The following is a 144179-nucleotide window of genomic DNA, read 5'->3' on the forward strand; positions in this document are numbered from 1 at the left end:
TCATCCTGGTTGCTCTTTGTACTTTTTCTAGTCTCAACATCTTTTTTATAATGTGGTGAACAAAACTGGATGCAGTACTCTAGGTGTGATCTTACTAAGGCTTTATAGAGTGGTATTGGTACTTCCCTTGATCTTGACTATATCCCTCTGTTAATACAACTTAGGATTGCATTAGCTTTTTTGGCTGCTGCTGCACACTGCTGGCTCATATTTAGCTGGTTGTCCATTAAGACTCCAAGATCCCTGTCACAGTTACTGCTATTGAGCCTGGTTTCACCCAGTCTATATGTGTACTTCTGGTTTTTCTTGCCTAAGTGTAGGACTTTACTTTTCTCTATATTGAATTTCATTTTATTAGATATAGCCCAGTGTTTTCTAGTCTGTCAAGATCCATCTGGATCTTGAGCCTATCTTCTTGGGTGTTAGCTATTCCTGCCAGCTTAGTATCATCTGCAAATTTGGTAAGTTCCCCTTCTATTCCTTCATCTAAGTCGTTAATGAAGATATTGAAGAGTACTTGGCTTAAGACGGAACCTTGTGGCACCCCACTGCTTACTTCCCTCCATGTAGACTTAGACCCATTATGACTACTCATTGAGTATGGTTTGCCAGCCAATTGCTAGTCCTTCTAGTGGTGGTGCTATCTATTCCACTTTTTTCAAGCTTACTAAGAAGTAGGTTGTGGTCTACTTTGTCGAATACCTTGCTGAAATCTATATTATGTCCACAGTATTTTGCTGGTCTACTAATTTAGTCACTGTGTTGAAGAATGAAATAAGATTGGTTTGGCATGATCTGTTTTTAAGAAACCCGTGCTGACTGCTAGTTATTACTTTACTTGTTTCTAGATGGTGGCAGATCAGTTTTTTTATTATCTTTTCCAGTATCTTCCCAGGTATTGATGTTAGGCTGATTGGTCTATAGTTTCCTGGGTCTGTTTTTTTTTCCTTTTTTGAAGATGGGAACCATATCAGCTCTTTTCCAGTCCTCTGGTAATTCTCCGGTGCTCCAGGATTTTTGAAAGATATGAGATGGCCTCTGCCAGCTCCTTTAAAACTCTGGGATGTAATCCTTTGTGGGAACTATGATTCTTTGTGTACGTGCTAGGACAACGGAACCTTCTGGTAGTTGGCTGGAACACGAAGCAAGGAGCAAAGACAAATTGTTGCCATTTCTTAACCAGAACTGTAGCAAACTTAAACTCTGCAGCCTTGTATGCTTTATGCGAATGATCAGTGCATGTTGTGTGATGTAATGCATTTGTGATAGGACGTTAACAAAATTGCTACGTTAACAAAGATTGCTTCTAATAAAAGAGGGTTTCGGAGTTCTCTCTGCGCTCTCATCCCAAGACAACTTTGCGAAGTGTCTTCTTTTCATGAGAGACCACCACAACTGGTGACCCCGATGTGATCCACTCAAAAGAGATACGCCTTTGGCACACCCATTCTCATCGTCTGGAATAGACTTGGTGCACCTCATCCGCTTGAATCGCTGGCGACAACGGATCCCTCGTGAGTATGGGTGGTAGATTCTCTAAGGAGCAGGCAGCTCACATTCAGGAAATCAGAGAATTGACCAAACGAAATTTTTTACCTTTAAAAAGGGGGGCTCCCTTCATGCCCCCCCTCCCAAAAACCTCTATTGAGGAACTCCTAGAATACATTTGGCAACACTGCCCTTTTTATCCGGCTAAAGGCAGTATCAAAACTACAGTATGGAAGGAGATTGGAAAATACCTTCATGCAAGTCCTAGGGCTCCTTTGTCTATATTAATTGCTTGGAGGGTGGTTTTTGAGGCTCTCTCCTCTCTAGAGCAACCCCTACTTGGCCCCCTTTCTGGACCCCCTCCCTATGTGAATCCTGCTGTACAACTCTTGCCCCTGCTGTGGCACCTGTGTCTCTTAAACCGACTGCCCCCGGAGGCAAATGAGGCTGGTAAACCTCCCCCCCTTCTCCTGACCCCCTCACCCAATCCCTCTTCTTCTTCTCTTGCTTTCCCTTCTGTGCCTTCCTCTCCTGCCTTACCCCTCCTATGGGTGCAGTTCATGCTGCCATCGCTGCAGGAGTTAGAACTGGTGAGTTAGATCACTCTGACTGCCCATCGGCATTCCCGTTAGTTTATGCGCAGAACGTGCAGGGACAAAACGTCCCACACTGGGAACCCATCCCTGTTAAATCAATCAAGGATATCAAACAAGCTGTACAAATGTATGGTATTCAGGCTCCATTTACGATGGGATTATTTAGAATGATGGCTAACGCCCATATAATGATCCCAGCTGATTGGCATAGCCTTTTTCATATGACTCTAACAGGGACTCAATTTGTTGTATGGCAATCGGAGTTTCTCCATCATTGTCGCCTATTGGCAGCTCAAAATCCGAATCTTACTGCAAATGAACTGGCAGGAGAGGGTGCCTTTGCTGCTCCCACAGCTCAATATAATAGCCCTATTAATGCTCTTAACCTTTCTGCACAAGCCGCTCTGCTTGCTCTCTCTCGCTTGGATGACCCTCATACCTCCGCACAATCTTTTGCAAAAATTCTACAAAATTCCAATGAACCCTATGCCAATTTTATTGAATGCCTCCAAATGGCCCTACAAAGGCAAATTACAAATGAGGCGACTCGGCAGGAAATTCTTCTTAAATTGGCATATGAGAACGCTAATGCAGACTGTAAAACCTTGCTTACTCCCTTGATTAATTCTCCAGATGCCACTCTAGCCCAATTCCTACAAGCCTGCAGGGTGGTGGGAACACACCAATACACTTCCAAAATGATGGCTGCAGCTATCACCAGAGGTAATAAGCCATCTGGTAATTGTTACAATTGTGGGAAGCCCGGCCATTTTAAATCACAATGCCGAGCCCCCGGCGGGGGGGCAGCAAAGCCCTCCGCCAGTAGAGATGTTCGACAAAAACAGTCTGCCCGAAATGTAAGAAAGGCTATCATTGGGCTAATCAATGTCAATCAAAAACTGAACCCTCGGGAAACGAGTAGAGGGGCCGGCAGCTAGCCCCTCCCCCAAGGCTGCCCATATGCCATCCACTGTGTATGAATTATCAGTGGCAGAAGATGTGCTCATATCCTTTCCCCATCTACCACTCTCTGTCGGCGCACAGCTTCCTCCTTCTTCCTCCTTCTCCTCCGATAAAACTGCTCTTATACAATCTCACCCTCATGCCCTCCTCAAAGGAATCTCTGTGGTTCCCGATCTGCTTTATCCTTCCTCAAAACTCTCAGCCATTAACCTTTCTGTGCTATCCACTCTTCCAACGAAGTTACAAAAGGGTGATGTCGTAGCAAAAATGATCATGGTACCGCAACTTCCCTCTGATGTGCTTGCCCTCACTAGATCTATCACCGAAACTAAGCCCACACTCTTGGCTTTAATCAAGGGTCGCCGCTTCACCGGTCTTCTGGACTCTGGTGCTGACGTCTCGGTGATACGCTCTGACGAGTGGCCTACAGACTGGGAAACAGAGACCTCCCCATCGGTAAGAGGTGTAGGAGGGATTTAAACGGCTCGCATCAGTAAGTTTTGGCTCCCTGTGACTTCTGAAAACCTCACAGGGACTGCACAAATAAAGCCCGTCATCCTCCCCCTTCACACAAATCTGTGGGGGAGGGACTTGCTCTCTCAATTTGGTGCTAAATTGCAGCTAGAATGACTCACCCTCTTCCCCTTCACTTGACCTTAAGCACGGACATTCCTGTTTGGGTTGATCAATGGCCATTGCCAGCAAATAAATTGCTTGCATTACAGCAATTAACAGCCGCATCCGCTGCTACTATTCTATCTGCTTTCTCTCTTTCTCCCCTAACCCCTTGGGACAGTCATAACTATTTTCATCAAAATAAAAGGGTTCTTATGAAGGAATTCCAAATCACCGCCCAAGAGGCTGCTGCAATTATTCAACAATGCCCTACTTGCAGCAAGCAAGCCCCTGCCCTGCCAATGGGAGTAAATCCCAGAGGCTTAAAAGCCTGCCAAATTTGGCAAATGGATGTAACCCAGTATGCGCCTTGTGCACCATGGAAATATATCCATGTTTCAGTGGACACATACTCAGGGTTCATCATGGCCTCCCCACAAAGAGGAGAGACCACAAAACATGTCATTAACCACTGCATCCAGTCATTTGTGTGCCTGGGAAAGTCCTCGGAATTAAAAACTGATAATGGCCCCGCCTATATAGTACCAACTTTGCTACCTTTTGTAAACAATGGGGCATTTTGCACAAATTTGGCATTCCATACAATTCTCAAGAGCAGGCCATAGTAGAAAGAGCCAATCTGACCCTAAAGAATGCTCTTGACAAAGTTCAAAACTCGATGGGGAAACTCACCCCAGGGCTACCCATGCTGCAAAACAAGCTTAACTTGTGCTTATTTACACTGAATTTCCTGAATGAGTCTGGCACACCTGCTTCTTCTGCTGCCTCTCGACACTTTTGCTCTCCATCCAAGGATGCTCCTAGACCTCCAGTCTACTTCCGACAGTTGCCAGATCCCACATGGCACGGGCCAGCTGAATTTATAACCTGGGGACGAGGGTACGCGGCTGTTTCCTACAACAACGCCACCATTTGGGTCCCCGGACAACAAGTGAGGCCTTTTCTACCCAAACCAGCCTTGCCTACATCAGCATCATGAAGCTGCCCACTGCATTCATCATTTGCCTCCTGGGTTTCCACATCGTTCCTGCCGATACGACAGCCACCCCATCCTCCTGCGACGCCAGCATCAAAACTACTCGCAGCGGAATGTAAACCCAATCCACCCTGATCTATCGTACCTTGAAGCCTGAGTGCAACTCCACGACGGTCTCCCCTTGTCTGCATAACTACACTCAATATGCGCGATGTTACACTGCTGAAGGCATTCAGTGCTATGAGCCCAAGGCAGTGGGACCCATTACAGCATCCCTATATGTCTATGCATACAAAGGTGGCTCCAGTTCTGATCTTGCAGGAATGTTCTCTACCAGTCAAACAAAAATGGGTACATAACCCATAATGTCACTCGGGGGGTACCAACACCTCAGTATGCTTTGATGCTTGCCTTGCCATCAGCAAAGGTCAAGGTCCTAACAACGCTGCAGGAGTTACCTGCGGCTCACACAGCTGGCAGAGATCTTATCTACAGGAAAAGAAATATCTCTTTCAAAAGGTGTCCGGGACTAACGTGGGGGCCACCACTGTTTACAACTACTGGTACACCCCACCTATTGACTCTGCTCAAGTAAGAGGCCCTCAAAATATTAATATCACTGTTAAATCAAGCTCTACTTCATGTACCACTGACAAATGTAATCCCATTTGCTTGTACACTCACTTACCTGAATCAATATCGTTTTTTAGGTCTTGGTATCGACGGTACTGGACGTGACCCATATGGTTATATTGTATTGAAAATTGAGGTAGATGATAGTGGAAAAGTTATCCAACAAATTACTGATAGAATGATCAAGGTTGCGCATGTACCCGTACAAACATTGATAGGTCTTGATTTTAGAGACATGTTTGGATCCTGGTTCCCAAAATTGCCTGGTTTGCAAGCTATTGTAGTGCTCATTGGTATGATTGCTGCGGGATGTGTTGTATTGCCTTGTGTATTACCCATCTTTGTACGCACTATTTCTAACAGTTTATCCCTCTTGGCTGAGAAAAAAGCCACTGCGCAGGTAATGGCTCTCTGGAATCAACAAATAACTAACACATATGAACCACTGCCATCCGACGATGAGATAGGAGAGCCAACCTGTGACGACCCAGACGAGGACAAGATGTTTGTGATGGTTGAAGAAGTCACGAACGCCGTGGATAACATCAGCATGCACAGCACTCTTGCCTACAGGCCTGACAAAGACTGTTGTTGGGACTAAAACACTCCCTGTCTCTTAAAAAGGAAAAACAGGGGAGATGTGGGAACTATGATTCTTTGTTCTTTGTGTACATGCTAGGACAACGGAACTTTCTGGTAGTTGGCTGGAACACGAAGCAAGGAGCAAAGACAATTGTTGCCATTTCTTAACCAGAACTGTAGCAAACTTAAACTCTGCAGCCTTGTATGCTTTATGCGAATGATCAGTGCATGTTGTGTGATGTAATGCATTTGTGATAGGACGTTAACAAAATTGCTACGTTAACAAAGATTGCTTCTAATAAAAGAGGGTTTCGGAGTTCTCTCTGCGCTCTCATCCCAAGACAACTTTGCGAAGTGTCTTCTTTTCATGAGAGACCACCACAATCCTTGATGTGGGTCAAGGAATGGATAACACTAAGAAAGACTAGATTGTTGACACTAGAAGGTCATGATTTGCTGCTGGGTTGGCACGCTTTTTTATGGTATAAGGGAACTAAAACACAGGGTTACTTTAGAAGACATTACATAGAAGACATCTTTGTGGTTAAACTAGGAGAAGACAAAAAGACAATGTTATTTGAAACTTCCAGTTTGGTTATTGACTATTGAAGCATTTTCTTATCCTATAATCTATAAGAAGGAACAAACAGTTAGATATGGGGAATTATTGGATGAAAAGGGTGAACTTAAATCGATACAAAATCTAGAGGAACAAGGTATAAAGATGAATTGATTTTCATATGCGCAAATACACTCAGTGTTGTGGCTCCGGGCTTGGATTCAGCTCCTGTGACTGATATGAGTTCAAGTGAGGAGGACATGGCAGAAAAATATGAGCCGGCTTGGTAACCAGGATGAGGAGATAGACGTGACAAAGGAAGACAGACCTGATGTATTAGAATTGTCAGGACCTTTGACCTCCTCTGGTTCCTTATCTGATCAACAGCCGGGAATGGCTGACAGGGAAGTTTTGAGAGAGTCTTCTAGTGGAGATGAGAACTTGGAAAATTTGTGGTTAAATGTAAGGATCAGAAGACGGTTGAGAAGGCAAAATCAGCTGGAGCGAATGAGGAGAGCGAGTCAGTAAATTGGCACGTTGCCTCAATGAGTATAAAAGGACACAGCTGGGCTGGTACAATTTGCCAGGAACAAAGTGACTTATTTGAGTGAGGACATTACAGCAAGAAGCTCTGAGGCTGGAGATTTATTGCCAGGACTGGTTTGCCGGACAGAATAAAGATTTATGCTGTGGATTGAGTTTCCTGCCAGCCGTTATCTTGTAAGACTTCTTTCCGTTTGATTTAATTTGAAACGGCTGCTTTCTGTTTTGTTCGTTGGAATTTTGAAGGGGAGTCATAACACTCAAGGTATGATGAAGATTCTAAAACAGAGAGATTTTATGATAAACAGACTGATCTAGAATAAGATTTTGACAGGTACTGATGAAAAGGTGATTAAAAAACTATATGGTTATTTACTGGGAATTAAGCTAGAGGAAGAACAAGTTCAAGAAACTATGATTGCTTGGGGGAAGAATTTTGAATATGGGATTGATTTAGAGAAATGGCAAAAACTATGGTCGCAAAATTATAAAATGACAATGTCAACAGCTTATAAAGAAAATCTGTATAAGATGTTTTACAGGTGGCACTTTTCCCCGACAAGGATAGCAAGAATGTTCAAGAATAAATCTGAAAAATGCTGGAAATGTCATCAGATACCCGGCTCATATTACCATATGTGGTGGACTTGTGAGGACGCTAGGAAATACTGGACTAAAATTCGCATGTGGTTGGAAAAAATGATAAAGAAACACATAGATTTGAAACCAGAGTTTTTTTTATTGGGAATCTTACCAGATACATACAGTAAAGACTTGAAATATCTGATTGTAAATGTATTAACTGCGGCTAGGATTGTATTTGCTAAAAATTGGAAAAATGAGAAAATTCCATTGCAGGAAGAAATTATTAAGAAAATATTGGAATGTGCTGAGATGAGTAGATTGACATTTGAAATTAGAGAGCAAGAGGATAAACAATTCTATAAAATTTGGGACCTTTTCTATCAATGGTTGGGTGATAAAATACAATAATAGAATATTTAGAATGTTAGATAATAAGGAATATCTTTGTTTTTTCTTTTTCTTTTGTTATTTGACATCATATCTATAGTGTTTTTAGGATAGATTTGGTATGATTATATGATTTGTTATAGAATAAACTACCTAAATTATAGTTATCTCATAAAGTATGAATGAATAAAATTATAGTCAAATGATTTTTTAATAGTGATACGAGGATACATAAGTTTGGATTGATAATACGAGTTATTATGTAATGTAACTGTAATTGAGACTACGAAATGAATGCACAAAACTGATGAACCAACCGACACACTGCTTGTATATATGTATGGAAGAGAGCTGATGTTTTTATGTTTTGTTTGTTTTTAAAAAACCAATAAAATTGTTTCCATCAGGCCCTGGTAATTTGTTTTCATCAAGATCAGACAGGTGTTCTCTTACTATTTTTTTGCTTATTTTAACTTTTATCTCTGGTCTGTCTTTTACAGTTATGTTTTTGGTGGGTTGAGCTATAGTTTCTTTTTGCATGTAGACAGATGCAGAGAATGAGTTAAGCAGTTCTGCTTTCTCTCTGTTGCCTGTTATTACCTTGCCCTCTTCTCTCTTTAGTGGACCGACTGTTTCCTTGATTTTTTTCTTGTTATTTATATGATGGATGAAACTTTTTTTATTATCTTTGACTTTTGTTGCAAGTCTTTGTTCGTTCTGAGCCTTTGCTATCCTGACTTCATCTTTGCAGATTCTGGCTATCTGCTGATATTCTGCCTTAGTTGTATGTCCTTCTTTCCATTTTTTGTACTTGTCCTTTTTTTCTTTCAATTTGCCAGAGAGATCTTTGTGCAGCCATGCTGGTTTCTTCTTGGATTTCTTGTTTTTCTTTCTCAGTGGCATTGTGCTGGTCTGGGCTTCTATGATCATACTTTTTAGAGTTTCCCAAGATTCTTGAGTTGTTTTCCCCTTTGGGATTTTCATCCATGGAATCTTTCCCAGGTTCTCTCTGAGTGTATTGAAATCAGCTCTTTTAAAATCCAAGACTCTGGTGTCATTATGTTCTATTGCTTGTGTTTGTATTATGTTGAATTCTAGTATGACATGGTCACTCTCACCCAAGGTTCCTGCAGTTTCAACTTCCTCTATCACTTCTTCTCTGTTTGTAAGAATTAAGTCCAGTATGGCTGTCCCTCTAGTTTCACCCTCTACCTTTTGGACAACAAAGTTGTCAGCTAGGTTGGTTAGGAACTTATTTGATTTCTCACTTGGTGCAGAATTAGTTTTCCAATTGATATCAGGATAATTGAAGTCTCCCATTACTATTGTTGTATGTTTCCTGCATATGTTTGTTAATTGGCTGGCAAAAAGGACATCTATTTTTTCTGCTTGGGTGGCCTATAATATACACCTTTGGCCATGTTTTTGAAATACATTCATCATGAATCATAAGATACAACACTTAGTAATAGTCATGGGATACTAAATAAGAAATCAACATAAATCATACTAGGAAACTAAACAATATAAATAATAAAGATACGAATAACAAAGCTATAGTCATAAGTAGAAAAGGAAATAGAAAAGGATGAGAAGAAGAATAGTAGACAAATTGCAAGGGCTCTAATAGTGGATCCATGATGGTTTTCAGGTGGGCCAGTACTAGCCATTCAAAGGTCTTCATAACTATGGATGTTAGAGCAACCTGTCTCAAAAGATAGAACAATCTAAGCCCATCTCAACTGCCATTTCATATCTCCATCAAATTGTGCCAAGTTTCTTTTCAGAGGTCTGCTCTCAAGAGTTCCTCTTAATTTAAGACCATCTGTAATGCATCGATGATCTGTCCTCCTTACTCCCAAGAAGGGTTCCTATGAGAAACTAAACTGCTCTACTCCCAACTTCTTATAAACAACATTAGTATAAAACATATGCTTGGCTTTCTGAGTGAAAATATGAACAATGAACAGGAAGACAAGGCTGAACAAAAGGAAGAATACTCATAGGAAATTCCTTGATAAAAGCTGAGAGGCAAAATGATTAAAAGAATTTGTTTTCCCTGCAAAAGTGGGAACTACAGATAATCCTCCACTTACGACCACAATTCAGCCTAAAATTTATGTTGTTAAATGAGATATTCGTGAAGTGAGTTTTTCCCTGTTTTATGACATTTCTTGCTCAAGTTCTTAAGCGAATCACTACAGTTGATAAGTTATTAATCAATTCCCCATTGGCTTTGCTTGTCAGAAGGTTGCAAAAGAGGATGATATACCCCTGGGATGCTGCAACAGTCATAAGTGTAAACCAGTTGGCAAGAATCTGAATTTTGATCACATGGTCATGGGGATGTTGCAAAGATTGTAACTGTGAAAAATGGTCATAAGTTGCTTTTGTCAGTGCTGTTTTAACTTCAAATGGTTACTAAATGAACTGTTGTAAGTCCACGACTACCTGTAGTAAGAAACATGGAAGACAATTGTTCCTGCAGTGATCATGGTTGCCACCAGATGGTGGTACTGATCAGACAGAGATTACATTTAAAAAATTTCTTAAGGAAAGAACATAAACTATTTCATTCCAAGTTAGAATATGTCTACCCAAAGGACTGTGATCTTCATCTCCCTGGATATCCTTAAATCAAGAGGATTCAACTGCTTTTATTTAATGGGAAAGATTAAGTGTGTAAAACTTCCCAGGCGCTCTCTCTCTCTCTCCCTCCCCCCCTCTCTCTCATTTGGCTGCTGTGTTTCAGTTGAATAGAAACAGCAGAACCCAGGAAAAAGAACCAAAGTTGTGAATCAGGCAAAATAGAACAGCTGAACATTGAAGCAGGATAGACTAGTTAAACAAATACTGAAGAAAGAAGCATAAAAAGAAACAGAAATTGGGAAAAGAACGACCGCAAGAGAAATCTAAGTTAGAAACAAACCATTTATGTGAAAGAGATTGTTGTGTACTTGAGCCAGCAGGTGATTCTATGCTTTGACACATTTCAGTTTCTTGGAATCATTGTTCAAATAAGCCATGTTCTTTTTTTCATCTCTCTAAAGTGGAAAGCATGTTTGCATTTCCATTCCTTTTGCTGTTTACATTTACCTGTTTTTGAAGCTTGTGGCCTTTGTACAAACTTGACTAACACTGTAAGCTTAAGCACTTAATATGCTTTGCTAAAGTCTAGTTGCCTTCAAACACTTCAAAGGCTTAGCACTTTAAAGAGCAAGAATGCAATAAATCATCCTCCAGAAGTATTCAATAACATCTTAATGAAGTCTCTAGTTGACATATAACTGACTGTTCAATGAAAGAAAATAAACTGAAGATTGCAAAGGGAACCAGAAGGTCAAGGAGAAAATAAAAAGATAGGGATCAGTCTGCAGTGAAAAGAAAGTTGTATATTAGGTAGGAAAAATAATGTGATATGTCAAGGTTCTTTGTGAGCTTTTATTTTTAAAATGAGTGGGTTGTTTCCAATCAGAATAGGATTAACTCAGAAATCAATTGAGCTATGTGCTAAAAAGTAAGGCCCAGCTGCAAATCTCTTCTGTTTGGGGTAAGTGATATGAGAAGAGCTTACGAGATTTGATTTTTTTCCCCAAATATTTATTTATTTATTTATATGACAGGGTTAATTACCCCCTGCCCACTGTGAGCTGCACGCCTGTAAATCGTCATTAGCACATCATTAGCACCTGTGTAGCTGTGCCTCCTTCAGCAGCTGAAGTTGAAAAATCAGGAAATAAAGATCAGGTAAGAGCCTGGGTGGGCAGGTGGGCAAAAACATCAGCAGACATAGAACCGGTTCTATGTCTGCTGCTCTTCAGAGCTACCGATTCTACAGAGGTGGACAGAACCAGTAGAAACCCACCCCTGATATTAACTGTTTATGAATTTTTTTTATTCCTGTTTTTACACCAGAGAGGTATTGAAGGAGCAGTGACGTAATGCCAAGGGTGGGATTCTACCAGTTCGCACCTATTCACTAGAACCAGTTGCTAACATTCTAAGCAGTTCAGAGAACCGGTTGTTAGAAGAAATTACTGGCCTAATCCTGTAAGGAAGGCAGGAAGGAAACATTCTGGTGTTTCTTACAGAAACTGCCTCTCCGTTAACCCTTATTACATTCTTGGCAGGACTAGACTTCCTGTCTCTGGAACTTCTCTGGAGTTTTTTTTCCCTCCTTTGCTGGTACTTTGCTTGTGTGGAGTGACCATTCAAAGTTACAATGGCACTGAAAAAAATGACTTATGACCATTTTTCACACTTACGACTGTTGCAGCATCCTCACAGTCATGAGAGGCCAGGCGAAGAGATGCGTGCCTCAGTGTGAGTGATATTGAGTTGGACACACCCAGCCAATAACATGACCACCAAGCCACGCCCACCAATTAAGCCACGCCCACAGAACCGGTTGTTAAAAAAATTGAATCCCACCCCATGTAATACTTGTTGTCTTACAAGTCAGACCTTCCCAACTCCCTTGTCTTCCAGATGTCATGTAATGATGCTTTTATTTACAATATATACTTGCTGTAAGATTTGGGACAACAATATTGGACTTGGTCTTGCCTCAGAGAATGAATCATTATCATCATATCATCACCATCATGTTCTTTGTTTCTTCTACATGAAATAAAGCTTAGAAATTTCAATAGCAGTCAAATAGCTACTAGAAAAAAATTTAGAGACCCAATGAAATAATATTTTTGGTCTTGTTTGATGAAAAAATGATTTTCTGCATTGAATTGAAAAGGAAAAAATAAATCCTGATTTATTGTGCAATTCTAATCTTGCCAGTAGGTACCAGAATTTCAGGTTTGCAAACTAAAGCTTTACATGATAAGCCAGGGAGGGCACTCCAGATGTTAAATTTCTGTGATATGAATTACAATTATCTACTCTTGTTTACATGTTAAAGATCTATTTAGATTTGCTAATTAATAGAAATGTCTGAGCTTCTTTATGACAAATGTTTTTCTGGTGATCATTATATTTTGCTTAAATGTGGCTGTCTGGATGTCATGAGTGATGGATTCAGAAAAATGTAAAGCAAAAATTTTTTTACTGGGGACATTGTGCAATTATAGTGAATTATGGATTCCGCCATTTTTGTTACAATACATAGAGTGATTCAAGGCAATATGAAAAATGAGAATAATAGTAACATTGGAATTGTTTCCAGCCCAGGAATATTATTTATTTGCTTATTCATCCCTAAACTTATTCATCCCTAAAAAAACTTATTCATCCCTAAAAAAAAAAATACTGTGCAGACAAATGTTGCAATAAATCACTCAATGACAGCAGGCCACTTTCAGTGAAAACTAGGTGAGCATTCTTTATTTCAGCCTTATCAAACTTGGAACTTTCTGGGTGGGTTAGAATTATAATGTGCTGGCTGAGATTTGTAGTCTCGATGAATTTTGAAATCATTTGGTCACGATATATTGGTCTATTCAATCAAGCTGAGTTCTGAAAATAAATTATTCTATTTCTTTTAATTCTTTAATATCAGCCTTGTGGGAATATTCTGCTCCATCAAAAATTAGAAACATTATCCAAGAGATCACCCTACAGCTGAATAGTTTATATTCCACTATAATTCAGTAGGTGGCACTTAAAATTTGTTCACTAAAAATATGTTTAATATAATTCCCCATTCTAAATTTATAGAATGTGGATTATCGTGCCAATCTAAAAATCACCTCTACATGTCATTTATTTCTACTAAACATAAAGTTTTTAGAACCTAGGGGTTATAAAAATAGGCAAAAAAAAATCATGTACCATTTCTATGAACCCTATATAATCTTTACTCCTTCCTTCTTTCTGGGCCATTAAAGCAGAAGTGTGCCTAAAAGACTTTATTTTAACTTTAAGAATCCCAAGTGCTGCTGTACCGTGCTCTTAAAATCAACTCGCTGACTGAATGCCATACTTTTTTTCTCTTATGTCTAGACAGACTGCTAAAATAATGAATTCTCAAACCTTACTATAAAAATCCTTAACACCAACTGTGAGATAAATGCTGATCATTTGCTGAGTGTTAAGTGCTGCTTTGTGTCAAAGCAGCTAATCAAACCCTACTTTTCTGTACAACCGTGGCACATTGATTGCAGAAATACTCCTTGATCTGAAGCCATCGAGAGTTGCTATGGGAATCAAGAGGGCAGTTGGCGACAGGGTCTGGAGTTTGGCTCCCGCCTGTTCCTTCACAAGAATGCGAAAAAAAATGAAAGGAGGAGTAGAAAAGTGATGGGAAATGCATGCATATCTGAGAGGGGGGATTGTAGTTTGAGGCTGCAGAATGGGAAAGAGTGAAGAGACTTATGCATCTAGAAATAGTGTTTCAGTTTCAGTTTGCTGAACCTTATTTCTGCTGTAAAGTTAATCCAACGAATTACAGTCAAAGTCTCACTGTAGCAAATCTTAGGAAGATGGGATGCAGCTCATCGGCATACCAACCCAAGCGCATTTATCTGGATATTAATGGAAGAATTCAAAAGGTATTTGTTCATTCCTTTCTTGTTCACAGCTGCTATCTTTATCTGTTTACGTTTGCATCTAAGTGGATTCATGACCTCACTTTTTTTAAAAAGCTTCTGTATCTTAAGCTCTATTCAGCTATAAGCACTGCTGCCTCTTTAAAGCAATCTTGAAATAAGAATTTAGGAACAAAATCCTCAGGATTTGGACAGCATGAATGGATACTTGTCTCTTCTGCACAAATTTAGTATGTATGCCATTCTGTGGATATAAATGCAAAGGTTTTGTGTGAATGGATTTCAGTATAAATAGAAATACCTATTTTAGTAGTTAGTAGAAAAATAGAAAGGTTTAAGTAGAGTATTTGGGGGTACATCAATATTATATTGAATTATTTCCTTAAAATGTCTACCTTTTGTAATTATTCTAAGGTACCTAATAAATATGTATTTGTGCATTTGTATATGTACATATACACATACTGAAGTGCATTAAACTTCTATTGTAATTCATACTATGATTTTATTAGTTACATGAATCTATTAATTAAAGAGGGAGCAAATCTATAATAGAGAAAGTGTGGCAAAAATACACTTTTTGTACATATATGACTCCTCTGCCTAATCTGTGATAAATTACCAGGAGATGGGACTTTAAAAATCCAGTTAGTTTCATGACTGAGGTGCTGTATGTGCTAAATCAACATGGCATGTGTTATTAATACATTATTACATCAGCTTCCCCAAATATGTGTGTTCTAAATGTGTTTTAGTCCTGTAGAGAATGGAAAGAGAGAGAAAATACAGCAAGCTGTTTGTCCATTCCTTATCCTGAATATGCTATTAACCATAAAACTAATTTAATAAAACTTTTCTCTGTTTCTATTATTATTATTATTATTATTATTATTAGTAGTAGTAGTAGTAGTAGTAGTAGTAGTAGTAGTAGTAGTATTTGTAATTGTATCAGATTTAAGGCTGCAAGATTCTACCTACTATTCTGGGATATCCCACTAAATTGAAAATAACATTTTTTAAACAAAGCTTGGGACTGTATAATAAAAGACTTTCTATATGTGATTTTATTACAAAATACGATTATATCTTCCCACAAAAAAGTAGTAGTTCAGAGAAGCTTTATTCTAAAGAAAGTGTCTTCTTAACTTCTTAAAAACTTCTTAACAATCAGAAGATGACAAAAATAAATATATTGCCATTTAAAATGATAGAGATGGAAGAAAAGTAAATTTTAGTATCAATGTAAATCTCTTGTTTTCCTTTACAAATTGGGGATTACAAGTTTGAAGCATGTTTGTAAGACATAGATTTGAGCAAGTTGATATAATATGCATTAACTATTCACAGGCTTTACATATGTTATGATGTCACATATGCCATGTACCTGGCACGGGTACAACAGTGATAAAACATTCCCTGTATAGTATTTGAAAATGTTATGTAGTGTGAAATAATGGGAATGGCATTTTAAGTTGAGCTTATATGATTTTAAGACTGTTTTTCATTTATTGTCACTAGTTTTAAGTGCATTTCCAAGCACAAGAAGTATTTAGCTTCTTTAAACAATAGGATTTGCCCATCCACTGCTAGAGATGGATGCAAAATGAAGCCTTTTCATTTGTCCAATTCCAAATTATGGAATTCTCTCTCCAGCACAAATTGGCCATTTATTTATATGGAATCTGTGACCTATTGTCAAGACATATCTCTTTTTCCCACTCTTTTAACCCCGAACTTCCATTTTATGGTGTTGGTTTCTGATTTCCTATTTTTATTATTAGATTTTGTAAGGTTTTTTTTTTAATGTTCTGCTGTTTTAAAATTATATTAGTGCTGCTTTAGTAGCCCTTTAGATTCAAAGTTTTAAGTAACTACGTACACAATTATTGTAATATCTGCACTTCTTTTAACTCAAGATCACCTTTACCCATCTTAGAAACTACATATCTTCTGCAATATTACCGTAGCAAATGCCTGGTGGAAATTAAGCTAACAAATTGAATTTGACACTCCTTGACAAAGAAAAAGAAAAATTGATTGCATGTTTTTGATCACATGATAATACACTATTCATCCCCCCACCATAATAGAGAGTTATCCCCAGTTGCATATGCCTAGATTCTCTTGGTGGCTTAAGTCTTGCAGAGGCATATTAAAACCTTCTGGGAGAAGACATATGGGTAGAAGATAGAAAGCAGTAGAAAAAAGCATCAGAGGAACTATAAACCTTATTTTCCGCCTGGTACTTCGAAATACATTAGGATAACAGATCACAGGATTTCCAACCAGCTGGGTCTATTCTGATAAAATTTCTAGAAGGTTCTTGGTTATAGAAGGCTGAAATAGGCAGTGTGCCGAAGGGCTGTCAAAATAAGCAACTATCAGCCCGACAAAATATAATTTGCAGGACCATGGATAGTTCCAAGGCACACAGCTTGTTCCAGCAGTTGCTAGAATTGAACCAAATCCTTATGTATTAGATAGAAAACCTATATACAGTATAATGCAAGCTCCATCTCAGGTAAGGATGTCCTTCTAGAGCAGGGCTGTCAAGGTCCTGGCTCATGGGTCAGCTGCATTATGCAGTGTTTTAGCGAAGGGGAAAAAAGTTCCAATATGTCATGTGACACTGCCATGACGACGTGAGTTTGACATCCCTATTCTAGAAGCTTTGACTCTGAACAAAGACTCATTTGATACTCTACCTGGTTTACTGGTGAGACCCAGGGGTGGGTTTCTACCAGTTCTGTCCACCTCTGTAGAATCGGTAGCTCTGAAGAGCAGCAGACATAGAACTGGTTCTATGTCTGCTGATGTTTTTGCCCACTCGCCCACCTGGGCTCTTACCTGATCTTTATTTCCTGATTTTTCAACTTCAGCTGCCAAACGAGGCACAAGTGCAGTTTAAAAAGCAGGAAAAGAGGGCTGTTTCAAAGGCTGCTTCTCTGCACACAGCTGCTGGTGACGACTTATAGGCGCATGGCTCACAGCGTGCAGGGAAGTTCATAAATCCCGAACCAATAGATAACCCTGTCGTATCCCACCCCTGGTGGGACCTACAGCATCTCAGGCAAGGAGGAGTCATCCCTGTGATTTGAGACCTCATGGGACCCAAATTGTGCTGTCTGCTGGTCCACTGGTCAGTGTTTTCTGATATATTTTCCTCAAGCAATTTTGAAGTCAGATAGGAAAAGTGTATGTAATTTGGCTCTAGTTAGTATTGTCTTAAATATATTTCGAATATACTATAAAATCCATAGCCACAGTATTAACAATGTATCATGACCTGCCCAGCTCTACAAATAATTGCCAATCTATGTGAAGGCAAAAACATCTTTTTCACCATGCTTCCCTTCTGTCATTTACGTTCTTGGATACCCTACCATTTCTATGCTGAACATTTATAACATATTTCTGCCTTAACCAAAGATTTATAACGTTAAAAATCAGAATTAAGTTATCTTTGCCTAGTTCTGGAAAAGACTGAAAATTTTCAGAGAAGATATAGCAATCCCAAAACCTTCAATATTTACCCTCAGAAGTGCAAAATTAGAACATTATGCACTGTAAGCATCATTTCCTTGAATTTGTAGTATTTTTTATATTGTTTTCAAAAAGGGAATGTTACTATCTCATTTTAAATTTTTTTCCTAAAACACAACTCTGTTTTTTACCTCCATATCCCTAGTAGAAATGGTAATATTCCTAGTAGAATTTTATTGAGCCAAACTAAGAGAAAGAGGGGAGGGAGAGAGAGCCAGAGAGAGAGACACCCTTGGTGTTCTTTGAGCTTGGTTTAGTGGAGGGATTCAATTTTTTTTACTACCGGTTCTGTGGGTGTGGCTTGGTGGGCGTGGCAGGGGAAGAATACTGTAAAATCTCCAGGCAGAGGTTAGAGTTAGGGTTTGCCGGTTCTCCAGAACTGGTCAGAACCTGCTGAATACCACCTTTGGCTTGCTTGCTTGCTTGTAGATGTTTCACTACCCAGATAGATAACGTTATCAGTGCTAGTGATTACTTTCTATTTATATACATTAGCTTGCCCTACCAGAGTTGTTCTTCTCGTTGTGTCTTCCCTTTGCCAGTTCCTTGATTAGAGGATTGTTTTCTGCTTGGTTGTTTCTCTGTTTGATTGTTTTTCTCCTTAGCAGTTCCTTAACTAGGGTATTCTTTCCTGCTTGATTGTCTGCATACAAACAACCAAGCTCAGAGAGCACCAAGGATTCTACATTTGATCCTGAACTACATGAAGTATATTGTCTTCTACTGATAGATTTGTTTCCAAACCTTGATTAAATGCTTTCTGTGCTGACCAGCCAGTGTATGAGAATTGGATAGTTAGGTAGCAGTTGTGAAGTGTCCCCTTAAGGGAATGCATCATGATAAATGTAGTTAAGGTATCCTGGGAAATGTAGTCCATATCACGTGACCACATCTGTAATCCTGATTGGTCACTAAATTGACCCTCGAGAGGTTGGGGGAGGTTTTCCTCATTCTTGCCTGAACTCACGGACTCGTGGTAACTGTTTTACTTCTATCGCTACAACATGAGGAAAAAAGGATAGAAGATAAATCATTTTTTTACCTACAAGACAGATATACAAAGGATTGGTCATTAAAGAAGAACTTCATCACAAATGTGAGTTATGAGAATACCTGATGAATCAATAAAAGTACTTTGTTATGGATGTTTTGTGGAGTTATCTATCTGCATCTGTACAGGATACAGAATACTTTCTCCATGGAAATTATACCATTTGGAATTTCTTTATATAACACAATCTAAACTGATTCTCCAACCCCCTATCATATTGGATTGCTACTTTTATTCAACAATTACTAGCTAAAGGACATTTTTATTGTTGAAGAAAATGTGGGAAGGATGTATGTCTGAAAAAGCATGATAAATTTTAATATAGAAACTTGTCAGACAGATTTTTATCTGTTTCATTTATTGATAATAAAACTTTATCAACTGGGACTTGGATTAAAAAAATCAAGGAAATGAAAGTGAGGAGAGTACTTTATTGAATTGGAAAATGTTGTGTTCATAAAGACATGATTTGTACAATGTTAATTTCCATCTTTCAAATGCTGTGGTTTTGGAAAGAGCAGATTAACTGAATTCTCTGTTGACCATCATCTGTTAGTTAGTTAAAATCCTTCTTTCACAATTATCTGAGACATATTAAAAGGTTTTACTTCAAAACAAACTTTAAACTTGGATCATTTACTGAACAAATATAAGAATTATTCCTACATAATATTGTAAAGGGAGCTTTCATAACCATTTGTTTAGTGACCATTCAAAGTTGCAACAGCAATTCAAAAGTTACTTACAACCACTTCTCACACTTACATCTGTTGCAGCATCCCAACGGTCATGTTTACATGACTATTTCTGCCATGAGTCAGCTTGAGCTGGACATAGTAGAAATATCTGTAATAAAGAAATAAAATGAAAATATACCCTTGCTACCATTGACATTACATGGAATGTTCTATTTCACATAACAGTTAATGACTGGGCTTGGTTTGTTTGCTAAGTATTTGACAGACTTGAAAAAGACTCAAAGCAGAAATCCAAATTACAGTGTCCCTGCTGGTTAATTATCCAACTTCTACTTGAACACATCTGACAAAAGGGAGGAGCCCACTCCCACACTGATTTCATTATCAATCTATTTCCATTGTTAAGAAACTGTCTCTAACATTCACTTCAACTCTTTCAGTGCCTCTACATTCTTTTTAAACTGAATCCTAAACACAATACTTGAAGTGCCAATGCAGAATTAATTTTTTTTTATTCAATTCCATACTGGGATGGTATAGATTAGAATATCCTGCCTTGAGCAGGAGGTTGGACTAGATGGAAGACTTCCAAGGTCCCTTTCATCCCAATGACTCTATGATTCTAAATAATAAAAACATTTACCTTTTTTGTTCCTCACTTTCACATTCTATCAGTCAGAGTCTTAGGAGGCAAAAATATCTTTGTTGGATCAACAGGAGGTTCATCTACCACATTTTTCTATCCAGGAACAAAATTCTATCAGAGTGGCCATTTCTTTTTTAATGTAATGTGACTCTCTTGTAAGGCTATTCCTTTCACATAGGTCAAGAACAGTATTTGGTATATTTGAGCTGCATTCAAGCAGCAGACCCACTACTTTTAGATCCCAGAAATATTCCAGTTGCAATTGGTATATTGGATGTGCTTCAAGAACAGTTCCATGTTTTCATGTTTATTTCATGTGTGAATCAAAGCCAACCAGTACTGAAGGGTGTACATTGTCATTGTATAAAAAAAGATGATTTCTATAAAACAGCATGTGATAGGTTAAATGACAGGTTACTTTCATGATTCTATAATCTATAAGATACATCTCAAAGTGTTTAGGAAGCAAAATCTTCATTGTCCAGTGTAACAGTTCCTTCCATCTCCCAGACCAGACCATCTCAGACCAGAGGACTGAATTTGGGGGCACTCCAATATTACTTTAAAAATGCCTAGTAATTATGTCTTTATTATGACTGTTGTGAAAGCTTGTTCCTCTTAAGTGCTGATCAACCTCTAATCAGACTTTTATAATGTATTTAATAAGTTTGGGCTAAATATCTAAGGGATGCCTCACAAGTTGCTTAGCAACGTAATCTGCCTGTTCCAACTATGTTTTCTGGCTCATCCCTTACATGCAAGAAGTATGCATGTACATATGTAGTTCATGCACTGATTGTTTCTTCCTGCTGTTTAATTGCTGAAGCAGGACATGAAGCAAAGATCAATGTCTCAACAGGCCAACTGCATTTTCTTGAAAAGGAAATGTTTCTACAGCACAAAAACATCTCATTAAGGAAAAGCACCTAGTGAGTGTCATTATTTAACAGTTTTGAACCCTGGTTTGCCCAGCTCTGTTGCAAGACACCACATTGGCTGTGCCTGCAGTTGTGAAAAAGACTTCCTTTAGTTGCTGTAACTTTTGTAGAACATGTTAGAGATTTACTTACAAATAAGAGAAGAAGAGAAATATTAGAAAATTTCAGTCTAGGCTGAAGGAGATGAAGCTTATAAATGAAGATGCTATTTGCTGCAAGTTTCAAGATTTATATATATTTGCTGAACTTCTGTTACATCACCATTGAGATATATCTGGTAGCTTACTAACACATTGTTTGGGAATAGGAGCCCTATACTTTAAAGCTATTTGTGTTTTTCAATTTGTATGTGTATTGGATTGATTACTCCAGTCCTTTTAATATGAGAGGAATCCATTTTATGTATTTTTGGAATGCTATTCTAAGTATATTTAACAGAGTTAACAGTGAGTATATTTAAAGGTAACTTACTTACAAGTAAGTATATTTAAAGGACTTTAACCGTGAGAACAATTAATCAGTGGAACAACTTACCTTCAGAAGTTGTGGGTGCTTCATCACTGGAGGCTTTTAAGAAGAGATTAGACAGCCCCTTGTCTCAAATTGTATAGTGTCTCCTGCTTGAGTAGGAGGTTAGACTAAAAGTCCTTCAAGGCCCCTTCCAGCTCTGTCCTGACTCTGATTAAGACTATGTTTGTGAACATTATGAAATCATCATGTAAATAGTTTTTCCTAATCATTATTTTGACTGGTTTTATTGTTGTTTCTATGCATCTTTGCAGGGGTGGGATTCAAATTTCTTAACAACTGGTTCTGTGGGTGTGGTGTAATTTGTGGGTGTGGCTTGGTGGTCATGTGACTGGGTGGACATGGCTTGCTGACCGGGCAGGGCTTGGTGGTCATGTGACTGGTTGGGTGTGGCTTGTATGTAAATATTGTAAATGTTTATGTAAATAACGAATTTTTTATTTAAAAAAAGAACAACTTTTACCCCAAATCAGCCAAAGCAGGCACTCAAATTGAGTTTTTTGCAGAATCGCAGATTCTCTCACAGATCTACCTTTCTGCAATCTGCTGCCTGAGTCTGTCACATAAAATTTGCTTGTACAATGCAGGCAAGTTGGATGGCCCGCATATGAGATAAGGAGTGACTGGGCAGGGAAGGGAGGGGTGAGTGGGGAGGGGCAGGGCTAGCCAGTAGCGTGATTTGCCGGTTGTCCAAACTGTGCAGAATGGTAACAACCGGTTCTATAGAACTGGTCCAAACTGGTAGAATCCCACCCCTGCATCTTTGTATTTTCAGCTCTGCCTCTTAGAGTGATCCTCACAAGCCAGGATCCTGATAAAAGAGTACAGAACAAGGCTAGGTGTTATGGGCAGGTGCTATTGAGCTAGAATGCTATGTACAAGTTTGTTTTTGACTCATCAAGAGTTTCCTGGCTCTTCAAGCATGTAAAATGCTCACAAATCGCCCAAAGAAGGGAAGATTGCATAGCTATTTATTATCTCCCTTAAATTGGCAGCTTGCTAGTAGTTTGTCATTTCAGGGAACACAAGAACTGTAGCAGCAAGATGGAAACATGATCTCTCCCCCTTTCTCATCTGTTTGGAAGCCTAGAGTGACAATCGGGGCACTAATAATAATAATACCTGGGCTTCTTTTAAATATGATTTGTGCATTTCCAAGATGTATCATGGACAGGAAATATAAAAGGGGAATGCCACTTCATGAACGGATGCAATTTCAGCTCAAGGATTGCCCACTATGGAAATACAAGTATCTCCCTTTTTATTTTAAGTGCAAAGTACAAAAAGGGCTTGGCATTCATTTGTCTGTTAGGTTAGGAACAAATCAAAATACTGAATGTTACTAGCTTCCTTCATTAGTTATATGTGGGAAGAAGTTCCATGGAATGGAGTTGCATTATGTAGCTGGATTTGTCCTAGTCCCTTGGTTGAACTCTGAACTTCTGAAGTGAGGTCCGCTATATGAGAAGGACTTCTGAATGGCTGTGCCATTGGGGATTTGGTTATGTGAAGCTCCTAAGCATAAACCACAGTTGACAACTAGTCTCTAAGGAAAAAGCAACGTGGTGATAGTGCAGCAGATCCTGTGGCAAGGGTCTAGTGATGCCATGCTAATTTTGAGATATGTAACATTAGCAAAGGGCCTCCTTCAAAGCATTAGGTGGCACTTCCTAAAGTTCATGGATCACGAGATGCATCTAAAAGCATCTTGACTGCAGGACCAACCCCTGAAGATGACTCTTTCGAGATAGAACCCAAATGAATATCAACTGCTTTAAACACTGAACAGATAGACTTCAGTCTATCAAGATATCAATTGATCCATTGAAATTCAGAGAACCTATCCTTATGATCAATGGTGGTATTCTACTGGTTTGGCCCGGTTCTGCCCAGCTGGTAGAGCTGATGAGCAGCAGATACCAAACTGGTTCTCTCCGACACTCTGCTTTTGGGCCCACCCGCCCACCAGGGCTCCCATACTAACCTTTATTCCCTGTTTTGTAAGCGCAGCTGCTTTGCACTGCACAGCAGATTGACACGTGGAAGCTGCTGAAGTGACAGGGAGAGTGCAGGATTGCAGGAGGTGAGTCAGCAAGCCTCTGCTCCTGCGCCAAGTGTGCATTTGGTGCATGCACACACATGCAAAGTGTGTGTGTGCATGCAAAGCATGCCCACCAAGCCACGCCCACTGAACCAATGGTAAAAATATTTGAAATGCACCACTGCTTATGATACTATCTATCCAATTTTAACAAGCATTTGCAGATTTAAAATAATCCTGTAAATATTTTAATGAAATAGTTCTAAAATTCCTTTAGTGATCCTCAGCTCTCATTATAGAACCATTGGATGAAAAGTTGCTTGAAAGGAAAAAAAAATTAAGTCTGTAGGCTGAAAAGGATTTTCTACTTCATCACAGCCTTTTCTCTGTCCAGAAAAGAAAAAAAATAGAGCATATTATGATTGGCTTAAAAGAATGTCCTTTATTTCATTTCCTGATATGCTTATCAGAATGCAGCAAGGATTTTATTAGGCACAGTGTTTATCTACAGCTTATGCAGATCTTGGTTTTGTTAGTGAAGACCAACAAACCTTTATGAAAATGAATTGCACATCAAGATATTTATGCCAATAAAGTAATATGTTTTAATAGGTTCCTTGGTTTTGTTTAATCTCCACTGCCTATTGCCTAAAAAAGAGGAAACTATTCTATTATCTCTCCCACTTTGGTCCTTAACTAACCATGCTAACTATCTGACTTCCATTTGTTCCAATTATCTTGCCATATCTCATTTACTTTGCATTCATTCTGTTCAGTGATAATTGATTTCAAGGCTCAGTGGTCCAGCCTATTTCAGAAGTTCATTCTAAGTTCAGTAGACTGCACTGATTGCATTCTCAAACATTAGCAGGTGGTATTTTGCCAAACTAAGTATTTTTTTTCTGATAGTGCTTCTTGCCAGTTTACTTTTTTTTTCTGCCAAGGACTTCAGTAAGATCTGGATCTGATTTATTCAAACAGCAATAACACCCTGGTTTTGTTTCATAACTGCAGCTCCTCAGGAGCTACAGAACCTATTGCTGTAATTACGAGAAAATCAACCATTTTACCTTAATTAGTTTGTACAGAAAAAAAAATGTGATAGAAAAAGTATAGCCTCGGGACTTTGGCTATCCCAAAAGTGACAATAAATGGATCAAAAATAAAGTCATGTTGTCCAAAATGTTGTTACATGGAAATGTTCTAGAAAGGAATGTGAAATAAAGATATCTATAGCACTGTTACCTGATTTTAGCCCTAGGGAGCACTATATTGAAATGTATCTGTAACTTTCTATTCTTATTCAACTTTCCCAGTGAATGTTCTTTGATAAGAGTGAAACTGCTGGAAATAGAACATGGAAGTTGGCAGTATCATACAATTCTAAATCACTTCCCTTTCCTATTCACATTACATTTTTAAAACGTTCTTACAGCCTATCATTTTTACTGCTTCTATAGTTCTTGTTCATTTGCTATATCCAATTTATAAATACTTGCATATAGAATGTCAAGATGCCAATGCCAGAGTTGTGGAATTGTCGTATGAATGAATAATCAATCAGCTTTATTTAGGCTTGCTAATTTATTGCATCCAGTAATTAGCTTTATTGTTTGGCTAAGTTCAGAAGTTGCATTAAATAATAATTTCTTTTAATTGTATACACCACAGTTAAGAATTAGTGTGACATGTGGATCCAGCAGCTTTAAGTGATCAAACTCAATATCTTCCTTTGGGTTTTCCCTCTCAAGGATTTATCTTTGAATCATGATAAAAAATTTCCCATTATTTATTATTGATTATACTTTTAATCTACCAAATAATCCACATTTCCTCAGAAGAGTATAACATTAATTAAAAATAATAAAACAGAAAAATAATTGCAAACCAATGTTTTATTTAAAAGAATTGTCCATTTCTGAACTTTTTTGCAACTGAATCTTGTGGTGAGATGAATGGCAAACAAACTTAATAAATAAAATATTATTTTTCTTAAAAGTTTAGTGATATCGGCCATACTTTTTAACCTGGCTTTTACCTCAAATAAAGTTCTGGAAATGATATCTATTGTATTCTTGTATACTGGAATCAGTGGTGGGATTCAGCCGGTTCGCATCTATTTGGAAGAACCATTTGTTAACTTTCTGAGCAGTTTGGAGAACTGGTTGTTGAAGAAATCTCCTTCCAACAGCCTTTTGGTTTTTTTTTTTTCCACTTTACAGTGCTAATCCTGTCAGGAAGGCAGGAAGGAAACATTCTGATGTGCCTCTGTGTTGTTTCTAGCCTAATCCTTATCTTTATTGCCCTGCTTACAGAAACTGCCTTTCCGATTTAGCCTTATTACATTGTAATAGCTAATGGGGCTTGACTTTCTTAAAGGGAAAGGGTTGTTTTAAGCTTTTTACCCTGCTTTAGTGGTTCCTGGCACTGTCCTTTTGGGGTGTACTTCCAAGAGGTAGGATGTAGGCTTGGCACTCTTTTTTTTTTTAATGTCTTTCTGGGGGCATGTTATCTTTCCTTAAATCTGGATTATTTTTTTAGAATGTCTTGTGAGGTGAGTGAGACCAGCTGATATCTTTAAGTGGTGCAGCTTGACCTAAGGATTGCTTCTCCTGGGTGGGAAAGGGTCCTGGATGGGAAAGAGTGTCAGTTCACTGAGCACAGGAATCTGTTGTCTATGGGGATTCTTCAGTCATCCAGGTCATGGTTGTCTCAAAGGTGCTTTTTCTCAAGAGGCAACTGGACTTTCTTGATTTCCAGAAAGTCCAGTTGCCTCTTGAAAAAGCACCTCTGGGACAGGAATCTCTTGCATTTCTTTGGAGTAGCCAAAGCACATAATTGCTCACTGATAGTATTTTTTTTTTTTTAAAAAAAAAGAGGTAGGGATATGGATCTTCCAATTCATTTTAGTTTTCTCTTATGATAACAAGGCTTAGTGTCAGATCCATGTATCTGTCATTTCCTTGGTGGAAGAAGAAAAGGGGGGGAGACTGATAAAGAAATCCTTTCTTGATGTAACCTGAATATATTTAATCTTATATCAAATTTGCATAACCTACACATGATACAATGAAGGGAGGAAACCCAGATGGCCGGAACCTATCACCTCTGAGAGGCACAGCCAGGAGATGAGAAGACCATAAAAATTCCACAGTGAGATGTGTCCTGGGAACCTCTGGAAAAGTTCGTTCTGAAAGGGGGTGGGGGGAAATTAGGTATGCCCTGGGAAACTGTGAGAAAGTTCCTTACAAAAGGGGTGTGGGGGAATTAACACACTGGCTTTTGTTTCACTAAATACACATCGAAATAAGGGGAGGGGTTCTAAACTCCCTTATCTCTCCCTGTATGCCTGAGAGACCTTAGACGCTGCTTTGAACTCCTATATGAATTGTCTCATCTCAGTAAAGGATTCCTTTTGATATGTTTGGGTTTCAAAAGTTCATTCTTGTTAATTGAATGTGAAAAAGTTCTGTAGCCTGACACTTAGTAACATGGCACCGGGCTTGAAGTTTATTTAGATATCTGTGGCATGTACTAATTTTATTGTGATCCTGACAAGCTTGGAAGACTTGAACCTGGATCCCCTATATGCTTTGTTAATTTGTCTCTTTAGCTTGGCATTTTGTAGCCAAGTGTGCCCACCCACTTTCTGGAGAGCTTAAATGACCTCTCTGCTAAAGGGTTTCACCTTATGAGCAAGAGTTGCCTGCTGATAGCTATCATTGTATTTTAACTATTTTAATTCCTTAAAGTTCTCTGGCACCCTGGCTAATTTATAACTCAGGGTTGCAGGTATTTTTAATCTAATGATTGGTATTTAGGGCAGCTTTTTTCAAGCAAATAAGCTTTTTGTATTTTTGTACAGATAATCCTTGATTTACAACAGTTCATTTAGTGACTATTCAAAGTTAAAATGGCACTGAAAAGTAACTTATGACTGTTTTTCACACTTACAACCATTGCAACATCCCCACAGACATGAGAGGCCAGGTGAAGTGAAATGCCCCTTGATGTGAGTGGAATCAAGTTGGCCACACCCACCTAGTCACATTACCACCCAGCCACACTTACCCAGCTGGTCATTAAGGCAGAGAATTGGTTGTTAAATTATTTAAATCCCACCACTACAGGAATACGTTGTACTTTCAAGAGTCCTGACTGAGCATGATTAATTGGGTAGCAACAAAGTCCCCCTGAATAGACACAGATGCTTTGCAGCTTCATATCTTGGAGGATTGGCAATGCAGATGGTCATTCATCACAATGAGAATTTTATAAACATGTTGGCTAGAAGTGTGTTGCTAAATAGAAAACACAATAAAGGCTTCAGAAAATAAATGGAAAAGAAACCAGATCATGCTTGGTTTGAAACAAAAATCAGACAATAGGCTAAAATTGCCATTACAAGCTCTTTCTCCTTGTTATGTCTTCACTAATTCTCTTTTCTTTGGCAGGTGACTTTCAGCAAGTATTGCAACTCTTCAGATCTTATGGAGCTCTTCTGCATTGCTGCAGGATTACCAAGGTAAAAATATTTTCTGAAGACTATTTACGTGAACTACTAAAATTAAATTTCTCCTATCCATGAGTATAAAGAATATAGAAAAATATCATTACGAAATATGGAAAATATCATATAAGCATATTTATGTATTTTAAACAATGCAAATATTGCTTTTTCATTTTTTCTTAAAAATTGGACCTATAAGCAATAACCCATGCATACTATAAAAATTATTAAAGAAAATGAGAGGCCACCAGATTTCATCACCAATTAAAAATCCAGAATTCTAGGTTTCTATGCTACTGAATTAAAATCCTTACAACTCTGTAAAGAAAGTCAACATTTTTCATCTTCCTTTTTTACATATGGGATTAAGTTTAAAAGAAATGAGAACTGGATATTAATGGATTCATATTAGTGTCTTTTTAGCTTCTGTGGTGCATTAGCTCTGATAAATATGAACCTATTGCTTTACCTCACATCATAATGTTAAATATGGAAAGAAAGGGTGTAAAACTTCTGTATTGATATTTGAATTCTGCCTTAGGCTTTATTCACATATGATAGGCATAAACAACTCATAAATATTCACTGTATTGAAAATTAATATAAAACCAAATTGGCTTGTGTAACCATACACTTTGCACATTACCTATGTAGTTTCAGTCCCTGCTGGTTGCTTCAGCAGCTGTCAGCCAGGGAATTCACCTCTGGTTTTCCTCATGGTTGATTTTGAGGTTTGGTCATCTAGCTAAAATTGAATTATAATTTAGATTAAAGATTCACTTCAGATGTTCATTTTAATCGTTCATGGTTTTTATAAGTGGTATATAATATTGAAAAGGTTAGCTGGCTAAAGATTGTTTTTCTAATGGTGCTCTTAAGACAGGAGTGTCAAACTCAAGGCCCGTGTGACAGATCTGGCCCATGGGATGCTTAATTCTGGCCTGCAGGGCAGCCATGGAAATGGAGAAGGACCAGCCCATGGTGCCCCTGCCAGCAAAAATGGAGCCGTTTTTGCTGGCAGAGGGCTTCAGGAGGCCATCCAGGCCAAAACCAAGGCTGGCAGAGGGCTTCAGGAGGCCATCCAGGCTGAAACAGAGCTGACAGAGGGCTTCAGGAGGCCGTCCAGGCTGAAAACAGTGCCCGGGGATGTCACAGGCAGCCCCCCTGGGCTCCATTTTCGCTGGCAGAGGGCTTGCAAAACAAACTAAAAGCAAAACAAAACAAAAGGAGAAATGTTTCCCATTTTGCATTTGAGAATCCAAGAAGGGACAGGAAAGGAGAAAGGGAAAGAGGAAAGACACAGCAAAAGAAGGGAAGATGGGAAGACAGCAAGGAAGGAAAAAGAAGGAAATGAAGGGAGTGGAGAGAGGGAAGTCCTGCCTTAGCACTTGGCCACCAGCAGATGGCAAGGCTCCTCTGGAAGATAAAGGTTTGGCACTCTCCCTGATCTCACCGTCCTCTGCTGGAGACAATGGATCCCCCCCCAGCCCTGCCTGGACCACCACAGGTGCCCCCAACACGAGTGATGTCGAGCTGGCCACGCCTACCCTGACCATGCACACCTGGTCCCCCCCAAGGTTAAACACAATCCAGCCCTTAATGAAATCAAGTTTGACGCCCCTGTCTTAAGACATATACTATTCACATTTGCAACAGGCACTTGTCTCATTTCATCTATATGCAATTGCTATCCTAGTAATGCATGTACCTCATAAATCTCTGCAGTACCCTTAAGCCAACATGTTTTGTTCTTGGTGCTGTCTATGACTGCTCACTTTTACTTAATGTAGATCAAAGAATGTCAACACTCTGGACTATTGAAGCCTTCTTTTTCATTGCCACATAAGTTTAATTTAACAATCTAAAGAACTCATACATGGCTGATAAAAGCATCTTTCTCAACACACACACACACGCACACACACATACACACACACAAAATTAACTTTCTTAATTTTCAGGTAGAAATAAAGCTCTAACTGCCTGCCCTGAAAAATAGTATTTCTGGTGTTGGAAGAAATGTCCATCTGGGTTCAGTTCCAAGTAGGAAGAAAGACACTGGAAAAATGGAGACTACTTGGAAGGATGGTTTAATGGTGGACAGGACCACATGGTTCTGAGGTCCTGGGAAAAAGAGAACACATGATTGAGAGAGGGAGAGAGATTTATTCCCTCTGTTGGGCTTTGAACTTGCTTCCTGTTCCTGTGGCAAGAAATGTATCCTGATTGGTTGTCAGACTCCCATGGGGCCATGCAGGGGTAACTTTGTAGGTTGTCTTGAGTCCCAGGCTTGGTTGAATCTTGCTGGGTGATGTAACTGTTGTGTAGTCGTTGGGATGACACACACGAGGCAGACACGGAGCTGAAGGCTAACACAATTTATTTAAACATAGCAGGTTGACGCGGCTGCCCTGACTGGGCAGGCAGTCCGGGAGGCGATGGCTGCTTCGGCTGGGCAGGCAGTCCGGGAGGCGATGGCTGCTTCGGCTGGGCAGGCAGTCTGGGAGGCGATGGCTGCTTCGGCTGGGAAGGCAGTCCGGGAGGCGATGGCTGCCTCGGCTGGGCAGGCAGTCCGGGAGACGATGGCTGCCTCGGCTGGGCAGGCAGTCCGGGTGACGATAGCTGCCCCGGCTGGGCAGGCAGTCCGGGAGGCGTTAGCTGCCTCGGCTCGGCAGGCAGTCCAGAAGGGCTGTAGCCGCTCCGGCTGGGCGGGCAGTCCGGAGGGCGATAGCTGCTCCGGCTGGACGGCAGCCCGGGGGGGGATAGCTGCCTCGGCTGGGCGGGCAGCCCAGATGGTGAGAACTGCCCGGCCGGGCGGGCAGCCCGGGGCGAGAGCTCTTGCGAGCACTGCCCCGTTGGTCCGCGCTCCGCCCACTTCGCTTGGCTGGCTCTGCCCGACAGCCGGCTTTTATAGCCGACTGTCAAACGGAGCCAGCCAATGGGAACGGCTGGTGTTCCCGCTCAAACAGCGGACCTGGTTGGGAAACCCCAACCAGTTCAAAAGACATAACAGAAACTGTCAGGGACACAACACCTCTTCCCCCTTAGCTAGGGACATGGCAGCCCAGGCTGGGGCTGTGGTTGGGCAGGGACACAACACCCCTTCCCCCTTAGCTAGGCACATGGCAGCCCAGGCTGGGGCTGTGGTTGGGCAGGGACACAACACCCCTTCCCCCTTAGCTAGGGACATGGCAGCCCAGACTGGGGGCTGTGGTTGGGCAGGGACACAAACCTTCCCCCTGGCAGGGCTAAGGTAGACCTACAATCAGACCCCCCAGTCCCAGGGGATTCCCAGCTGGGGTAGAGACCTTTTGCCGGTAGACCGGGTCCTGCAGAGAACTCTTGGCTTGGTAGACCAGGCTCTCGGCATTGGTTGACAGGTAGACCAGAACCTGCAGGGAGCTCTTGGCGTCGGCGAGGTAGCTCGGGACCTGCAGGGAACTCTTGTCGTCGTTGGCGAGGTAGACCGGGGCCTTCAGGGAACTCTTGGCGGGTTGACCAGGCTCTCGGTGTTTGACAGGTAGACCGGGCCCTCTAGGCTGGGGATCGCTGTCGATGGTTGCTGAGTAGATTGGGCCCTCTGGGTTTGACAGGTAGCTGTTGTCAACGGTTGCTAAGTAGATCGGGCTCTCTGGATTTGACTGGTAGTTGGCCCGTCTCGGCCTTCAGCGGTTAAGGTCAGCTCTCAGGGGTAGGCCGGCTCGTCTCTGCGTTCAGCAGATAGATCGGCTTTTCAGGAGGTAGACCGCTCGTCTCTGCCTTCAGCAGGTAGATCGGCTCCTCGCGGTTTGACAGGTAGACTGGCTCGTCTCGGCGGCCTTTGGAAATGGCGGCAGTAGTGCCTGTGGGCGGCGTTCGTCTCCTCAGCGAGGAGGCTAGAACTCGCACTCTCAGTAGTGCCAGTGGCAGCGCCCGGCGGGGGCGTTTTCTCCTCAGCAAACGGAGGTTCTTGAGCGTCGTGCTCTCAGTCGCGCCGGCGGCAATGCCTGGCGGGGGTTTTTTCCTCAGCAAACGGAGGCTCTGAGCTTTGCGCTCTTGGTAGCGCCAGCAGCAATGCCTGGCGGGGGTTTCTTCCTCAGCAAACGGAGGCTCTGAGCTTTGCGCTCTTGGTAGCGCCAGCGGCAATGCCTGGCGGGGGGGTTTTCTTCCTCAGCAAAGGGAGGCTCTGAGCTTTGTGCTCTTGGTGATTGTGGCGGCTGAGGCTCTCAGCGCCGTAACTTCACTCTAGCGGCTTCAGCTAGTGGCAGCAAATTGAACTTCGCGCCTTTTTGCGATTGTGGCAGCTGAGGCTCTCAGCGCCGTAACTTTGCTCTGGTGGCTTCAGCTTAGTGACAGCCGTTTGAATTTCGCACCCCTTTTTGCGCGCGCGGGCGGCTGCGGCTTCAGCGCCCGATTTTCAGCTCCCAACGTAGCGGTTTGGGCTCAAACTCTCTGTGAGCGAGGCGAATGCCTGTAGCTTCAGCTCTTTTGGCTGTCACGCTCCTCGTGAGCGCTGGCGATGGCGGTTTCATCAATTTCGCTTTCGGTGGTTAGCTCTGTTGATTCAGTCCGGTTGCCTCTCCTTCGTGTGATCCCATCCTCGTCGCCAGTGTTGTGTAGTCGTTGGGATGACACACACGAGGCAGACACGGAGCTGAAGGCTAACACAATTTATTTAAACATAGCAGGTTGACGCGGCTGCCCTGACTGGGCAGGCAGTCCGGGAGGCGATGGCTGCTTCGGCTGGGCAGGCAGTCCGGGAGGCGATGGCTGCTTCGGCTGGGCAGGCAGTCTGGGAGGCGATGGCTGCTTCGGCTGGGAAGGCAGTCCGGGAGGCGATGGCTGCCTCGGCTGGGCAGGCAGTCCGGGTGACGATAGCTGCCCCGGCTGGGCAGGCAGTCCGGGAGGCGTTAGCTGCCTCGGCTCGGCAGGCAGTCCAGAAGGGCTGTAGCCGCTCCGGCTGGGCGGGCAGTCCGGAGGGCGATAGCTGCTCCGGCTGGACGGCAGCCCGGGGGGGGGATAGCTGCCTCGGCTGGGCGGGCAGCCCAGATGGTGAGAACTGCCCGGCCGGGCGGGCAGCCCGGGGGGCGAGAGCTCTTGCGAGCGCTGCCCCATTGGTCCGCGCTCCGCCCGCTTCGCTTGGCTGGCTCTGCCCGACAGCCGGCTTTTATAGCCGACTGTCAAACGGAGCCAGCCAATGGGAACGGCTGGTGTTCCCGCTCAAACAGCGGACCTGGTTGGGAAACCCCAACCAGTTCAAAAGACATAATGGAAACTGTCAGGGACACAACACCCCTTCCCCCTTAGCTAGGGACATGGCAGCCCAGGCTGGGGCTGTGGTTGGGCAGGGACACAACAGTAATGTTAAGTTTGAGCAATGAGAGGCTGAACCAGAGCATGAGTGCAACAGTACTTTATTTACAAATAAAGGGCTGACCGTGCTTGCCAAGCCTGGAACTGGCTCGCAGCAATCAGCAGCCAGTTGGACCCCGCAGCCTGCTTTTATAGCTGGCTGCTGGGGAGAACTGACCAATGGGAATGGGGGGAAATAACGCCCACACAAGTGAGTGGACCTGAGTGAGAACTCCTTGAGTCCTCAGGACATAACACCCCTTCCCCCCAGATGCGAACACGCATAGTCCTTGAGGTAGATGGGGGGGTTTGTGTTGGCGCCCGGAGCGGCGCAACTCGGGAACATTGTCTGACTGTTCGGTATCAGTCTGTGACGGTTGAGCTGGCATAGTGTCGCCAACACTCTCTCTGGACTGGGCATCCTCGGAAACCACCGGGTTGGTTTCTGGAGTCAAACTCTCGTGGGTTGGATCCGGTTGATCAACTCTCTGGGCGCTGTTGTCCGGGTTTGGGCTGACTGGAACGACCGCTGGCGCAGACTGGTCACTGGGTGCGATGTGGCTGGGTGGCGGATGGGACGGTTCCCCTTCGACTGGAGACTCTGGATTCTTGTTTGCGAGGTTGCTGAGGCGCCTTCTGAGTTGGTCTATGTGTCTCCTCCAGACGCGACCATCCTCCAGCCTGACTCTATATGATCTCGGCCCGGTGACGGCGATGACTTCGCCCGGAATCCAAAGTGGGTCCCCAGCGAAATTCCTTGCGAATATCGGCTCCTGTAACATAAAATGTCTAACCCCCGAAGTGGAAGCGAGGGGAGAGTCAGGGCAGTATTGTGGGTGCAGTCTATCTAATACAGTCCTCAGACGCCGGCCCATCAGAAGTTCCGCTGGGGACTTATTGGTGACTGCACAGGGGGTTGAGTGCTGGCTCATCAGGAACCGTGAGAGTTTGTGGTGCCAGTCATCTCTGCCAAACCTAGCGAGGGCCTCTTTAGTGGTCCTGACGGCCCTTTCAGCCAACCCATTACTCGCAGGGTGAAATGGGGCTGTTAAAATGTGGTGAATGCCTAGGTTGGCTGCAAAACGGCTGAATTCTACTGATGCGAACTGTGGGCCATTATCGGAGACCAAGGAGTCGGGTAGTCCATGGGTAACGAACAGGCGCGTTAACACGTTGGTGATTGCCAGTGTGGTGGTCGTGGATAGCTGCGCCACGTCTATCCACTTGGAATAAGCGTCCACGACCACTAGGAACATCTTTCCATGCACGGGGCCGGCCAGATCGATATGGATTCTAGACCAAGGGGCGCTGGCGCTCTCCCATCTGGTAGGGGTGGCGATGGGGGAGCAGGACGGGATTCCTGGCAAATGCTGCAGGAACTTACCCAATTGACAATGTCCTCGTCTAGACCCGGCCACCACACGTAGCTGCGTGCCAACGCCTTCATTCTCACAATGCCGGGTGTCCCTCGTGCAACGCCTCCAGGACTCGGGTACGCAGCGAGGTCGGAATGATCACTCGAGTGCCCCACAGTAGACAACCCTGCAAACTGGACAGCTCCTGCATGCGAGTCTTAAAGGGTGCGAATTTGTTATCAACATTGCCTCCCGGCCATCCCCTCCTCACCCAGTCGAGCACCTGGGCGAGCGTTTGGTCTGCCTTGGTTTTGGCGGCGATGTCAAGGGCGGTAATGGGCAGGTCCAACTGGGTGATTTCAAAAATGGCATTGACAGGAGCTGGGTCTTCAGCCGGAGCGGGTAAGGGGCAGCGACTGAGTGCGTCAGCGTGGGATAGAGTTTTGCCCGGGCGGTGGATAAGTTTGTATGAGTAGGCCGCTAGAAAAAGTGTCCACCGTGTCATCCGAGGGGAGAGGACTTGAGGTGTCTGTTTGTCGCCGGCCAGTAGGCCCAGGAGGGGCTTATGGTCAGTGACCAGTTCGAAGAAGTGGCCAAAAAGGAATTCGTGAAACTTTTTCACGGCTGCAACAGCTGCTAGGGCTTCCTTGTCTATTTGGCTGTAATTTCGCTCCGTGGCCGAGAGCGTCCTGGAGAAAAAGGCGATGGGGGCCTCGGCGCCATTGGCGAGTCGGTGACTAAGGACCGCCCCAATTCCAAAAGGGGATGCGTCTGCTGCCAGTACTAAAGGAAGGTTGGGGTCGAATTGGATGAGCACTGCCTCTGACGTAAGTAGTGATTTGACGGCGTTAAACGCCTGGTTTTCTTTGTGCCCCCAGTGCCACGGTGACTTTTTGTCTAGTAATCTGTGTAGGGGCTCGGCTACTGAGGCTTTATGGGGCAAAAAGGATGCATAAAAGTTTAGGAGTCCCAAGAAAGCTTGTAGCTCCGTTTGGAGGTCGGTGTGGGAGCTTCGTGGATCGCCCTGACCTTGGACTCCAGGGGGTGAATGCCAGAGGCGTCAATTTTATAACCCAGAAAGTCCACCTGTCTAGTGGCAATGGCGCATTTTTCTTTTTTTAACTTGAGGCCATGCTGTCTGAACCTCTCTAACACTGCTCGCACTCTCTGGAAGAGTTGGGGTCTGTCCCTGGCCGAGACCAAGATGTCGTCGAAGTAGGGTACTACACCAGGGAGGCCCTGTAAAATCCGCTCCATGAGGGATTGAAAAATACCCGGGCAACACTTACGCCAAATTGGAGACGCTTGCATCGGAAGGCACCCCTGTGAGTGACGATGGTCTGAAGTTCCGCTGTTTGGTTATCAACAGGGAACTGTTGATATGCTTGAGACATGTCCAATTTAGCAAAAATACAGCCCGGTTCGAATGTATGCAATAAGTGCTGAATGACGGGCACGGGATAGGCGCTAACTTGTAAATATTTATTGATTGTTGTCTTGTAGTCCGAGCAAATTCTCAGGCTACCATCTTTTTTGAGGGGTGTGACAATGGGCGTCTCCCACTTGGCGAAATCTGTTGGCTCAATGACCCCTTGTTTTAGTAGTTTATCCAATTCAGCGTCTAGTTTTGGTCGAATAGCAAATGGAACTCTACGTGGTTTTAATCTGATTGGGACTGCCTGGGGGTCAACGGTGAACGAGATGGGGGTTCCATTATAACACCCCAGCTCCTCGCTGAACACATCTGCGTAGTCAGCGAATAAGGAGTCAGTGTCTGAGGCTGAGACAGCATGGACTCCTGTTAACCCTAGGCCGAGGTGGGGAAACCAATCGAGCCCCAATAAGGTGGGTAGATTGCCGTTAACTACCACTAGAGGTAGGTGGCCTTTAAAAGCTCTAAAACTGACAAAGAACTTGCCTCTGCCGATCACGGGAATGGCCTTCCCTGGTAGTCCTTCAGACCGAACTGGCATCTCTGAAGCCGGGTAGTAGATAGGCTGGGGTGGAGTCTCTTGAGGGTGTTCCACGAGATTATTGAGAGCGCTGACCCTGTGTCAACCTCCATGTGGCACGGTTTACCTTCTAGGGAAACGGAGAGAGAAATTTTACTAACAGAGTGGCAAGTACGCCTGGCAAGGCGGTGCGTGCGACAGTTTAATACTTGCCTCTGTGGTCCCGAGTGCGAGGACGGGGTCTTTGTGCAGCACTTTGGGGGCTTGGCAGACTCTCGCAATGTGCCCCCTCTTATGGCAGTTGTTGCAAACGGCTCCTTTAAACTTGCAGGTGGCCCTTTGATGTGATCCCCCAGGCTAGGCACAGGGTGATGTGCTTGGGTGGACCGGTGTATTCTTGTTTGGCCCCTACCTGCGACCGTCTATCATTGGTGAGGCGATGGACATCGTTCTCATCGTTGTGGCCTTCCTCCACTTCCACCTCTTCGGAATGGACTGGGAACGCTGCTAGCTTGGCGCTTGGGCCCTGAATTTCGGTGGCTGAGTTCGTAGCTAGCTCGGCTGCTAGGGCCTCCTCTACCGCTTGCGCGAGGTTGAGGTCTTTTTAGCTAGCAGTCGCCTCTGTAGGTTGAGATCCTTGACCCCACAAACCAATTGATCGAGGAGCATGTCCTCCAGGTATGTTCCAAACCCGCAGTGCAGGGCTGCTGTTCTGAGGGCGGCCATATATTGGTTGATGGTCTCCTTACTTGATTGCTTCCTCATTCGGAACGTGAACCTCCTGGCGATTTGTGAAGGTCTGGGAGCGTAGTGGTTTGTGAGGATCTCAAGTAACTCGGACCACGGAACGTTTTTTAATTCTCTCGGCGCCACGAGTGCTGCAGAGGTATCGTAAACGGTGGCTCCGCAGTAGATTAGGAAATAGGATTTTTTCCGATGCTCTCCCGCATCCGACAGGCCGACCGCATCGATGTAATGATTGAAACGGTTCTTATACGATTCCCACTTCTCTTCGTCTGGTTTAAACGCCGGGAATACTGGATTGGAACTCATGGTGCTGGAACGGCTGGGCTACCTAGGAGAAATCTCTCTGGGACTACGAACGCCGTGAGTTACAAGTGATATCAGCTCTGGAGAGGTTTTTCGCTACCCTCTCTTTCTCTCTCTCTGGGTTACCACGTTGGCTGCTAGCCGTTGGAGGTGTCTTGATTCGCGCCAAAAAAAGTGGGCGTTAGTGACTCTCTACAGCGCTGTGCTGTGATTCTTACTGGCCCGAAATTCAAATGACACCCGTTTGAATTTCGCGCCAAATGCAGAGCGGCTGCGGCTCGCAGCGCTTCACTTTCCCCGTAGCGAGGCTAACAAGCGGCTACAGACGCTTCTAACTATTTGACTCAGACCGCTTTCTCTGGCTGCGGATCTGCGTTTGCTCTTTTTGATCGCTCGTTTCGCTAGCTGACCGCTCTCTCTGGCTGCGGATCAGCGTTTCCCTTGTTGCCAGCCGATCGCTCTCTCTGGGCTGTAGATCGGTGGCTAGTGACTCAGCGGTTGCAAGGTGCTTCTGGCAGCCATCCCATCCTCGTCGCCAGTGTTAAGTTTGAGCAATGAGAGGCTGAACCAGAGCATGAGTGCAACAGTACTTTATTTACAAATAAAGGGCTGACCGTGCTTGCCAAGCCTGGAACTGGCTCGCAGCAATCAGCAGCCAGTTGGACCCCGCAGCCTGCTTTTATAGCTGGCTGCTGGGGAGAACTGACCAATGGGAATGGGGGGAAATAACGCCCACACAAGTGAGTGGACCTGAGTGAGAACTCCTTGAGTCCTCAGGACATAACAAGTAACCTTCCCAGGTACCATGTGGTGAGATGGGTAGAGGTCTAATCTTATTGAGAGTAAAGGTCTTTTGTGCTATGGATAAGCTGGCCCAGCCTTTTGTCTTGTAGATAGAATGGCCCAGTCTTTCTGGGGCTGTTAACAAAGGTGGGGGCTGCTTTCCAGGAACATGTTTCTCCTTTTCTCATCCAGAAAGATATAATATTCTGCCTTTTAATATTTCCTAGAATATTTATTTCTTCTAGGAGAGGGTGCTAATTTTCTACACTGGCATATATGTGCATTTGCAGAGAAATTACCAAAAATGCTTCAAGATGCTCCTCTGAAGAGCTCTTGCAAACCAGCAGTTTTGATTCCAGGTAAACCAGGTAAATGAAAGCAGTATAGGGAACTGTACTTGTTATGTTTTTTTTTCTAATCCATTCAATCTGTGAGCATTCTGTTACTTGAAACACTAAAATAATAATATAATCAATTGATTTAAAATAATGTAGGGAAATTATAATAAAAACACATAAAAGATTATCTCAGTATAATATCGGTACTTAAAAGTAATTGAAAATATCTGGGAAAGAAAAGTCTTTTCTTCTAACTGGAAAAGATTCTGGATTTTTATGCTTGCTGGTATTACATGTCAACTAAAAACAGGCTTTTATTCCTGTAAATAAGTGTCTAATAAAGGCATGTAATCATCTTACAACATTTCAACTTTAAAATATCATAAAATGTAATGCAAAACCATGCATTTCTTTAGATCTTAGGGTAATATACAAACCTTTCATATTTTGCCATCTGGACTGCTTTCAAAGGAAAGCAAACAGATTCATGCAGAGATATATCATCAACCATATCAGTTGCTTCAGAACATTAGCAGAATTGCATGCATTTCCTTCTTGAGAGAGCAGTAAGAATACAGATCTGTTTCATAACATTATAATTAACTATCTGAATATGAAGAAGTGAATTATCTGACTATTACAGCTAAGAGATGAAAAAGTGAGTGTATTGTTGTATAATATTTTAACTGAATCATCATTTTCATTTCTATGAATAACAGGGTTCCAATTAACAGTGAGATAATGCACGCAATGAATATGTGATGCAATACCATGAATATTTCTGAAGTCATTTCAGGTGCAGAAAATACAATTCAATCTACATTTATTAAGAAAAAGTGTGTCCATTTTAGACCCACATGGCACTAGGGTGTATGTCCAAAAAAATAAGATGGCAGGTATACTTTCTTTTTATTCTCCCTCAGATGCTCCTGCAAAAATCCTAGGCCATTTCTCTATCTGTTCAGCTGAAATCTATATGTATGCATCTGCATATTCACTTTCTGCTGAATGTTCAGAGGATACACAAACAATAGTGGGGGGTACCCCAAAATTATGATTACACTTTCCACTGCAACATAAGGTATTTATTAAATATGCCAGCCTTTCCTAACCTGGAATTCAGCAATCATATTCTGCCATTTTTGTTTTGACACTCTCCTTCTCTTAAATGATTGTAGTTCTTTGTCTCTTTAAGAAGGCACTAACTGTTTAAACTACCTGTCAAACATTCCATTTAAAACATGAGATGTTGGGTTCTAACCCGGTTAAATAAACCTAGCTTTAAACTTTGTCTTCCAGGAATACAACTATTTCACTCTTCACTGCTGATGACTGCATAGTATCCATTGATCCCACTATGCCAACCAATTCTGAAAGGCAGGTATATCTTATTATGGTTGAAGCTAGCTTTGCAGAGTGGAGTTTTTCACTCACCAGTTCTTTTGTATAGGAATACAAAAAAACAACTGGTGGGTGAAAAACTTCACTAAAGGGAAACAGCAAAAATTACTATTACAAGTCTAAAGACCCATTTAAACTCAAAACTTATTTTAGTTTTAAGTATTAAAACTAATACTTTATTATTAAAGTATATGGAGTTTTATCTGGGGAGGGAAAACCATTCCACAAAGTATTAGCTTATATAAAAACAAAACATCTGACTTTCTCTGAGGCTTACAATGAGATTACAGACATTGATGGTCCTTTACTACAAGAAACAAACAAAACATCATGCTGAATGCAGGGAGTTTGGGATATGTATATTAATTAGTGGTCAGAAGCTAAGGCTCTCCTATTCCCCAAACTTCTCTTCTTTTCCCAGAACTTCTCTGTTTCTGGTATAATTTCCCATCACAGCTGTTTACACTGAAAGTCACTTTTACCCTTCACACTGTACTCCTCCCAGTCTCAAGCAGACATACACTATTATGTTCCATTAAAGTTTGCAGAATTATATATATGATTAACATGGTCTGATCATAGTCAAGATCTCCTGACTTTATTGAAGGCGAGCAGTTAAACTTTCTTCACTTAAATAATAAGCTCCTGTAGCAACCTTTTGTTTTGCAACGTATTATTTAAGTTGGTTACTAACCATATATCTTGCCTTTTCTTCAGAAGACCGAGGGATGTGCATAGTACTCCGTGCTTTATCCTCACAATAGTATTAATCATTTAGTGGGGAAAATAATGTAAGGGTTTTTTTTCCTTCTTGTAGGACACCTTACAAAGTAATACCTGTGGCCACTGGACAGCAAACAGGTAAATTATATTTTAAACTGAAATAATTTTAAACCCATATTGTAATATCGTATTGAAATTATATTTGAATTTCACTGATACAATACTTCAATCAGAATTGAAAATAAATTTACTGGGCATCTATGGAGATTCTCAGTCACTTGGGTCATGGTTGTCTGAAAGGTGCTTTTTTTTAAAGGCAACTGGACTTTCTGGAATTTCTTTTAAGATATTTGCTTGGATGAGAAACAAAACGTCTTCAAAGAAAAACAAGAAAGTCCAGTTGCCCCTTGAAAAAACACTTTTGGGGAAATTTTCTGGGCATTTGAAGCCCACTAATTTTAATAAGATAAACCCACTCTTGAGGTAGCATAACTGTCCCATAGGATATATCATTTTACAATTTCAATATTATTTTCATGTAGTTAACTGTTCTGTTTGACACACTTGTTTGCCAACACTTAAATTCTACAATGTACTTACATCTTTAATTATATTAAAGCAGGCCCACCATTTTGATACAACTTGAAAAAGTGCAAATTACTTGCAAAGAGAATCAACAATAACCAATTGTTTACATTCTTGTTCATCTTACAACCCCAACAAGGTTCAGCTACTTAGGACATTATCTACCAGTAGAATACATTCTCTCTCTTCTCTGTAGCCTTCTGTGTCTCCAAAATTTATTGATCTTTTACTGGAGTTTGACATGCTATAGTGGGTCTTCCCATGGGAATAACAAAAAAGAGACATAGTATGAACAGAAATTAGTTGTCACTCTATATTTTGAACCCAAGTATAAAATATTTGCTTGAAAATTCAGACAAAGGAGAAATTCTCAAACAATTGCTCACAAAAACAGTGAGCCAGTAATACTGCTGTGCTGCTGCTGCTGCTACCAGGGGTGGGATTCTACTGGTTCTGTCCACTTCTGTAGAACTGGTTGTTCTGAAAAGCAGCAGAGAGCATACATAGAACCGGTTCTATGTCTGCTGCCTCGGTTCTTACCTGACTTTTATTTCATCTGTTTTCAACTGGAGCTGCTTTGTGCAACACAGCTGTAATTGAAAAATCAGGAAAAAAGGGCTTTTTCAACCGCTGTGCACCCGCACACAGCTCTGCTCAGCTGTCCAGGCAGCTAGATGATGACGATATACATACATGTGCAAAATGTAAAATCACCGAACCAGTAGTTACAACGGTCGGATCCCACTCCTGGCTGCTGCTGCTGCTCCTCCTCCTCCTCCTACTACTACTACTACTACTCCTACTATTACTACTACTATAATTTCTTGGGAAGAAGAATCCCTTCATTATCCCTTTCCTTAGAATTTAACTGAAGGGTGGGAAAACAGAAGATATGGCTTGCTGAAGAGATTATTACAACTCGCTACCTATGTAAATGTATATATAAGAATATGAGTTTCTTACAACATTTGCATCTCTTGCAGAAGGTTTGTTGGGAAAATATTTTTATATAAAACTGAAAGTGAACTGACTAAAAAAAGGATTAAGAATTCTGACTTTGTCCATTCAATGGCAAAATACACTTGTAGATAATAGACTTACTTTCTCATTATTTGCTTTTTCTACATCTGATCAGCTAAAAAGTATGAGCTGATTCTTTTTCTTTAGACAAATGTGTTTTAAAGACCCATGATACAAGGTAGATGTAAAGTTATCAAGTTACTGTCAGGAGCAAAACAAAAGCCAAGTGATCTCCAGAGGCATGACTAAGAATGTTGGATCAGCACAGATTTATACAGCTGCCCTAGGATGAAGTTCATATAAAATGCAAGCCAATTTATGCACTTGGTAAATACGACTTCAGAAGAATCCCAAGGAGTTTGCTGAATATTAAGGATATGTGCTATTAAATTTGTATTTATGTCAAATTTGTAATGTGCCACCAAGACTATATTGTTTAATTATGTAGTGACATAGTTCTTGGAATTTTTTTTTGAAGTGTTCTGGCAGCAAATCCTTTTTTCTAATGTTTTGGCCGAGACACAGCTGTGTTGCTAAGGGGAAAAAATCAAGAATTGTTTCATTGGCTTCTTTCCTGATTGTTGCTGTAAAATTGACACTGATAGGAATCCTTTATTCTTAATTAAACTTTCACTGATTGCTAAGAGCTGTCTGGGCAAATCACCTTGCCATATTGCCTTTTGCTAAGTGACTAAGTCATCTAATTATGTCATTCTTCCACATGATTTTTGCTGATGGACCTTGTGGCCATTGTTTGCATCAAGATCTAAGCCACTCTTTTGTTCCCAGGTGTTCTGGGAACAAAAGAGGGCTTTTGGATTTTTAGATATCTAGCGCTGAGATATTATGCTTCCCTGGGACAATTTATTATAACAATATAACAATATTATAACAACCCATGGAATACTACTTATATGACTGTCAACACTCTTAGCTAAGAGAGAGCTCTTGAGAGAATAGATGAGGGTTTTTTTCCCTAGAATTCAAGAAAAATAAGTACTTGAGCCAGTTCCAGGATGAGTTGAGAGTAGTTCAGCGAGCACTTCAGGACAGATTTAAGCAAATATTGTTAGTATTTCTAACTGGAGGGAAAGATTCAAATGTTTCAGCACTTCCATGGTCCAGTTTCCTTTGAAGGGACATCATAGGATACTAATAGTGTCTTATTTACAAACATTCATGCTGACAGTTGAGGGGCAAATGACATAGCTGAAGCTGTATATCTAAATAACTTCTAAATGCCCTGTGCCAGGAGTGTCAAACTCACATCATCATGCTTGCGCCACATGACATATCAGGACTTTCCCTGCCTTCGCTAAACCAGGTGTGGGCATGGCCAGCATATGATGCCCCCAGCCCGTGGGCTGGGAGTTTGCCCTAAGCCTTGTGTGGCTCCACACTCAGTATCACTGTTCTGATTCAGGCTCTGTCTTTCAAAATGACAAGCATTTTACATGTGGGTGGGAACATCTGAATTATCTCATTTCCTTGGGAAGGGAGAAGGAGAAGTGGAAGAACATAAAGCGTGCTGACTTCTAGTCCTGCTACACAATACTTACCACATGTCTGCTGCTAACCACACTGTCAAAGGTGAAACAATAGCTGAGAGCTAGACTTCAACAGGTCAGTAAAATACCTATTTATCTGATTATTCTTACCTTTTCACCCTCTTTTCAAACAGTTGCTTTGTTTGGTTTGAGTTCTTACACAAATATCTAGAAATTAGTCCAAGGCCCTTATGAAATTAAAAGACCCTAAGACTGCAATTTCTAATTGAGAAATTGTTCCAAGAAAGGGCATTTCAGCAGGAGTTGTCTTATTTATGCAAAAGATAACACTTTTGCCCAGATTCTCTTTCCAAACGCTATAAAAGAAAAATTAAAAAATCCAAACCTGATCACCCTAAGCATAGGAAACTACTGTACCTCTATAGTGAATAAATATGGAAAAGGAAATAGGGGCATTTTTCTTTCTTTCTGATATTCATGTACAATCCTGTCCTATTGACTCATCATGTAAGACAGTTCAAGAATGCAATGATTTTTCATGATTCTAAATATCTGCATTGTGCTGTTTAAATACTTCCTTTAGTGTGATCTTTCCTGGCATTTTGGAATGACAAATTTGGGTGCACAGGGAGGAAGCCACAACAAGCCAATTTTCTGATGTTAGTAACAGTTCCCCAATGTTCTAAGGTCGTCCCCTCCCCCAATAATTTCCCTTAATCTTTTAAAATGAATTAAATGCAGGGAATTAAAATGTGGTATAAGCAGCAGGAATACATTCTCATGTTTTTATATAGCTCCTGCTCTGATTGTAACAGAATGCATTCATGAACAACACAATAGATTTTAGTTTGTTGCATTCACATCCACTGGTTTCCTGGCCAAATCTAAGGCTGAGATAATGTGACTTAAGCAAAAGAGGTTAAATAAACTTCTTTGTTCTCACACTGCAGGTGTTGCATCCACAGCATGAGCCAATGTAGAATATCATGTACTCATCCTGGGAAGGGCTTCCATTGACGTCAGGCTAGGGACCTTGTGTAGTGCATAGCACACAGCTGAAGAGCAACTAAATTCAAGGCAGTCAGAGGGAAAACACTGCATCTGTTACCTATTAGTAATTTCTGCATTTTTCTCAAGGATACTGAAGGGTGAGGGAAGAATCTGGTTTCCATCCCTAATCCCCAGGTTTGAAAACAATTCCAACAACAAAAAACAATCCCTCAACCAACCCACACACTCCCATAACAAACCCTTTACCTCAGAGGTGGGATTCACTTTTTTAAACAACCAGTTCTGTGGGCATGGCTTAGTTAGTGGCCATGGCTTGGTGGTCATGTGACTGGCTGGGCGTAGTCAACTCAACACCACTCACATTCAGGGACACTTCTCCTTGCCTGGCCTCTCATGACTGTGGGGATGCTGCAACAGTTGTAAGTGTGAAAAACCATCTCAAGTCACTTTTTTCAGTGCCATTGTAATTTTGAGTGGTCACTAAATGAACTGTTGTAAGTCAAGGATTACCTGTACAAAATACAAAAAGCTTCTTTGCTTGCAAAAAGCTGCCCTAAATACCAATCATTAGATTAAAAATACCTGCAAGTCAGAGTTACAAATTAGGCAGGGTGCCAGAGCACCTTGAGGAATGAAAATAGATAAAATGCAATGATAACTATCAGCAGCCAGCTCTTGCTCATAAAGTAAAACCCTTTAGCAGAGAGGTCATTTAAGCTCTCCAGAAAGTGAACACCCAGGAAAAGCAATCCTTAGATCCATTTGCAACACTTAAAGACACCACTGGTCTCACTCACCTCACAAGATTTCCTCACAAGGTAAGGAAATCATCCAGATTTAAGGAAAGATCACATGTCCCCCCAGAAAGGCAGTAAAAAAATCAGTGCCAAGCTTGCATCCTACCTCTTGGAAGTGTACCCCAAAAGGACAGTGCCAGATACTACTAAAGCAGTGAAGGAAGACCCCGCTCCCCAGATAGAAAAAAGAAACCATGAGACAGGAAAAATTCAAATACAATACAAATAATTAATTTACAACAGTAGCTGTTGCTTGTTAATCCAATTACCAGAACAAATAGACACAGGAAGTAGCCAGATTTCTCAACCCAGTTTCTTTTCAGGAACAGAGATTAATCTTTTTCCATCCAAACAAAGCTGAATAGGGAAAATTATCCCATCAATAAACACAGGATTAAACATCACCAACCACAGAATTAAATTCACCCAAAACCAGTTTTAGACCAAAACTCAGGAAGGGTATATAAACTCACGTTTGAATGTCAATCTTTCTAGCTAGTTAGAAAGCTAGTTCTAGATTGCTGAATGTCACTCATCTTGATTCCTTGTCATTAAATGCTTTGTTCTGGCAGCTCTGCTTTGTTATTCAATTATTTCTTTAAAGTGCTAACTCCAACAGGGGAGTATTTCCTCCCAACATCAGTGGGAGGAAATACTCCTTTCCTTCCTGGCCTTCCTTACAGGATTAGGCCAGTAATTTCTTCTAACAACCGGTTCTCTGAACTGCTTAGAATGTTAATAACCGGTTCTAGTGAATAGGTGCGAACTGGTAGAATCTCACTCCTGCTTCACCTCCCAATGATCCTCACCTGACATGGCCTCCCAATCACAAGACCCATCACAAGACCCTCACCTGATGTGACCCTCACCTGACATGACCTCCCCATCACAAGACCTATCTACCTTATAAGCAGAAAAACACAGACACTGACATCTCCTAAATTCTGCTCCAGATGTTATCTAGCCTGGTAACAAAACATTTTGAAACCAACCTGCAAGCTCAGAGAATGAACCTTCACCCTCATCCCATGCCTGAGCTATAGATATTTGCCACTATCACAAACAAAAATACATTACTTTTGAATTACTTAAATCTTGACATTTATGGGGAGGAAAAACCTACAACTGTAGTCCCCCAACCATGGAGAAATCATGGGTGCATGTTTGAGTCAGCAGAAATAGAGAAAAGGTTTGCATGGAAACCACTTGTTGTTTATCACCTTCTTCGGGACACAGTGAGTAGAATAGTCCAAAGAATGGCCTAAACAGATACTTTGGAACAGCATGTTACTTTTGTACAAGAGACTGCCTAACAGGATCATTACTTGTTTTCCATGCATTGAACAGTATCATAGTTGGTCATAAATTCTCACTGAACCAAAAGGTCATAAAAACATCCACTTTCCCACTTCCTGGGCCACAAATTGGATGATACAGATAACAAGGAATTATGCATGGAAAATTACTGTTTGCTGTCAGTGGATTGTTACAGGATTACCACGGATATTTTCACAGCTACGAAGATAAGAATATCTTAACCACTCTAAGGAAGATTGTAGCCAGACACTTTATGGGTTTTCTTTGGAAAACTCTGATGAAAATTCAGAATATAGCAGGCAACTGTATTTGGGTTAGGCAACCCATCCTTTGCAGCAGATTCACTGACTTTCAATACATTTTAAGCTAAATTTTCCTACAGAGTTCACCTACACTTTTATGAAAGGATAATTTATTTATGCTTACACCTAAAATCTTTTTATCTAGAGAAAATTACTTTTTGTGCTGATATATTTTCAGTAAGGACAGATTTCCTTCCTTCCTTCCTTCCTTCCTTCCTTCCTTCCAAAATAAATTCACTGTTCAAATTTTTTTCCAGAGAAGAGAGTTCACATATTTGTTGGAAATTCCCGACACATCTAGAAGTCACCAACTGAAAGGGATGCTGAAAGTGTTTTTTCTGAACCCTTGTCCAAAATTTCTAACAATCACAATGACTTTTTTAAATCAACATGAGGAAATGCCTCTGCTTGGAAATTTTGAAGTACTATAACGCATCTCACCATCCACAATTTTATTCATACAGGATATAGTATATGTTCTCCTGCAATCTGATCATGCTGTTATTTGGAAATGTATTAGTTGATGAATTAATTATGTTCCATCAGGAATAAAAGCATTATCTAGAAACACAACACAACACCTTTATCCGCTACCCTTGCAATATATGTGTCAGGGTCCAACAAATCCACTTTCATTCAAATCAAAAGTCTCTAGCCGCATCACAGAGAAAAGTAAATTGGTTTATTAGAAATTGCCATGTTGGCACGTGGCTGGGTGCAGCCAATACTAAATCAGATCATACATTTGATAAACCACAGCAAATATTCCAGCTAGGAGTTGGGAGAAAATAATATCTTCCTTTATTGAAGTTGCCAACTTTTTTATGGCAGAGGTTCTGTAAGTTTAATAGGAGAGATACAACTGTCAGATGGTCGTATAGCAGGCAGTGATGAGGAAATCTTCACCTACTGAACTCTCCTTGAAGGTTATATGGGAAATTCACAGGGGAAAGAGAAAAACTTGGTAATACCTAGAAGTCTTCAAGCTGTTATGGCCAAGTTTGTAGAAAACCTTGCAAATTTCAGTAGTTGAAATTGTTCCTGTTTCACAGTTACTGATATGGGACTGTGGAATTGCATAAATAGTTAATGTGGATTCAGGAAAAGAGACCTTTGTCTCTTTAAGGCAACAGGAACTACTAGCTGTATATCTTTACTATGCTGTTGGGTCATAAAAACATACGTCCTCGCTGTTTTATTACATTATAAACATCAGTCTGCAGTTGACTGTTCCCTGGATTAGAATGTCCTAGGACTAAGGCTACATATATTTACCTAGGAGTAAGTCTCATTTAATTCAATGCATGTAGCTTGTGAGTAAATAACTTTAAGCTTTGCAAGTAAATTTAGAAAATGAGGGGGAAGGAAAGTACAATATCTAGGGCAGGGATTCCCCCTCCCTTTTTTTTAAACTGGATTGTTTTTATAGGACTTTGTCATGCTCATGTAAGCATAAACTAGTGCCAAATACTGAGAGGCAGTGGATTGGGATACACAATTTATTCTTGGTTTGGTTTTTTATATCAACTGGTGAACGGTAAGCAGAAAAAAATCTTTTATGCTATTTTTTATTGAAAGCCCTTTTCATTCTGGTATAGTTGTAGGATTTCTAACAAAAATAGGGAACTGCTTTCTTTTTGAATAGATGAAAACTATTTGCTTGGGCTAATCTTGCTACTTATAATTTTGTTTGCTTTATTGAAATACAGCAAATAACTAATCTCTTGCACAGGATGAATCTGTTTTGAAGCTTTGCTTTAGCTCAAAACTTTCGATGATTCACATCCATCATCACAGACGAATCTTTTCAAAAATAAAGATAAAATATACTGTATTTTATATATACAGTGTATATCAGAAAATGAGTTTGAATGAAACGCATGCTTTAAAGCACATAATCTTGAATGTGTTTTCAATAAGTTTAACTCCTCATTCATGTAAGCATTTGATTATTTGTTAATTTCAACAATTTCTGCATAATAATATTTCTTGCTTCATGACAGTGGGTCTAAATATTACAGTTATTTAAAATAGTAACTTTTAATGGAAAATACATTGCTAAAGATAATTTGTGTATATCAGTACTGATCCATAATTTGATTAATCTGAAAGTGTTATGCTTTAAGGGCTCACAACTTGCAGAAATTCTAACACACACATATTTATGAAATACAGATGGATGGCTATTCATTTTGTCTTTATATAAGGACCTTGTATTCAAATCCTAGCATTTAAAAGCAATGCTCACATGCACACACATATAATTTTGTCTTTTTATAGCATATTCATATGTTTTATAGCATATTCATATGTTTTATAGCATTTCCATTAAAAAAGAAAAAAAAACAATTGGAATTTCAGAGCTGTAGGCTACATTAGGAAACTGGAGAGATCATTTAAAATGGCAGTGGCAAATCATGGATGTGTCTATTAAATCACCAGGAAGTGAATTTCACTTGAGGGAGTGTTTGTTCATCTGTGAACAATATGTAGAAAGCACAGATTTATTTTTACTACTAAATAACTGGCTTCAGCAATTTCTGTTAGTTTCCCAGACTATCTGGCAAGCCATTATTGAGAGATAGTTTATTAACACCTTTGGTCTGTGACTTTTCTTGATTTCTCAAATACTGATGAGTGAGAGAATGAACAAAAGATTCTGAAATATCACTTCAACATGCAACAATTAAATAAAGATCAACTTGTATTATTGCAGGGGTTCAGAAATAATCTGAACTTTTGTATAGTATATCAGAAACCTAGTATAACTGATTTTCTCCAATTTAGGAATAAACCTGGATTTTATGTAGTCCCAACTAATGCTGGGGAGATAAATAGAGCCAGATTGTCTTTTTGGCAGATTGGTATTTATTTATGTATTTAAAATATTTGTATAACCACCCATCTTAAACACAACTCTAGGCAGGTCACAACAATAAAATTAAGGATAAAACAATAAATCATAAAATTACTTTTTAAAAAGCAGCACTTCAATTGGAGGTCCCATAACCCTCTCCAGATATCATGTATCTATCTATCTATCTATCTATCTATCTATCTATCTATCTATCCACATACATACATCTTTTAAAGGATTTATATATGTTAAAATGCTGCATCAGACTCTTTTAGCCATATAGCTTTTTAAGGTAATTACCCAAAAGTAGCTGTATTGGAAACTTTTAAGATTAGCAGAAAAATCTGTGTATTTTTTTTCAATATTTTTTTTATTTTTTTGTTTCTTTGTTTTTTTCTTTTTATTTTCACATCATTGAGTGAATAGTGTGGTTCCAGGTCTTTTAAAACAAATACAATAATTTCATATTCCTACTATTAACATTCTTATCTGATTTAATATTATTACATATTATCAATTTTATCATTCAATATTCTCATATGTTACTTTATATCAATCTCGATATTCTTAATATCATTTTTAAATACATATTCTTGTAGTAGTCATATTTTCAAAATTTATCAAATTATATCACTCAAATAATCATTAATAAATTCATTTTAATTTATATTGTCCAGTATTTATCCCCTTTCTAATGTTGATTATGCCACTATTATATTTTTTTTTAAAAAAAAACCTCTAATCTCATTACATTACACAAATCATAATTTCCATCTTATTTTCATTTAACAAATTATATGTTCTAATAACAATATAATCATTTTTATCTATTACCATTATGTGTGTGTATGTGTGAAGTTTTTGCGGGTATTTATATGTATGGTATTCAGCTTTGTTCGTGTATTTTCCCATCAGGCTTGATGATGGCAAATGAGATTCTGCCAAAACGTTGCTACACCTTTAAAAGCATAACTATAATGACGTGGGAAAATACCTGAACAAAGCTGAATACCATACATACACATATACATACATACATACATACATACATACATACATACATACGCAGGTTTTGGCGTGTTCGAGTCTTTTCCCGTGTAAGATTGAGAATATCTTGGTGACGTTTCGACGAGGTCCCACTCGCCATCTTCAGGCTGGTGCTTTCAGCTTCATGCTTGTGCTTCACTTTGCTTGCACAAGCACAAAGCCGAAAGTGCCAGCCTGAAGATGGCAAGTGGGACCTCATTGAAACGTCGCCAAAATACTCTCAATCTTACACAGGAAAGACCTAAACACACCAAAACCTGCATACCTGTACTTGTGAAAATCTATGAGAATATATATATGTATGTATGGCATTCGGCTTTGCTCGGGTATTTTCCCACATCATAGTAGTTGTGCTTTTAAAGTTGTAGCGACGTTTCAGCAGAATCTCATCTGCCATCATCAGGCTTCTGTATAGTGTTCATCTGTGAGTCAGGCTTTTATACTGGTTTTAGATTTAAATTTGGGGCAGCCTATTGCTGTGCCAGAATGGTTTTTTCTTCACCCTGATTGGTTGGGAGTCTTGGTCTGTGTTTATTGGTCTTGGAGTTTGCTGTGTTCTGCTTGATTGGTGTTTCTAATATCTTCTGTCTGTTTTTTGGCTCTTTTTGTCTCTTGATTGGCTGGCAACATTGTGTTACTTTATTGGAGGCCTTTAGTGCAGCTTGGCTCCGGGTAAATGGACAGCTATCATTAGTTAGGAAGCTAGGTTTCATCTGGGTGCCTGGTTGGGGTGTGTTTGAGCTGGAGGTATCAGGGGGGATCTGTCTGTGCCGAGGTGTTTGCCTGGCTTGTGGTGTGGAGATTTTTTTGTTTCTGAGTGCAGGCTTCCAAATGATTGACAGTCTGGTGGAATCATCTCTTCTATTCATGCTTTCTGGTCTTTTTTCAATCTCTATGGCTTCTCTGATGATTCTGTGGCTGGGGTTTTCTATAGTGGCTAGGGTTTTGGTGCCATTGAAGTTGATGCTATGACCTGTGTTGGACTAGTGAGGAAGTGTGTTCCAGCTTTTTGACTGCATTTTTGTGTTCATCCAGGCGGGTACTTATTCTTCTATTGGTCTGTCCAATGTATGTGGCCGGGCATGATGCACAGGGGAGTTCGTATATGCCTTGGTTTTCCAGGTCAATTTTATCTTTGGGGTTTCTAAGGATGGCTGCTATTTTTCTGTCTGTCTTGAAGGCAGTCTTGATGTGATGTCTGTGCAGTATCTTACTAATTTTGTCTGTAGTACCTCTTATGTAGGGCAGGACAGCTGTTCCATAGGTCTGTTCATCTTCTGGGTCTCTATTATGTCTCAGTGTGTTTTTGTGGATCAAGCCAGTGATTTTGCTTTTGTGGAAGCCGTTGGCTGTCAGTACCTTAGTCAGGGTGCATAGTTCAGTCTTAATGTGTATCTTGTCTGCCAGGCATTTGGTTCTAGTAATTAGTGTTTTAGCCATGGAGTTTATAGAAAACCCCAGCCACAGAATCATCAGAGAAGCCATAGAGATTGAAAAAAGACCAGAAAGCATGAATAGAAGAGATGATTCCACCAGACTGTCAATCATTTGGAAGCCTGCACTCACAAACAAAAAAATCTCCACACCACAAGCCAGGCAAACACCTGGGCACAGACAGATCCCCCCTGATACCTCCAGCTCAAACACACCCCAACCAGGCACCCAGATGAAACCTAGCTTCCTAACTAATGATAGCCGTCCATTTACCTGGAGCCAAGCTGCACTAAAGGCCTCCAATAAATTAACACAATGTTGCCAGCCAATCAAGAGACAAAAAGAGCCAAAAAAACAGACAGGAGATATTAGAAACACCAATCAAGCAGAACACAGCAAACTCCAAGACCAATAAACACAGACCAAGACTCCCAACCAATCAGGGTGAAGAAAAAACCATTCTGGCACAGCAATAGGGCTGCCCCAAATTTAAATCTAAAACCACTATAAAAGCCTGACTCACAGATGAACACTATACAGAAGCCTGATGATGGCAGATGAGATTCTGCTGAAACGTCGCTACAACTTTAAAAGCACAACTACTATGACGTGGGAAAATACCCGAGCAAAGCCGAATGCCATACATGTAAGTATGTATCTTCTGTCTGTTTTGTCACACATCATTCACCAATTCCTCACTCCTGCACAGTCTTAGGTTTCAGACTGCTCCCATCTTCATGGCAGCCATTTTGACTGCCACTACAGCTTGTCTTTGAATGAGGGGGTTTTCCATGTTAGGGAGGAGAGATGCGGCTCTCCTCTATCTGTCAGGTGGTCCCCATTTCTTCACCACCCCTCCAGGGTGGTTCCTTGCAAATTCTATCACATAAACATAAATAGATGAAATATTGTTTATTTTCTTTAAGGAATGAGAGGACCCACACATCAACAGATATGGAAACACCCTTCTGTATCGGTTCTAGAGTAATATTCTAAGTAGATGCTACAAAATGAGATGTACTGTACTGATGATGTACAGGAACAGAACAGACTACCTTACCGTGCATAAATCCTGCCTAGAAGAATTACTTTATTAGCTGATGTACTGTCTTTGTAACAAGAGCATAGTCGATCCCCCATCAAGTAATGGGTTAAATCCTGTTGCTGCGGGGTGGGGGGAATGTGGGACAGGACTATCAGTGTCAAATTTGGAGTGGTGGACAAGACAGAATGACTGCTTACCTCAAATACAATTATATTCTCCAGACTTAAAATCAAGTGGAGGGAATGTATACAATAAATTGCCAATGTGGGCATAATTATATTGGGCAAACTGGAGAATGTCAGCATCTTTGGCACATTGCAACAGATTTTTTTTCCAGAATTATTAGAGGGTCATTGTATAACTGTCCAAAATAATTAATAACAGAATTACAGAGTTGGAAGGGACCTTGGAGGTCTTCTACTTAAGCAGGAGACCTTATACCATTCCAGAAAAGTGGCTATCCACTCTCTTCTTAAAAGCCTCCAGGGGTGGAGCAGCCATAATTTCAGAAGGAATACATTGAAGAACTACTATTAGCTATAATTTACAAGGTAGCTATGATTGCTTGAGGGTGTTTTGCTCCATTGAATTCAAGCAGTATATAAGCATGCAAGAACTTGCTCCAAGTTCAGTTTTAGTTCTCCTATGAAAAAAGAGTTAACTAACTAATAAAAAATCAGTTCTGTCATTTCACTAATAAATAGCAGCCATGAAATATGAATAATATTATTTGTTAAAGATGTCAAAATCCAAGTGGAATACAATGATTTTGCTAACAAAAGCAGGCTTTCAACAGAGAAAACAAGTGGAAAAGAAAAAGAGACATTGGAAAAGTGTTGACTTTGAAAATAATCTGATGGTGAAAATATAGCCTTGAGAGTGCTTCTGGGAAAAAATAAGCAACAGAAGAGGTTTGGAATACAGCACTTTGAGTAAAAATGTAGAATTGGCCTTGTAACAATAGTCTTGGAGTTATTTAGCATTACATAGAAGGTGGGAGCATAAACAGGCAATCCTCAACTTACAACTGTTTATTTAGTGACCTTTCAAGTTACAACAGCACTGGAAAAAGTGACATGTTTTTCACACTTATGACTTTTGGAGCATCCTCATGGTCACATGGCCAAAATTCAGATGCTTGGCAACCGATTCATGTCTACGGCCGTGGCAGTGTCCCGGGGGTTATGGGATCACCTTTTACAACCTTCTGACAAGCAAAGACAATGGGGAAGCCAAATTCACTTAACTGTATTACTAACTTAATAACTTCTGTATATCACTTAACAACTATGACAAGAAAGGTAATAAAATGGGACAAAACTCACTTAGCAAATGTCTCACTTAACAACAGAAATTTGGGGCTTAATTGTAGTTGTAACTCAAGGACTACCTGTAAGGGATCTTGGCTGATCTTGAAAAAGTAAACATCAGGTATGATGAGAAAACCACTAAGAAAATCTCAGAATTCTAGATAAACTAGGAATTGGAGATGCATCCCAGAAGGTAATAGCAAAATATTTCCATATACGAATGTGACTCTGTTGGGGAAATTGGGAATGAACAGAACTAATAGTGCAACTGTAAGGGTGACACAGTCTGCTTCAGGCAACATCGAAGGGGAAGATAAATAAAAGCTATTTGAAAGCTACAATAAATCAGTATGGCCCTATTATTATGTAACTACTGGGTCTCAGATGTGGGGATATAATTAAGGCATGTGATAATAAAATAATATCAACAACTAAGCGTCAACTAATATCAACAACTAAGCATCCTACACAGAGATGCCACCTCTATGAAAGGCCTTTCCATGCTACTAGCTATTTTGAAGGTCTTACTCTGTGATGTTTACAGAGGAGAGAAGAGCAGTGAGTAAAATGGCTTTGTATTTCCCTTCTGTTACTTTTGGCATTTTTGTTGCAGCAGGTTCTTGAATAGTTGAGACAAAATGGATATACCGTAGTGCAAGAGTGTGCCTACTTAAGCATCAAGATTGTCCCAAAGGAATCTATTCTATCAATGGTTAGACAATAAAACATGGTAATGAAATATGTAGATTTTTAGAAAATAATAAATATCTAAAGATGTATTCTTTTCTTATTATATCTACAAAATGATTGTAGGATAGATTTGAGATGATAATATGAACTGTCATAAAACTACTTAAGTAAAATATGATTATTTTGTAAAACATGAATGAATAAAAGTATAGTCAAAGGATTGATTAACAATGATATAATTGTATTTAATACTTGATTGAAAATATGAGAATATATACAGTGTAATTGTAATTGAAGACTATGAAATGGAAGCACAAAACATTTCGTAAACCAACCGGCACACTGTATGTATATATATGGAAGATGGCTTGATGTTTTTATGTTTTGTTTGTCTATGTTCGTCTTAAAAACCAATAAAAAAAAAAGATTGTCCCAAAGGTGCTTTTTCAAGAGCGAATTGGCCTTTCTGGTTTTTATTTGAAGTGTTTCACTTCTCATCCAAGAAGCTTCTTCAGCTCAGAATTGAAGAGGCCAGTTGCCTATTGAAAAAACACCTTTGGGACAACCATGACCTGGATAATGGAGAAAATCCATAGACATTAAGCATCAAGACAACTTCAGATTCAATGGAATAGAAGTTCCCATGTTACAGTCATGTAAAATTCCTTTGTCACCATGGAGGGGAGGGGGAATCTGAAACTAAAATTGTGTCTCTCACAACTGAAAGGAGTTGCCAGTCTATTCAGTGGCTTCTTGCAGCCTTATGAGTTCCTGGTATGAACAGGACAGTACAAAATCCAGTCAAGGCAAAAGGAATACTGGAATAATATAGTTTTAATCCCTTCCATTATACAAACAATTAGATGAGGATAGTAATACTTGTTATCTTTTCAAAAGGCATTATTTCTCTAACTCTATTGTGGGATGTAACTGGTTTCTTTTTTCATGATATCAACTTTCTTATAATTTGCCATTTTTTATTTTATTTTTAATAGAGAAAGAACAATTGTTTCAGAATTTGCTGGAGCAAGTGGCTGAGCAACTTTCAAGGTAATCCTTTTACTATATAATAATTTTAAAATTAGGGAGTTCCCATAGAGTATTTTGCTTCTGCTCCTGCCCTGGCTCTGAGGCTGATTTGCAATTTGCTTCCTTAGAGCTCCATGGAACTAGGAGGCAGGGTTGTTTCCAGAATGGCAGGAACTTTTATCTCACCTCGCCTGTCCTCACTTGAATTTGGTGCTTATCTAGTCAATTTCATAGTAAACCAAATCAGCAAACCTGATCTTCTAGTCAGTTTCTAAATTCCTGCAAAAACTGGCAGTTTTATTTTCACTGCTTGTATAAAGAGCATTCCTGTATACTTGCCCCATCACAATCCAACATCTGATTTCAGGGAGACCCCACTTAACTGTACAATTAAAGATCCTACCCTACTGTGGCTGTAACTAGTGAAAAAATCCCTGGCCGTCAGCTAGAACTTATATGGGGCCATCATCTTAGTTTTCAGGCAAAAAGGAGGCATTTGGATAGCCAGAAAAGAGAATATTTGTAGCTCAGGGTTGAACTCTGGGTTCCTTGGTGTTCTCTGAGCTTGATGGTTTTCTTGCAGATGTTTTGTTACCAAACTAGGTATAACCTCATCAGTACTAGAAGGGAGTGGAGTTTGATCTTATTTCTATATACTAGTGGCTTACCCTGTCAGAGTTGACCAGTTGCTTCACAAAAAGTGTTTTGATTGGTGCCGGGTCTCTACAGCCTCAGGCAGAGAAGGGCTATTCTGCACCCCTCCCTCAAATGTTCTTTAAAATACAGTTTTCCAGCATACCTTTAGGAACCTCCAACAAGCAAACTGTGTTTAGTCATCCTAAAATGAATCCTCTTTTTACTTGGAGCTTCAAAATTTGCTGTTTGCTGGGAAGGTGTGTAGCTAAAAGTCAGTCTACATTTAATGTACATCTGACTTTGGGGATATTTCTTCATAACAAAACAAAACTTCATTTTCTGTGCAGTTCACACCCCTTGCTTGCTGGATACGGATGTCACAAAGCAAAGCCCACATTTTGTAATTAACCCCCATACCCCATTTTGGCTGACAGAGTGCTGCAGGACCCTGGCCATGCCCACACAGCCACAGCCACCCATCCGGTCATTAGGGCAGAGAACCGGTTGTTACATTATTTGAATCCCACCACTGAGCTTGTCTATAACAAGTGAAATATAAATTGATATAGAAATGCCAACAACATGTATTAGAAACATGGAAGAGAGGAGCTAGCAGAGTGATATTTTACTTTTCTCAGTGGGACAGAAGTGAGGGCAGTTTTCTTACTCTAGGAGCTACCATAGCTTGGAAGAGAGCGCAGTGACTGGCAATGTTTACATTGGCCTACTTGTTATTCAAAAGCTAGCAAGATTGAAAAGTACCATAAGATTGGTTTCAAAATGCTTTGGTAGTTTAGGAATAGAAATGGTGCTATCTTGAAGAGCCCTACTGTATATCCTTCCTTCTTTCCTTGCAGTTCTCAGTCTAATCTGAAGTGGGAAAATGGATAAGAATGAATTAACATTGAAGGTTACAAAGTTATGCACCGGGATTTGCTGCTAAGGAAACATTCCCCTGTTGCATTGTATAGGTGGTCCTTGACTTATAACAGTTCAGTTAGTGACTGTTTGAAGTTACAATGGCACTGAAAAAATGACTTATGACCGTTCTTTAACTTAACAGCATAAATTTTGGGCTCATCTGTGGTCATAAGTTGAGGACTGTCTATATACACTTTCTTCATATTGAAAAAGAAAAGAAAATTGTCTTCATTATAGATGGAGCTTTAGAAAAAAATGTACATTTAACTTGAATCAATTTCATAAAATTATAGCCAAAATCATGGCCAGTTTATTATATTTAAATAAACATGGGTGAGCAGTTGCCTATTCTAGAAGTATAAAACTGTACATGTCTGTAAGTTTATATTTATATCTAGCAAATAAAGCACTCCTAACATGTATACTGATTCCTCCATTTATTTCAGAGAAGAATTGTTTTACATGTCACTCATGGAAGGAACCTTAGCTTTCCTTCTAATTAAATGGGGAACCTTTATGGACAGGAGGGGATCCATAGGTTGTGTGTAAAATCCTCATATCAAAAGCTGATCCTTAGCTGGGAAATAATAAACAACTGGACACCTTTAGTTGTTTATTTTTGAAGTATCTTTCAGTGCATTTAGCTATTAAATTTCAGCATTTATTTTCCAATTAACAAATATTATGTTTTTCATGCATATCTTCTTATTTAACTTTGGGACTGTTGTTATTTCCTCTCCAGAGTATTTAAAATTGATGAACTTAAAACTGAAGTATTTAATCAACTGGCAATGCTGGAGAAGAGAGTGGAATGTAAGTTTTTTTTTTCCTACTAGTGTAACAGAATAGAAACTTTATTGGTTTAATCATCTGACCATATTAAAAATATAAAACCAATACAAGTATATGTAAATATATTTTAAAAAATAGTAAGACATATTCCTGATAAATTGTCACCCTATAATTAACCCCAATCTGATCTAAATAATCTGTCCTCTCCAAAATGGCCTTGAATATAAAGTCTGTGATCTTATTAGTGATACACATGTTCATTCCCTGCAGAAAGTAACATAGTTGCTCCTGGGTGCCCCAATATTTTTTGTTGTTGTCAAATACTCTAAATAACCAGTCCCTTCTGCAGAATACAGTTTGCAATCAATGAGGATATGTGCAATGTCTTTAATTGCTGCTGCACCCCAAATACACTGTTTCTCTCCAGACTGAGTTCCATAAAATCTCCCATATCTTATCATGAAACCAGGTTGTTCAAAACGAACATGAGGGCACATATTATGCAACTGTTCTTCAAAACCAAGCTTGAACTTTTCTCTAACAAGCTGAAGCTAGAATAAATTTGTATTAGTGTGAGATTTTAATCTTTTTATGAACATACAGTACCTAGTGCCTTCTTTTTGGCAGGGTAAAATATAGTATTGAATAAAAAGAAGAGGGGAAAACAACCTTTCAAGTCTAAAATGCTTCTTTCTCATCTCACATCATTTGCACAGAAATGTAGTATAAAATCTTTAATCCTGTACAGTAAGTCTATGTTCTGCTAAATAACCTGAGAAGATGCTGAGCTGGACTGCAGTTCTAGGTAAGATCCTTCCGCTGTGATTCTTTCTCTGAAAAGCAAGATGAAAGCCATGTTCAAAGATGTTCTGAGTACTGTCTAAGTTCAGTGGCAATTTTGCTGAGAAAAAAAATCTGCAATATTCTAAGGTCCTAAGAAAACCTTTTTATTGGATCCTAGAAGTGCAAAATTAGGCATATTTAAAATTCAGCTCTTTGGGTGGAAGGTGGAAAGTATATTGAACTTGACTAGGCTGAGCTCCAGGAAAGGGTCAAACTTGTCATCAAACTTGAGTCCCTTTGCGCCCACAAGAGATCCAAGTACAGCTCACCTTGAATTCCATTGACTCTTATCTATTGCCAATTTGTTTTGACAGTAGTTCAGATTCTTGTAGAGAGCTTTTGTGTACAATAAACCTATAAATTCACTTGAACTGCCTGGACTCCTGATTTCCTGCACTTGACACATATTTTTTAAAGCTAAAAAAGAAGTGGTACCACAAATTCACATTATCTAATAGCTTTCTTTGTTAAGACCCTTATGTAATAAATACTTTTTGATTGATTATGTACCATCAGAAAATCAATTATTATACTTTAAATGATAATTTTGAGTAATGGAATTCTTTTTATCACTTTCACAATCTACATATAATAAAGGTTTGTGTGTACAAATCACTGCCTTGTAAAAATAAAATTATCAGAATTTGGTGAAAAACAAGGTTCTGATAGGAGGATTTTTCCCTTAAACACTCAAATTCATATGCAAATGGTATGTCAGAGAATTACAATCATATGAAATGGTATTCAGGAATGCATTTCATTACATTAAAATTCATTAAAATTATTGTTGAAACAGACAAATGTACAGTGACCCAAAGGACTGAAACTTTCTGTCTTAAATAGCTTCACTGATTTCAATTAACTGATTTTCTTTATGAGTTTTCATATACTGTAAGTTTTTGCGCAAATGAAATTTGGAGCCTCTAGCATTTCCATGTAGTGACATGGAAACACAATGTGTTCAAATTACTGCTGAGGAGTCTTAGTTCAATGTACGTTCACATCCTGTTTATCCCCAAGTGAGAATCTGAAATCTCTAGTTTATACATGTCTTTGAGACACATGAGTGGCCATTGATAAGTGAGAAGAGGCCCTGCCTCTCTGCAGAGACTGAAGTTTTTGAGAACTACTAAAAATAAAGATTGTTCCAGTTGCTCGCCGAGGTTTGTTGCCAGTGCTGCCCAGCAGGAAACATGCATGCTGGTGTGATGAATGTCCTAGTCAGGCTGAGAATTTATTGCTGAGCAGTTCATAAACATTATAATGCCAGTGTAAAGGTAGTTCCAGCATATGGGAAGATCATTACAGGAAAACTGCCTCATAAAGTGATTCTGTACCAAGAATATCTTGGTTCTATCTATCCTCCTAATGTGCTAGTTAGAACACCAGGCTGAGAAAGAGTTGGTTCGGGGTTTAGTGTCACAGCTGGTGTTTCTATATAAAGAAATGTCATGGAACCATTTTTTTTTTTCATTTAACAGGCTGCTAAGTGGAAACCCAATGAAATATTGTCACTATATAGTGCTTTGTATTAATATAGTATATAGTAGTGCCACAGCTTGCTGCTTTCATTTATTCCTATTCTAAGAAGTAGTCCAGGGAAGCTGAAGAATGGCTGGATGTTGTTGCTGTGGCTCACAATAGTGATGTAGCTGCTTTTCTGCTACTTCTAATGTTGCTCTTAGTATTGTATTATTTGAATGATTGATTCTGTTAGCAGTCCCTGCCCGTTGAGAAACAGGTTTCAGGTTGAGGGCCTGCTGAATCACTGGCACACTGTTTGGTGGCTTTTGAAATTCTGCTCAATTACTACAATAGATCCTTCGAGCCTCTCCATGGTAACCCTCCTGTTGTTTTACTTTGTTGACAGTGGAGGGACTGAAAATAGTGGAAATTGAAAAGTGTAAGAGCGACATTAAAAAGATGAGGGACGAAATGACTGCAAGAAGTACCAGGTAAGCTTTGCATTTTGTTCTTGTGAAGAAAGACACTTCTGAATAACCGCTTCTGCATTGCGGAAATTCTGAAGATTTATTTAGAAGCCAATCTAGAGATAGCCAGGATAGAGTGTGATGGTCAGTTTAGTCTTGGACATGGAGAGTCAGGGTCAAGTCTCCATTCAGTTATGGAAACCCCAAGGTGGCTTGGTCATTCACTGCCCAATCTACTTCACAGGTTTATTGTTGGACCAAAATTAGAGAAGAAGGCTAACTTGTGCTCTCAGAGAAAAGGTGGAATATAAATACAGTAAATAAATAAATAAATCAGTATTAAATTAATGTTCCCTAGAGCTCTGGGGGAGTGGTAGGATATAAATCTAATGAATCAATAAAAACTGATAAAATCCAGCATGTTTTTAAAATTTATTTAAGTAAATTATATGGCTACCCATCATTTAATAGGGACTGGGCAGCATGTAAGATTAAAACCAAGAGTGGGGCTTGCTTCCAGGTCAATGTGCATAGGACTGCCATCTAATAAACTAAATAATGTCTCATTTTCAATGGTCGTTATTCACAAACTATGAAGCTTCTTGGTGTTTTTTTTATATCAGCATGGATAAAAGGATAAGATTCACTAGTTTTGTTTAAGGAGATATGGCCACTTAATAGTTAACGAGTAACTGGAAAAATAATTCTTGGAAAGATTAACATCTTGGTTTCCCTCTAAGCCATCCGGTAATAAAGACTCGTGCCCTTGGTTTTATGCAGAGAACAAAAAAAAATTCGGCCAAGAAAAACATTAGTTTGGTAACAGACTCACAAGAAGGAGACCTGCTCTGATACAAAATGTAATCTGAGAAAAAATCACAATATATATACAGTAACTCCACTTGCACTATGAGAGAATGTGCGTGTTATATTTTAACCCCCCAAATGAGTTATTTCCTTTTTACGGAAGAAGCCAGTCAACTAATCTGATATATTACCAGGTTTGGAATTGTAATGAAAACAACAGCAGAAGCACCCATTGCTTGCTATGGCGGACTTCATGAATTTAAAAACATCAGGCTGTTCTGTAGCCACCATTCCTCATACAACAAGCACATAAGCAGCTAAACAGATATTTAAAATTATTATGGAAGGAGATGAACAGGAAATTGTTCTGAATCTTAGTCAAAAATGTTGTGTGTACCTGCATCTCAAATGCAGACTGATTTATATATCATAACCTGGGGTGTGTGGGGGGGGGTTGAGGAGCGAGGGGCAAGGGAAATATGAAATTACACTATTATCAATTGTGAAAAATTATGTCAAGATGTGAGACTTTGTACTTCATTTAACTGTGTTTCAGTTAATATTTGTGTTTCTTTGCACAGAATTTTACAATTCACTAAAGACAACATTTGTAGAGTTCTTCTGAACAAAATATTTTAAGGATTTCCTCTTTGTAACCCCCCAAAAACTTTTCTTTCTACTTGTATCAATTCACTGCCATTTGTTTTATTGGAAAATGCAAATACTCTAAGAATGAAATTGAACCTTAATATCTTTAACAAAAGTTAAACCACTCAGCCAGGTCACAGTTCTAAAATTTACTGGCTACATCACCAGTGTCTTTCAAGGTTTCTTTCTGTGCTCTTTCTTTTAATTACATTTAATTTGTCAGCACAGGAATATATTTCTTAGGCCATGAAAAATAGCAAGTATTCAAACCCACAAGGCCCCTATTTGCTTACTCTTGTAATACTCTTTCTTTGTTCTCTCCTTCTTTTTCCATGCTGGGATACATGATGTGATGACCCGTAGTCTCTCAAAATAACCCAAAACATAAATTAAAGTCCGGTAAGGCCTTCAACTTAACTTCACTGTTTTACCTCCACCCCCAGGGAGATTTCATTTCCAATATGCTTCCTTCCTGGATTTATGGGCAATATGTCTTTGCTAATTTAACTACTGGCCATGCCCTTGTCTCCCAATTCCCTTTGACCCAGAAAAGCAGCCTAAACCATTAGGATTTACTGAGATAATACACTGCTGAAATCAGTCAGGATTGGGCCATACTTTACAAAAATCGGGAATAAATGGGCTCCCCCCTCTTTTTTCTTTTTCTTTTTCTTTTGTAGAAAGAGGAGATGTTTGTTACTTGACAGTACAGAGGAAGCTCCATGGCAAATGGGAAGCCAATGGGAAGCCAATAGAGAAGAGCAGGCGCTTATTGGCAGTATTCTCAACATTTAGCTATGGAAAGGGCAAAACCAAGGAGAGGATTGGTCCTTTCAACAGTGCCTCACTACCATATCCACTCCTCCCTCCCTCCCTCCCTCTCTCTTTGAAATCCCTGAAAACAGTGAGTCAGAATCAGAGTCCACTGCAGTTTAGGACATGATTGAGTTGCAAATGGCTGTGTGATCAGCTACCAAGGAATGCAAATTGACCTGAGGATTAAAAGAAGTTAGTTTGCAAATGAAATAGATCGTCCTGTGGTAGAATCCTCCATATCAGCTGCCACACATTTAAATAGAGAGATAAAAGAAGTTCTTATTTATCAAGCAAATTTGACAACCTTCCAAACATGTGCACAGCATTGTTTAATTTCTGTTGCTGTTTGGGTATACATTTTTCCTCATAGCAATATAAGACGCAGAGCACAAGGAAGAAACTGAATGTGCCCTTTTCTTACTAGCTTTGCAATTGTTTTTATTATATCATTTACTATTCTTTATATTTCAGACTTATTTAGATACTGAGTTTATTTATCTTTTGAATAAAACCAGGATATCTATCTGTTCTTCATTCATCTCATTTCTATCTGGCCTTTCATCCTGGAGCTCAATGGATATAAAGAGTATTCCCTCATCAGTTTTTTCACAATAATCCTGTGAGAGACATTGGCAGCTGAGATTGGCACAAAGTCACTTACTGAGTTTATGTAGCTAAGGGTGGATTGAATTCAGGTATCTTGGTTCTAGTTTAACAACTCAGTTGTTTGCCATCGTGCTGTAATAATAAGTAGAAGAATGGAACTAAGTTTTATTTTACACCATGGCTGAATGTGGTTCATGAAACCTGCACCCTAAAGATTTAAAATGCACTTTCATGTTTGGCAAACATCTTCAAATGCTACATTTCTTTTCAAATCTCTCGGGGTATTATGTTATTCAGAGGAAAGCAATTTGGTTTGTCTGCTGTGAAAAGGGAGAAATTAATTTTGCAGAAGTTAATCTTTAGAATCAACAACATTTTGATTGTGTCCAATGAGTTTAAATGAAATTATTTTTGTATCATTTATTTACACATTTTCTTTAGATACTGAATTTTGGATTTTGTTTTCTGCACAGGACCAACTACCCTTATAAATACAGTTTCCTGGATGAAAACAACAAGCTAATACCCCGAAGGGATGTCCCCTCTTATCCTAAGGTATAATGTTATGTAGATACATTCAGAGTATCTTTAGACAGAGCTGATCATCACAATAACTAAAATTATTCTCGGCATCTTTTGCTTTCCATCAAATAATGCCCAGGAGGTTATTATATGCAGGAAGAAAGATTCAGGATCATTATGTTTAAAATCACTGCCCCAAACCAGTCTTCTTACAAATCACTACAGTAGACATCATCTGGGAAAGAGCTGACAGATGTGACTTCAGATGTAATAGCTCATAATATTTTTTGCTTTAAGATTTCTTTAAAAACAGTAGCAGGATGTGTGTGTGTGTGTGTGTGTGTGTGTGTGTGTGTGTGTGTGTGTGTGTGTGTGAATGTCGGTCTCCTGAACCCCATGCTTTTGGCTCCATTGGTCATCATGCTTCTAAAATTTGGTGTCAAACCGCTCATATTCCTATGTCATTTTTCATGTTTCAGATACAAAATATGTACCAAGTTTGGAACCAAAACTTGTTCAAACTGAAAAAAAGGGGAGAGAAGGCAAACCTTTTCCACAGTATAGCATCACATTATTGTCCATGATCCTTGCAGCCCTCAACTATGTTTTCTTTAATAGATGAACATATGGTCATAGGCTGCAAAAGATTGCACATCCCAAATAGATTTATGAATTTGCTATCATCAACATACTTCTAGAATATAATAAATATGTATAATATATAATGTATCATCAATATTGATTCATTTTCCTTGAAAATCTTACTTGCAATTTGTGAATTATTTTAACATTCCTTTAAATATTCCCACTAACAGTTCTGTGAATGGATGCTCTGATAAGTGCTAACGCTACCACATTTTCTTGGTCTCCACTGTATGAGTGTGGGCCTTTCACCAGTCCTGAGCCTAATTCATTCTTGGTGCAGCAGAAATCCTTACCAGTATGAAAAAAATCATGTCCCATTATTGATATTTTCCTGCCACTGTTTCAAGCATCTAACTCTCCTCCAGAGTAATTAATGATGAACCTAACAGGCTTTATGCACCTTGAAGCAGGATTTGTTTATGTCAGAATTGGAGGGAAACACTACTGTGACATATGTGTAGCTGAAGACAACTTAATGCTGTCTCACTTAAGAGCTGGGGATCAGGTAAAGGTAACATCTCAAGCAGAAAAAAATAGGCTGCAAGGACATGTTCTTGTTATGGTTGCAAATGGGAAAAGGCCCATACTCTTTGTGTTTGGGTGGGTGGGTAGATAGATGGATGGATGTTTTGAGAAGATACCTGATATTTGAAAACAAGCATTTAGCTTAGAAAAAATTGAAGCTGAACCATCCAATTTACTGATTTAAAGATAAACAATATATATTCACAATAAAAGCTTGTTTTTCTCTCCAGTACATGCTTTCTCAGGAGACAATAGGAGCTCTTAGGAAACCAACTTTTGATGTCTGGCTGTGGGAACCCAATGAGGTAATGCAGCACTTTGGAAACAAATTCCTGACCTCTCATCCTGTAAGGTTATTTTGTGGCTTTGTTCATGATTGCTTGAGGACTGGGACCTTGAACTTAGTATCATCCAGGAACTGCTCTGAAAATATACAGACAGAGTTCAGTGTCTAAAAAGACTGATTCTATATATAGAGATAGAGTGGAAAAACAAAAGAAATTTCAGCAAAGCAGTTATAATTACAGGATTTCACAAGAGTAGAAGGCAGCAATAGATCACGGACAGAGCTAATCATAGTTTAGCTCTGTCCTTGGTACAGGAAAGTAGAACTAGCTCATTCTCACAGATGGTTGTTGATCTGCCCTTTAAGGTTTTCAATGAGGCAGAATTTATCTTGGTAACAGCTGCATTTGCAAGCTGCTCTTACTATTAAGAAACCTCTCATTATGTTCAGCTGCAATCTGTCTTCCTGCAGACCCAGTCAGTCTAGGCAGGGCCTAGGGCTTCCCTTGAGGACAGCAGAGAGCAAGACTTTGTCTCTTTCGGTGAGAAAGTTCTTCAGGTCTTAAGGCACTGCTTTCTCATTCAATCTTGCTACCAATTTAGGCATGACCATTTTCTTTTAACATCTTCTCACAATATCATTCTAAAATACCTTTGCCCATCTTTTATATCAGGGATGTCAAGCTGGCGGCTCCTAGGCTGGATGCATGTGCAGGTCATGCCCACTCCAGCTCTGTGAAGGGAAAAAAATGTCATGATATGTCACATGATGGCAACGTGATGCCATGATCTTGACATATAGTTTTATAGTAAAAAAAATACCTTACAGTGTTTTATATGATAATATAACTAATAAATCACTGCATTATAAATTGAAAAGCATTAAAACAAAGCTTATTAACAAGATTAAAATTTCACTATCCAAATAAACTACAGTAGAAATAAAGGGATCAATTTAAATTTGATTTGCACCAGCCATTGATATTTCATTTGTTTGATTAAATTTTCTGTTTAATTGTTGAAGGTTCTGCTTTATTTTATGCAATTTTCTTCAAAATATACATTTATGCAAAAATTATTTTGTACCAAAAGATACAAAAAAATTCATGCTGAAGGACTGCATCATTCCAAAATGTGGACTGTTCTGTTTGCATTTTTGGCAGAGGAGGAGGGGTGGTAGTGAAAAAATTAATTGTGTCATATTTCTGCTGCAATTGCTACTGACTTAGGTGATTATATAATTTAAATTTTAAGGAAATATGTAACAGATTTCTATTTCATTGTGTGATTTAGCTAGAGTTAAATTCAAAATGCACCCTCAAAAGGAATATGCTAATATGACTCTTTAAAAAACACCTATTGAAGTTCCCTAGAAAAAGCATTTCAAAAGTAGGGTTTGCATGTCATGCTAAAGCATAATAAGGTTTATTTTTTTAGTTTAGTCTAGATGCTATTTTAGATCAGTAAAGCTTACTTTGAAACTACATTTTTGTTGGGTTAATTGTTGCAATACAGCGTTAAACAGTGATATGACAATATGGATAGATAATGTATTTATGGTTTTCTTAGTTTATGTCCGGTTTATACTCCAAACTGCCCTTTAATCAATGTATTGATAAGCAAAGTGAGTCAACAGAAAATTGAGGGAAAACAAATCAAGAACTTGTTAAAAAGTCACCTGTAAGACTTATTCTACTTGTTTCTGGCTTCTTTACTAAACTATGGTTAAGGCAGATGATGGTTTAGCATGATGCATAAATACATATGAAGTCAAGGCATCACCACAAAGTATTCTTCATGCCTTTATGATGCACCTCTCTTCCAAAAGCTGCCCAAAGGAAAGTTCCTCATCTATGATTGTAATGCACAACCAAGTTGACATGGGAGGAGATATTATGAAAGAATTTGAATCCCATATTGTTAATGCCAAAGTAATTGTATTAATGCTTAAAGGGAAGAAATGTTCAGGTTAAGAATGCTGAATTTTCAGCACTCGCCACTGAAAAATAGAAATTTATATCCTATGACAAGGTTCGGCCTGGTTTGGGCAAACAAGATGTTAAATTTACATCTGGTTTGCTGAACTGCTAGTTGAATGACCGGCTGGCCCCACCCACCCCACCCACCCCCACCCAGGAGTCTCTACACAGCCCGTTTTGAGTGCAAGTAAGTGCAGGGTCCATGGCAGAGGCTCTGGGAGGGTGAAAAATGGGCTGAAACAGAAATTCTGGACATCTGGAAACGAGCCTGTTTCCGGCTTCTGGAGGCCTTCTGGAACCCGGGGGAGGCCATTTTCACCCTCCCAGAGGCCCAAGGGAAGCCTCCGGACTCTGGGAAAGGTGAAAAATGGCCGAACCGGAAGTTCTGCAAGTCTGGAAATGGGCCTGTTTCTGGCTTCCAGGGGCCCTCCGGAACCTGGGGGAGGCTGTTTTCACCCTTCCAAGAGGCCCGAGGGAAGCCTCCAGACTCTGGGAAAGGCAAAAACCAGCCCTCCCAGAAGTTCCGGTAAGCCATGGCCACCATGGCCACATCCACCCAGCAATCGGGCAGAGAACCGGTTGCTGGGATTTTTGAATCCCACCCCCACCTATGACTGTCATCTTAAGACAACATTTTCCTTGAATGTGCTTTAAACAGATTATTCAGTTTCCTGCTCTAAAAATGAAAGCTAAGTGTTATTTCCTTACAGATGATGTTCTCTTCTGGGATTGTTCTCTAAACAAACTCTAAAGTATGAGTGTCTGATCCTGGTAACTTTAAGACCTGTGGACTTCAACCTTCAGAATTCCTCAGCCATGTTGGCTAGGGAAGTTTGGTAGTTGAAGTTCACAAGTCTTGCCAAGACTCCCCTGCTCTAAAGCTTGATTTGAACTGTTTGTAGAACTGGGATTGATTCATTACACAAGAAAATGAGTTTTGTTATTTAAAAAAAAATATTTTTAAAAAAGTCCTGAGAATTGGTCCCCTGCCATAGAAGAGGGATACTGAATCATGTTGCTGATTTGAACATATGTAAACATCCTCTGTTATTTTGGGGATTTCTTCCTTATTTGTTAAAAATAAAAAAGTATTACATAAAACTTAGAACAATGTATTATATTATAATATATCATTCAGTTATCAACTGGGCTCCCATGACTTGTAAGTTCAATGAGTTTGGGGAATTAAAAAAATTAAATTCATTATTTCTTAGCTGCATTTAATAGGCTATATGCAGTTTATTTTCAATACGCAAAGAAAATACTTTTAAAATACTTTTAAATTTTTTCCTCCAGATGCTGAGTTGCTTAGAACATATGTTCCATGATTTAGGATTGGTGAAAGACTTTAACATCAACCCTATCACAATGAAGCGGTGGCTGGTAAGTTGCCCATGGGTTTTAAACAAGAATTTAAAATATTTATAACTACAGATTTATTTGTAAGTCTGCAAAAATATATTCTTAATGTAGACTCTAGTACATGAAATTAAGACAAAAGATAGCTGAATACAAAATAACCTCTGAAAAATTAAATGCCCAAAGTAGAGTGCATACTTAATTCTTGACAACCTGACAACATTGCCAGGTTGTCTATTACAAGTACATGCCACAGGCTATTTTTAAAGACCAGGAACAAACAACTTCATTCTCTATTTGTCCCCAGTCTACCACATGTGACTTCCATCTGTATTGTTCTACTCCATGTTAATGTTTTTTAGCTGTTGCTGGCTTGAGTGCTGGTGTCTGGTTAGCTTTACTTTCTTCTAAGTAGCTCCCTGCACTATGCACAGAGGTGGGGATGCTTCCTCACCTGGCTCAATGATTGCTGTCCTGCAGTTCTCAGATTCTGATGCAGTATTATAAGCAATGGTGTTCAAAGAGCATAATGATTATCACATTTGCTTAATATGCATAAGGTCACCGGTTAAAACTCAAGGGAGACATTTTTAGATTAATATTTTCCTTTTCATAAGACAGCTTAGAGACGTCAGTGGGCATTGGCACAAGATAGCAACAGTTTAAGGGTGCAGTGCTAAAATGTTCTTAGAACATAAGAACTGCCATGGTTCATCCAATACTGAACTCAATAGTATTTTGAGAACCTTTTTTAAAATGAAAAAAAATAAATTAGGTACCCAATAGAGTGTTGGGTGTTAGTTTACATGCTGCCTTTTAACTGTTTTGAATTTCATTATTAACCCTATCTCTGATTACAATATGTAGTAGCCCGTAAGTTCTTTTATTTGAGTTGCCTTCCTGTTCCATGTCCTAAATTAATTTTGTATTAATTATAAGCTCTAGTTTGATTTTTACACATGCACCCAATATACACCCAGCCCCCAAATAAGTCCTAGTTAAGTCCCCACTCACTCCATTGCACCTGGCTGCATGAGGTAGGATGAGGCGCACTGGTAAAAATAAAGCTAGGATCGAAATGTGCTTGCGTGCAATGCCCCAGCCTCCATTTCACTGTCAGAGGCTTTCAGAAAAGGCCTCTGCAGCTGAGAAACAAGCTTTGGATTGATGTGCATGGGGCCCCAGGTCTCTGTTTCACCACCAGAGGCCTTTCTGAAGGAGGCCAGGGGGTACTGCATGTGTCAATCCGGAGCTCGTTTCTTGGCTGCAGAGGCCTTTCCCAAAGGCCTCTGATTGCAAAACAGAGGTTGGGGGCACCGAGTGCAAGTGGCGGCAAGAGGCTGCAGAAGAAATGGTCCAGCAGTGGCCACACAGGCTCTTGCTGGGTGGGGCTGTCGGTGCCACCATCGTGAGATGGACAGTGGAAGACATCCCCCCAAAATAAGACCTAATGCCTGTTTTGGAAGCAAAACAATTAAACCAGGTCTTATTTTCGGGGAAGCACAATATTTCCCCAAGGTATGTGTGGATAGTATATGGTGATTATCAGAGTGTGCACAGTATGACTCGGTAAGACAACCCAGGAGCAAATATAGCACACAGGTTTGTATTTACATATAGTGGTTTTATTCCTACAAAAGCATATATACATACAAGTATTTTGATACAGGCCTTGAACAAACAGCAATCAGTAATCAACAACACCATGGAAGCACACATGGAGAGAGAGATACACCCTCACAGGGCCTCTCCTATATTACAGCCTCTTAAAGCGGTAGCAGTCAAATAACCCTGCTAACTCATTGCTACCATTGCATCATCATTACAACGTTATAGCATTACAACATTACAGCAGCTGCTCAGCTATTAAATCATCATTACCCTGACAGTAGTGCTGTATAGTGCTGTACCTCAGCCCTCAGGGAACTCCCCTCTACTAGACTCAGGTGGTGCAACTCTCATTACTGAGAAGACTCTGATCCTACAGCGTTGGACTGAGCACTTCCAATCTGTACTGAACTGCCCACCTTCCATCAACAACGAGGCGATTGATAGAATGCCCCAAGCAGATATCAATCATAGCCTGGACACAGGTGGGATTCTACCGGTTTGGGCCGGTTTGAGCGAACTGATGTTAATTTTACATCCAGTTCAGTGAACTGGTAGTTCTGAAGACCAGCTGGCCCTGCCCACCCTGCCTCTCCCCTCCCAGGAGTCCCTATGAGGCTCCCTGTCTGGCTCCCAGGTAAGTGTAGGGTAGCCTCCTGGGAGCAAAAATGGGGCACGGGGGGTCCGGTGGGGCCCCCCGCACCCCATTTTTTTCTCCCATGAAGCTCCAGGGAGGAGTTCTAGGCCAAAAATGCAGTACCCCTGCACCCCATTTTTGCTCCCAGGAGGCTCCAGGGAGGATTACTAGGCCCCATTTTGGACCTAAGAGGCCTCCCTGTAGCCTCCTGGGAGCATCCAGTATGTCTGTATTCAGTGTTTAGCCAAAAGAACATTTGGAGTTAATACAGTATTGATTACTGCCTTGGGAATGGTCTAGGTAAAGAAAACTATACAGTCTCCTAAAACTGTTGGAGCCAATCTTCTTTCTTTATTCGATATCCTCCTCTTCAAAACAAGTAAGTTGCTCTGTTTTTTCATGCCAGTGTGGTAAGTTCAGAGTGGATTTTGTAGAGAACAGCTTACCTTTAGCTCTCATTCGTTTGCTCAGTTTCAGAGCATACATTACACAATTTCCAAAGCGCAATTCAGACTATTCAGCGGTTTGCCTAGCTGCTGCTTCATTACTTCCATTGCTGTTACAACCTTTATGGAGTCCCATGGCCTTTTACATTTGACAAGCAAAAAACACAGTAAATATTTCTCACAAATATTTCCCTCTTCCACTTTGTGGTTTGATGTTTAACATACAAAATTATGTGCTGTGGCAAAATTGTGCCAAAATTCAGGAAGTTTGCAAACTTGTGTTTTTTGTTGTTAGAAGGCAACTCTTTAATTTGAAGATGGTGGTAAATTCTTGGTAATAAAATGGCAAGTAGAAAGTCTCACTTCTACTTGCCATTTAGAAAGGGTTAGAAAGAATGAGAAGATTAACATCTGCTTTGTTTCCAATCTCCGTTTCATGACTTGGTCTTCATAAAAAGTCGCTTTGGAATTGAAGCCATATATGTTAAAACAAAATTATTTCTGTTTAAGTACAAGAATGCAGAAAGTTTCAAGATTAAACCAAGGTATTTAACAGCTTTAAATATTTGGGTGTCGTACTAAGGTTTAAGTAGAAAGAGGTTCCAGCTGAAAATGTACCATGAATAGATAGAGATGCATGGTAGCTTTCTCTTTCTTTCTTTCTTTCTTTCTTTCTTTCTTTCTTTCTTTCTTTCTTTCTTTCTTTCTTTCTTTCTTTCTTTCTTTCTTTCTTTCTCTTAAAAGGAAGAAGAAAGAGGGAGGGATGGGAGAAAGAAAGAAAGGGAGGGAAGGGGGAAAGAGGGAAGGGAAAGGAAAGTGAATGAGACATGGATGGATGAAAAAAAGGATAGCATTCAGAAAGTCTAGTAATCCAAAGGATCTTGGATTGTGCAGAAATGGATAAACTCATCCTAAAGTTAAAAGGCAAGGAAGACTCAGAATATTATGCGGTATGGAAAATTCGTATGAATGGATGGACAATAGGAATAAGGAGTGTAGAGATAAGAAGATATAGAAATGTATATGAATAATTAGAAATGTATGGAATTGTGTATATGTAACAAAGATGCCTCAGTACTGTTAAAGATGATTGAGATGTGGAAAGAGAAAAAAAGTGTAATAAAAATAATAATAATGATAAAAAAGAGGGATGGATTGATGGATAGACGGAGGGAGGGAGGGAGAGAAAAAGGAGGGGAAGGAAGGACCACAAACCCTAGCACTAGACGCAGCTTCAGAGGATGCTTTGAAACAGCACAGCAATCCAGAGCTGGAAGGGACCTTGGAGGTCATCTAGTCCAACCCCCTGCTCCAAGAGCATTGTTAAAGTGAGTTTCTCTGTTTTGACCTACCCAGTCACATGACCACATAGCCATGCCCACCCAGTCATGTGACCACCTACCGTGTTTCTCACAAAATAAGGCCAGGCCTTATTTTTTTTGACACCCCAAAAAACAGCTAGGTTGTCTTTTCGGGGGTGACTTAATTCCCCCTCTTGCATCCTCGGCTGGGCGGGCGGCAACAGCTTGGATGTTGACCTCGGCGTTGTGGGGCACTTTGTATCAGGAAACCTTCCGCCACCATTGCTTTCCTTTCTCCCTGTGCACCTGCGGCATTTAGAGCAACACTGCGGCATTTGGCACAGCCATGCGCGGCCAGCCAGGGCTCCTCCCTGCAACTGGAGCCTGACGGAGACACTCGGCTTCAGGCGCTCCTGTCGCCACCTTCCCTTCGCCTTCGAAGGCAAAGCCAATTCTTTTAAAAACAATGCCCTACTACTGGTACAACAAAGACTCCCATGCCCGAGAGGGCAGCCCAACCCCACGTGGGGAGGCAAATCTCCCGGGGCCACAGTGCAGGATCGGCCCACCCCAGGAGAAGCGCCCAGCCGCCATCCCTGCCTGGCGCCAGGCAGAGCATGAAGAGCTTCACCTGGGGTGCCCAGCGCAGCTGACAGGCAGGCCCTCCTGCCCGGTGGCAGAGCTCTCACCAAGGCAGCGAGCGCCTCTCTGCCGGACCCTCCGTTCATCCCTCCAGAGCCATGAAGGCTGGGCAGAGCTGGGAAAGTGAGCCACAGGTGCACGCCCACCTGCCAAGCAAAAGAACCAGGCCGACCTGAGCTTGGCTTCCTTCCCAACTCCCTCCAGCCCGAACCTGAAGGGGCCACCGGGAGAGGCCGCCCGAGGCAGTGATAGCGCCCACCAATCCATGGACAGGGAGGCAAGGCGATGGCCTGCGCCGCATCCTCCTCCGAGCTGAGCCCCGCCAAGTGAGTGCCTCTGCCCGATGCCCATGCTGCTGCAGTGTTTGGAGCTGCCGGTGCATTTGGAGATGCGTGGGGATGGGGACCAGCTGGGCGAGGGGTGGAAAGGATGGGTGGCTTCGGGCTCTCTCTGCCAGACCCGCCGGCCAGGGAAGCAGCACTGCTGTCACCTCGCCTCCCTGTCCGCGGATGGGTGGGTGCTATCATTGCTTCGGGCAGCCTCTCCCAGTGGCCCCTTCGGGTTCAGGCTTTGAGGGACTTGGGAAGGAAGCCAAGCTCAGGTAGGCCCAGTTCTTTTGGTTGGCCACAGGTGCGCACCCGTGGCTCGCTTTCCCAGATCTGCCCAGCGCGCACGGCTCTGGCGGGATAAGCGGAGGGTACAGTGGGGAGGCATTCACTGCCTTGGCAAGAGCTCCACCGCCGGGCAGGAGGGCCCACATGTCAGCTGTGCTGGGCGCCTCAGGTGAAGTTCTTTGTGCTCTGCCTGGCGCCAGGCAGGGATGGTGGCTGGGCGCTTCTCCTGGGGTGGGCCAATCCTGTGCTGTGGCCCTGGGAGATTCGCCTCCCCATGTGGGGTTGTGCTGCCCTCTCGGTCAGGGGAGTCTTTGTCGTACCAGTAGTAGGATATCATTTTTAAAAGAATTGGCTTTGCTTTCAAAGGCAAAGGAAAGGCAGCGACAGGAGCGCCTGAAGCCAAGTGTCTCCACCGGGCTCCAGTTGCAGGGAGGAGCCCTGGCTGGCCCCGCATGGCTGCGTCAAACGCTGGCAGCACGGGGAGAAGGGAAAGCAACAGAGGAAGGTCTCCCGATACGAAGTGCCCCACCAACGCTGAGGTCAACGCAGGTAGCACCATATCTGGATATGCAACAAAAGTACTTCCTAACGGCCAACCCCCCCACCATTCCCCCCCATTTTGCATGTTTAATATAGACCTTAATTTTGGGGGAGGGGCTTAATTTGATTTTATGCCTATAAAGCATGCTGGGACTTCCTATTGGGGGAGGCCGTATTGTTGGAGAAACACGGTAGCTATGCTCATCCAGTCACATGACCACCAAGCCAGAACTGGTTGTTAAAAAAATTGAATCCCACCCCTGCCTGGACACCCCACCATCAAAGACTGAAACCCTACAGGCCATCACCCAGCTGTCCAGTGGCAAGGCCCAGGATCTAACACGATCCCAGCGGAAGTCTATAAGGATGGCAGTGCAGTGCTTGTGGACAAACTCACTCTGCTGTTTCAGTCCTTCTGGAATCAAGGATCCATTCCTCAGGAACTGAATGATGCGTCCATTATACACTTCTACAAGAGGGAAGAGAATTGACAAGCCTGCAATAATCATAGGGGAATATCACTGCTTTCCATCACAGGCAAGATCCTTGCACGAGTGTTGCTGAACTGCCTGACTGATTACCTGGAACAGAGTCTATTACCCGAGATATAGTGCAGTTTCCACAAAGAGTGTGGCACTGTGGACATGATATTTGCAGCCTGATAGCTCCAAGAGAAGTGTCAAGAGCAGAATCGTGAATTGTACACTACCTTTTGTCTTCTGACACTTTTGACACTGTCAGTCGCAAAGGTCTGTGGCATATCATGTTGAAGTTTGGGTGCCTGGACAGATTCATCCCAATTATACATCAGCTCCATGATGGCATGAGAGCTCATGTTTTGGAGGACGGAGAAGCTTCAGAGGCCTTTCCCATTACAAACAGTGTCAAACAAGATTGCAGGTTGGCACCAACTTTGTTCAGCATAATGTTTTCAGCCATGCTGTCAGACGCCTTTCAGAACAGTTCCTTGGGAGTTAGCCTGAGGTACAGGACCAATGGGAAACTGTTCAACTTCCGAAGACTCCAGGCTATCACCAAGATAAAGGAGACTGTGATACGAGACTTCCTTTTTGCTGATGACTGTGCCCTGAATGCTGGATCCGAGCAGGAAATGCAAGCCAGTGTGGATGAATTCGCAGCAGCATGCAACAACTTCGGTCTCTTCCCCAACACAAAGAAGACCAAAGTGATGCATCCCCCAGCTCCGAAAGCCCAACACTAAAAGCCCACCATCACAGTGAAGGGACAAAAGCTGCAAGCAGTGGACCAATTTGTGTACCTTGGCAGCACCCTCTCTCACGGAATGACAATTGACATCAAGGTCAACTGCAGAATCGCCAAGGCAGGCTCTGCATATGGCAGACTTCTGACCAACGTGTGAGACTGCCATGGAATAAGCCTTGCTACAAAGCTCAAAGTCTACCAACCAGTAGTGCTAACTACCATGATGTATGCCAGTGAGACTTGGACTGTATACAGGAGGCAGGCTAGGCAATTGAACCACTTCTACACGACCTGCCTCCGCAGACTTCTGAGGATCTGGTGACAGGACAAGGTGCCAGACACAGAAGTCCTCTCCAGAGCTGGCCTGCCATCAGTTCACACCCTGCTGATGAAAGTCCAGATGCTCTGGTCATGCCATGTTGCAATGATGCCAGTCCATCACATCCCTAAACAGCACCTCTATGGTGAGCTGCCTCAAGGAAAGTGATTGCAAGGGGAACAAAGGAAGTGATACAAAGACATGTTGAAAGCCTCCTTTAAATCCCTGAGCATCGACACCACCTCCTGGGAAATGCTGGTACAAGATCAATCCACTAAGGCTGCTAAACATTTGAAGACAGATAAACAACCACAGCACAAGAGAAGCGAGCACTCCACTAAGCCACAGTTGCAAATGCTACAACAATGGTGCCCACACAGGTGGCAGAACATGTTGTGCCCATATAGGCCTTACCAGCCATTTGCAGAGACACCGTGGACAGCCCACAATGTCAAGGTGCTCTTCGAACACGATGGATGAACATCATCATATGGTGGTGCTGGTCAGAGTGAATGTTCAGTTGAAAAAAGCAAAAATGGTTATCTATAAGACTGTGCTTTTGGCTTTGTTTCATAGCAGTGAGAGTTAGATATAGCAGAGAAATATAGAAGTTAACATGGCATGGGTTATTTAAGAAATGTGTGTAATAAAAGAAGAGATAGGACTAAAATGGATGAATGCGGATTAAATACAAAAGTAAAATACAAACCAAATATAACAATACAATACCAAAAAAGGGGTAGAGGGCAGGAATACAGGTTGAAGACATAGGAAAGACATAGGTGTGGTGTAGCAAATTATACTGGTATAAATTTTTGTCTGTTTTATTTTCAGCTCTTAATGGTATTCTGGTATTCTATTTCTTACTCCTTTTCTATACTATATAACGTTACTTAATCCAAAAGGGAATGGTAGAATGGGATTATATACACACTGTATATCCAGGACAATTTTGGTGACTCCAATGGTTATTATAATCATATTTTCAGTACTTGGTGATTGACCTTTTTCAGGATAATTCTGCATGTCAGCCCCTCCCAGAAATGGGAGGTTTATATTTTCCCCTTTCCACACCACTGCATTTACTTTACAAACTATAGAGATACATGCCAATATTTCCAGTATTTCTATCTGGCCAATTCTATGGCCTTGTTAAGCAGTTCTCTGACTTATACCAGAGATCAGCCGACTGTTATTCAGTAGAAATGCAATATGACCCAAATAATGAGTGGAAACAAGCCTGTATGTAGTAGTAATGCAAACAAAATATATTACTTTCTGTTTTATCTTTTTTTTAAGTACAAAGATAGATTAGTTATAAAATTGTAATATTCTAGAATCTAAAAGGAGGAAATAATGGCACCAAAGAGTTGGTTATTGGGATTTAGTGTCACATTCTTGTTTTCTTTCATCAGTTTTTCCTCTTTATTTTTATAGATGTGTATTCATGACAATTACAGAAACAATCCATTCCATAATTTTCGACACTGCTTCTGTGTTACCCAGATGATGTACAGCATGATCTCACTCTGCAATCTCCAGGTGTGTCTTTCTCTGGCTACTTTTATTCTTTCTTCAGTTTTTCTATCAGAAGAAAAACAGACTTCATAAAACATCATTAAATCCATTAAAATACTTTCCCCCCGCTACAACAGTATTTTGTTAACCTAATATTGAAAGACCTACTACAGAGTATCTTTTTACACATCTCTGGGATTTTGCTGAGAATAACTGATCCCAAGGTCACTTCAGTGTGTCACTTTTTTAACATTTAAGTGAAGAATTGAAAGGTCTAGTGAAAAGGGGATGGTTAATAACCCTGGCAGTTTCTTACTCTGCAGGAGACATAGGAAACTGCCTTATATTGCATCAGATCATTGGTCCTTCTAGGCCAATATTGTCAACACTGGTTGGCAACAGGAGTTCAAACAGGAGGCCTGTCTGAAGACTGGAGGTGCCAGGAATTCACTTTCAGATCTCCAGCCTGCAAAGCATGTTCCTTACTTCTGAGCCACAGCATTCTGATGTATAAATCAGTAATGGCTGAAGAAGAACCACAGGTTCGCACATTGCTGTTGCCCCCTATGAAATATAAACCAATTTAGATGAAACCTTGTCCTATTTTTTACATTAAAAAAAAACCAGCATGAAATTCAAACTTAAGAGAAGCTAAGCCTCTTAATACAAGTTTCTAATGACCTTCTCCCCCCACCCTTTAAAAATAAACATACTATAGCTTTAATGTGTCTTTGACTTATAGCAGAGAAAACCAAAGTATCTTGGCTTCTTCTTTCACCTAAATTCAGGGTGGCCAAAACTGCTTGAACTACTTGCACCATTCTCTTGCACCATTTCTAACACAGTACCCTCCAGATGGGTTAGGCTACAACATCCTGAATTCCTAATTTACCAACATATGTCTCAAAACTGTCAGGCTCAGAGTCCAACACTTCTGGTTTAACATTTTTATTGAGTGGTAAAATATTGTAAAATACAAAATACAAAAGTAAATATAAAAGTGGGGAAGGTTTGGAGGGGAAGAAAAGTGAGGAAAGATAAGAGAAGAAAAAGAAGCTTGACTTCCAACTCTCTCTGTTGCACTAAAATCAGGCATTTATACTAAATCACAGCTTTTTGCTTTTCATAATAATATGAACAAGCCATTTCTGTAAAGATCTATCAATCTACTTGGTAAAACCCAAAATCAAAGTTTCATTATTTTCCACTTCAAGCACTAAGTTCAGAAGTGGTCTCTAAGTGGAAACAAATATACTTATGTTCTTTTCTTTAATCAAAGTAGTCAATTTTGCCATTTCAGCCAACTCCATCAACTTCTGCAACCATTCGTCCATAGTAGGAATTGAAGTGTCCTTCCATTTTTGTGCAAACAATAGTCTTGCTGCTGTCAACATATATAATAACAAAGTTCCGATTTTTTTCTCGAGTTCTTTCTCCATTAGGCCCAAAAGGAAAAATTCTGGTTTCATTTTTATCTCCATTTTTAAGATTTTCTCTATTAAAATATGAATCATACTCCAAAAATTTTTCCTTTATCACAAGTCCATCATTGATGATAGAAAGTCCCTTCTTTACTTCTTTCTTTACTTCCAACATTTATTTAACATTCCTTTTTACAGCCATTTCCCGTTGGGAGGGGGACTTGCAGAAGCCAAGCAAGGGGAAGCGGAAGGCAGGCAGCAATGGCTGGTCTGGCGGGCGGGCAAAAGCAGGCTGCAGGCAGCAATGTTGCACATGTGCAATAAGGACTGACTGGGCAGGGAGGGAAGGGGAGGGCAGGGCCAGCCAGTGGTGCGATTTGCCGGTTCTCTGAACTGCGCAGAATCATAACAACCAGTTCTACCGAACCCGTCCGAACCAGTAGAATCCCACCCCTGGGCACAATGGTTAGAATGCAGTACTGCAGGCTACTTCTGCCAGCTGCCTGCAATTTGGCAGTTCAAATCTCACCAGGCTCAAGGTTGACTCAGACTTCCATCCTTCCATGGTTGATAAAATGAGAACCCAGATAGTTGGGGGAAATACACTGACTCTGTAAATCCCTTAAAGGGGGCTGAAAAGCACTGTGAAGTGGTATATAAGTTTAAGTTTATCATTGCACTTAGATATATTTAATTAGTAACACAATTGTTAAATGAATCGGGCTTCTTCATTGACTTTACTTATCAGAAATTCGCAAAAGGTGATCACATGATCCCTGGACACTGCAACAGTCATAAATATGAGCTACTTGCCAAGCATCTAAATCAGTGGTGCGCTTCAAATTTAGAGGATAAAAGTGAGTATGGGAGCCCGCCCAGGTGGGCGGGTGGGCCCAACAGCAGAGCAGCGGAGAGAATTGGTTTGGTCTCCACTGCTCATCGCTACTACCGGCTCTGCAAAACCGGGCTGAACCAGTAGAATACCACCACTGAGTGTGAAAAATAGTCCTAAGTCACTTTTTTCCATGCTGTTGTCACTTCGAACAGTCACTATATAAGCTGTTGTAAGTTGAGGACTATTAAATGTAAGTTGAGGACTATTAAATGTTACCCCAAATATGTAGAATTCACATTTTCATACAGAAGTTAATTGTGTCCATTATATTTGTGGGCATAGATTTGCAACTTGAGTGGCCAATACAAGAACAATTGTGTTATCAGATGAGACTTTTGTCACACAGGTGCTGTGTTTTATTCATTGAATTTAATTAATTTAATCCAAATGTTCTTTTTTCCCAGTTGCAACACTTCCATATTTTCCCATGACTTTTTTCTCGCAGATCCAACATTTCCTCTCCATCCTGTTGTTAATTATACATCACTGCCAGACTTAGATGATTAGCTAGACTGTTGTGCTAGAAAAAAACTTGCTACAGTAAATGTAGCCACTAAGTGTTGACTTAACTTTGTTTTATGTTATTTCCCTGATACTTAAGTGTGCTTCTGATGTTGTAAAAGCTACATTATGCAAATAATGTACAAAGAAATTATACAACTGTATTTTCTCCCTTTTCTCTTTTAGGCAAAGATTTCCCAAATAGATATCTTAATGCTAATGACAGCATCAGTGTGTCATGATCTGGATCACCCAGGATATAATAACACGTATGTATTCTTTTGGAAGAGAGTTAAAGGAGTATAGCATCTGCTTAGGGAAATGGAATACAATTGAAAGTTTAGCATGTTAAACATGGATCTATGACAATTCATTGCATCTAACTCACCACAGCCAATTTGTCACAGTCGACTTGCTGTGACCAAGTCACCACAGGATGACTTACCGTGGCCAACTCATCGTGGGACCACGCACTGCAGGACAAGAGTTACACAAATATCAAAGAAATGGTGGAATGGAATCATTAAAGAAAAGATGAAAAAGGAGGGACAGAATGAAATGTGAATGACAAAATTTAAAATATTTTTAAATTTATTTTAAATAATTAAATTGAATTGTTAAATTGTCCTGCAGCAAGTTATCCTATGGTAAGTTGGCCATGATGAGTTGTCCCACATCGAGTTGGCCAGGGTGAGTTGGTTGTAGCAAGTTGGCTGCGGCGAATTGGCTGTGCAATCTTATGCAACATATTTTTGCAGGAATTCCACCATAAGATCTTCCACCCAATTCCTGAGGATGCTGGCCCAAGACATTAGTGTTCTGACTTGGCCTTCACAGAAGCAAGAAACAGATCCCTCGCAAAGAAAAACCCCTCTTTATTTACATCTTGGGAATTTATTTTCTTTTCTTTTTGATTTGATTTGATTTGTCAATCGCTTACAAATTATAGGTATAAGTATAAACATGAATAAGAATACCGGAAATAGGTACGAATAAATGGGGACAACAGGACAGGATGGTAGGCATGATTGTGCACTTATGCATGCCCTTAATTAATTAATTGCATTTACCAACAGAAAGTCCAGGCAAGAGTTCTGCAAGGAGTTAACTGAAGCAATAGTCCTTATCAGCTCATTATGATAAATGCAAGGCTGTGAACTCCCAGTCAGAAAGCTGCAAATTAAGTCAGAGAAATAGACAAACTCAGTTCTGGCAAGGCAGTCTTCACTGCATGAAACACACCAGGAGTAAACTTTGTAGAAATGCGAGCAGTTGTCTGCTACAACCAAACCACTCCCTTTTCCTCCTATTTATACCCAGCCAGGGAGGGGCCATTTAGCATCCACATTTGTTTTGCTTCTCGAGCCAACTCATTGTCCTCTCCTATTTGCTCTGCATATATGCACATCTAGAACAGGCCCCAGCTATTCCTCTTCCTCACTCATCTCTGACTCCAAAGCTGCCTCTCAGGCTGGGAAATGCCAGACAGCCTTGACTCTATCTCTGTGTCTGATGCTGAGCATATACAGAGCCTTCCCCAGGCTCCAGAACTGGCCCAAGTTTTTCCTCAACCTCCAGGTCTGCTGCCAGCAGAGCTGGCAGGCCACAACAAATAGTGGAATAGAAAATGCACTGCCTAAATTGAAATGAATAATACTAAAGGTTGTACGTATTATTTTGGCATCAGGGTAAAGAAAAAAAATTAAAATAAAAAATCCTTTCACCTTGCTTTACAAAAATATACACTAAAGTGTGCTCTTTCATTATCTTCCTGTAGTACATGGTGCCTATGAAACTTACGCCATTCAGCTGGTAAATATATACAGGATATTAATTTCAGGCTATTTACATTAAGGTAAAGTAAAGGTTCCCCTTGCGCATACGTGCTACTTGTTTCTGGCGGGCAGTGCTGATCTCCATTACAAAGCCAAAGAGCCAGTGCTGTCCAAAGATGTCTCCTTGGTCATGTGGCCAGCATGACTAAACACTGAAGATGCACAGAATGCTGTTACCTTCCCACCAAAGTGGTCCCTATTTTTCTATTTGCATTTTTACATGCTTTCGAACTGCTAGGTTGGCAGAAACTGGGACAAATAACAGGAGCTCACTACATTACGCGGCGCTAGGGATTCAAACTGCTGAACTGCCGACCTTTCTGATCGACAAGCTCAGTGTCTTAACCACTGAGCCACCCCATCCCTACATTACATTAGCAGGATATAGTAATCTGCTGAAGTGTAAGAATTAAGCAAATTAGAGTAGCCACTAATATATCTTTTGAAAGAGGAAGTTAATCAAACCTCAGATGGGAGCACATGGCAAAATCAGGATTTTTTTTTATAATATGCATACATTTTATTAAATCTGGGAAAAATAAATGTGATTTACTTTGGCCCTTGGCTTCAAATATGTTTTTAAAGCTATCTGGTAATGTATTTGTAGAAGTATGTGTCACTCTATATGTACAAGTAAAAAATGTATTTTAAGAAACAATCTTGAAGGAAGGAAGTAATATCTTATAATTGATTTGCGTTACTAAAGCATCCAGAACAGACAACGCATGATGACTGTATCTTTGGGCATGTATCTTTACAGAATTATAAAGATTAATAACAAAAATGTTAATGCATACACTTTTGTAAATAAATGGCATTGAAATGGCTGATTGGATTGTAAAAAAAAACCATGAACGAGCATTGCAAAAATGAAATCAAACACTGTAGCTTCCAAATTAGCTATATATTTAATGGGTAAGGGTATTGAAAGTGTACTGTAAAGATTTTGCCTCCCAACTGCAACAGCAGCAGAATTAAATTGCGAGAAGTGAAAAAATGGCATTTGGACAAAAGGCAACAACCTGAGCTTAAAAGGAAATTGTATCAGAAGGTGAATATTAGTGAATGGCGAGTACCACATTTCTACTTCCATGTGATTCCATGAATCTTTCTGAGAAACATTGATTCCTAGGACATATCTTGGCACTATATATGATTTATTGGCTTATGGTTATGTCCTGTATCTCTTTTTTTTCCTTGAAAAAGATTGTAGGATTTTTTTAAATAAATAAATAAATCTTACTTCAAGACAGATCTGAAACAGATGTAACACTAAAGCCCATTATAACTGACTGCCCACTGAATCTTTGTTTCTCTTCTCATATTGGTCCTTTCCTCTGGGTATATTGTTTTAAAAGCTATCAAAAACTCAAAGGTAGAAAACTAAAAGCTTAAAATAAAGAATATGTATTGGAATAAATAGTTACATAAATAAATGCTATAGTTCAAGATCTAAGGCAAAGCAAATTCCCAACATAAAAGAATAAAAGTATATACCTGCATGCACAGGCACTCCGATACACATAGGTAAAACTTGGCTATTTTTGCTGCAGATTTACCTTCGCCGGATTTAGTTTAATCAGCAGTTTCCTATTTGCAGTCATAACTGCTGTAGCAGTACAGTATGCAAAACTGCACTTCAAACATTTGTCTACCTCTTTGTTAGATCCTATTTCTAACTCTGTGATTCGAATTCAAACCTGATATGTACAGAAAAACAGTTAAGACTATATGGCTTTCCTGCTTCCCTTCTTTCGCTGCATCCATCAATATTACCTCCAAAGTTTTTCTTAAGAGCAGTCACAAAAACCAAGGGTGCTGTGGTGATCTGGAATGGAGAGCAGAAGAGAGGAAATCCATGAAAGCATATGCCGCATGAGATGTATTAAGTTTTAAGATGGTTTTTTCCCCCTATCTTATTTTCACATTCTGTTTTCTACATTTCACCTGGAATTTATTATTTTCCTAGTTCTTTATTTTTGATTTCATTGTAGAAATAAACTAATTTAGCACATTTTTGTTTATGCCTTTGGTTTATTTCAGGTACCAGATCAATGCACGAACTGAGCTAGCTGTGCGCTACAATGATATTTCCCCGCTAGAGAATCATCACTGTGCAGTGGCTTTCCAGATCCTTGCACAGCCAGAATGCAACATTTTATCCAATCTTGATAAGGAACAGTTCAAACGGATCAGACAGGTATGGGTTCAAAGGTAGAGGTTCACAGAGAATTGCAACTGAACTCAGCTGGCTTGTCTCAGGATTAAGAAGACTATGCCCTTCAAAGTTATATTTAACTATAATGCTCTAAACTTCTATTGGCCAGGCTTGATATCTGTGATGATATGAGAGCTGAAGAAGCTTCTTGGATGAGAAATGAAATGTCTTCAAAGCAAAACAAGAAAGTCCAATTGCCTCTTGAAAAAGCACCTTTGGGATGGCCATGCATGTTAGAAATACAAGTATATGGATGGCCAGAGATTCCCCAAATGTTATTTCCATGGGTTGAAAATTTGAGAGTTTAACATCTGAGCCTATTTTACTGAAATGTCTCACATGCTCTCTGAAACATATGAAACAGAAAGAGGTCTAGATTTCTGAGCATGCTAAGAGTATGCTAAAAAGTTTTAAGTGTCTAGAGCTAGAAGATAAAACCTAGCAAGAAAGCCAGTTTGGTTTAATGGTTAAGATATCTAGAAAGTGGTAGACCATGAGTTCTAGACCTGTCTTAGCATGAAAGCCAGCTGGGTGCTTTTGGGCCAGTCATTCTATCTCAGCTCAAACTACCATCACCACCCAGTCACCCCAGGGTTGTTATAGGAAAAATAGGAGAGGTTAGTGAAGGTTCATTCTCCAAGCTTGTGGATTGGTTTGGAGAATGAACCTTCACCCTCATCCTATACTGAGCTATAGATATTTGCCACTATTGCAAAGGAAAATAGTGCGATGAACATGTTCGCCACCCTGAGTTACTGGTAAAAATAATAATCAGGGGATGGTACAGATCCTGGTGATTAAGAGCAGGTGGAATAAAATAAAATAAAATAATATTCTCCTAGGAAACCTTGATAGCCAGCATCTCTCATCTGAGAAATTCAATAGAAGCATCATCAGCAGTCAAACCTAATGAAATAAGTACCTCATAGACAAGCTGGTGCCTTTAAATTAGATTAGATACAATACACATCGTTGTTAGTTATCATAATAGGAATAATTCTTAGTAGTAATTTAACACAACTAGGAAATGATGCCAGTTTGGTGAAGGATATTGCAGATATATTTGGAAAAATATTATAGTTTTTATGTTATAACGTGTTAATATATTTATCTGGTTTTATTGCAAGTTTTGTTTTTTTTTTGTAAAAGTGCTAAAGAAATGCTAAAGAGAAGATGTATAACATAGCACAGTATAACATAACACACATTAGTAAAAAAAAAATCACATTATGCTTTAAACCACAAAACAATGTAAAAAAACATGTTATGCTATACAGATCCTTGATATTTTGTTAAAGCAGGTCTCAGTTCATGCAAGAGCACCCAAGTCAGATCAACCCTCCTGCCATGTAGAAAAGGAGGAAAAATACACCTACATGTTTCCCCTTGTGTGGCTAATAGAAGTTTCAAGATATTTGTACTTAACATCATGATTATACATCTGATCCAAATTTGCCTTCCATAGCTTATAAAAAAAGATAAATAGCTCATTTAGATAAAAATAATGTGCTCATAGCTCATTAAAAAAACTCCTAGCATAGAGTTTCAGCAAACTTCTGTTCTATGTTTTTCCTCAAAATTGCTTCCTTCTTCAGAATATGTCATGTCCAAAAAATGGGAAAATTGAACAAAGGGTGATAATTATGGAAAGTTAGAATAGGTCTACTTCAAGAAGCATAAACTGTTTCTTCTTTTTTCTTAAACAATATAGGGGATAATTACATTAATCCTAGCAACAGACATGGCACGGCATGCTGAAATACTGGATTCTTTCAAAGAAACCGTAGATGAGTTTGCCTATTCAAATGAGGAACATGTAACTCAGGTAAGATGCTTTTCTTTATTTATTTACATTTAGCTTTTATTTAGATGGAAAGGATTCTACAACTTGACTTAAAGATCAATAAAAAGAGACAATCTTGCTTTCAGGATTGGGCAACCTGACAATCTTTTTGCATTCCTGGAACCTCCATGCATCCAAAAACCCCAGCCTTGTGGTTTTTTTATCATCTAAAGATGGAAAAATGCATTAAAAAATGCTAGTAAGCCTTAAAACTGAGCTTTTCCATGAATTATTTATAGCATCCATGGAATAGCTTGGCAACCACAGTTCCCATGAAGGTGACCTTGTCTCATTCTGGGCCAGGAATAGTAATATAACTATTTCAGAGCAATCCTACCTATGTGTAGGGAATCTGTGACCCTTCAGATGATTCTGAACCACAGCTTCCCACAGCCCAACATTGGCTATGCTTATTTAAACTTCTGGGAGTTATAGTAGTGAAACCTCTGGTAGACCATAGAGTTTCCATTTATTGTCCATGTTCAAATGCTGAACTTCATATCACCATTTTGTTGAACATCAGTTTTTATCATTTTAACTTTCCACAGTGAACAAGAAAGCAGATTAGTTGAGGACAGGCTGCCTTGGCTTGGTGGATATGTAAAAATGTGCTTTTACTCTCTACAATTAAATGGAGGTGCAGTCAACCAGAACAAAATCTGATTTGGGGGGCTCTCCTGTTATACAGGGATCATTAGAGAGAGCCCATTGTTTCAAAGAAATCTTATTGGATCTACTATAATTTCATTGCTGACTTTCCACAACAAAGTGGAAGAAATACTGGCAGATAAAATAAAGATCTCACATTGTAAACTGTTTTGCGGTTTTCAGTTGAAGATGATATTGATCAAGTGCTGCGATATCTCCAATGAAGTTCGCCCAATGGAAATAGCAGAACCATGGGTGGATTGCTTATTGGAAGAATATTTTATGCAGGTAAAAAGATACACGGTTATCACCATAATGATTTATATTTTTAAATTCCACCTGAAGTCTATTCAGTAACAATGCTGCCATGCTAGAATCACAGGACTGGTTCTGTTATAAAGCATAATGAGAGTGGGAGTAGATACCAGGAAAGTGGAATAGCGGCAAGGGCAATCCCCACATAATCTCCCTTTCACATAAGGATCTGCAAGCTCAATTTATCTTTCCCATTATACCAAAATTTAGCTAGCTTCCTTCTACGGGAGACAATAGATGTTATGATCTGGTTATTGTTACACTAAGATTCAGCAGCCAAGCCGGTTGCCTTCTGCACCTGGATGATGGAGTGGGAAGTTTGGGACACCATTTTGTGTCCATTTAGTTTTTACTAGAAAAATATGTTGGACTGACTCTGTGGGTACACTATATTGAAAAAATACTCTCAGTAAGATTTCGGTCTAGCTGCACATTGCTGCAGTTTGCAAACTAGAAAGATGATAATAGTCAGACAGTGTAAATATTAATGGAAAGCTGCTTGCTCTCTCTTGACAATTGTTTCTGCCAGTCAGCTCAGCATATAAAAAAATTGAAACTCAAGCAGGTCAGACTTGAGGCAATAGAAAGCACAGCTAACGAAGCCTAGGTGGGTCAAGTGGTAGGTGCTGAATTACATAACTAAGCCTGTAATCAGTGAAATAATGCTAAGAGAAAGAAAGGAGAGGAAAGTCTGGTAGTTTTTAATAGAATAGTCAAGTTAGTTCTGAAAGATCACTTTACTAGCCCTCTTTTGGAGGCCAATAACCTTGTTTCAGATTAATTGATTTTATACATTTATATTACAGTATGTATAAATGTTTGTGTGTTTGTAGACAGACATTTATACATACTGTAATATAAATGTATAAAACCAGAAAAGAATAGCAGCTCAGGAGAGATTATATCTTCTTTCAATTAATCTGCATCACCTGTATATTTATTCACAGTACTTTTGATGTGGACTTAATTCCTACCTTTTATTTTGAAGGGGAAAAAAACTGATGCAGGGACTGATTTAGTATCTGTCTGTCATTTAGAAGTAGGAAGACATCAGTCTCCTATTTAAAAAAAAAAATCCAGACCCACATGAGTAAGAGTCAGAGATGATTCCAGTGGGAAAATGATGCATCCGTAGGAAAGGGTTAGGTCACTCTTCTCTACATTATACTGCTCCATCCGGATGTGAGAGGTGGACATTTCAAAGATATTTATGACACAGTGATCAGTTGGGACTCTTGTTCTGAAACTATTTATAATTCGTCTCTGGTTGAGCAGCGATTAGGAAATCCTGCCTGGGCTAAAAGGCAGGTTACATAAATTGCATTAGATATATAACTAAAATGTATAAATGATATGGATTGTATATTAACATTCCTATGATACATTGCTATATTTGTTGTAGAGTGACCGGGAAAAGTCTGAAGGCCTTCCAGTGGCACCTTTTATGGACCGAGACAAAGTAACCAAACCATCAGCACAGATTGGCTTCCTCAAATTTGTTCTTATTCCAATGTTTGAAACTGTAGCAAGGGTAAGGGACTTGGAATATATAATGAAACTCCATTTGACCAACTAAAATGGTGCCCTCATTTAAAAGGACAACTTATATATATTTTTTAATTAATATTTTTTTCTCAGGCTTTTATAAAATATAGGTGTCCATTTCCCAGGGTCCTACTCCCAATCCTTCTCTATCGTAAACAATATAATGTTAGAATATTTTTTAAAATCAATAATAACACTGTTCACTTTTCTTTCTCCATTATGTTAGCTTTTTCCAGAAGTTGAAGAAGTGATGCTCCAGCCACTTTGGGAATCCAGAGATCGCTATGAGGAGCTGAAACAAATAGATGATGCTATGAAAGAAATCAGGACAGCACCTTCTCAGGTATTGCTTTATCTTATTTGTATTCCACTTCTTTTCTAACCAGTCCGCCTGCACATAAAACATTTTCTTGAAAAAATTTCTGAAGTGTTTCTCTGACTCATTCTTCAAAAAAGTAGGTCACTTTGCTTTTCCAAACATTATTCAACCAGTGTATGTATGCATGCATGTATGTATGTATTTATTTATTGTGTGTGTGTATGTATATAATGAAATCTTATTAGATCTTGCCATGCCTATCTCATGAGTTTCTGATGAGCTTTGACCATTATTTAATTAGACATCTGGTTCTTAATGCAAGATCACATGAAGCTGAGTTATTATCTGTCGGCCAATTAATAATTTCAATGTATTTGGTAGCTCACCTAATGACCAGGGGTGGGATTCTACCAGTTCGCACCTATTCTCTAGAACCGGTTGTTAACTTTCTAAGCAGTTCAGAGAACCGGTTGTTAGAAGAAATTACTGGCCTAATCCTGTAAGGAAGGCAGGAAGGAAACATTCTGGTGTTGCTTACAGAAACTGCCTCTCCTTTAACCCTTATTACGTTCTTGGCAGGACAAGACTTCCTGTCTCAGGAACTTCTCTGGAGTTTTTTTCCCCTCCTTTGCTGGTACTTTGCTTGTGTGGAGTGACCATTCAAAGTTACAATGGCACTGAAAAAAGTGACTTATGACCGTTTTTCACACTTACGACTGTTGCAGCATCTCCACAGTCATGAGAGGCTGGGCAAAGAGATGGGTGCCTCAATGCGAGTGATGTTGAGTTGGCCACACCCAGCAGTCACATGACCAGCAAGCCATGCCCACCAACTAAGCCACACCCACAGAACCGGTTGTTAAAAATTTGAATCCCACCCCTGCTAATGACAATTACATAAATTCAGAGTTCAGCAGTCAGTATATCTCCCTTGAGTCAAGCTCACATCTAGCTGACTGAATGGGCATGTCCATTCTGTATTCTTGCCATTGCTCTCCTGTTTTTTTGATTTCCCAGTCTACTTTGCAGTCTTGGCCTTTATATTCAAATTTATTCCATTCCTAAAATTCACATTTCTTCTTGGCTTTGAAGCAAAATTCTATTTTAAAAAACCTTATTATCTACATTCTGTTTGCTAAGGACATGAATGATATCAACTGTGCAACATGTATGATTTATTTTTGTTTCTATGTGCTGATCTGTGTGGGACACAGTGGCTAATATCTAGAAGGTCTATTGTTTGTCCACTGGAGGTTAGTTTAAATGACAGCTACAGTTCCCAAGAATCAAATTTTATGTTGTGCAACAGAAAGCTGAGCAGGCTCCAGGCTTCCTCCCAATAGTTGATTTTAACTGGCTGCTCCTTCAAACTGAGTAATGAAACAATGGAAACACTAACATAAAGTAGATTTCTGTGATGACCAGTGAAGCCAGCCTACTAATCAAGTAGGCTTGCAGAAGTTATATCCCACTTCTACCAGAACACTTGAAAGGCAGTATTTTGCTTAGGTAGCTAAAAATTCTTAGCAGGAAAATAAAATAAAGGCAAAATATTTTTCTACAATATTGTACAGGGCAACATACATGGTCTTTCCAACCTGTTGTTGTAAGACTTTGGAACTCTTGCTAATAAAATCAGGCTATTCTGTCTGATTTTTGTTGCATTTCCTTGATTTTCAACTTTCCTAAATTTTTCTTTAACCGCTTGTTATGTTTAAGGCTGGATTTTTCTGGAAAATATTCTCCTTTTTATTTCATAAGGAAACTCCTCCTGGCAGGCTTCACAAAACTTAGGACAAAAATTTAATAAGGTTTGTAGTTCTAATTATTTAGTTACATGGCTTCTTGTCTGATTTCCTCTTATTTACCTAAGCAGTTATTGAAGATTTAAAAAATTAAAATCATGCTATTCTCAAAGCAGTTCATTAAAAAAAATATCCCCCACATGAAAATGTACTTGTGTTTTGGGGCACTTTAGCCTCCAATGAATAAACCACCACCTGTCGATATCTTGACAGGAAGACAAGTGTGTAAACATTCCATATTTGTGTTGTCCTTCTTTCTTTCTTTTTAATATATTTTTATTACTTACATATAGGTATATCGAACACAGTGTGACCATCCTGGCATTTCTTCCACCAGACACACCAAAGTGAAAGACAGATAACATATATACTATTTATACATTGCTAGTCTTGTACAAATATTTTTGACCAACATATTCATTCTAATACATATATAATATCGCATTTCTGATCTACTTAGCCTAGTTATTTCATGTTCCGACTCCTACCTCTTAATTCCAGCCATTAGTAATATCTGTTCCATGTGTCATAATATTCTGTCTCCCCTTTGTTTTTTAATTCTAACATTAATCTGTCCAATTCTGCACAAACTAATATCTTCTTTATTATCTCCTTTTCTGAAGGAGTATTTTCACTTTTCCATTGCTTGGCGTGTACAATTCTCGTTGCCATCAGAATGTGTAATATGGGGTATATTGACCTTTTATTATAACCATCTATTATAATTCCTAATAGAAATAGTTCTGTTTTAAATTCTATACATTATCCAGCCATTTTTTCTAACCACATCTGGATTTGTTGCCAAAATTTCCTTGCTGTATTACAATGCCATCACATGTGGCAGTATGTACCTGGTGATTTTTTACATTTCCAACATTTCAGGAATATGCTACTAAACATTTTAGCCAATCTTGTTGGAGGAAGATGCCACCTGTAAAAACTTTTATAAAAATTATCTTTTTATGATGTGTCCAATGTCAATTTCCTGTTTGATTCCCAAAGTTTTTGCCAACTATCCAACTCAGTGTTATATCCAAAGTTTTTAGCCCATACCACCATTGTCTCCTTAGCTGGTTCTTCCTCCATTTTGTAGTCTAATAAATAACATGATTGCAGGTATGATCACCACACCAATTCTACCCCTTTTTCTTTTAATTCTAATCTACTTTTCAGTTTGCCTTTTTTGTTTAATATATCTTTATATAAGACAATTTTTTCCCGTGTTTATAAGGTTTGGGTGTACCAGTGCTTCTAAGGTGGAGAGTCAGACTGCTATTTTCATATAATTTTGTTGTTTGATTTTATTTCACACTGCCAATGGTGCATTTCTTACGTAATACCTTTACAATTATTGATGTGCCATGCTTGTCCCATACCAAAGAAATTCAAACCACCCTAGTTGGATATCATGGCCCTCTAGTACTAATAATCTCCTATTCCTTAAGGTTATCTACTCTTTTACCCATGTAAGTAGTGTTGCTGTTCTTTCTAAATTGCATTTCCACTCTTGATGATTTGAGCAGACTTGGTGAAGTCACATTGAAATTTGGGTTTAGGAAAGAATTTTGTACAGAAGTAAGAAACTTTGGGAAGCTTATGGGAGAAAAAGATTATAAGCGTGCTGAAAAATGGAGTTGAAAGCTCCCTTTATCCTCTCTTCTCAAAGCAATCTTTGCAGATTATTTGAAACAATGTCAGCATTGTGAATCCAGTGATTTCCAGTTTTTAAGCAGTGTGCAATTAATCCATAGAACTCACTTCCACTAGATGTAGTGGTGGCCATTACCTAAAATATTTTAAAAGGGAGCAGGTAAGTTCCAAAATGGCAGAATATTGGATTGCTGTTAGCCATGATAGCAATAACACCACTGAATGCCAGTTGCATTCTGTTTGTGTGATCTTATAAAAATTAGGGCCCACTGCATAAAAGAAAAAGAAAGCTGGGGCAGTTGCATAATTTGACTGATCCAGTGGGGCTCTTGCAGTTTTTATAGGTATCTCTGATGTAAACATTATTCACATTTTTGCATCTATCGGTCCACTCTAAACTCACTCCAAAAAATTCAGACTAGGATAACATATAGGAGCATTGAAATCTTAATTACAATGGATGTAACCCAGTGGTGGGATTCAAATTTTTTTACTACCAGTTCTGTGAGCATGGCTTGGTGGGCATGGCAGGGGAAGGATACTGTAAAATCTCCATTCCCACCCCACTTCTCGGGGAAGGTTACTGCAAAATCCCATTCCCTCCCCACTCCACTAACCTGGTTTACAGCTCCATTCTCCTGTGCAGCCAATCAACTGGGACTTGGGAGGCAGAGAATAGATGGGGGCAGGACCAGTCAGAGGCGGTATTTGCCGGTTCTCCTAACTACTCAAAATTTCTCCAGAACTGGTTAGGACCTGCTGAATACCATCTCTGATGTAACCTATATACTAAGAATGTCTGGCCCCACCCTGGATTTTTATCTCTCTTGGTTATGAAACTCTCAGCAAGAAACTGTACATTTCTATGCAAAACATACTGTATGTTGCTTTTCTTAGCTGGAACACCTAACAGTTGGAAATAAATACAAAGCTTATAATGGCTTTGAAATTGCAGGGACTACTGAAAACTCCCCTTATCTTTTTGGACTCCACACAGTAATAATTTTATGTGTGATAATTAATAACACAGTGGTTGAACTGTTGATTTGTGAAATGACATGCTTTCAATAAATCAGTTACTTTATTTCAGTTTCAGAAGAAGAATGAAAGTTTGACATGTGAAACCAGAGAGAAATGAAAAGCAAAGCACAAAGAAAGGTTACATATCAAAATAATTTCTACTTATTCTTTGAAGGGTTCTGAATAGCAAATATTTAGTAGTCAAATCTTTGAAATATTTAAAACAGGAAATAATTGTGCTAAAAGAATACAGCCAATTTCATTACAGGCATACATACGTATCTTCCTATTATGTTATAACATTCCTTTTTGAAGTAAATAGTTTTATGCAAAGTGCAGAAAAGGCATAAACATAAAAAGTGTTTTAATAAATACATTTTAAATATAAATTTTAAAATAAATATTAAAAAAATAAATATATACTAAAGACATGGTAAGAAAAAAAGAGAAATTTATCTAAATCTACTGGTAATATAAGCCAACACCAGCTAGTACACCTTTTTATGTCTTTCTATCCTTGCAAATCATTGTTCTATCTTGCCCATGTACTGCTTTATGCGTTGCCTTTGGTTGCAATATATTCAATTTTCCTAATCAGAAATGCCTCGGGAAAAATCTCAGAATACCTTTTGTTTGGGTCAAATATTAATATAATAGAGAATCAGTAATAAAAATAGTAAGTCAAATAGTTTCTGTAATTGGCTTATTAATAGGAAACTGTTGCAGCAAATATTATTGTAACAGCACAGTTAAGAATGGAAGAAACTTAAAAGTCACAATCCAATGAAACACAAATACATTCAAGTACCACTGATGTCAGTGGAACCCAAATCTTTCATTATTTGCTTTAGCTATAATAATATCAAAGGGTTTTAAAACAGACTAGATATGACTTGACGCTAGATATGGCAGTCTTTATCTTCTAGAAAGATAGTCATGCTTGACAAGATTTTATTGGGTGTTGCTTTGTCTATTCTAATCCAGGGGTGGGATTCTACCAGTTCACACCTATTCGCTAGAACTGGTTGTTAACATTCTAAGCAGTTTGGAGAACCGGTTGTTAGAAGAAATTATAGGCCTAATCCTGTAAGGAAGGCAGGAAGGAAACATTCTGTTATTGCTTACAGAAATTGCCCTCTGTTATCCCTTATTACATACTTGGCAGGACTAGACTTCCTATCTCAGGAACATCTCCTGAGTTTTTTTCCCCTCCTTTGCTGATACTATGCTTGTGTGGAGTGACCATTCAAAGTTACAATGGCACTGAAAAAAGTGACTTATGACCATTTTTCACATTTATGACTGTTGCAGCATCTCCACAGTCATGAGAGGTCAGGCGAGGAGATGCGTGTCTCAATGTGAGTGATATTGAGTTGGCCATGCCCAGCCAATAACATGACCACCAAGCCACTTCCACCCAGTCACATGACCACCAAGCCATGCCTACCAACTAAGCCACGCCCACAGAACCAGTTGTTAAAAAATTTGAATTCCACCCCTGTTCTAATCCTACTATTTCCTTGGTTAGTTGTGTTATAGAGTACGTCCTCACAGCCATGCTACAGGTAGTCCTCGATTTATGACCAAAATTGAGCCCAAAATTTTTGTTGCTAAGCAAGAAAATTGTTTAATGAGTTTTGCCCCAATATAGCACCTTCCTTGCTGTAGTTTTAAGTTAGTAACATAATTGTTAAGTGAATCTGGCTTCCCCATTGACTTCACTTGTCAGAAGGTCGCAAAAGGTGATCACATGACCCCAGAACGCTAGAACTATCATAAATACATGCCAGTTGACAATTATCTGAACGTTGACCACATAACCATGGGGAGCCTGCAACTGTTGTAATTATGAAAAATGGTTATAAGTCACTATTGTAATTTTGAATGGTTGCTAAACAAATGGTTATATGTTGAGGACTACCTGTGTTTTCCTCCAGTCACTGAAGTAGCAGCGCACTATACTTTGCACTGACCTTGTTGCAAGACCCTTTTCATCTCAATCAAAGTGGCATTATCCTTACAGTGTCCAACTGCAATGTGGAACAAAAAATTTTTTTAAAGAGATTCATGGATTCCCATGGTTTTGGTCTGCTCTTCCACTAAACATCAGGTCGGGATGGGGAGGTGGGGCTTTTTATTTGCCAGGTTTCTGATCCCGCAGAGTAGTTCTGTACAACGAGAGGCTTGGCTTAGTGGGGAAAGAATCAACATACCAACACCATCACTTGCCAACCTTCTTTGTCCTGGGTCAGCAGGCTGCCCCAATAAACAATTCTCAAAGGTCAGGGGAAGTGCACCTAGAGGAGCTTAAAATGGTCAAATGGGCTGGGAATGAGAAGCCAGCATTGTGAGGACATGTCCTTTAAAAACAGCAGAACAACCCGGCCTTATTCTTTGAGCCTAATGTTGTTTATATTTTTAATTTTAGCATTATCAGTTGATAAAAAAGATCCTTTAGAGGTTTGGCAAGTTCATGGAAGCATTGAGTGATTATCAAGCATGGACCAAGGATGAAGCTGAATAATTAACACTACTCAAGCACTTTTCACATTCCTTTTCTAAAGACTAGTATTTTTCCTAATGGGTACAAATGTTAAAGAGCCACCATTGCATATGGCTTTTTTAAAATTTTTAAAGCGGTATTTTAAATAATATATTCTTTTACCAAAACAAAACAAACAGATGGTTGTTGTAATTATTCCATTTTGTATATTTTATATGTGATTATTTTTAATGCTTTGGGTGATTTTCTGGAAACGTTGGGGTGGGGGTGATGAATTTGTGTGAAGAGTCATTTCAGAAGAGAATATGAATGGGAACCAGATTCTGCCCCACTTTCTGCCTTCTGTCACTTTTCTCACACATTTGACAAAACATCAATTTCAGGCTAGCTAAAAAAAGTTTTCTGCTTTACTGGTCAGCAGCTGTTTGCAATCAAACAGCTTGAGAGAATTGAAACCTTGGGCTACCGCTCATTGTTGTTCCGCATTCCATTTTCACAAATGCTGCTTCATTACACTCATTTTTATAACTTGAACTGTTCCCTCTAAAAACAGAGATTACTTCTGAGGAAATTAAGTCTGAAGTCTGCTATTTTTCCAGAAAGGCATGTGGCCTCCAGAAAGATGCCAAAACTTTTTGCCAAATGATCATTTTTAATGTGACTCCCAAAATATAAAATTATTAATTCTGTGCTGTAACCACAGAATTTATTTTAAATTGCATGATATCCTTTGATAAGGAATATTGCAGCTTACTTGTTAAAACCTTCACAGTTGGGAAAATCTCAAGAGGGGATAGAGTGGACCTTCAAAAACAAACAAACCCATTCAAAACAAGATGTCCAAAGCTGATAAACTTGGCAGAAAGGAAAGTTCATGTCTTCAGATGTCTGCCGACATTGGCCAAGAGATTGATAACTATTTTATAAAGGAGAGAATGATTATGGTCCAGTTTGAAGTGGAACCTCGGCTCAGCTAATACATCTCTTCAAACCATGTGTGCTGCATTGGGCCAAAGGATACTATTAACCCAGTGCATTGTGCACACATAACACATACAAAGTTAGAATAGGCAAAATAAGCTGTTTACAAAAGATGTAAGTCTGGTTCAAATATCATGTTAAGCTATGATATGGTTTAATTTTGACTTAGTGTAATGTGTGGTCTTTTTATCATTTATTATCCACAGCTAATGGCTTTTGATATGCCCAGGAAATTTGGCTTAACACAATGTGTGAAAAAACTTTGAGAAAATATGTTATCTGACTGGGATAAAATAAGGTAGAAAAAGAACTCAAAGGGTTTCTGTATGGTGCATTGAGTTTTGACAGACGAGTCAAGATTAACCAATAAATGAAAAAACTTTTTTGGTGGGGGGGAAATCTGATGGGCAGCATAGAAACAAATGAAATTTTGGCCATGCTCCTTGTAATGTACCCAGTTTATCCCAAAGTTTTGCTTAATTATATAATAGGCTGCCCTTATTTAGGAGTGGCAATGGACTGTTTTAATTGTGCAGGATTCAATCTGGGTCAGTCATCAGGACCAGAGATTTTGTCTTTGTTTTAATTGTTGAAGTACTGCATATTGATTTACTCACATATACTGCCCACAGTCAGCTAGATTGGGGCAGCTGATACCTGTTCTTAAATACAGATGAGCACCAGAAATATGTACAAAACAGGAAAGGAAGGAGAAATACCTCTATGATGTTTGTTTCAGTTCTTCAAAACAAATGCTTAGAAAATATTTTGAAATGGAACACAACGATCCAAGAGAAACAAATATCTACTATCTACCTTCTTCTTCACCTACCATCAAGGAGTTGCTAAAATGAGAATGCATGGAATTTCTGTTCTGAACTTTCATAAGTTGTTCTACTTGTAAATACAGAGCCGCACATCAGGAAGCTGCTGCATTCCAAGGACATGAATGTTTCTTCTTAAAGATCCAAGCCATATGCCTGCTAGTTGAAATGCTGCTTGCTGAGTCACGGTTCTTTTCACAAAAAAGGAAATATGTAGGTGGGAGCTCAGACTTTTCTTGCACACAAAACAGGATATAAATGCAGGTTTCCTTTGCCAGAAAATAAAGCTGGTTCGCTTAACAGAATAATAATCTTCCTATGTTCATTATGGTAAGATGCTTTGGAGGAGCATACCTTGTATTCAAGTTTGGATTTTAGTGTATTTCTCCATGTGCCACTTTCAAATAATTCTCCATGTGTTTGAATAAATGATTTGTTGTTTTTAGTCCATTTCTGGTGATCAAGAATATTGTTTAATCCACCCACAATGTAGACTTTGCACAATTATGTAGTCCTTCAATCAGTAATTGGCCCACTTCTGAAGAAGAAGGTTGCAAATGTTCTTATTTATGAGTTGTTGTTTGGAGGCACTTATGCAACAAATGAATTAAATGTATTCTTCTAAACAGCTGTAATTTCTTCTTAAAAATGAAACCAAAATGCACAGCTATTACGTTCTGTTATTGAATTTCTGATATTTATTCCAAGTCTCTGAGCTGCTTCCTTCTCCAAATTAAAGCTGATTCCATGAGGGGAAAATGGTTTGAGGCAATCAATAGGCCTTTAGAGGAAAACTGTAAAGAGCTTGCACCTGCATCTTCTATTCATTGCCATTATATAATGTATCAGTACATTAACTTGTTATTACACTCTTAGTGGCTAAGGCTACCAGTCTCTTTGAGAGCAAAATTCAAATTGTTTATGACCTTCAGCAGCTCTTGTAGGTTAACAGTGTATTTAAAAGCCTGCTTTTTTCCTGTCATAATTTAAATTTTTATTAAAATACATGGCCACAGACAAAAAGTTGGAAAATATAACATAAATATAAATAGAATATAAATCTGTGAATTTGTGCCTATGACTAAGTTACCTAGATTACTGACTTTCACTGTTATGACCTAAAATTTGGCTACGGTTTTGGATGCTTTCAGATCCTGGTCATTTAGAAAGTACCACACAATTGCCAATCCAGATCAATCTTGTCCAGGGAGACTAAATCATCAGGACATCAGGAGACATCAGCAGACTAAATCAGTATAATATTAAATGTTGCATCATATATGCCAGAAGATACTAATATTACAAATTCTCACTAAACTACATGGCATTATCTACCTAAAAATTACATGTACATTGATGTGTCCAACACTTCTCTAAGATCATCATAAGCATTTCTTATAAATTTTTACACAGATATCGAACAACCAAGGTGGTCTCATACATCCTAGTCTAATTCCTGCTCTATGTCAAACTATTTGTTCTCATGCATACTTTATATTGTATTCTTGCCATGTTCAGTAATCAACTTACAGCTGTGCAGTGTTCTGTAATTCAAACCTATTCAGTTTATCATATTCTTTTTCAAAACCACAAAACGTGCAATAAATTTTATTTCTCAGTTACTTGCTAAAGATCAAAAATATGATCTATCTATCTATCTATCTATCTATCTATCTATCTATCTATCTATATGGATCTTTGGTTGTTTGGGTTTTCTCCCACGTAAGATTCGAAGTATCTAGGCAACGTTTCGATGAAGTCTCATTCATCATCTTCAGGCTTCTGTCTTCGGCTCTGGGCTTCTCAGAGTGATGTGAGATTGCAGCTGCTTCTTCCTTTTAACTGCTAGTGGGGGTGTGACTTGATTGGGTGGGGGTTTGGTTGTGTTCTGATTGGGTGGGGGTGTGTTCTCATTGGTAGGGGGTTTGGCTGTGTTCTGATTGGTTGGGGGGTTGGTCGTGTTCTGATTGGCTGAAGGCGTGTTCTGTTCAGGTGGGGGCTTGGTTGTGCTCAGGTTAGTCTTAGTTGCCGGGGGATTAGAGTTGGTGAGCTGTGATCTTGCTGTTTGGCTTCGAGTTCGTGGTCGTGCTGCATCTTCATAGTGGGTGTCGGTTTGCTTCATGTATGGCTCGGAGGGGTTTGAAGTGGGTAGTGATGCAGCTGCAGTGCGGCTTCTGGTCCGTGGTCGTGTCTCATCTTCTGAGTGGGTGTGAGTCTGTTTTCTACATGGAAGTGTGGTGGTGGAGTATACGAAATTCCCTGTACTGCCTGCCCCACCACATACATTGGACAAACTAACAGAAGAATAAGTGCACGCATTGAAGAACATAAGAACTCAATCAAAAAAGAAGAAACGAAAAAGAAGAAAAGAAGAAATGCATTGAAGAACATAAGAACTCAATCAAAAAAGAAGAAACGACCTCTTCCCTGGTCCAACACCTCAAAACCACAGGACATGAGATTGACTTTAAAAATACCAGAACCATCGCCAAAACCGAACACTTCAACAGCAGAATAATCAGAGAAGCCATAGAGATAGAAAAACGCCCACACAGCATGACACCTCCCGCCTTCCAGCCATTTGGAAACCCGCCCTCATGAACAGACGAGTACCTAACATGAAGAATGACACCAGACCCACACCCATGAGAGCCACACAAGATGCCACCACCACACTTCCATGTAGAAAACAGACTCACACCCACTCAGAAGATGAGACACGACCACGGACCAGAAGCCGCACTGCAGCTGCATCACTACTCACTTCAAACCCCTCCGAGCCATACATGAAGCAAACCGACACCCACTATGAAGATGCAGCACGACCACGAACTCGAAGCCAAACAGCAAGATCACAGCTCACCAACTCTAATCCCCCAGCAACTAAGACTAACCTGAGCACAACCAAGCCCCCACCTGAACAGAACACGCCTCCAGCCAATCAGAACACGACCAACCCCCCAACCAATCAGAACACAGCCAAAACCCCTACCAATGAGAACACACCCCCACCCAATCAGAACACAACCAAACCCCCACCCAATCAAGTCACACCCCCACTAGCAGTTAAAAGGAAGAAGCAGCTGCAATCTCACATCACTCTGAGAAGCCCAGAGCCGAAGACAGAAGCCTGAAGATGATGAATGAGACTTCATCGAAACGTTGCCTAGATACTTCGAATCTTACGTGGGAGAAAACCCGAACAACCAAAGATACACACACACACACACACACACACACACACACACACACACACACACACACATATATATATATATTTGGCATAAAGTCACATTAAATACCCCATATTTAGCTCATTGTTGCCTCTTGTGCCCTTTCAATCAAAATTATAAATTTTTCCAGGTACACTTACCTAGCTGATCTATTTATTTGTTACTTATTTATTTACTGTACCTGCCCCATCTCACAAATGTTACTTGGGCAGCTTACAGAAGCAGAATAATTAAAACTATATTACAATATAAAAACCTTGCGCTGGAGCTGCCCATCCTCTGGGAATTTCTCTATGTATGCTTTACACACAGAGAGAGAGAGAGAGAAGTTCCCTGAAGGTGGGCTGCTCCAGCACAAGTCCAAAAGCTTGTAAAACTAAATCTCTGGTCCTGGTGACCAACTCAGATTGGCTCCTGTGTGGATGATGTGCTTCTTTTTGCTTGGTTTGATATAGATGTGTGTGTCTCTGTGTGTATGTTTGAAAGAAGATTAGATAGTAGATAATCTTTCAAGCTCATCTCCTATCATTTCACAAACATATGCAGATAATTTCTTCTCAATAATACAGGTACTTCCTTCAGATTGCAGTTTTTGATGGTTTTTTTTCTTTCTTTCCCAAATCCCCTACAACAGGGGTCCTCAAACTATGGCCCTCGGGTCGGATATGGCCTGCCGAAGCCATTAATCCAGCGCGCATGGGACCACAAGGCTGCCCCGCCCATATTGCCCCACCTACCCACCACCCACCACCCTTCAGCCAAGCTTGGGAGGCCAAAAACAGAATGTGTAGAGGCCCTGGGAGGGGAAAACAGTGCCCTCCGCCTCCGCTTCTTAGCTCAGGCTTCCTCTGTCCATCCATCCCCGGACTCAGGGCGGGAATCAACCAGTGCACTCCAAGTGGACAATCAGCCATGGAGGCCCTCATGGGGGCCTGAGGAGTACGTGCCTCGCTGCCATGGTTTCTAGCAGGCAGGGAGGCGATGTGGGGGATGCAGCCTTGCAGTCCCTGTCTTCCCCCCACCCGCTGGCAGCAACAGCAGGTGAGGATGCAAAAGGAGAAGTAAAAGGAGTGGCATTCACCAAGGTGCAGGTATCCGGCAGCAGGGACTCCACAGCTGGCCCTCCAAGAAACAGGCATGATGGCGGCAGCACTGGTAGCGGGCAGTGTGTGTGTGGGGGGGGGGGAAGCACGTGATGCGGACTACTAGACGCACCTGCTTCATTCCATGTGGCTGGGACAGGGCAGGTGACTGCCCAACACATCTAGCAGGCCGGACCTCGTGCCTCTCCCATGTGCCTCTGCCTTTGGCTACTTCTGATGCTGCAGGTGAAGAGGTGAGGAGAGTGTGGGGTGGCTGCTGCCTACTCCATCCCATCTCTTTTTGCTTGCAGTTGGACAGCAGATCACTGCTGGTCATCTCCTTGGCCCCCTCATGGGTCCGCACATGGAGCATGCTCCCCTTGGCACCACTGAGGCCGCCAGCAGCTCACGCAGGTCCATTAGGCCTCTGCCATCGTCACCTGGAGCACCAGGCCCAGGGAAAGTTTGATCCCCATCAGCACTATGGCCACCTGTGACCAGACAGTATCACGTGCCTTCCCCCTCATCTCTGCTGGCCCTGGGCAGCCAGGGCTCTGATGGAAATCTGGCTTTCCCCACTCATGGTCATTTTTTGCCTGCTAGACCTGGCGCGCTTTACCACCTCTAATTGGCCTTTCTAGATGGCCAGTTTGCCTCCTTTGGGCTGGGTGGATCTGCCAAGCAGTGGCGGAGTTGCCACCCAGGAGCTGTCAGGGGTAGAGACCCCCAATGTTGTGTCTTCTTCACTGGGGCTGCTCAGCAGGGAGAGCTAAGCCCTGTCCTGCCCTGCAAGGCAGCAGTTCTAGAGTGCTTTCGGGGCACTGCCCAACCGACGCAGCTCCCTGGACTGAAGGCAGCCTTCTGTCTTGCAACACACACACACACATCACCGCATTTCTGTTCTGAGCTGAGGGTTGCAGCCAAATTGCCCACTCGGCTGGCATTCCAAGAAGGCACAGCTTGGGGGTAGTGGGTCTTTCCTTTGTACAAGTGGGCAAGTTGGCAAGGCACTGCCCGAACTGGTGCCTGAGGCTCAATGGCTCTTTTCTTCCAGCCTTTGGATGGGTGCCGCTTCCTACCCCACCTCCCGCCACTCTTCGGAAAAGCCTGGCTAGGTGCCGCATGTTGGTTCTGGTAGCGGACAGGGAAATGGTGCACTTTCATCCACTTCCTGAAGGGCCTGGTGGCAAAGCGTCCCTCTGCTGCACCCACCACTGCAGTCAGATGCACAAGGGGAATACGCTCAACACAGGGGACGGAGACACGCTCTGCGCCCATTGTGCTTGGCCAAAGGGCATAAGTGGGCGGGGGAGCAGCTGCAGCTGGCTGGCAGAGGGGTGATGCCTGCAGATGCACTGATGTGCATGAGGAGAGGAGCGCAAGGGAGATGGCGGCATCAGAACACTCCCTGGCTCTTCCCTGGCCTCACACCAGCCAAATCCCCTGCCCCGAATGCTGCCTCCGCTCCCCACTTGCTTGGGATGCTCGTGGTGGCACTTCAGACAAGACTATGGCGGCAGTGGGGAGGGGGCTAGCGAGGCTTCCCGGAATGCTTCCTGGCTCTTCCCTAAAGCGCCTCGCACCAGCTGAATCTTCTGCCTCAAATGCCTCCGCCACTTCCTGACTTGCCCTTATCTTGGCAAGGGAGCTATTGGGGACAGGGTGGAGGAATCAAGCCCAGAAGAGGAGCACCCCTTTTCCTTCTTGTGCTGGTTGGGGGACTTGGCTGGAGAACAGTCCCAGGAGGTTGCTGCTAAGGGGTGCCTGTTTCCAGCTTCTGGAGTAGACATAAACCTGCTCCTTTGCCTCTCTAAGGAGGCCCAGCGTTAGGCTGAAACCCTTGCCTCCCACCTACCCAAAACAAGGAGAGGCAATGCCTTCCTTCGTTTGTTCTACTTGTTGATTGTAAGCTTCTCGGGGCTGAGAAGAATTGCTGCAAAACTGAGTTTCCTGAAGTGGACTACTAGACTCCTAAATAACCTAAAAAACAATCTAGTAAAAAGAAAAATCAACCAAAAGAGCAACATGCAAACAAAAGCAAATAAAACACCGCCAGGAGAAAAACAAATTAAAGTTTAATTTGTGTGTATTGTTTAATGGACTGCTAAATTGGCCACACCCACCCAATCATATGACTACCTAGCCATGCCCACCCAACCGGTCCAGGGCCCCAACAGTCTGAGGGACCGTGACTTGGCCCCGTTTAAAGTTTGAGGACCCCACCCTACCTGGTAGTCTCCCATCTACATGCTTCTCAGATGTATCTTCTACTTAATTGTTTAATATAGCCAAGAACAGCAAGATGCTGCCACCTAGCTGGGCTTAATTTATATGTGATAATAATTTTATAACTATTAACCTACCTTTTAAACTGCAGATATTATAAATTGGTTTTAAGCTGGTGTGTTTGTTAATAGTTCTTTTTAGCAATAAAAACAACAAAAAGCATAGAATAATCTGCTATTACCAATTTCGCAGCACTAAGCAAAAGTGCTTCTCTGTCATCTTGTATACCTCAATCACCTAACTAGGCCCACCTAATTGTAGCTTTTATCAGCTTGCTAGGACAAACATCTTCAGCTTTTGCTTTTAGTTAAAGATGGGAAAACAATAAGATAAAATTCTATTTTGTTACTAGTTCCAGTTTTTAATATTGTTTTAATGTTTTGATATTTTAAGGAAGTTATTAATAAATCTACTAAGACAAGTGATAATTGAAGGCTGAATAAATGGTTAAATTGGTTTCCCCCCATTAAATAGCCTTAAAAGGGTCAGAGCATCAAGTATTAGATAGCATGTTCAAAACAAAAACATTACATTTCTTCAAAGCATTCAGAGGGGGTATTCAGCAGGTTTTATTCACCAGTTCTGGAGAACCGGTAGCGCAAATTTTGAGTAGTTCAGAGAACTGGCAAATATCACCTCTGACTGGAGATTTTTACAGTATCCTTCCCCACAGAACCAGTAGTAAAAATAATTGAATCCCACCACTGAAAGCATCCCAAAGAGATTAACATTTCCTTCTTTTACACATTTCAACTTTTACAGCCCACACCAGATTGAGGGTTTTCTGACTTGAGGATAGAGTAAATGTAACAGTATGAGAAGTATACTCATTATTTCAGTGTGATTACTTTGTTAATTATAGCAAACAAACAGGGATTTGATTTGGTAAGTATTGTCAGCCTTCAAGAACTTTTCCTGACATCTTTTACTGCTTGACTCTTGCCAGCTGCCATGGAATGGGGGCGGGGATACAGAATGCTTAGAATAATATTAACTCAGAAAATTATATGCAGTCTCAACACGTTTAATTTAAGCCATTCCATTCCACAAAAAACTTCAAAGGGACAAAGATGGGACGCTTTCCTGTGCAACTGAATACACTTATCTTTTCTAGGCCAAGGTCAGCCGTCTTGGCATACCAAATGGGTGAGAAACCACCTGAAGATGTACCTCACATGACATTATACACACCTCAGATTGGATGACCAGTCTGGACTCCTGGGGGAGGGAACTTGGGATAATTTTCAATATGTAATTTCCGTGCCTATTTGCCTCAGATCTTGGCTTTCCTTTTGTTGCTATCGTTTCAAATCCAGTAAAAGTACTTTTCTCTATTTTAATGGAGTCTAGGTTTTCTTTCCTGGATTTCGAATGGAGGCACAGCTGACAAATATAGGATTGGACTGTGTTTGTTACTGGAGCAATACAAAGTAAACTGAAGAGCACATTAGTCCTGATATCTTTTCAACTTGAATTATTAATGCATTTTCTACATCTGGGAAGTGTGTCCTAGACTAGAAAGCAGATTGAAGTAATGCAACCAACAAAAGTAGATAAAATAAACTAGGTCTTTAAAAAAGGACTTATTGTGATCAAAACTCTGCATTCTTCAGTTATCTCAAGCACTATTCTGCATCTGCAATTAATTGCAGGCATTTTTGCTGATAAGTATACACTAAATTGCTGCTGCCAAAATAGGACAAGACTCAAGTGCTTTGAAGATAAGACTAATACATGCTTTATGCATTAAATACATCAAAGTTAATTGTATGCTTCTTAGGCTTTTGGAAAAGCTATTATAATGTAATCACTATTAAATGTAGTTCAGCTATCTTTTAGATTCACCATAACTCAGAGGTGCTCTTCTTCATAGGAATAATTGGCAATATCAGTATGAGATCTTGGAAAGCTTTTTAAAGCCAAATCACACTTGCAGTATAACCAAGAACAGGATTGGTATACAGTATTTGTTATACTAAATGAAACATCTTGCTGCACTGTTTTAAGTTGTTTTTCTCCTGGAACTTTACCAGGTTGGAGAAAAATGGCTTCAAGCCAAGAAGTGCAACCAAGTTAGGAAAAGTACGTTTTTACTTCTTCTTGCCATATATTACTTAATTAAATGCGCAGGTGTTCATTTCACTATAACATGCCCACACCTGCTTTAATTACAGGGATGATTACTAAAGGAAGAGTAAAAAAATATTCATTAGTTCTATACAATGATCTGTTATGCTATGAGCAAATGCAAAGAAAAAACTTAGCACACCAAGCATCTAGACTCCGGAGATACCAGAGTTTATGAGAACATTAAGCAACCAAACACTTACAGATGGGATACACCCTATTGTAGCTTATTCATCACATACTGCTTTTTAACAGCTATATTCTTACAATTTTCTGTGTAAAAGATGATACAAAAGGTGATACACCAGCTGCTGCTAATACTTCTGTCTCATTCCAAAGCTTTATTATTCACTTTCCAATTCTAGGTCAGCACCTCGTAAGCAGTCTCTCCATTCTGCCATGAATCTTCCTCTTCCTCTATCTTACCACCTCAGCTGCTGAGCCATGATAATCTGACTCTTGATCTTGAATCTGACAATGTTGCTCCAACTGAGCATGTGCTTCAGGACTGTCAGCCTTAGGGAATCAGAATTCAAATTAGACTGTTAGTCACAGGCTCTTCCTATTCAGCTGGACCCAATCAGATAATAAGGAATAACATCCAGGTCTAGACATATACCAAGGGAAGCAGAGCAGTATTCCTCGGTGAAGGTCCTTGTGGGGCAGGGGCTGAGTAATTGCAGCCAGTTTTCTCCAGACATTTAGGTAGCTGCTTTGCTTGCAACCTTTGTTTAAACAACAGCTGTTTAAAATCCTAGTTTGTAGCTGTTATTTCTGTTTGTTTGTCACCCTTTGTCTCTTGGACCAGCTGACAACCTGATTTGGTTTTCTGCAAGTCTTAGAACATATTTGAATTAAGCTATTGCTTCTTATTTTGCATTTTGTAAGCAAGCACTCTCTGCTAGGCATTTGAATTACATGGTCTGCGGTTATCAGCTTCTGAGTACTGTGTCTGTGTGTGACCAAATCCTGAAACACAACAACTTCCCAATTCCATCTATTCCTGCATCAGTCCATTTACATCTAATGCTTTCCACAATGATTTCTTGCTTTCTATTAACCACTCCTGCATTCTGAAAACAAAATTCTGAAATACCATCTATAAGACTAACACAAAAAAACTATACTAAACTACCAACCTGAGCATCGCATTTTCAAAAGCACATGGATATTCTAGAACCTCTCTCATATGGATAGGAATTATGTTTATTGGACATGCATCAAAACATGTGGCTTTGTTCTCCACATGGTAAAATCTATATTTGTATGAAATACAAATATTTCAAATTGTTATTTTCTTTATGCAAAATAACTGGAAAGGAAAGGAACCCACAATCATCAAATTTTACACTTAATTTTACATGTAACTAATTGGGATTTAAATACACAAAACAAGATGATCAAGTGCATTCAAATTGCTATCACATATACAGCAAAATCTGATATCGTAATGATGATCAAACACTATTCAAAAACTGCAGTTATTAACATATCAAATTGCAAGCTTTGAACAAAAAAAAATGGAAAACTTCACATTGGTTGAATACAGTCTAAAATAGATGTTCCATAAATGTTTATTACTCCTATAATGTTAAAATGAATAACTCTGTGGCAACATGACTACGGAAACATCTTTGGACAGCACTGGCTCAATGGCCTTGAAATGGAGAAAAGAACTTCCCCCTGTAGTCAGCAACGACTAGTGGAATAAATTCCGCAAACAAAACTCAACAAAATCTTCAAATACAAAATTCCAAAGATACTTTGGCTTGATCATGAACCATAGCAGTAAGCCAGCTTCTTTCTTATGTAACTACAGATAATCCTTGACTTACAACAGTTCATTTAGAGACCATTAAGTTAGCACTGAAAGAAAGTTACTTATGACCATTAATGGACCGTTATGATGGTTGCAGCATCCCCATAGTCATGTGATTGACTTTTGGATGCTTGACAACTGGTTCATATTTACGATGGTTGCAGTGTCCCGGGGTCACATGATCAATCATCTTTTGTGACATTCTGACAAAGTCAATGGAGAAGGAAGCCAGAGTGGGTTAACTGGGTTACTAATTTAACAATGGCAATGATTCACTTAACAAGGAAAGTTGTAAAACAGGGCAAAACTCACTTAACACATTTCTCACTTAGCAACATAAATTATGGGCTCCATTGTGGCCGTCTGTCAAGGACTATCTGTATACAGTATATATAGCCTCAACTCCAGGAAAAGATGGGTGGATAGAAGTTTGCCACTATGCAATGATTTGGGTCTATTCAACATTGTGAGAAAGCATATTCTTGGCTCAGCATGAGCAACTGGATTTGGAGGATAAAGTTCTGTGTTATGATTCTTTTCTAGGTATTACTTGCGACACAGTCATTCAAGCAACATTTTAAAGCCATACAGAAACAAGTTACTTAAAGGCACTGGGATGTGGCTTGTTAATCAGGTTAGTTCTTTTGCAGTTTGTCAGGGGTAAGGTATGCTGACACTAACCATCAGGCAGATTTAATTTCAGTTATGCCTAAGGAAAAGCTTGTTCTCTGTTCAGCTTCTTCCAAACTCAGAAATGTGATAAGCATTGAATACTATCAGGACAGCTCTTCAGTTCTGACTTTTTTAGTCTGTTCACTTGATTCATACTGTGGATCTTTCCTCTTATTTTTCTGCTGGTGAAGTCTCTCTTCTTTCTTTTTCAGATAAATGGACATATTATCAAAAGAAACCTTGTAGATATTTTGGAAGCAGCTCCCTTTGTCCATAGCACCTACAGAAAATAGAGTAAGTAAGAATTTTAAGTAACAATTTTAAATAACAGCACCTGGCAAATCAGTAAATATTTATAAGCAGGGATTTTGTTTATGCCTAAGATGAGAACAGATACTTAAGTCCTTATAAACCTATTGCCTACCATGGAAAGAGGAAAAAAACTATTCCAATTACAGCTACACAAAGTTGTAGGTTTTGCTTTCCCCACATTGGATAACCTGGCAGCAACAATTCTTTCAGATTAGCTAAGTTGTTTCCATCCCATTGGTTTATGACAAGTAAAACTTTAGCCCATGCTCGGTAATGATAATGGTCATATCCAAACTATTAGCAAAAGAACGGATAACCACATTTAGACTACAAACTCTCCAAATTTCTTGTCCTTTTAGTTGCTGCAGTTCACTATTAAGATAACTGATCCTCCCAGTCACTTGTAAAAGAAAGAGAATAGATTTGATTAATTAACTAAAACACATATTACTAATAAACAATGGGGAGAAGTGTCCAACAGAGGTCACTATGACATCACTTGCACTGTGATATTGTTGTGCAAATGGCACAAAAATTAAGTAATTTATATGTAATTTATATGTGATAAATTATGTATGTCATTTGCATACTGATATTTATAGGATTATTTACTCTTTCCAAATGTCCAGGAGGAAAATGGTAAGCACAGCTGTTATCAGTAGCTATTAACAATCTACTTTTTAAAAATACATTTCTGATTCCATTAGAGCAGGACTGAGAAATGATTAGCCTGCTGCCTCTTGGTCATATGTAGCCTAAATATTCCCATTTTACTGAAAACTCTCAAAAATCCAAACATGGAAACAAAACTGTAATGCTCCAAAAATAAGCAGAGTTTAAAAATCAAAGACCATCTCCCAAACTACTCCCAAACCAAGTTTCACTCATAAATCTATCACATGGCTGCTTCAACCTCTCCTGAAACATTAAGGGTGCCAATCCGCCTCAAAGAGCTTGTTTAAGAGATTAATTGCTTACCTATGAAGGATTAAAAACTGAATAATACACATGGTAATTCTATGACAATTTCTCCTTTCTCCCATCTTTTTTGTCCGTACGCATTACAATTGAGAATTGGTTGCTTGGTTCCTCACCAGACAATGTCATAGGAGTGCACTTCTCATTTTGGCAAAGATTAGTACCCATTAGGAGTTTGTGGTAAGCATCATGCAGTTCAAATGTAACTGACAAGATGAATTACTATTACTATTAATCTTCTCATCATTCCTATCACCCATCCCTTCCCACTTGTGACTGTATGAGTGTAACTTTGTCGCTTGTATCCTTACGATTTATATTGTTTCCTAGTATGATTTGATTGCTTATTGTAACCTATGACTACATTAAGTGTTGTACCTGATGATTCTTGACTCTTGACAAATGTATCTTTTCTTTTATGTATACTGAGAGCATTTGCACCAAGACAAATTCCTTGTGTATCCAATCACACTTGGCCAATAAAAGAATTCTAATTCTAATTTAAGGATATTAACTGGTACTTTACTCAACTACTATGCAGAACTAAAAACAGCTATCATTATTTATTTAATTTTATTTGTTTGTCAAACATGTACAAGATAACAAGTATAGGTATGAACATAAACATGAACAAAGGAAGTAAATACAGATAAATGGGGACAGTAAGATAGGAACGGTAGGCATGCTGGTACGCTTATGCACACCCCCTTTAAGGACCTGTTAAGAGTGGGGTGAGATCCACGGTAAACAGTTTGAGATTGAAGCTGTGAAGGTTTGAGGCTGTAACAATGGAGTTGGGATGCCTCAGCAAACAAAATAATCACCAGCTTTACATATCTATTAGTCTTTCTATCTGACTGCACAAAATTGTCATCCATTTTTTATTTCAGCAACTGTTCTAAAAATGGTTGGAATATTCATTCGCACCCATCTTACCCATTTTCAACATGTTACAGCAGAAGAGATACTTTGTTCCCCTTTAGAAGAGGGAGAAGGAAAAGAGCTATTAAAATGCTGGCAACAAAAAGATACAGCAACCACCATTTTCATAGGCATAGTGACACTAATTAGGCATTAAGAGCAGGACTTATTAACCAGCTCTCTGTTAATTATCTCCAATAATCACTATCATTTTAATGGTCCCCTTTCCTCATCTGCTGATACAGTTAAGATCTGTGCACAGCATTCTACTTACCAGGAGGGGGTAAATCTGAGGGAATGACTCTATTCTGTTCTTATGGTATTCAGCTGTTCTTCTGCGGCATCAGTAAGTTGGGCATTTTAACACTTGATCCCTGTGGTTTAAAGCAGTGTTTCTTAATCTTGGCAGCTTGAAGATGGGTGGACTTCAACTCTCAGAATTCCTAAACCAGCACAGCTGGCTGAGGAATTCTGGGAGTTGAAGTCCACCCATCTTCAGAGTCAGCAAGATTGAGAAACCCTGAGCAAGGAGGCTTCCAGATAACTTCTCCCACCTCCAAGAACCAATGCTCATACAGAAACCAAAGCTAAAACTAAAATCAGCTTGAATAGAACTTCAGGAATGGATTCTCCAAATCGTAGTCAGACCCTCTGTGTACAGTATTTGTTTGGTCTGTTAAACTCATCTTTCCTACCTTCAAACATTCTCCAATGGTCACATATGTACTTGGTCATTTTCACTAATTCTTTCTTGTCAACAATAGGCTGCAAACAAAACAGAACAACAATAGCTATTGACAATTTCATAGGAAGCAGGGGGCTTTTCGCACATGGTTGTACCGAGTACAGCTCCCATAATCTTTTGTTTTGACTGACCCATTTCCATGTTTTCATGAAGGTATACAACAACAAAAAGATATTCTACTTGTACTTTCAGATGAAAAATAAGTGAATCAGGTCAGTGCTTTTTTTTCTTTAACAGCAGATCTAGCTTTTTAATTTAGACTGCTGTGTATTGACCCACAATTACACTTGGTTTATAGCTATGCACACATACACATAGGGTTCCCAGCTTGAACTACCATACACCTTGTTTTCTTTTTCCCAAGTTTAACTGAGAAATCTTCAAACCAAGGTACAATATTCTAACAAACCAAAAGCCCTGCTACCAACAAAATGGCATGACAGATGTGACAAAGAAGTAATATTTACTTACTTCTGATCTTTCTTTTTTTCTTTTATATAGGGCATACATAAAATTTAGTTATGATTTGAACTGAGCTGCTATATCCCACTCAGCATGTTCAATTACATATTGCCTAACAATACTCTAAATTTTAATCTGAGGGATCTATATTGAACTATATTTTCTTTTTAGAACTAGCAAAACACCAACCATAGAAAAATCATTAAAGAGCTGAAGTATTACACTACAGAAATGCACGGTAACCCAACCACAGTAATTCAGCAATTGATCCGAATTCTTTGCCATCCTTTGTCAGTCTATGATCATAAAACAATCTCTCACCTGCCATTGTCCATCCTTAGGTTGGTAGAATAGAAGAGGTATTTGTTGATTCTCCTGAAGTACCCAGAGCCCACCTGTTTCCTCAAATGCAACATCCCAACCTTTGTGGTTTAAGATTATGTGCTGTTTAGAAATTAAGCTCTGAGCACCGGCATCAAGCTGGAAGATGGATACTGCAGGAGTACTTTTAGAAGCAACCAACATTAGTTACTTTTATACATCAGGTTTCTTACATCAAATCAGCATGTTACATCAGGTTACTTACATTAATTACGTCAAATGATTCCCATATGGTGAAGAAAATGATATATCAAGTATATATCAAGGGATCTCCAAACTTATCAACTTTAAGACTTATAGACTTCAACTCCAAGAATTCCCCCAGCCAGCATGGAACTGAAGTTCACAACTCTTAAAAGTTGACAAGTTTGAAGACCCCTGGTATAGATTAATTCATGTCTAATCATAAGTAACTCTTGTTGAATTCATTAGAGGTTATTTTTAGGTAAATAACTATAGATGTCAACTCATAAAACATTTTGTATTAACGTTTTATAATTGACAACAGAACTGAAACTTTAGAAGCTCTGCAAAATTAGATAAGTTATCTCTAGTGTCAGCTGGTACATGCAATATGGTCACCTGAAGGAATTCGTAATATTTCAAGGAATAATCTCCATTATCTGCTATGAAGTAGCAGAAGTAATCTTACAATGTCAGCATTCTTTAAAAATCTACTATAAACTCTTATTATAATCCCTTAATTCAAATATGTTTCATATTATTCCTATATAATATCATCACTATATCTTAAGTCATTTAATGAATTGATTCTATAATATAGGTAGTCCTTGACTTATGATCAGAATTGAGCCCAAAATTTCTATTGCTAAACAAGACAATTATTAAGAGCTTTGACTTACGACCATTAACCAGTTGTTAAGTGAATCATTGCAGTTAAGTTAGTAACATGGTTGTCAAGTGAATCTGGCTTCCTCATGGACTTTTGTTTGTCAGAGGGCGCAAAAGGCGATCACATGACCCAGGGACACAGCAACTGTCATAAATACATGCCAGTTGCCAAGCATTTGAATTTTGATCACATGACTGTGGGGATAAGTATCAAGACTGGTCATAAGTCACTTTTTTCAGTACCATTGTAACTTTGAATGTTCACTAAGCAAATGGTTGTAGGTCAGCGACTACCTGTAAGTAGAAACTTGATATAAATCAGACATAGCTTGTAATGAAATAATGTAATTGTCTGCTTCCTTTACAGTAATAGTTTTCCTCTTACCAGTCATATAAAACGGCAATGTAATTTCCTTCACATTGATAAGCTATTCTTGAGACTGTGTATTTCTGAGGAGGAAAAGAAATGTAAACATGATTGGCAAGAGCTAATTTTTTTATGTGGAAGAAATAGAAGAACAGAAGTAAAAGAAACCTGGCATCAAAAACATACATATCAGGGTTTTTTTAATAACAAAGACAAGCTATCTCTTATTCACTCTACTCTGATTTCTATTCTGAGTTGAGCAAAGATAGCAAGATGAAAAATACAAAACATCTAAGGGATGAGTAGTTAGTATGCAACAATGTTCCCGTACCACTATGATTGGTGTAACCACTAAGGCCATGATGGCGAACCTATGGCATGCGTGCTACAGGTGGCACGCAGAGCCATTTGTGTCGGCACACGAGCCGCAGGCAAACTTACCTCACTGCACATGCATGCGCCTCACAGCTGATTTTCCGGTAAGGAAGGCTTTTTTCAAACCTCTGGGAGGCCTCAAAACAGCCAAAAATCAGCTGTGAGGTGTAGTGCAGGTAAGGGGGGGCAGAGGGGATTGCGCGTGCATGCGCAGGGGGCTTGAGGGGGCACATTGCCATGTGAGCCATCACTGCGCTAAGACATGCATATTGTTTAGTTACAATTTTTAGAATATCAGTACATCTGTCCACATGGTGGAAGTTAGTACAACAGAGAGACAGAATATCTACTTGTCCATGCTTGTCTGGAATAATTTAGCATTCCCCAGACAAAATGCTGTCGTACTATCTCTGAGATCAACCCAATAGCATTTATTGAAAATTAGTAAAAAATGAAAGTAAGCCCCCAATAACATGAAGAAACATTTCTAAACACATTTAAATATTAGTATATTCATTTTGTGAAGTAATTGCATTCTATAATGGCTACTTCTCAAAATATTCTTTACCAAAAACCTGTCTTTTATAGAATCAAAAGTTGATTTTCAGTAGCATAAACCTGCTCTCAACTTCATGACAGTTCAATAAATTCATTCAAAAAAGAAAACACAAGTGTAAAAAAGCAAGGAAAAATGGAAACATGCAGACTATATTATAAAGAACATCCACACAAAAGACAATTACCTTCTCATTCTTACCAGCTTCATTTATATTCAAATTATTCAACTGAAAGCAATGTAGTTCTTTCCCACTTTTATACTTCCAGAGCCTCAATGTACCATCCTAGAAGTTCAAGAGAGGAGCTAATTATTATTTTTGCCAAAGGAAAGGCATTGAGACGTCGCTCATATAAACACGTTAACAAGGTTGATATCGCATTAAGCTGTAATTCCTTTATCTATAATTGGTTAAACAAGCTGTAATGGCTGGGTCCACACCTAACTTTAAGCATAGGTCATGATGTATAAATCACCACAATGTGCATAATATAATTTGATGAGCAAAAATACAAAGAAACCACATTTTGACAGCATAATTATAAATTCAACCAATGATTTAAAAGCCCGCTTGGATACATGCATATTTATCTCATGTATATTCAGCAATGAATATTCATGATTCCTAATGATTTCTAATAACACTTTACTATATTTCATATTGAGTCAAAGTAGATATTCATAATGAATAATGTGGTGTAAAACACATGGGAGAATAATTCCCGACAGTGTTAATCGTTCTTCATGTTTCAGCCAAAAACATGAGTGACAACAAGATAAATTGAATCTTTTATTTATTAGAGGAAAGAAAAATAGATTTTTATAAGCATTTATTAACATTCTAGGTGTATAGAATCCCAGATAATTTACATACCCCGGAAGCAGATAAAAGATGGTCAGGAAAGTTTGGCAGTACCAATATTCTGCTGACAAATCTAGAAAGAAAAAAATAAACAGAAACAAAAGCAATAAAGAATAAAATTATATGTATATACAGCAATGCAAGAAATTTTGTATCGAGACTGATATCTTTCCTTGTATTTCTAGAAAAATCTGCACTTGAAAAGTTTACCCCAATATTTTTTTTCTTTTTAATAAATTAGTTTTAAATAGTCCAGCAATCTATTCAGAAACTTGAAATACATTCTTCTCCAATCTATATATATAAAAGCAAAATACCACTCAGGCATCATCACAAAATATCCAGAACCGTAAAGCCTACAAAGTTGAAATTGGCACGTATGTTCCTCTTGCCTTCTAGGTGCTCACTAAGAAAGGATTTTTCAAAATGACCATCACAGCATTAGTATTTCCTATATTATTATTAACAGGCTCTGGTGCTAAGGAGTTCTACTTCCCCTCCCCACCTGAAAAGAAATCTGTTCCAAATGCAAAACACAAGCAGAGGAGAGGAGTTTCAGTTTCAGTTTCACAGCAGCCACCAGCTTTAGTACAGAACAGTTGAGCTAAGCCATGCTCAGGCTCCTTGCTGTTTCCTTCTTGCTCACACGGCAAATACTGTTTCACTTTCCAAACAGCCCTCAACTCTCTCACACACTGACCACATCTTAAACTTCATTGGAGACTAAGACTATCAGCATGTATGCAGAAAGAAGGATGTGCATGCACACAAAAGAAAATAATAATTCTTTGAAATACTCTTAGATTTTTATTAACAAATGCTTTTTACGGAATGGAATGTTCTAATGAATTATATGTTAGCTACATTTTGACAATAACAACATAAGCTTTTCTGAAAATTTTAATTCCCTTAGCATCCAACCTATTTCTTCCCAAATCTGAGCTAGAATAGATTCTTTAAAAATCCTCCAAGGAAGTGAACATTATTATTTTTAAGTAGTCTAAAGCATTTCTGATCCCAAGAGATTGATTAGAATACTAACTGTTATTAAGCTAGAGCTTAAATATGTGAGAACAATCAACCAATGGAACAGCTTGCCCTCGGAAGTTGTGGGAGCGTCATCACTTGAGACCTTCAAGAAGAGATTGGACTGCCATTTGTCAGAAATGGTGTAGTGTCTCCCCTTGGGTGGGGCGGTTGGACTAGATGACCTATAAGGTCCCTTCCAACTCTGATTATCTGTTGTTATAGCTTCTTTCTTCTTGTTTCCGTATGTTAGCAAAGAGGAGGAGTTTCCTTTCAATCACACTGAAAACAGCTTTTTGGTTACTTACTCTCTGTGACCCAGGCAAAAGGACACTATAACATGTGGTGCTTTCATCAAACTAACTCGGATCTTCTCATCTCGATCAGCTGTTACAATGTACTGGTCATCAGGACTCAATGTCTAATGATAACAGAGCAATAGAAATATGATCAATGACATGTTCAGGCATAATCATCCACCCACCCACTGTATCGTTTGTTTGGCTTCAAACTGATAATCTGAGAAAGACTGGGAGGAATAATTAAAAATTACTAGTGTTGTAACATTTTACAAACCTGTTTACATATATATGCATTTGTCTTAATACGGTAATTGCTAATATACAGAAAATCTTCTAATTTTTTAGTCTTATTTCACCAAGTTGAACTCATTAAGTAACTATGCAGTACACATTAGCTCTCAGCCCAAACTAGCACATAGGGGTGATTCTGAGAGGAAAAACAATAAGACTTATTCTTTTTTATCAAATTATTTATCAAACTTTAAAACTGCCCATTTCTCTCAGAGTGACTCTGGGCTGTGTACAGATAAAATATCAAACCATAAACAAACATATATATATATATATATATATATTTTAAAAAGCATGGATTAATGAAAAATCAGTGTCAAAGTTAATTAAAAGGCAGGGAGAGGACTTTCAGGGCACTAGCCAGCCTCATGCCTGTAGGCAGCTATGTGAGTCCAATACAAAATTTCAGAAAACGCCTTTCTGGAAGGTCAAGAGAAGAATGTTCCACAGGGCAGGAAGAGGGCACAGAAGGCCCTCTTCTTGGACCCTGCCAGTTGGAATTCTTTATCTGACAGGATTTGTAACATACCTTCCCTGTCTGATGTACTAAGATGAAGATGGACTTAAATTTGATTAGCCTTTAATAAAATATATTATCCATTAAAAACTCATATGTACCAAATCCAACAAAAGAGACAAGTGTCCAAGCTCAATTGTTCCTGCATTTTTTGGTTCTGTTATTGAATAAGAATACACATCGCCAGATTTGTCAGCAACCAAAATTTTATCTTCTGCAGATGTTATTAACAGGGAGGTACATCTTCTCATGACAGGTCTGAAAAAAAAAATAGATATAATTCAACATTTTTGGACTTCAGAACCTAACATGGTCTACATGTGACCAACAAAAGCATGATAGATCTATAACACCCACCACAATCTAGAATTCTAAAAATGATTGGGAAAGATGCCCGAGACACCAGTCTGGAAGCATTAGATTCACAGCAAAAAAAAAAACAACAACCAAAAACCTTGCATCACAAGTGTGACATGTGAGGCTTGGCATGTTTGGGAGATTTGCTGATGTCATGGAAAGTGATTATGAAGCCATTGGCTTATCCAAAGGACCTTGCAGAGCATCACAAAAATATTTCTAGGGTGTTCTTCAGCTGGAGTGACAAAGGAAACATACAGGTGAAACTCAAAAAATTAGAATATCGAACTTTGGTTCATTTATTTCAGTAATGCAACTTAAAAGGTGAAACTAATATATGAGATAGACTCATTACATGCAAGCAAGATAGTTCAAGCCGTAATTTGTCATAATTGTGATGATGATGGTTTACAGCTCATGAAAACCCCAAATCCACAATCTCAGAAAATTAGAATATTATATGCAATCGATAAAACAAGGATTGTACATAGAACAATATCAGACCTCTGAAAAGTGTAAGCATGCATATGTACTCAGTACTTGGTTTGGGCCTCTTTTGCAGCAATTACTGCCTCAATGCAGCGTGGCATGGAAGCTATCAGCCTGTGGCACTGCTGAGGTGTTATGGAAGACCAGGATGCTTCAATAACGGCCTTCAGCTCTTCTGCATTGTTTGGTCTCATGTCTCTCATCTTTCTCTTGGCAATGCCACATAGATTCTCTATGGGGTTCAGGTCAGGCAAGTTTGCTGACCAATCAAGCACAGTAATCCCACGGTCACTGAACCAGGTTTTGGTGCTTTTGGCAGTGTGGGCAGGTGCCAAGTCCTGGTGGAAAATGAAGTCAGCATTCCCATAAAGCTTGTCTGCGGGAGGAAGAATGAAGTGCTCCAAAATCTCATGGTAAACAGCTACATTGACCCTGGACTTAATGAAGTGCAGCGGACCAACACCTGCAGATGACATGGCTCCCCAAATCAACACAGACTGTGGAAAATTCACACTGGACTTCAAGCATCTTGCAGTGTGTGCCTCTCCATTTTTCCTCCAGACTCTGGGTCCTTGGTTTCCAAATGAGATGCAACAGTTGCTTTCATCAGAAAAGAGGACTTTGGACTACTGAGCCACAGACCAGGTCTGTTTTTCTTTAGCCCAGGTAAGATGCTTCTGACATTGTTTGTTGTTCAGGAGCGGCTTGACAAGAGGAATACGACATTTGAAGCCCATGTCCAGGATCCGTCTGTGCATGGTGGCTCTTGATGCACTGAATCCAGCCTCAGCCCACTCCTTGTGAAAGTCCCCAACACTTTTGAATGGTCTTTTCCTGACAATCCTCTCCAGGCCGCGGTCATCCCTGCTGCTTGTGCACCTTTTTCTTCCACACTTTTCCCTTCCACATAACTTTCTATTAATGTGCTTTGATACAGCACGTTGGGAACATCCAACTTCTTTTGCAATTATCTTTTGAGGCTTTCCCTCCTTATGGAGGGTGTCAATGATGGTTTTCTGCACAACTGTCAGGTCAGCAGTCTTTCCCATGATTGTGATTCCTACTGAACCAGACTGAGAGACCATTTAAAGGCTCAGGAACCCTTTGCAGGTGTTATGGCTTAATTAGCTGATTAGAGTGGGACACTTTGAGCCTAGACTATTGAACCTTTTCACAATATTCTAATTTTCTGAGATTGTGGATGTGGGGTTTTCATGAGCTGTAAGCCATAATCATCTCAATTATGACACATCACAGCTTGAACTTTCTTGCTTTGCATGTAATGAGTCTATCTCATATATTAGGTTCACCTTTTAAGTTGCATTACTGAAATAAATGAACTTTTGCACAATATTCTAATTTTTCGAGTTTCACCTTAAAGCTAAAAAACAAATCCAAGCAGAACACTACATTTAGTATAACAAGGTAAGGAAAGTGTGTGTCTTTTGAGAGAGTCTTGATTTTTGGCAATTGCCTGGACCCATCCTTGCAGTTTTCTTGGGAGTGGTTTGCCCTTGCCTGCTTTCCAGGCTGAGAGAGAGTAAGCGACCCAGGAGAGTTCATGCTAAGAAATGTACGGTCTCTAGGTTTTAGCCTAATCCTATAACTGCTTTATCAAACTAACTCCCTAGAGAAAATATGCATAATAATTTCTGTTACTAATGCTTAGATTTTTTTTAAAAAAATTAAAAACATTTTTCTTCCTATACCTTATACTCAGACATTCCCAGGAAGGCTTTGTGCAGAAAAGAATTAATTGTTTGTTGTCATCAGTCAGAGCAAAGAACTTCCCTGTTGAAGAAAATGCACAGGCAAGGATAGTATTTGTCTTGCCTAGTGGCTTTCCAACCTCACTAAAAAGAGAAAAAAACATGAAACATTTGGTTCAAAAATAAATCATTTCAAGCACTTCAAATTGTATTTTCTGAGATAATATTTTCAATTATTTTACATCCATCCTTTGATCATTTAAAAAAATTAAGAAACATGGGAAGTATGAGAAGCTATTTCCTAGTATTTATTTTAATTATTTGATTTTACGTTGCGTTTTAATTGATATCATGGTAGAAAAGACACTGCAGAGATTATTTTCCCCAGTTAGCATGATTGTTTCTTTTTTGATATGAGATTGTAGTAGAAGTAATATTCTATATACCTGGGAAATTAAATACTCTCACCTTTCTTGTTTTTCTTGAAGTTTTTTGCTTGCAGTACTACAGTCATAAATAAAAAGATCATCATTGCTGTCAAAGTAAATGAATATACATCACATAAATATTTTCTATGGAAGCAATCTCGTGTTGAACTCAAAACAGCAATGTTCCCTATGTCAATAGGTTAGCAACCTACAGCTCTATTTTTTTCCAGACCTAAACCTAATCTCACTTGTTCGCATTCTCAGTACCTATTCCAATTTCTCTGAATCTTTGTTAAAATATGATGCCCAGAACAGAAAATAGTACTTGAGGTAGAACATGATCAATGCAAATATAGTACAGCAATGTACCTACTGATATTGCTGAGTAAAACTGAATTTGCCTTTTCAGCAATCTTATATTCAACATGGACAGGCATAAGTCAAAATACTTCTTCAAAATATGAACATCAACTCAAATATACCCTATCTTGTTTCTGATTTTTTCCCATTTCTACTTTATTGTTATTTTACCTTTATTTTTCAGCTTGTATGCTGCTTCAAGTACTCTTTCATCTCACTTCTTTTGTTTCTGTCTTATCTACAGTGTTATCTCATACCAATTTGTTTCATCTAAAATTTGCAAAGTATTTCTTCCCTCTCTCAGTCTGCCAAGCCCTTAACATTTGTCTGCTAATTAACAAATACCCAATAGTCTATGTTGACTTACAAATCAGATTACTATCGCACCTTTTGTCAAATTCTATGTGGAAATCAAGATACATTATATTCATAGAATCCCTACAGTCTATTAAGAAAGATAATTTTATAACAAAAAGAATACCTTCACCAAAAAAATCTATGTAGAAATCTAACAATAAATTAAAATGTCCACAAGTTCTTAATATTTCCATTTGGACTCTTAAATGTTTCCATTGATTAGATATTGGTTAGGTTCTATTAAAATACAGGCAATCTTTTGTGCCTTCCTCTATCCTGGGAATGAAAAAGTGTTAAAGAGAAGACTTTAAGACAAGGGTCCCCAAGCTTGGCAACTTCAAGACTTGTGGACTTCAACTCCCAGAATTCTGGAAGTCAAAGTCCACAAGTCAAGTTTGGAGACTTCTGCTTTAAGAGGTGGTCAGAAATTTCCTAGGTAGATTGTGCTTGGTAGAGTTTGTCTCCATACAGATACTTGGAATGAAGTCTTCCATCACACTCAATACTTTTTAAAAAAATGCTTTTGGAGGGTTATTGAATCATTGTAAAAGATAACTACTGCTACCATTGCTGCCTTTTATTAGAAACTTTGCATTTGTTTTGGTGGCTTTTAGTTACTGACTCACTGGAAGAGCCTAATGCTGGGAATGATTGAGGGCAAAAAAAAGGAAGGGACAGCAGAGAATGAAGTGGCCAGATGGAGTCACTGAAGCAGTCGGTGTGAGCTTAAATGGACTTGGGGGGGATGGTAGAGGACAGGAAGGCCTGGAGGAACGTTGTCCAGAGGTTTGGATGGGTCAGAGTCATACATGACTTCGCGATTAACAACAGTTACTGATGATTCCAAGTCCCTGCAGTTTTTCTGACAAGGGTTTTTTGGTCATTATTTGCCACTTCCTCCTTCCTAAGGCTGAGGGAGGGTGCCTGTTCCAACGTCAAGCTCTGTGCATCAAAACCAGCAGTCTCTAGTCTGATGCCTTAACCAAATCGGCTCTTTCTTCATGTTAGCAGTGTCATAATTTAAGCGTGCACAATTGATAGAAGCTTCACTCTCTTTTTTCTCCGTATTGCTTTATCTTTGCCTCTTTGCTAAACTTCCACTGTCGGGTCTGTGCATGTACAGTATCTAAACTAGCCCTCGCCAATTTGATTTCTTCAAAATATATTGGACTACCATTCCCATGATGCCAATCAGCATCCATCCTGTTAACAGTAATGGAAGCAGTTAATCTACAGGCAAAAAGGCAGGTGAAAGTTTATTTAAACTCCAACCTTTCACACACACAAACACACACGCGCCCTTTCACTCACTTGGCCTCTTTATAATTAGCAGCGAAGAACTTCGTGTCGCCGCTAACCACCATCAGATCCTCGCGGACGAGGAGCTTCGGAGAAACACTCACGATCCCAGAAACCACCTCCGCCTCCATCGTCCTGCCCAGACCCACGTTGGGGCGGCCGAGAATCGTCACCAGCTAATGATGTCATTCCCCGGCCTACTAATGATGATCTCAGAAAAGCCTGGCTTCTCATAGAGATGAGCTTATCGTTGTTTGGCACTTGAACTGCTAACGTGACCACAATTAGTCCTTATTCCTTTGGGGGAATATAACCGTCAGAAGATGAAAAGTCTTGTGGATATTTCCAACGGAACGGGGCCATAGGTTTCCATAATCTCGTCTCGTGGTAATAATATGAATGCCCTTGGAGGAGGCGCCATCATAAGGAGGAAAGGAAATGGAATAAAAGGAAAGGAAATGCACTCATAGAGGGGAATATTTGCAGTTCGGGGTTGAAATGAGGGGGTCCTTGGTGTTGTTGATGAAGTTACCTAGTTTGGGTAATGAAATGTCTGCAAGGAAACAAGCAAGCTCAGAGAGCACCAAGAAACCCCACCCGCCATATCGCACTCAAGACGTCCTTCCAACATTTTTCGCTGAAGCTCTATCCACCTCCCTCTGTCTTTGTTTCGAAGTACACGGCAACCTCATCTCTCAAACTCAAGGGAACTCTCAGTTACAGCTCCCTCCGCTACTAAGCAACATAAACACCTCCTACCCACGTGAGCGGCGTACAGTACTTGCCTCGGGAAGGAAGATGGGGCGGGAACCTTTTCTTGGCGGCCAAAGGAGGAGGCGGAACAGGTTTTGGGAGACGCCAAGATGGCGGCCACCCAGATGGCCGGAGGCGGTCGTGTCGCCGTGATTAAGGTAACGGAGGATGAGGTTCATTAAGGAGTTGCTTATGGATTCCGTTTTCATGTTGGGCGTCCGCCTGTAGCCAGGAGTATAAGCAATTGCCCCGCCGTATGTCTGTGCCAATAATCACATTTATTGTCTGTCTGGATTTGACCTGAAGTTTCCAGCTGGTATTATTTGATATTTAGGACATCTATAATTTTATTCGGGGTATCTACTACTATCTGGATGTACATTGTACACGTGGATTATTTTCCAGTCTGCAAGGCGAAGAATAAACCGTTGGCGAGTAAAAACATAAATCAGGAAGGTGTACAATTCTTATCTTATGAATTGTCATGAGTCTCGGCCCACTTCATCAAATATATAGCTAATAGTTTTGAAGAAAACTGACATGAACATACCCTTGGGGCAGGGAAGAGAAAAAGGGTAATGGTAGCAGGGAAGAGAGAGACCAGGAGCAGTGTTGTTAAGAGTTCATATGCAGCACCTTGAGTTCTTGAATTCAGTTGTGGCTAAAGTGAATTTTATTTTGAAAGCTGCCTGAAAAATACCGGTTGTATTTCTTTGCTTGAGAGAGTCGATAAGATTGACAAAAGAAATATTTTAATTATTTAGGCATAATTAGGACAGGAATATTCATATCCAAATTTTACCTCTCACAATGTTTTATTTATTTGAGGGCGGACCAATTGTAATTTCTGATGGGTATGACGGCAGTGTCTAATGTTGCTTGGGTCTTGCAGAGTTCTGGCTGAATTGACTTGAATTTGACTTATCAACTCATTTCTGAATAGAATGGAATAGGAATAGAATAGAATATTTATTTGGCCAAGTGTGATTAGACACACAAGGAATTTGTTTCCAGTGCAGAAGCTCTCAGTGTACATAGTCAATGGGGAAGCCAGATTCATTTAACAACCAGGTTACTAACTTATCAACTGCAGTGATTCACTTAACAACTGTGGCAAGAAATGCTGTAAAATGGGGCAAAACACATTTAACAACAGAAATTTTGGGCTCAGTTGTAGTCGTAAGTCAAAGACTACCTGTACATATAGCAACAAGCCTTTCTTTTAACTGAAAACAAGATTTCAGAATTTTTCACAAGGAATTCTTCTATTATCACTATTTCATGCGCTTGTTACTCATCTGTGGCTATGTTACTGTATACCTTGCATATTTTTGAAAAATACATGCTAATTAAAAGATTGTTCATCAAATATCTTTTCTGATTTTTATAGGCTTTATTAGAGCAAGCATGGGGTCCAAGAAATATGCCTTCTCTTTATCTCTGCACCAAACCAGGTGATTCTAAAAAAGGCTTCCCAAAAGGTAAGACAATTTAAAATAATTATTGCCAAGAAAAATATTTATTATTGAAACAACTAAGCAATTGCTATTTTTCATATTTTGTAGAATGTCAAGATTCAAAGCTGTTGTGTGGGTTTTGTTATAGGATGAATGTTCTTACTCAAAAGAATTACATTTAAAACTACAATAAAATATTACTGCTCTCCCATTCCATAAACCATAATTCCCATGGGAAAATCCATTAAATAGAAAGGAAAAGAATCACCTGCATTTCTTCTCTTTCTTTCTCTCTCACATAAACACACCATACACAAACTCATTTCCTCATCCATGCAATTCTTACAGATTAACACAGTTGGAAGGGACCTTGTAGGTCATTTAGTTCAAACCCCGCCAAGCAGGAGAACCTACACCATTTCTGACAAATGGCAGTCCAGTCCCTTCTTGAAAGCCTCCAGTGATGAAGCTCCACAACTTCCTGCATTGATCTCACTGTCAGAAAATTCCTCCTTATTTCTAGGTTGAACCTCTCCTTGATTAGTTTCCATCCATTAGGATGTCCTTCAGGTGCTTTGGAAAACGGATTGACTTCCTCTATGATAGACCCCCAAGTATTGGAAGACTGCTATTATGTCTCCCCTGGTCCTTCTCTTCACTAGACTAGCCATGCCCAGTTCCTGTAACCATTCTTTATGTTTTAGTCTTCAGTCCTCTAATCATTTTGGTTGCTGTTCTCTGAACTTTTTCTAGAGTCTCAACATCTTTTTTGTAGTGTGGTAGCCAAAATTCTACATTACCCTTTTTTCCCTTTCTGCCTGCCACCTCCTGTTCTTAGTTCTGACTCTACAGGAATTAATCTTTAAGCACATTTCTCAGTGGTATCAATGAAAGCTGTTAAAAATCCTACTTGATAGATATATGTAAATATTTTGTTTTTAAACTAATAGCATGGGTTTTCGTGGGAGCAAAATAATGAGACTAAATAAATTCTATCTACTCAGTAACTATCATATTCAAATCACATAATAAAAACACAAGCTGTGAATCTCTGACATCATACACGAGAGGGCTAATATCTAACCAAATATGAAGACTTTCATAAGCCTTTAAATTATCCTTTTCCAATGTGATGACCTCGAGATATGATGGAATTGTAATTCCATGCTACTTTTTAATGCTAGGAGTTAGGGACCCAAAATATATGGGGAAGTACTTAATTTTTTAAAAGATTATACAGAAATTTAATATCTTTGTACAATATTAACCAATAAAATTGGATATTAATTAGCAAACCTGAATATAGTCTTTTCCTGCTTTTGGTAGAACTAATATAGGCCTGATTAAATGCTGCTGCTAAGATTCCTTTATGAAATATCTCATCAGATAATTCACAGGATTTTGGCAGCAAAAAAATCTTTAAATGTCTTATACTACTCAATGGGAATCCATCCATTCCTAGTGTTTTACCATTTCCCATTTTAAAAATTATTTCTTTTACCTACTGGTACCTACAAAGAGAGGAGCAAATAAAAGTTATTTTTGTGTGTCATCTAACTTTAGCAGGTTACCTTTATTTTAAAAGGCCTTATATCTTCATTTGATACATTCTCTGATTTGCTATGTAATGCTGGATAAAATTTTTAAAAATTGACTTGCTGAACATAAACTTGATAGTATAATGGTGTTATATAACTCTATGCAGATCCTGGTTTAAAGGGTAATGTGACTCAGAATATAAATGAATGCCCACTCAGAATATACATGAATGCCCAATACCTTATAGAAGCTTCATCTTTTTTGGGGGGGTCCATGTGACTACCTTCTGCCATTGATGCTTTCTTTATGGATATCACAGGAAGAGCTAAGTGCATGTCCATACATGCTATTCTCAGGCATGTCATTGAAGACCATCTGGAAGTTACAATTGGACTAGAATACAATGGAACACATAAAGTTGGATGTTTGCAGATTTTATAACCTGTTGCACAAGCTGCACTGGCTTTCAGTTTCCTTCCAAGTGCAATTCAAATTGACGGTCATTAACTTTAAAGTTCTATATGGTACAAATCCAGGAGATTGGTGAAGCTGCCTCTTCTTGAAGGTATCAGCCATCCCATGTGATTGGATAGAATGGGCACACTTCAATCCCTTCACTGAAATTGTCATCTAGAGGGACCTAGGAAGTATGCCTTTTCCATAGCTGTCTCCAACTTATAGAACACATTCCCCTGGCAATGTGGCGGGCCTCCACCCTGTTAGCCTTCCAGAGAGCAAATAAAACTGCAGGCATTACAGTAAAGAGGTGGAGCCTGCGGAGACTTACTGGAGCGCATAGGAAGGTCGCTGGAAGTGTGAGTTCCTAGTTTTTTATGTTTTTATGATTTTTATAATTTTATTGAAAGTTGTTTTAAAATAAATGGCCATATAAATCTTAAATTAATTAGGAAATTATATAATACTTTAATTTGATTCTACTGCAAGATACAATGAATGTATGCTGTCTGGGCAACAGTCTCTGAAAAGTTTATAATCACAATAACTTTAAAATATTGCCTGCATGTATGCTAGCATTTTTCCTTATCATCTTAAAAAGCTGCTTATTTTCTGCATTGTGAACTATAATATTCTATAAAGCAGTTTCTAACAACCTTTAATATATGTATTTCAAAAAGAAAATATAATGTTAGGGTTTCAATAAATCAGAACTTGAGAACTTAGGTAGCTATTATCTTTGAATTAATACGGCTAGTGTAAAAAATGATTTCATATTCAATTTTCAAAAAATGCAGCATAATTGGTTTTTCTGTATCATGTTTATTCTCTATTACAGTTGTATGACTAATGCAGCACAATGTCTATGATGTTAAGTTCTATAACTATCTAATAGTTCTAAAATAATTATTAAAAGCTCATACTGTCTATATCAAAAAGTTTGTCACTTTGATTAGAATAGCCTGAAAAAAATGAAAACAGAGATTAGAATTTAAGGGCCAAAAATTGTGGCCATAGTATTGATTTAGAACAATGGGAATGAATTTGGCAAACTAATTATAAACTAATGTTATCAGTCTCCTACAAGAAAAATATTTACAAAATGTTTTATCACTGGCATCTGCCACCAGCGAGATTAGCTAGAATGTTCCCCAAATTGTCAGCCAAATGTTGGAAGTGCAATCATAACCAGGGAACGTATTTTCACAAGTGGTGGACGTGTCCCCGAGCATGAAAGTATTGGCTTAAGATCCAGTCATGGCTAGAAGAGTTGACAAAACAAAAGATTAAGTTTAACCCAGAGACCTTCCTATTGGGAATGTTGGAACCGGCATGGGACAAGAAGAATCAGCATTTAATATTACACATTATTACAGCGGCAAGGATAGCTTTTGCCCCAAACTGGAAATCGACAACGGTACCTACAGACCTGGCAGTAATCAACAAAATTCACCAATGCACTGAAATGATTAGATTAACCATGTTTTTAAAAAATAAGGAAGAAGGAGATTTCTTTATAATATGGAATATATTGGTACAAATGGTTGAGAAAAAAGGAAGTAAAGATTTTTAGTGAAAATGGTTAAAGAAATTCTAGAGAAAAATAGGAAATAGCATAAATGTGTATATAGATATGTATCTATGTAAAGTAATGTAAATTAATAAATATTGTAATTTAATAATATAAATAAGTAAGGATTTAGTAAACAAGCTATAGATATATTTGTAGTAAATGAATTTACACTAATGGATATGTACACTGTTACAACAGCGCTGCAAAATGTGAACATGTTTCTCTTTTTTTTTAAAAAAAATGAAATTTTGAATAAACAAATTAAAAAAACAAGAACTTAATCTTCTCATGGTTTTGCAGTGCTATAACATGAAGTAAAGAGATAATTTTTGTGTGCTAATAAACGTAAGCATCACTAATATGCATAGATACCTCTTTCCCAGTACATTAAAAAAGCTTTACTAGTTTGTCATCAATTACTATTTATGTTAAAAAAACAACAACAAAGCTTCATATTTTTATTTCATTGTTTTGCTTTGCATGGTTAAATAGCCTTGAAAACAATTTCTCTGCGTACCTGCCATCTATGATGATAAACATTGTTTAATCAGAGGCACTTTAATTGCACTTGAGTGTTATGGAAAGATTTGAGTAGATAAAATTGTGGTGCCCTCTACTGAGAAATGACCATTGTTTCTTAACTAATTGTTTAACAGTTCAGTCGCATCAATCTCTTGGTGATTTTATGGGCAATTGCTCTCCATGGTACTCTGTCAATCACAACTTCTTTCAATTGTTAGATTTTCATTTTTATATTTGATGGTATCAAGCCAGCAAGTTCTTTGCTTGCACAATGAATTTGCACATATGACATGACCAAAATAAATTAGATATTACCTTGTGATTGTACACACACACACACACACACACACACACACACACACTTATTGATATATCAAACTTATACACACCTCTTCCTCATAGAGGGGCTTTTATATATATATGTTTTCTTTCTCTGTGTGTGTGTGTATGTATGTATGTATGTATGTATGTATGTATATATATATATATATATATATATATTTTTCTTAAGTTTTTGCGGGTACTTGCATATATGGTATTCAGCTTTGTTCGGGTATTTTCCCACGTCATTATAGTTGTGCTTTTAAAGTTGTAGCAACATTTCGGCAGAATCTCATTTGCTATCATCAGGCTTCTGTATGGTGTTCGTCTGTGAGTCAGACACAATGTTGCCAGCCAATCAAGACAAAAAAAGCCACAAAACAAACAGAAGATATTCGAAACACCAATCAAGCAGAACACAGCAAACTCCAAGACCAATAAACACAGACCAAGACTCCCAACCAATCAGGATGAAGAAAAAACCATTCTGGCACAGCAGTAGGCTAGCACCAAATTTAAAACAGAAATGGCTGTGAAAGCCTGACTCACAGACAAACACTACACAAGCCTGATGATGGCAGATGAGATTTTGCTGAAATGTTGCTACAACTTTAAAAGCACAACTATAATGACGTGGGAAAATACCCGAACAAAGCTGAATACCATACATATTTGTGTGTGTGTGTTTCAAGTCTATTGTATATTCTGAATATCGTGTGTACATAGATATACATACAGAATATATAATAGACTTGAAACATATGTTGTTGCTTACCACAGTTCAAATAGTTGAATATTGCAACATGAAATACAACATGCAGTTGTGATAATAGGGAAGTATTCAATTCTGGAGATTGGATCAGAGTATGTCTGACAAAGTTTATAAACAGCCAAGTGTATCAAGTTGATATTATGCTAAGGTTCCTAGAAGAAACATATGTTAATGTTTTATATTTATGTTTTTATGGTATTGTAAGCTGCCCCAGAGTTGCTTTGGATAGTGAGATGGGTGGCATACAAATTTAATTAAAAGGATATATTTTAAAATGTTTTATATTGATATGAAATCTAATAGATATTTTTCTGAAACAGTTGAAATTTGTATCAGTTAATTTCACATATCAGTTATACCAGAATTATATATCATTGTGATAGCCTTGAAAATATTTATCTAGAAATTATAACCCCTTCTGTGCCAACTCAGAAATTGAAATTAGCCAGCTGGAATTAATACTGAAAGAGCAAACCCAACTATTAATCTGCCCAAAGTAGAGGTTGGTGGTTTTTTTTTTAAAGCTGTCTCCTAATTCTTTCCCACAATTTACAGATAAGGGGAAGGTCATAACTAACTGTAAACCTGATGCAGCTGTAAAATTAACAGATGAAGATCTGAAAAAATCCTTGGCAATGAAAACTTTGGTAAAGTTTCCTCAGAAGGCACAGTTTCCTTTTGAGATAACACCAGTTTTCTCTTCCACAAAAGGCTTAGGGAAGAGGTTAACGGATGAAGAACCATTCTCTTCATCTAGTTCTGAATCAGACTCTAGCTCTGATTCCGAAGATGATGACTTCAAAGAGAAGCCACACAGACAAAAAGAACTCCGCCACACAACTGACAATAAGCAGTTAGAATCAGATATGATAAAAACTGCTTCACAACAAAGGCCTAAAGAAATACATTTAAAGAGCAAGAACTTAGGCATAGTGAATGCAGAGAGTCAAAAGCCAACAGAAGTTTCATCTGGAAGCCTGGAAGTATCTCTCTCTGAAACTGATCCACGGAGAACTCCACAAAATATATCACAAAATCTGGAACAGGATGAAAACATTACAAAGAAAATGCAAAAAACTAAGATGCAAGAGATAATTTTTGAAGAACCAAGGCCTGAAGTTTCAAAGGAAAGAATTCCAGTGATAAAAAACACCCTGAAGGAGGAGATCATCCCAGAAGTAGAAGCTCAGATTGAAGAACAAAGCACTCCACAGGGTATCACTTTATCTTCTTCTGCATTAGTTCTATTGATTGAAAGGATTTATAGAAACAAATATATTCTGACTTTCCCATTATTTGAAGTAATGTCTTGAAATGTTTCTTCGCGCTTTCCTAATGTACTTTCTGAAGAAGGCCTTTTCACATTGCTCATGAACTGTTAGACTCTTTTACAGTTATGTTCTCTGATTCTCCCATTAAACTTTAAAGATGCTAATGGAAGATTTGAGGAGGGAGAGGAAACAGCATTCTATTTTTGCTATGTTCTCTTGTTTGAAGTGTTAAGAAAACTTAGAACATTCAAAACTAATGACCATGTGAAAATGTCTTCATAAAGGAAAGGAAAATTTTGTCACTACTTGCTAAAGCACAAACTATAGACATTTGAGTGACCTGTTTTCAGATTTTTCTTCTATCTGTACTTGCTTGTGGCTTAATGTTACTTTTTGTTTGAAACTTGCTATTTATGTGGTACTTTTCACTCTTTTTCATCCCTTCTTGAACCTTTTGACAGATACATAAATCAGTTCTGGAAGGAAGGAACTTTGTTAGGATGTGAAGAAAATAAGTGCCTGTAGGTTAGCAAAAATGTCATTGTTGGTGATTTAATCATTATGATGCATGTTTGCATCAGATAGTTTGCCTTTCAGCTCCCTTACTATCTGAATTTTCATTCTCTTTCACTCCTTGAATATTCTTAAAATATTCTCTTAATCTCAAAATACCCCAAATAAATTCCTAAAGTAAACATAATTTTCTTCATATTCTAAAAACCTTCCCATGAAGCTTTTCATGTTCATTTTTCTATATTTTAAATTCTGTAGTATATATCAGTATATTTAAGATCTATTATTTTCAATAATCTATCCATTTATAAACAAAGAAAATAATAGATACCAGTTGTAATATAAATTAACAAATGAGAAACTTAACATTCAACATGCATGTCAAAGTGATAAATATCCTCAAAGATTTTGAAGTTTAACACCTAACACCCCACCCCAAAAGTCCTCAATTATTTTGAGTTCCAGAAGGGGGCAGCAGTGCCTAGAAAAATAGTGGCAGAAAAGACATGTCCTGGCTCTCTTTCAGTTTAGCTTGGCTAGTCTAGAAAATTGGAACAGTAGATCAAAGAAGGTAAAATTAAAGCTGCCTATAAATAATAGTCTCTTAAAATGCAATTGTATACAGGTAGAACATTAATAATATAACTAAAAGCCATAGATAAATATTAATAGACATCCAGCTGGAAACCATTTCAGTGGAAGAGGCTTAAATAATTACTAAATATTGCTATAGAAATAGAGTATATTGAACACTGAGGGGTACATATCCAATATTCCCTGTATATTTACATTTATCTAAAATGTTTTAAACACTGTTAAGGATGGAAATGATTCAAAAATAATTCAATTGTACTGTAAAAGTATACAGTTAATAAAAGATAACATTCATTTCAGACATTAAAATCATCTGCCCAGTCACTATTAAAAATCAAACTGAGTACTTAATCTATAAGGAAAGTATCACTAAGAATAATTATGTGTCTATGCAGAACATTTGAAACTCAAAATTTTGGATTATTGCCCAGGCCTTTGAGATGGTATGTCATATGTTATACTTTAAAATTATTAATTTTGAAGCATCACTCCTTTGATAATATATGATGAGGTGGGGTAGAGGGCTAATATGTTGAGTGGAAAACTGAGCCATATAATTTAATGGTAAATGTGTTCTACTATTGAGAACTGGAGATGATTAGTTTCATGTTACAACCAGATTCCAGTCAATGACTGGATTCATACCATGCAAAATTAATGTATGGTTTGTTTGGCTTTAGTTTTGTACAGTGTGTGAATATATCACCATAGTTTTCAAGCAGTGGCTTATGCTTAAGTTGTGCTCTGCCTTTATATTCCAGCAAGTAAACAAAACAAAACAATTAACAATATAGATAATAATTTCCATTTATAATAATACATAAATCAGGCTTTTATGGCTCATTCAGCAAACAGCAGCTAAACAAATTATGGCTTCACGTCAAACCCAGGGATTTTTAAAAATAAAATTTCATTGAAGAGTGAACATATTTGTAGCTTTTGTGAAGTAAAAGAACAATTAGAGTGTTTAACACTGTTTATCTGTCTTATGTAAAAACTCCTTTGGAAAGAGATGGTTCTGGGTTTATAATACAATATGCATGTTTTGGTTTATATTCTATTGCTAGAAAAACAACTTGGTGGTGGAAGCTAATGTAAAATAAACATTGGAGATTCGGTTACATGCATATCTTGTTTGGAAATGCTCATCCCATGTATTTTGGTTTATTACTGTTTTTTTTTAATAACATATTGGTAATCAGTTGCAACTTAATACTGGATGTTCAAATTCTCTTTAACATTATTATATTCTTGAGTGTGTGAAATGTGGATATGTTTTTCACACATGTAAATCATTTTATTTCATTTCATTTTACTGAAATATAGCTTGCTTTGTGAAGAGAAGTTACATCTTTCCTACACTCAAACTTCCCTGAGGGAAACCTTATTGGGTTATAAAAACTGTTCATTGCCCACATTTCACAATCATAAGCCTATTTGGTAACTTTTATGTCCAGAACCTGTTCTATGTCACTGTGTTTTTGAGTTACATACTTTCTGAACAACTTCTATCTCTAAAACTGTTTGGTGTCACTCTGTTTTCCTTTAAGCTGTCCTACCTTGTCACTAACTTTTATTCTAACAGCTCAATTCCCAGCATTGCCATCTTATGTCATGTTTCATCTCTGGTGTCCTTTTCTTACTATCTTTTTCTTCAAAATTAAAGTAAAATCCAATTAATTTCTGGGAGATGTTATTTTTAAGGATCTACTTCTCTTGTAGCAATCACCAACCCTCTTCATTGTTTATAATTTTTCCTTTGGTTTTCTAAGTTAATATAGCTAAGAGGAACACGGCAAACACTTAAGATTGTACAGTTACTTTATATTTAAAGAATTTATTAAATAGCTAAATATGGGCTATAAAATGTTGATTTAAATTACAACATATCTAGTCTTCCCCAGCACTTAGGTACTCATAACCTATCTGTATGACACGTAGAAGCTTTCCTACGCAAGGTTCTGAGTCTCCTTCGCACCTATCCTTCCACTTATAGCTCCCAAATTCCTCTCCCCTCAGTTCTTCCTCCCTCCAAATTGGGAGAAGGTACCCTGAAATTGGTTGGTTTGATTGATAGTTGCAGTCATCACATATTTACCCTACCTTCCCAAACTTAGAATCATTCACAACTGAATGATATGTGTAAGTCTCGAAAAAAAAATTTGTACAATCAAAACCTGATTTTGCTAGGGACTTTGTTTCTGTTCTCTGGGTTTACATTATTCTTTTTCTCCTTTTAGTGGCCAAGCCATCACATGAAACTGCTCAAGAAACATATGACATTTCTACCTACAAGAACCTGCAGCACCATGAATATCAACCATTCACTTTTGTGGATTTTGATGTCTTGTTGTCAAAATTCAGGCTTCCTCAGCCATCTTCTGGGAGGCTATCTCCAAGACATTGAACTAATTGTGGGAAACAAATAAATTCCGACAAAACATGCTTGTGAGTGTTATAAATTAATATTAGCATTAATTCCTCAGTTATTGCTGATTGTATGACAAATTAGTTCTAATAATTAATAACTTGATAATTCCCTTAGTTCATGCTACTGTGCAATATCATACCACACTGGTGGTAAATATCTATGTAATCCTGGTTCATAAAATTTATGCAGAGTACAAATTAATTGGTATTGAATGCTGATGAAGTATTTTTAATTAGATTATGGTGAGTATATTTGTTTTGCTAATGATGCAGTTTTAGAAGCCTAGTACCATTTGCTGAACTATGTTATTTTATCCTAAAGTAATATATAATGAATGTTATTATAAAAGATATAAAAATAATTGGCTTTATGTTTGTAAAAGCCTGATTCTGAGTATGGATGAATGAGGATGGATTGCCTGCACTAAAGTAAAGGGAATTGGCATGTAACACTGTTCCCTTAATTTCTACATGAGATTTAGCTTGATATCGAAAACTTTTTGGGAGATTAATATCAAATTAAAGACTTCAATAGGGGATTATTGACAACAGCCTATTCTTTCCAAAATTTACAGCCAAGGTTCTTGTGAACAGCTGAAGAGGCATTTCTAGGAAGAGTTGTTTTGGTTTCCACTTTGCCAGATCAAGTAAAAGTGAATAAAACAAGAAGAAATCGGTTTCTGCAGTTATTTGATAGGTTACAAAAGAAGAATGTATCTACATTTGTCTCTTAGCAGTGCTCATATATCTCCTTAATACAATGCCATTATGCCCTAATTTTTCAATCCCTCACTTCTAGTAAACATAATTCGCGATTCTTGAGATTAATTTTCAAACATGCTTCATTACTAGTTTTTTTAAAAAAATATTTTTCTCTACATCAAACAAAAATGCACTTTGTTTTATGCGAGATAATCATGATGCTGGAATCTTAGTTCTGAGGTTTTGTTTTTGCTTAATTTCATATTTCTTGAAATAACTGAAATAGAGGTAATTGTAATTAGTACAAATTTAAGAGCCTGAGCTTATGCTTCTAAAATTTTATAATCCACTTACTATTACCCACTTTAAAATACTAATTAGTTTCAACTTTATTACATAGTTAAGTTGAACTCCTGCTGTTCTTTTGTATTTTGTATTTATCAATTTTTAAACATTTGGACATCTAGGTCAAATCAGAGCCTTAAGATAAACATAGTTAATTGCTGCTGTTAAGGTCTAAAATCTGAATTATCTAGCAGTTAATCTTAAGTGATTTAAGTAAAACATTGCAAAGGAGTGTAGAGCATAGAAATATTTTCCCCAGAAATTCTTAAGAACAAGACCTGGAAAAGTGGTCATGATCCCACATTCTTCAACACAGGTAGTCCTCGACTTACAGCCATTTGTTTAGTGACTTTGAAGTTACAACAACACTGAAAAAATGATTTATGACACAACTGTTGCAGCATCCCTATGGTCATGTGATCAGAATTCAGATAATTAGTAACTGGCATGCTTTCATGACAACTGCACTGTTCCAGTGTCATGTGATCATCTTTTCTGATCTGACAAGCAAAGTCAATGGGGAAACCAGATTCATTTTTCAACTATGTTACTAACTTAACAATTGCATTGATTCAATTAACAACAGTGGCAACAACAGTTGTTAAGTGAATCAATGCAATTGTTATGTTAGTAACATGGTTGAAAAGTTGCCAACTGTGACAACAACAGACATAAAATGGTGCAAAACTCACTTAACGACTAGCAGCAGAAATTTTGGGCTCAGTTATGGCCACAGGTCGAGGACTATAGTCAAAGAATGGATCAATCTTTATAAGAACCTATGGGAGACTTTTGGAAGGTATGTTTTGTTTGATTCTATCTCATTTCTTTGAATTAAAACCAGCAAGTACAACACATTATCAGTTCATTACCACCCCGTTATTATGTATGGACAACAGTGTACTTAGTATTAAATTTTTATTTGTGTTTAGTTCCATCTGGGGAAAAATAAATACACTAATACACAAAATCTAATACCAGGTTTCCAAGTGTGTTTCGCATGTATATTTTTGGGAGCGATTGAATAGTCAGTCACATTATCTAAATTTGATTTCACAGCTACTTCATACTACTTAATATACTATATTGTATTTAGTATAGTATACTTAGATGTACTATGTCTAAGTATACTAAGAATAATATACTTAGAGTTCAGCAAGGCATTCAACAAGGTAGACTACAATCTACTTCTTCGTAAGCTAGAAAAAAAGTGGGATAAATAGCATCATCAGATGGATTTGTAACTGGCTGATATACTCAACAATGGTATACATCTACATGGAGGGAAGTAAGCAATGGGGTACCACACTGTTCCATCTTAGGCCCAATGTTCTTCAAATACTGGCACAAAATAAACTCTTGGTTTGTTAATTGTATTTCCATTTTAAGTGCTTATTTTTCAATTAATGAATTGTAATTATGAAAATATCGCCCATTTTATATACACAGTGCAACATCTTTTTTATAGACTGTTATTTTCAAATCCACTTTTAGCTCCATCTCAGTCTTGTCTGGTGAAATTTGTTCCTCTTCCATAACATCTTTTAAAACACTAACTAGCTATAGCAGTGGTGGCTAACCTTTTGGGGCTCCTATGCCAAAAATTGTGCATGTGTGCCAGCACCCAGAAGGCAATGTGTACATGCGTGCGCAACTCTCCCCCCACCCCCCCAGGGCACTGCAACCATCATAAATGTAAGTCAAAGCATCTGAATTTTGATCATGTGACGATGGGGATACTGCAGTGGTTGTGTGAAAAACAGCCATTTTCTCAGGGCTGTTGGTGACTTCAAATAGTCACTAAACAAATGGTTGTAAGTCAAGGATTACTTGCACTTCAGGATATATTCAGAAGGAGAAGAAGCGTAGCACTTTGGGCAAATGTTTTTCAAGGAAGCTACTGTATTTCATTTAAGGTTTTCATAGGTAGTGATAAAGTATTTGAATATTCCCCAATAATGCTTAAGTAATTGGCTGTGGCAAGACAAAAGGATTAAGACAGAACAGACAGAAGATTAAAATTTGGGTCAAGCAACAGCTATTTCTCTGCACATTATCTTAAAAACTGACTTCGTGGATTAAATTAAAATATTCTCAACTCGGCCCATCTGAAATGGAAAAATGCATATTTTATTGTATATCTCTTTAGGGAACCTGTTCGAATGTCAACATCTTAAGTCAAAAATTTGTGGCCTCGGGCAGGTTGGAAATAAATATGTATGTGAAAAATGTATGGAAATTGGAGAATTCAATATTCAAGGTAGATTTATATTTTGTTTTCAGACTGAATTTGACAATAATTGCTTACATACATGACCCCCCCAAATTTTTCCCCCTAATGAACCGGTAGAATCCCATCACTTCCTGAATTGAAGCTCAACAATTTTAGAAAACAATTTATAACTGAATGAAAAAAATCTAAAAGTTGCATTTCTTTTTCAATCTATTTTTACTAAATATTACTAAGCCTTGCATTCACACAAAATGTATAAAAGTAATTCATATTTGGCAACTGCTGTAGGAATATTCTGTGCTTTCTATTGGAAAATATATACAGTTCCTCCTGCAGAGGAATGGCTAATTAAATTGTGGGAATACGCCTTCTCAAAATAATGATGTATTGCAATTAGTACAAAACATTTAACTTGGAAACCTTACTTGGGTTATAATTCACTATATGAACTCTGAAATTTGGCCTTTGAACAAAGTTGTTCTAACTTTCAATAAAAGTTAATAAAAGTACATCTTCAACATCTTGGATAAAAATTACTGTAATTGTTAATCTCATTATTTTATACTGTGCTGATTATTGCTGTTGGGAGGGGGAAAAGAAGGAAGAACTCAGATGTTTACAATGACCTGTAGTTTTGAAATGATATACTCATTTACAACTGATTAAAGAGATATTGAAAAAAAATTAATTTTATCAAGCTTTTTAAGTTCTCTGTTTATGGGCAGGATGTGTCTTTTCAAAAACTTTTTCCTTTTTATTCCTTTTTCTCAAAAAAAAAAAAAAACAACTTAGTAACTTAATACAAATATTTAATTAAGAAAGAAACTGATAGTAACCAACCTAAGGAAGTCAGTTCCATGTACTCTGGCCATTGTAAGGATCATTCTGTTAAAAATGAATGCCTGAATTTTCTTGTTCTTTTTTCCTTCTCATAATCTCTTCCTTCTGAGGTTTATCTTTCTAGATTGTGTGTCAGTCTATTTTTATTCTATAGCTGCTTTAGATGCCTTCAACAATGAGTGCTGAGAAATATATCGGGTGGGATTCAAAAATCCCAGCAACAATTTTGCTGCCTGGTTGCTGGGTGGGTGTGGCCATGGTGGGCGTGCCTGTTTCCGGCTTCCAGTGGGCCTCCAGAGCCCAGGGAGGCCATCCAGAGGCCTCCGCTGGGCCTCTGGGAGGGCGAAAACAGCTTCCCCTGGGCTCAGAGGCCCTCCAGAAGCCGGAAACAGGACCGTTTCATGACTACTGGTTTTTCCAGGAGTGCCGTTTTTTGCCTTCTCAGGGGTCTGGAGGCTTCACCCGGGCTTCTGGTGGAGCAAAAATGGTCTCCCCTGTGCTCTGGAGGCCCTCCAGAAGCCGGAAACAGGCCCATTTCCAGACTTCCAGAAGGCCTGGTTTTCCCCCTCCCAGAGCCTCCGCGTAAACCCTGCACTTACCTCCATCAAAAATGGACCACGTGGAGACTCCAGGGAGGGGAGAGGTGGACAGGGCCAGACAGTTGGTTGAAATACCAGTTCAGTGAACCAGATGTAACTTTAAACATCCAGTTCACCCGAACTGGTAGAATCACACACCTGGAATATACCAAGAATGTAGTTAATCTAAATAATCTAAATTTAGTTAAACCTTTTTTAAATCAAATATGGCAACATATTTTAGATCTATACTTCACACTGTAGACCTATATACAATAGTATTTTTTTTTAGTTTTTCAGAAGTTCTGATGTGTATTCTGTAATAACTGGTTGTGTCTTCAAAAAAGCATTTATATAGCTGATCAGAAGCAGGGGGACTCCCCATATCACTGGTAGGGAAAATGATACCATCCATGATCTGGAGAGGAAAAGCTTGAACTATGTGCTATAAAGGAGTTCTTTGCTTTTGTATGCAAGGAGTAGAAAAAAAAGAATGGGGAAATGGGCTGAGCCATAGCTGAGGCAAAGATTTTCCGCTCCAGAGGCCTCCTTTTAAAACAGTCCCTCTTTTTTATCCAAAATAAAAGGTCTTATCTCTTGAATAAAATAGCAGAATTCCTGAAAAACACATGAACATTAGATATAATACAGAGAATAACAACAGGAGCTCCCACTGAAATCAGCAGGAAGTCAGTTAATAGAGATATGATCAAAAGGATAGAATTCATCATGAAGCTGTTGCTGTGCTAATGTCATGAAAAAGCCTAAACGTTTAATGTATTCTAATATTCACATGGTAAAATTTATGAACATGAATTAAGAGGCCTTTGACATCAACATTGCTGATCATTCTTGCTAACTCATGAATTATCAGTATATAATTTTAACTTTTGCAGAGTTTAGAATCGAAACTACTTTTGGCAGCTTCGTTTTCTTTGCATGATCAATTTGTCATCCAAAATATGCTGTGTCACAGAAGACTCTATTATCGGAACAAGTGCTACTAAAATTACAGCATTAATTGTGTAAGAAATACGTGTTTAGCAATCCCTTAATTTACATTCAGCAAACTATGATTGATTAAATCAGAATTGCTTAAGGCAAAAACAAAGTATATTATGCTATAGCATACAATGCATTCAGAAAGTACTCAGATCCCCTTCACTTTTGTCAATTTTGTTATGCTGCAGCCTGATTCTACAGTTGTTGAAATTCATTTTTCCCGTCATTAATCTACATTCAGTACTCCATAATGACAAAGTGAAAACAGAATTTTAGAAATGTCTGTAAATATATCAAAAAGAAAAAACTGAAATATCACATTAGCATAAATATTCAGACCCTTTGCAATAGCCCTTGACGCAGTACGTAGCTCAGGTGCCTCCCATTTCTCTTGATCATTGCTGACATGTTTCTAAACCCTGAATGGAGTTGACCTGTGGTAAACTAAATTTATTGGACGTGATTGGGAAAGGTACACATCTCTATAGAAGGTGTCACAGCTGACAATGCATACTGTAGCAGAGCAAAAGCCACGAGAAGGTTGCAAAAGGTGGTCACATGACCTTGGGACACAGCAACAGTCATAAATATGAAGCAGTTGCCAAGCACCTGAATTTTGGTCATGTGACCATAGGGATGCTGCAAAAGTTGTAGCTGAAAAACTGTCAGTCACAATTGTCAGTGCTGTTGCAACTTTGAACAGCCACTGAACAAACTGTTGTAAGTCAAGGACTACCTGTATATGTTGGAATTGCATATAGTATGTTGAATATATATTGATGGAGATTTTGAGAAAGGGAGAAGAAGAGTGAGTCTAGAAAAAGATAAAACTAGGGGAAGAATAATAACCTGAACAATCTGGTGATTCTATTCCTGATAGCTAAAAATGCAAACAATGTGCAAGATCTAGTTATGAAAATCTAGGTGCACAGTGAAAAAAAATGGGACTAAGATAAAATATAAGGATACTAATTACAACGTATACAACAACCAGCCTTAGGACTGACAATGAAGTTACTGAAATGGAGGATAGAAGCTTCTTTTTTAGGATCAACTTTCAGCACCAGTTTGGTGTAGTGGTTAAGGCATCAGACTAGAAACCAGTAATGTAGAACACTGCCTTACAATACGGCTCATCTAATTCAGAGTAACTTACATTATTGGCAGCAACTTTATAGGGTTTTCTATATAGGAATAGAGCACTGGCTGGGAATAAGAATCAAATCTGGGCCCTATGGCATTCAAATGCTTGCTCAATTACTATATTATAGTCTTTCTGCAAGCCAAGATACATGAATGAAAAACTTCCCAAAGTCACATAGATCTCTTAGGTATTTG

General features: G+C 39.2%; 3 protein-coding genes across 7 annotated transcripts; 2 read left to right on the forward strand and 1 right to left on the reverse strand.

Annotated features, from left to right (window-relative positions):
• Positions 1-14056: 14056 nt before the first annotated feature.
• Positions 14057-93238, forward strand: PDE9A (phosphodiesterase 9A). 3 transcript variants are annotated; one of them, XM_087937666.1, is made up of 18 exons: positions 14057-14451; positions 28348-28418; positions 40512-40589; positions 41431-41474; positions 57255-57309; positions 59588-59658; positions 62351-62435; positions 65762-65843; positions 67211-67285; positions 70541-70627; positions 79372-79476; positions 82456-82538; positions 86148-86304; positions 88034-88147; positions 88997-89101; positions 90531-90659; positions 90900-91016; positions 93091-93238. In XM_087937666.1, the coding sequence occupies exons 1-18, from the start codon at positions 14275-14277 to the stop codon at positions 93157-93159; spliced, it is 1704 nt and encodes a 567-aa protein (XP_087793792.1). In that variant the 5' UTR covers positions 14057-14274; the 3' UTR covers positions 93160-93238. The 3 variants fall into 3 exon arrangements, with proteins under 3 accessions (XP_087793792.1, XP_087793790.1, XP_087793791.1); XM_087937664.1 differs by lacking the exons at positions 14057-14451; positions 40512-40589; positions 41431-41474 and having other exon boundaries at positions 28363-28418; XM_087937665.1 differs by lacking the exons at positions 14057-14451; positions 28348-28418; positions 41431-41474 and having other exon boundaries at positions 40568-40589.
• A 16450-nt stretch (positions 93239-109688) lies between these two features.
• Positions 109689-125773, reverse strand: WDR4 (WDR4 tRNA N7-guanosine methyltransferase non-catalytic subunit). Of its 2 annotated transcripts, XM_026713603.2 has the most exons (11): positions 124953-125773; positions 122965-123030; positions 122497-122640; positions 120043-120199; positions 119140-119252; positions 117818-117878; positions 117131-117229; positions 116031-116095; positions 114734-114917; positions 113901-113970; positions 109689-111274 (listed from the first exon to the last, which is right to left on the reverse strand). In XM_026713603.2, the coding sequence occupies exons 1-11, from the start codon at positions 125069-125071 to the stop codon at positions 111099-111101; spliced, it is 1254 nt and encodes a 417-aa protein (XP_026569388.1). In that variant the 5' UTR covers positions 125072-125773; the 3' UTR covers positions 109689-111098. The 2 variants fall into 2 exon arrangements, with proteins under 2 accessions (XP_026569388.1, XP_087793788.1); XM_087937662.1 differs by lacking the exon at positions 113901-113970 and having other exon boundaries at positions 124953-125664.
• Positions 125774-125778: 5 nt separating this feature from the next.
• NDUFV3 (NADH:ubiquinone oxidoreductase subunit V3) lies at positions 125779-140417 on the forward strand. 2 transcript variants are annotated; one of them, XM_026713605.2, is made up of 4 exons: positions 125779-125851; positions 127084-127174; positions 132889-133548; positions 136952-140417. In XM_026713605.2, exons 1-4 carry the CDS (start codon positions 125804-125806, stop codon positions 137116-137118), a joined length of 966 nt encoding a protein of 321 aa, XP_026569390.1. In that variant the 5' UTR covers positions 125779-125803; the 3' UTR covers positions 137119-140417. The 2 variants fall into 2 exon arrangements, with proteins under 2 accessions (XP_026569390.1, XP_087793789.1); XM_087937663.1 differs by having other exon boundaries at positions 133045-133548.
• The last annotated feature ends 3762 nt before the right edge of the window (positions 140418-144179 follow it).

This window comes from Pseudonaja textilis, chromosome 7 (assembly GCF_049901715.1).
Source record: "Pseudonaja textilis isolate UNSWEBS1 chromosome 7, rPseTex1.2, whole genome shotgun sequence".
Taxonomy (NCBI): domain Eukaryota; kingdom Metazoa; phylum Chordata; class Lepidosauria; order Squamata; family Elapidae; genus Pseudonaja; species Pseudonaja textilis.

Bases quoted from the DNA above. Each gene is read 5' to 3' on its own strand.
- PDE9A (XM_087937666.1), top strand. From the start codon at position 14,275: ATGCATCTAGAAATAGTGTTTCAGTTTCAGTTTGCTGAACCTTATTTC. The intron at 86,305-88,033 runs GTATGGGTTCAA...TAAACAATATAG, and splicing joins AGTTCAAACGGATCAGACAG to GGGATAATTACATTAATCCT. The intron at 90,660-90,899 runs GTAAGGGACTTG...CCATTATGTTAG, and splicing joins TGTTTGAAACTGTAGCAAGG to CTTTTTCCAGAAGTTGAAGA.
- WDR4 (XM_026713603.2), bottom strand. From the start codon at position 125,071: ATGGAGGCGGAGGTGGTTTCTGGGATCGTGAGTGTTTCTCCGAAGCTC. The intron at 119,253-120,042 runs GTACATATGAGT...TGTTATCATTAG, and splicing joins TGTCTCTTTTGTTGGATTTG to ACATTGAGTCCTGATGACCA. The intron at 114,918-116,030 runs GTAAGAGGAAAA...TGCTTCTAAAAG, and splicing joins ATTGCCGTTTTATATGACTG to TACTCCTGCAGTATCCATCT.
- NDUFV3 (XM_026713605.2), top strand. From the start codon at position 125,804: ATGGCGGCCACCCAGATGGCCGGAGGCGGTCGTGTCGCCGTGATTAAG. The intron at 125,852-127,083 runs GTAACGGAGGAT...TGATTTTTATAG, and splicing joins GTCGTGTCGCCGTGATTAAG to GCTTTATTAGAGCAAGCATG. The intron at 127,175-132,888 runs GTAAGACAATTT...CACAATTTACAG, and splicing joins TAAAAAAGGCTTCCCAAAAG to ATAAGGGGAAGGTCATAACT.